Source organism: Odocoileus virginianus, chromosome 5 (assembly GCF_023699985.2).
Source record: "Odocoileus virginianus isolate 20LAN1187 ecotype Illinois chromosome 5, Ovbor_1.2, whole genome shotgun sequence".
Taxonomy (NCBI): Eukaryota; Metazoa; Chordata; class Mammalia; order Artiodactyla; family Cervidae; genus Odocoileus; species Odocoileus virginianus.
The window spans coordinates 17,589,389-17,733,567 of NC_069678.1; the positions used below are offsets into that span (position 1 = coordinate 17,589,389).

General features: G+C 39.7%; 3 protein-coding genes and 1 pseudogene across 24 annotated transcripts; 1 reads left to right on the top strand and 3 right to left on the bottom strand.

Annotated features, from left to right (window-relative positions):
- Positions 1-7,119: 7,119 nt before the first annotated feature.
- Positions 7,120-35,503, bottom strand: SLAMF6 (SLAM family member 6). 17 transcript variants are annotated; one of them, XM_070467623.1, is made up of 12 exons: positions 35,365-35,503; positions 24,018-24,341; positions 21,360-21,623; positions 20,768-20,887; positions 20,034-20,072; positions 18,855-18,934; positions 16,845-16,919; positions 16,349-16,392; positions 10,553-10,616; positions 9,984-10,054; positions 8,900-9,371; positions 7,120-7,551 (listed from the first exon to the last, which is right to left on the bottom strand). In XM_070467623.1, exons 1-9 carry the CDS (start codon positions 35,468-35,470, stop codon positions 10,610-10,612), a joined length of 1,059 nt encoding a protein of 352 aa, XP_070323724.1. In that variant the 5' UTR covers positions 35,471-35,503; the 3' UTR covers positions 7,120-7,551; positions 8,900-9,371; positions 9,984-10,054; positions 10,553-10,609. The 17 variants fall into 17 exon arrangements, with proteins under 17 accessions (XP_070323724.1, XP_070323714.1, XP_070323711.1 ...); XM_070467613.1 differs by lacking the exon at positions 9,984-10,054 and having other exon boundaries at positions 8,900-8,997; positions 9,306-9,371; positions 10,553-10,728; XM_070467610.1 differs by lacking the exon at positions 9,984-10,054 and having other exon boundaries at positions 8,900-8,999; positions 9,213-9,371; positions 10,553-10,728.
- A 14,401-nt stretch (positions 35,504-49,904) lies between these two features.
- CD84 (CD84 molecule) lies at positions 49,905-100,841 on the bottom strand. Of its 6 annotated transcripts, XM_070467627.1 has the most exons (8): positions 100,735-100,841; positions 84,969-85,310; positions 68,861-69,112; positions 68,344-68,463; positions 67,487-67,519; positions 65,521-65,618; positions 64,583-64,645; positions 49,905-62,953 (listed from the first exon to the last, which is right to left on the bottom strand). In XM_070467627.1, the coding sequence occupies exons 1-8, from the start codon at positions 100,814-100,816 to the stop codon at positions 62,888-62,890; spliced, it is 1,056 nt and encodes a 351-aa protein (XP_070323728.1). In that variant the 5' UTR covers positions 100,817-100,841; the 3' UTR covers positions 49,905-62,887. The 6 variants fall into 6 exon arrangements, 5 of the variants coding, with proteins under 5 accessions (XP_070323728.1, XP_070323730.1, XP_070323729.1 ...); XM_070467629.1 differs by lacking the exon at positions 65,521-65,618; XM_070467628.1 differs by lacking the exon at positions 64,583-64,645.
- LOC139035394 (U2 spliceosomal RNA) lies at positions 84,393-84,543 on the bottom strand (annotated as a pseudogene).
- A 22,404-nt stretch (positions 100,842-123,245) lies between the features above and the next one.
- On the top strand, positions 123,246-123,416 carry LOC139035035 (small ribosomal subunit protein uS14-like). Its single transcript, XM_070467149.1, has one exon. The coding sequence runs from the start codon at positions 123,246-123,248 to the stop codon at positions 123,414-123,416; it is 171 nt and encodes a 56-aa protein (XP_070323250.1).
- The last annotated feature ends 20,763 nt before the right edge of the window (positions 123,417-144,179 follow it).

The window sequence follows — 144,179 nt, forward strand, 5'->3', positions numbered from 1 at the left end:
GTAAAAACATGGCTGATTCACTTCAATGTATGACAAAACCCACTACAATATTGTAAAGTAATTAGCCTCTAACTAATAAAACAAAAACAAAAAGAAAGAGGCTGCTAATTAACTATTCTAGACAGATTTCCATAAATGTTTATAATACAAGAAAATTGCTTAAACAATTTTAAGCAATTGTTCCTGAACAAGTTGAGTTAATAAAAATCACATTGTTTCTTAAAGTGCATGCAGATTTATTATCTAACTTTCACATTTGAGTTTTTTTTTTTTTTTAGATTTATTATTTATTTATTTATTCTTTTGCCACACTGCCTGGCATGTGGGATCTTAGCTTCCCAACCAGGGGTCAAATCTGTGTCCTCTGCAGTGGAAGCAAGTCTTAAGCACTGGACTGCCAGAGAAGTCCCTCCGTTTGAGGGTTTTTTTTTTTTTTTTTTTAAAATTCTATAACCAGTTTCCTAATTTGTCAGAGTCATTTGTTTGAATATTAACAAGAAGTCTAAATTATGCCTCTGGCCACACTTTTCCATCTGATGTTCTGCTTTCAATCTCATTCTCAATTTATTTACAAGCAGACTCATAACTTTTCCTATGAAATAGTATAAAAAAAAAATTCCTCCTATCCCAGTTCATGGCACAGAGCTCTCAAAACCCTAGCAATTTCTTAATTCTTAAGGGCACTAGGAGTATCTTTTGTTCTAATATTTGGTTTTTGATTTCAGCTTCTGACACAGAGCAACTAAATATCTTGGAATTCAAGAAATTCACGTGGCAGAAATGTTTTTTTATTCTAATGACTCTTGGTGGGATCCTGGATAGTTCAGGTTGGGGACTGGTCACCAGAAAGACCAAAGTATGATTAGAAGTGTGGAACTTTCAGCTCTATCTCCCATCCTTCAGAAAGAAGAGAGGGCTGGAGACTGAATTAATGACCTATCATCTCTGTGTGATGACAACTCCATAAAAATCCCCCAAATATTGGAGTTTAGAGAGCTGGGTTGCTGAACACATGGAAGTACTGGAAAGAGAGCGTGCCTAGTGAGGCTGTGAACACTCTGAGCTCTTTGCCCCATTCTTCGCCTTACACAACTACTCCTTCTGGACATTCATCTGTATCCCTTAACATGTCCTTTTATAGGGAATGAATAAATATAAGTAAGTGTTTCCTGGGTTCTGTGAAACATTTTAGTAAGTTATGGGACCCAAGGAAGGAGTTGTGGGAACCTTGATTTACATCCAGTTTGGGCAGAAGTTCGGATAACAATTGAGGACTTGTGACTGGCATCTGAAATGAAAGCTGGGGTACAGTTTCATCCTAATGAGCCCTTAGCCTGTTGACTGTTGTTCAGTTGTGTCTGACTATTTGTGATCCCATGGACTGCAGGCCTTGCCAGGCTTCCTGTCCTTCACCATCTCCTGGAACTTGCTCAAACTCAAGTCCATTGAGTTGGTGATGCCATCCAACCATCTCATCCTCTGTTGTCCCATTCTCCTCCTGGCTTGAATCTTTCCCAGCATCAGGTCTTATCTAATGAGTTAGCTCTTCACATCAGGTGGCCAAAGTATTGGAACTTCAGCTTCAGCATCAGTCCTTCCAATGAGTATTCAGGACTGATTTCCTTTAGTATTGACTGGTTTGATCTCCTTGCAGTCCAAGGGACTCTCAAGAGACTTCTCCAACACCACAGTTCAAAAACATAAATTCTTCGCCACTCAGCTTTCTTTATAGTCCAACTCTCATATCCATACATGACTACTGGAAAAACCATAGCTTTGACTATATGGACCTTTGTTGACAAAGTAATGTCTCTGCTTTTTAATATGCTGTCTAGGTTCGTCATAGCTTTTCTTCCAAGGGTCAAGCATCCTTTAATTTCATGGCTACAGTCACCATCTGCAGTGATTTTGGAGACCAAGAAAATAAAGTCTGTCTTTGTTTCTATTACTTTCCCATCTATTTGCCATGAATTGATAGGACCTGTCAGATCTAACACTAGCTTAAGGTATTAATAGATAACATCAGAACTGAATTGAATTGTAAGACACCTAGCTGATAATGGAGAATTGCTTGCTGTGTAGAATACCACATATCTGATATCAAACACATTGTGAATAGGATGGTATACTTTCTGTGTCTATGATTTTGATGACTCTAGATACTTCTTGTAACTGGGGTCATGAAGTATTTGTTTTTTTGTGTCTGGCTTATTTCACTCAGCATGTCTGTAAAATGCATTCATGTTGAAGCATATAAGAGGGTTTCCTTCTTTTTTAAGCCTGAATATCTATTGAACTTTCAATTTTAGTGATTATATGCTTCATTTCTAGAAATTAATTTTATAAATCTTGCTTTTTGTTTTACTTTATGTCTTTAATAATTTTAAGCATTAATCATTAGTTCTTGTCAACCTACTATTTTATGTGCTTGAGGGCTCTAATTTTAATTTTCCTTTTTTTATGTGCAGACTTTAACTTATAATGAATTGTTTCCTTGTGTGCTTTACACGTTTTAATGGGTGCTCACAGATTTTTGTTAGATAACTAATTCAGGTACCACAAATGGTTTTCCTAAGTTTATTGTTTTATTAGGTTATGACCTTAAATCTATCACTAATAATCTTAACCTAGTATTTTAATCTTCTTGACTCAGATCTTTATTTTTATCGCCCTCTTCTATATCCACAAACTAGATCTTGCTAAATGCCATCTAGAACGGTTCTACCCGTCTGGAATATTAAACTTCTATATTCTACCTTTTGACAGCTTTTAATTTTGCTAGCTTTTGTGTCATTTCTCTGCACAAATTACAAGCCTCATCAGTATCTCTAGTTCAATGACCCACTCTTTTTTCCCTCAATTTATTTGTCTTCTCTCTATCCTCACTTTGATTTTCTGTACACTGAATACCCATATCTTTTGGAAACTCCTTTTCTTTCCTTCTACATGGTATTGATAGAGCTGCTGATCACATGTTTCATGTGCTCTAGCCATCAGGCTGTCTGGGCAATCCTCGTTAGGGATTGATATGTACACAATGAGAGCAACGATCAGGGTCAGCCTGTGAAGTCATGAGCTCTAAAGAATAAATAAAAGTTGAGCTTCTGGAGGTTGTCCTGCCATGCGTACTTGGAGAGATTTGGGAGAGAATGAAGTCAAACAGAAGCAAACAGAGCTGAGTGATGAGAACAAAATCCTTCCTTCTCATTACCAGCCTTCACTCCCATTTAACATCTAAATCTTCTCTTTCTCTACTGAACTAGCTTCTCAAAAATAGTGATTTCCAATTTCAGTCTCTACTTCCATATCTTCTAGCCATTTTCTCAATTCATTGTTTACCAGCTTCAACAAACCATGTCAGTGAGGCTGTCTTTGCTAAGGTTCCTTATAACTTCCTACTTATCAAACTCACATATTATGTAAGTTTATTGCAGAATTTACATACATCCTGTTTCTTAAAAGAATTCCCTTTCCTTGAATTTTTGCAACACTAGGTTTTTCTGGTTTTTCTAAACTCTCTTTTGATTCCTTTTTCTTCTTCAGGTGGGAGTCTCTTCATCAACCATATTACTTAGGGCTCTGTGTAGGTAATCATCTTTTTTTTCATGTCTTTCCTTTTCATACATATATGCACACTCCTTGGGTGACCTTACCAATATTATAAGTTCAGCTGTCCCCCAGATGCAAATTGTTCCTAAATCTATATCTCCAGCTTCAACCATTCTCTTTTGTTCAGACCAAAGAAAATGACAATTGAGCAAAGTCCGGAAGGAGATGAGGGAGTGAACCATGTAAATATCTGGAAGACTATCATTCCAGAGTGTGGAAATAGCAGGTATAAAGGCCTTGATGAGGTGGGAGTGTACTTGGCATGTTCAAAGAATGACTGAGAGTGAGGGGAAAATTAATAGAAAATGAGGTCAGAGAAGTAATGGGTGGGAGAAGGTCATGTCATATAAGGTCTTATTATAGATCATTTTAATGACCCAAACTTCTGCTCAGAGTGAGATGAAAAGTCGGTGGAGAGCTTGTAGCAGAGGAGTGACGTGTCCTGCCTGATGTTTTAAAAAGGATCATTCTGTGTTGAGAAGAGACTGAAAGAGCAAGATATGAAGCTGGGCCAACTGATAAGGAGGCTGCTGCAGTAACTTAGAAGACAGATGTTGGTGATCTGGACCAGGGCAGTAGCAGTGAAGGAGCTGTTTATGGGTCTGTTTTAAAGGGAGAACCAATAGCATATGATGACAGATTGGACGTGGAGTCTGAGATCAAAGGAGTATTCAGAGATTATTGTACCAAGTTACTGAGGTGGGGAACATCGTAGGAAAAGGAGGTTGTGGGAACCAATTATATATGAGATACCTATGAGACATTCAAGTGTAGAAGTCTTGAGGCATCTGGATACAGGATGGAGTTTAGTGCTTAAATGGATTAGAGATATTAATTTGGCAGTTATCTTCCATAAATAACATTTAAACTTATGACAGTAGATGAGGTCATCACTGGAATGAGAATAAATAGAAAAGGTAAATATTCTAAGAACTGCGCTTTGGAGTAATCTACTGTTAAAAGGCAAGGAAGGTAAGAAAACTAGCAAAAGAAACTAAGGAGTAGCCAGTATATGGGAGGAAAATCAAGAGAGTTTGATCTCCTGGAAGATGATTGAAGAAATGTTTCAAGAAGAAAGGAGGGACTGACCATCAAATGTGGCTAATAGGTCAATTAAATCAAGAACAGAGTATTTCAATGGGTTAATAAAAACAGAGATTTCATTGAAAAAAGAAGGAGTAGCTGGAGAGGGAAGTAGGATCAAGAGAGTTTTCTTTTGTTTATATTTGTAATCTGTTAGGGACGATCCGGTAGTAAGAGAATTTGTTAGAGCAGGAAGAGAAATGGGAGAATTTCTAGAGCAATGTCCTTGAGTAGGTGAGAGGAGATGGGTTCTGGTGCATAAGAAAAAGCACAGTCCTTTTCCTGACACCGTTTAATTTGTCTATAGTAACAGGAGAGGAGACAGAGCAGGGTACAGACATAGGTAAGTAGATAGTTACAGTGGTAGCAGATGGAAATACTCTTCTGCTTTCTACTTTTCTCAATAAGGGAAATGAGAGTGAGAGGATGAGTGAAGAAGAATTGAACAAGTGATGCCCTTTATTACTTCCCTGCCCTTATCTTCTAATTGTTTAGGAGAATGAGAGAATGCACTAGGGAAATAAAATACAATTGCCTGGCAGCATGGGCTTCCCTGGTAGCTCAGTTGGTAAAGAATCTGCTTGCAGTACAGGAAGCCCTGGTTCAGTTTCTGGGTCGGGAAGATCCCCTGGAGAAGGCATAGGCTACCCACTCTAGTATTCTTTGCCTGGAGAATCCCCAGGGACAGAGGAGCCTCGTGGGCTACATTCCATGGAGTCACAAAGAGTCAGACATGACTGAGTGACTTAACACACACGTTGAAGTCAGGGATCATAAATGTAAGGGAGACTAGTCATAGCATAGTTATATGCCTTTCTCCATCTACCTTTAGTTGTGCAAATACAAGCATGAAAGAGCCTTTGATTTTTTAATTTTTTTTGTTAGGCAAGTACAACCCCAAATGGAACAAGGTAGTTGAGGGTGTAAGGGAGGGAGTGGGGATGATAACCGAACATGGAATTTATACTGGGTAAGGGGAAAAGTGATAACACAAGGGACATGATGGATCATGAATAGTGGTTGGGTTAATGGACCATAGATCAGAGGATGGAGCTTAAAGGATGATTGGTATTGTGGAAAAATAGGGAGTGAGATGGAAAAAAGAAAGGTGGTGGTTAGAGGGAGTGGAGAGCTTGGAATTAAATTATAGAAGAACTGTAACTTTTGGTACTAGTGCATGGCTATAGGAGGTAACCAGTCAGTGAAATCTAGGGAGACAAGTCTATGATGGTACAAGAATCAGAAGAGAAATCAAGCCAAGGAATGGTAAGGAAGAGCTAGAAAGACAGAGGAATATACTAGGATGTTCAAGAGGAGAGGAGGTCAAGAATCTGAAAAACTAGGCGAATGCATGGATAGAATTATGACAGTAGTAGTGCTGAAGGATATGAGCTAGCTAGAAGCTAAACTTTTCAGGAAATGGGGGGCAGTGACCTGAGGCTAGCAGATGACTGTAACAAGGCAGTGGTACTATAGCCTTAAAACACAAGGTTAGAAGCTAAAATTGCTCATCTTGTGGTCATGCATGACATCGTACTTACAAAAAAATTTTGTCTTAAGTTTTCTGCAGAATTTGTCATACTTCCACTTTTCTTTAAACTTCTCTTTGAACTTCTCTTTTCTTTAAACCATATGACCTTGAGATCACTTGATTCTCCTCCCTCTCTGTCAGTTCTGTTTCTTGTCATCTCTTAGATTCTCCTTCTCAGTAGTAGTGTTCTCCCTGACTCCCTATATGTTCTTTTCTCATCTCACTATACGCACACTCCCTGAGTGATCTACCAATCTCATGGCTTTAGCTGTAACACAAATGCATGTGGCTCTTAAATCTGTAGCTCCAGCCACAACTATGCTCCCTTGCTCTAGACCTGTATTTCTGATTGCTCACTGAATAGCATTAGGATGGGTTTTCCAGGTGGTGCAGTGGTAAAGAATCTATCTGCTAATGCTGGAAACAAAGAGACACAAGTTTGATCGCTGGGTCAGGAAGATAACTTGGAGTAATAAATGGCAACCCATTCTAGTATTCTTGCCTGAAAAATTCCATGGACAGAAGAGCCTGATGGGATACAGTTCATGGGGTCACAAAGAACTGGACATGACTGAGAGATAGCATGCACATACATGCTTCAGACAGCTTAAATTCATTCAAGACTGAATTAATTATCTTCTTTAAACTTCTCTTCATCTTTGAATTTCAGTCACTAAGATGACTCATCATAATTCAATTCCTCTTTCTCACCTCCCAAATATAGTCAAGTTATGAATTTCTGTGAATTCCACTTCTCAGCTGAATTCTATTTCTGAATTGTCAACACTGATTATATCCAACTCTTTGACTTCTTCAAGCTCATATCTGTATAACAAAAATTTGGTGAAGAAAAACACAAAAGTCATTGCCCTAGTCTCATGGAAATATAGAAAATATAGTTTATCAAATGTTTTATTTTCTATAGCACAGGAAAGCACTTGGAAGGAAGATGGAAAGGATGTTGAACATCTACTGATTACCCTGACATATCAGTTATGGGCTATGGGGTTTCCCGAAGAGGAAGAGAATTTTTCTATTTTTTTTGTGTGTTTATATACATCAGATAAGAAGTTTTCATTGCATTTTGATACTTGTAAATTAAAAAACAAAAATGAAAAAGTCACTACTTCAGAGAAGCCTTGTTTGATCACCCTATATAGGTAGGCTTTTCCCTATTATTCTCTAACTGTTCCTTTATCAATTTATCAAATACATAAAGTACCTATTTTGCATCAGGTATTATTCAGTGGTAGGAATACAGTGAAGAAAAGGGACAATATCCATATCTTCATTGATCTTGAGACTGGTGGGGGAGTCAGACAAGAAACCTGTATGGAAAAGAAAAGTAAATCTGTATGGAAATACACAGTGTATTTTTGAATAGTGATTGTGCTATGAGAAAATAAAGGATAACAGAACAGAATAAATGGTGGGGAGGCTGGGAACAATTTTAAGTAGGAAAATCAAGGAAAGCCTGATCTTTGAGAAGATGAGGTTTTAGTGTAGATATGAATGAGAAGAAGGCAGCTAGACAAGGACCTTGGGAAAGAGATCTCCACAAAGAGAGAGCGGCGATTGTAAAGACCCTGAGTTGTATGAGGTTGGCATGTTCAAAGATGCTGTCAATATCTCTGAAGCCTTCCTTCAAATCACTTATCACAGGCTGTAATAACATGTTTATTTTTGTTTACCTATTTGGATCTATATATATCTATTATCTTTTATTTGTTTATTGTCTTTTATTCCCATGATTCCTGAGGACCAAGGCTATGCTTATCTTGTTGAAGATCCATACTTAGCACCTGGCACACAGTGAGTAGTTCAATGTTTATTGAATAAATAAATAAAAGCTATTTAGTAAAAAATTTTATTTGTAGTCATTGAAATGGTACTTTTTGTCTTCTAATTGTAGAATTATAATTTTTACTATGCTTTTTCAAACTATACATATCCTGTCCACTATAGTAAATAGGCTCTTTTCCTGTACTCTTCCTCCCTTGAAAATATCTATTCTAAGAAGTTTAATGTTAAAGTTTCTTTTCCCTTTGTCTTCAATTGTTGTGAATTCACCCTGTGATTTGGATTGTTATCAGACCCCCAAGAAGGGCTTTCATAGAGATGCTCTCCTTTTCTTGGGTCACTATAAGCATTAATTAAGGTTAGTCTATAGAAACAAATAAAGGGAGAAAGAAAAGTAGAATTTAAGGTGATTATGGGGCATTCAGGAGATCCAATCAACAGAGTCTAGGGAGACAAGTCTGTTTATGAAACAGGAATCATAAGAGAAGCCAAGTTAAGGAGAGGTAAGGAAGAGCCAGAAAGATGGAAAAGAAAACTAGGATGGTGCAACTGAAAGGGGGAAACTTAAGGGTGGGGAGGATTCTGTGAGGTCAAATGCTGCAGCGAGCACCAGGATACAGAGTAAAGACCTCTGTGTCTAGACATTGGCACTTATGATTGCAGCTTCAGGAGAGTGGTAAGGCTAGACGTGAGGAAGTGAAAGCTTTTACATTTGCCATTCATTCCGGAGCTCTGATAGTAAAAGGTCAGTGATTTTGCTCCTCTCCTTCTTTCACACAGGAATTATCTATAGCCCATCTCCAGGAAGAGGAAAGTCAGGGGTCATACTCGCTTCCTCCCTCGTTGACAAGTCACTTCTCAACCCATTGTCCTCACCTTGAAATTCAGGATGAAATGTCTGTCTAGCGACTCAGGAACAGGGTTCCCTTCTCTCTGTCCCACATCCATCTGCAGTAGTCTTCTCATACACTGGACCCTGCGGGAGAGGTTGGGTGGTTCTTTACTAAAAACTTCAGGTAAACATTCTAAAGCCACACAGGGTCCAAGCGTTGTTTTGAGGGTGAATTGGGGAGTGGGTAAGGAAAATCTTGGTTGTTATCTTGGGTCTGGCTAATTTACCCCTTTTACCAACATGATGTGGGGCAAAGCTTCATGGTTTAGTCCAGGAGTTGAAAACTTAAACATTTACCAGGCAGATATAATAAATGAAAGAAATAGGCAAGCCAGGCCAGGGATGAAGTGTAGAGTGCAAATCCCATTTAGAATAGGATTAATACTACTTCCCAATGACACTCAGCACCAGATAATTGTTTCCCTGTAGAAATGTGGTTCCACTGTGGTCAGATATCTGGAAAACATTAAAAAAAAAAAATTTCAGGATCTTTAAGTAAATTGTTCCAATTTCTCATGTTACTATTTTGCTTTTGCATTTCCTTATAAATTTTATTTTCATGTTGCTAATTTTTTAAAAAGCACTGTAGGGGCCAAACACCTGTAGAGAGAATACTGGTCTCCAGCTTCCAATTTGTGATTTTTTTTTTTTTTTTTATTTGTTGCTGCGCAGTTTGCAGAATCTTACCTCCCCAACCGGTGATTGAACCTGGGCCCTTGGCAATGATAGCAAAGAGTCCTAACCACTGAAGTGCCAGGGAATTCTTAGTTTGTGATTTCTGGTTTAGAACATAAGAAAGTATGCTAAGAAAATATTTCAGTCCTTCCTTAATTCATACTGGCCACTCCCCACCTCTACAATACTTCATGGTGTCCTGGGCCCCTTTTTCTAAAGCACTCACTGATTGATTCTGAGTTATTTTTCCTCCATCTTTATCTGTTGGCCCCAAGGGAAATAGAAGGACGGGCAATACCCAAAAGATAGGAATGAGGAAAAGACTGTGTAGCTTTTCCAACTCTTTTAGTTTCTCAAATTCACAAGAAGGCTATTGGTTTTCTCTTACAGTACCTGAGATACCATGTGAGGTTCTGGAGAATTTTCTATCTTCTTGAAATTTTAAGTCCAGTGGAGATGTATGTCTAGATATATGGACATATGAGTCATAAAATTACATAAAAGCTTATAAAATTATAAGCTTTATAAATAATTGGGGAAATACAGGAAGCTGTGAAATCATATAACAGACAGCTGACTTAACTGGGTATGAGGATGAATGTGTCAAAGAAGACTTCTCTGGAGAAATGATGTAGAAGCTAGGTCTGGAAGACTAAATAAGAATTAGCTAACCTGCTGTGTGTGATGTGTGTGTTTGTTTGTATGTGTGTAGAAGGTATTGCAGGAAGAACTCATTATGTTAAGCCACAGAAGCAAGAGAGTTTGGATAATTCTAGGAGCTGAATTAAGACCAGTGTGACCGGGATGCTGTGAAAGAAAGAGTGACAAGGTAGTAGGGGTCTTGGAGGCCATGACAAAGGCTTAGAACTGCCAGTTGGTGTGACTGGGGTCTGCTTAAAAGGGAAAAGGACTTTTCTTCCTTTTTATTACCTTTCCAGGACAGCCAATCACAATTTTCTTACCTCAATCAAAGCCGTTTAGTGGTGATGCGTTTTCCTCCATTTTATTAAAGAACAAGCTTATTTTCTGGACAAAGAAAAAAATCTTTGGTAGAAATTTTGTAGGCATTGCATGTTTTCTTCCCTGATTACAAAATTTATCTTTTGGGAAAGGAGCACGCAGGTCTTCATGGGTTTGCCTACAGAATAGTAGATTAGTTACAGTTGGTTAATTCCTTTTGTCTCCCGCAAGAAAGAAAAAGGTAATTAATTACATGGTGAGTGTTGGGTGGTCTTCAGGCCTAGAGAGAGCTCTGACTGAGAATGTCCCATAGCACTGGTGCCATTTACTCTTATGAGAAACAGTAGCAGAAGGGAAAGGCTTGGAGAGGGAAGTCCAGAGATTTTAAATCTAGAGATTTTTTTTACCCCTCCTTTTTGACATCTTAAATTTGATATGTGAATTAGGGGTGGAGTGGAGATTCCAAATAGACAGTCTGTGAGATAAGGCCAGAGGTTAGGGTTAAGATATAAAATTGGGAACCATTAGCTTATAAATTGTATTAAGGCAATGAGAATGACTGATGTGACTTAAGAAGAAAATGTAGGTAGAGAAGTAAAAGGGGCCCATGTCTGAGCCTTAGTTCCAGTCCTTACTGGTCCTGCATAGGTGAAGGGGGTTCAGAAGGAGACTGAGAAGCAGCTAATAAGGAAGGAGGAAAGCTAGGGGAATCTGGTGTCATAGATCCCAAAGGAAAAGAGTGTGTCATTGGTAATACATATGGAGGAAGTTTAAAAGTTTCAAGGAAATATAAGAATCAAGAAGTCTATCTTTTATTACCTGGTCTATACTGAAATGTAAGCTTAGTTTTTCTTATAAGCTCTTTTCTTATTTATCTCTTAGGTATTCACAGACACATTTCTAGTTCTTGTTTTAGTAGTGATTCCCTAGAGCTATCTAGACTTAAGGTGAATTCTGGTAGACTTCCTGCTCTTGATGATTTAGCAGTCCCTCCCATGTCATGATTTCTAATTGTTTTTGCTGGTTTTGGGCATCCTAGATGTTGAAAACATTTCTATACCTGCCCTGACTTCCACATTATTCTCATTTTTTCCCCTTTGAAAGACCTTGGAAATCTTATTTTTTTCTTGATCTCCTTGAGAAAAAGGCACTCTCTACCAAAAGAAAAATTTCCCCCAAAAGAATTCAACCCTGAGAAAAAGGAGGATTATTTCTCAGATGAGGTAAATGAATGGAATTAGAAAATTTGAGCAGAGACAGGATAGGACATAATGTGGAAGTGGTATACACAAACAGTGTATCATTTTTCCTTTCTTATTGTGCTGAAGGCCTGTAAGAAGATTATATTAGTTCAAGTGAGAAACCTGTATGCAGGACAGGAAGCAACAGTTAGAACTGGACATGTAACAATAGACTAGTTCCAAATAGGAAAAGAAGTACGTCAAGGCTGTAGATTGTCACCCTGCTTAGTTAACTTATATGCAGAGTACACCATGAGAAACGCTGGGCTGGATGAAGCACAAGCTGGAATCAAGATTGCTGGGAGAAATATCAATAACCTCAGATATGCAGATGACACCACCCTTATGGCAGAAAGTGAAGAAGAACTAAAGAGCCTCTTGATGAAAGTGAAAGAGGAGAGTGAAAAAGTTGGCTTAAAGCTCAACATTCAGAAAACTAAGATCATGGCATCCGGTCCCATCACTTCATGGCAAATAGATGGGGAAACAATGGAAACAGTGAGACTTTATTTTCTAGGGGCTCCAAAATCACTGCAGATGGTGACTGCAGCCATGAAATTAAAAGGCGCTTGCTCCTTGGAAGAAAAGTTATGACCAACCTAGACAGCATATTAAAAGCAGAGACATCACTTTGCCAAGAAAGGTCCATCTAGTCAAGGCTGTGGTTTTTTCAGTGGTCATGTATGGGTGTGAGCTGCTGCTGCTGCTGCTAAGACGCTTCAGTCGTGTCCGACTCTGTGCGACCCCATAGACGGCAGCCCACCAGGCTCCCCCATCCCTGGGATTCTCCAGGCAAGAACACTGGAGTGGGTTGCTATTTCCTTCTCCAAAGCATGCAAGTGAAAAGTGAAAGTGAAGTTGCTAAGTCTTGTGAGAATTGGACTATAAAGAAAGCTGAGCACTGAAAAATTGATGCTTTTGAACTGTGGTGTTGGAGAAGACTCTTGAGAGTCCCCTGGACTGCAAGGAGATCCAACCAGTCCATCCTAAAGGAGATCAGTCCTGGATGTTCATTGGAAGGGCTGATGTTGAAGCTGAAACTCCAATACTTTGACCACCTGATGTGGAGGGCTGACTCATTTGAAAAGACCCTGATGCTGGGAAAGATTGAGGGCAGGACGATAAGGGGACAACAGAAGATGAGATGGTTGGATGGCATCACCGACACAATGGACATGGGTTTGGGTAGACTCTGGGAGTTGGTGATGGACAGGGAGGCCTGGTGTTCTGCGGTTCATGGGGTTGCAAGGAGTCAGACACAACTGAGCAACTGAACTGAACTGACTGAATAATAACAGCAGTAAAAATACAACAATAATGATGACTGGCTCTCAATTGATTGAGCTCTTTTATTTGCTAACCATAATGCTAAGAGTTTCAGGTGAATTGTTTTACTTAATTCTCACAAAACTCCATTACTCCATAAACTCCATTTTATTTGTTTATTAAGAATATTTATCGAATGTTTGCTATGTGCTAGAGATATGGTGATAAACAAAATTGTCATGGTCCCTATTCTTCAAGAGCTTATGGTATAGTAGGAAAAACAGACATTAAATGAATGAAAATAAATATTTAATGACACATAATAAATGACATAGAAGGTGTGATAGAATAATAGGGGGATGTATTTCAGATAGAAGGGCCTGGGAAGGTCTCTCTTGGAATGTGACATAGGTAAACTGACACCTAAAAATAAGGAAGACCCCGGCACGCAGAAGAAGGGCCTTGAGGCAGAAGTAAATAGCTCTATCAACATAGATCATTCTTTCCTCTAATAAGGGAGCTAAAAGAAGATCTCAGGCTAAATAAAGATAGTGGAGGAAGAATGATGCTAGTTGAGGGTGGGATGGACCAGACTGTCTAAAGCCATGTATACTCAACTTTTATCCTGAGTGCATTAGGAAGTCTTGAAGGATTTTAAGCAGACAAGTGAAGGATCTGATTTATGTTAAAAACAATACTTGGGCTATGCCATGGAGAATGGATTGGAGGGAGCCAAGAGCAGATACTGGGGAGAATTGCTCTGAGTTTATTGCAGCATTCAGGTTGAGAGGGTGATGGTTGTACGTCGGATGGTGGTTGCAGATTTGGAGAAAAGTGGAGAGGTCCACTGGTTGGAGGTTGAGTCCAAAGGGCCTGGTTATAGAGAAGCTGAGTTCAGTTCAGTTCAGTCGCTCAGTCGTCTTCGACCCTTTGCGACCCTGTGGACTGAAGCCAGTGATAACTTAGGTCTTTCATTTGTATAACAGGCCTGATCCACAGCTAGCCTCCTTTTTCAGTGTAGGAGGCCAAAGCTGGAAGAGATTAGGTAACATGTTCCAGGAGGTACATCTAGTAAATGATGTATTATGATAAGAGCATGGGGTCAACTCCAGAGAAAATACACTTAACCAGCACACTGTATTCCTTCCCAGTGAGTCACAGTCCTGCTGCTTTCTAAAAGGAGAGAACTGGTTGTCTTCTGAATTATAATCTCTCTGCCAACCATGAGTCCATTTGCTTAGTTACCTAAGAGAAAGTCAATAACTAGACTCATTTTTTTTTTAACCCTTTCCCCCGGTAACCGTAATTCATTCTTTAAGTCTATGAATCTGTTTCTGCTTTGTAAATACGTTCAGTTGTATCAATTTTTAAAAAGATCTGCATATAACTTAGTATAATAATCCCCAGGTCCACCCATGTTGCTGCAAATGGCATTATTTAGTTCTTTTTGATGGCTGAGTAATATTCCATTGTATAAGTGTACCACACCTTCATTATCTATTCTTCTGTTGATGGACACTTAGGTTGTTTCCGTGTCTTGGTTCTTGTAAATTGTGCTGCAATGAATGTTGGAGTGCATATATTCTTTTGAACCATGTTTTTCTTCAGATATATGCCCAATAGTGGAATTGCTGAATCTCATGGTAGCTCTATTTTTAGTTTTTTAAAGGAAACTGCTTACTCCGTTGTGGCTGTATGAATTTATATTCCCACCAACAGTGTAGGAGGGTTCCCTTTTCTCCACATTCTCTCCAGTATTTATTGTTTGCAGATTTCTTTGGCTATTCAGGGTCTTTTGTGTCTTCATACAAATTTTAAGATTTTTTTTGTTCTAGTTCTGTGAAAAAATGACATTGGTAATTTGACAGAGATTTCATTGAATCTGTAGATTTCCCTGGGTAATATAGTCATTTTGACAATGTTGATTCATCCGATCCAAGAACACAGTATATGTTTCCATCTGCCTGTGTGGTCTTTGGTTTCTTTCATCAGTGTATTATAGTTTTTGAAGTACAGGTTTTTGTTTCTAGAAGTAGGTTTATTCCTAAGTATTTTATTGTTTTTGATGCTGTGGTAGATGGGATTATTTCTTGAATTTATTTTTCTGATCTTTTGTTGTTGATTTTGTTGATTTCTCTGCACTAATATTATATCTTGCAACTTTACCAAATTCATTGATGAGCTCTAGTAGTTTTCTGGTTGTATCTTTAGAATATTCTATGTGTAGTATCATGTCATCTGCAAACAGTGATAATTTTACTTTTCCAATTTGGATTCCTTTTCTTTTCTTTTCTTCTCTGATTGCCATGGCTAGTTCTTCCAAGACTATTTTTTTTTCCCATTGATTTTTATTAGTTGGAGGCTATTTTGAATAAAAGTGGCCAGAGTGGACATCCTTGTCTTATTCTTGATCTTAGAAGAAATGCTTTCAGCTTAACTGTTGAGTATGATGTTAGTTGCAGGTACGTCACATGGTAAGTCGCTTCAGTCATGTCCAACTCTGTGCGACCCCATGGACAGCAGTCCACTGGGCTCCTCTGTCCACAGGATTCTCTAGGCAAGAATACTGGAGTGGGTTGCCATTTCCTTCTCCAAGGCTTGTCATATATAGCCTTTATTATGTTAGGGTAGTTTCCCTCTGTGACCACTTTATGGAGAGTTTTTTTTTTCAGTTTTATTTATTTTTAAAAATTTATTTATTTTAATTGAGGCTAATTATGTTACAATATTGTAGTGGTTTTTGCCATACATTAACATGAATCAGCCATGGGTGTACATGTGTTCCCCATACTGAACCCCCCTCCCACCACCCTCCCCAAGAGTTTTTTTAAAAATCATAAAAGGTTATTGAATTTTGCCAAAAGCTTATTCTATATCTATTGAGATGATCATATAATTTTTATCCTTCAATTTGTTGATGTAGTGTATCACACTGACTGATGTACAGATATTGAAAATCCTTGCATTCCTGCGATAAATCCCACTTGCTCATGGTGTATGATCCTTTCAATGTATTGTTGAATTCAGATTGGTAGTATCTTGTTGAGAATTTTTGCAGGCGTATTATCTGATGTATATTTTGGCCTGGAGCCGATTAGAAAATGTTATTTGGGTCACATTCTGGAAATGACGAGATTCCTTAAGTGTTTGACCTGGGTAAGCAGATTCAAGTCTGATAATCCTAGATATTCAAATTATGTGGTCAGTCAGAAGCCAAGCTCTGTTCTTTCTCGTGGGATCAGGAGCAGATATGTAATTCCGAAATTCCTTTGAAGTCTTTCAGAAACTTACATGACGTTGTGATGGGCAGTTGTCCTGGAATAAATGGGCTTTCTCTAATAGGAAAAAGGGAAAAATAAAGAAGGTCAACAGAAACCAGAGTGTCAGGCCATTCCTCGTGGTTATAGAGGTGTCTGGAAATCACTATGGGCAGATAGGGATATTCATAGCCTAAGGTAAGATTAAATTAAAAGAAAAATAAGTAGCTTACATCACTTTGCTATACAGCAGATATTGGCATAACATTGCAAATCAACCATACTTCAAATAAAAATAAACAAACAGATGTATATTTTTAAAAAGTAGGTTAAAAACTCAGTTAAGTGTGGTAATCCTAATATTAATACCAGATAACTTCCTGGATGTGTTTTAGGTATGTCCTGAGACTTTCTGTATCCTGTATTTCTGGCATCTGTAAAATGGTCCCTTTACTATTACTATCTTTGCAAAATCTTAGGTGTGAGAAGAGAGGTAAAAATGTAAGAACAGCTGGAAATTATGGGCTTACCTCTTGGGGATGATGAACTTCAGAATAAATTGTGTTGGAGTCATTGTTTTTCACAGGTTTTGAGATTTCTGCTTCCTGTAGAACACAATTATATTGATTTGGCTTACATAAAGAGATATGTACTCATGTATACACATATTCACATAAAGAGATATAAACTCATGCAAAGAGATATATTCTTGGGAAAGGCAGTGTGACAAAAGAGGGATGATGTCAAAACTCTTCGGAGGAAGGCTATGGAGTGTTTAGCAAGAGGAACTGGAAACCAAGCACCACTAGCTCTCAGATTTGTGAAGGATTTCCTTCACCTTTCCTGAGCCCCATACTGAAACACAGCACGCCAGCAAACCAGTGGCTCATGAACCCGAGAAAGACAGAAGGGGGACCTTGTTGGCAGGTGGTGTGAAGGAAGGAAAGCATTCTTGTCCTGCATCCAACTCTACTCTCTTTCCTCCATTTTTAAGAACTAACCTACAGGGACTTCCCTTGTGACTCACCAGTTAAGAATCTGCCTGTCAAGGGACGTGAGTTTGATCTCTGGTTTAGGAGGATCCCACCTGCCATGGGGCAACTAAGCTCATGTGCCACAACTACTGAAGTCTGTGCACCCTAGAGCCCATCCTCTGTAAGAAGAGGATTCACTGCAAAATGAGAAGCCCACACACTGCAACTAGAGAGAGTAAACCCTGCTCACTGCAACTAGAGAAATACTGTGAGCAGCAACAAATACCCAGTGCAGTCAGAAAAAAAAGAACTAACCTACACTGCCACATGGTTATTGTAGTACATCTTCGGTCTCAGATCTTTACTACCTATAACTGGAGGTATTGCCTGCTTTATTTTGCCCCTGTGATTCTAATAGCCTGGCCATCACATCATTGGGGTCTCCTTGAACATGCAGAACTGTTAGAATAGGAATACCTTGTCTTAAGAATGACTCTGCTTGGAATAAAAAGCCTGATGATAACAGAAGTCCCCCGTGCTCATAGTTTTTGGCATTTTAAATGAATTAGGGTATATCTAGGGTGTTATTAAAACCTCTGAAACTCTCCAAAGTACCATGTTTTGCTAAAGAAAAAGTTAACAAATTTGCTGGAGATTAGATTCTTGGTTTGTTGCGAGTAATTCATCTTGTCATCAAGAGAAAATTGGAAAGGCAATTGAAATATCTGAGGTGAGAGCATCTCTTGTTTGCTATCTTTAAAGAGCCTACTTTGCAAACATCTGTAAAGGGCTTTGTGAGGGGAGATTGGCTGTGGAATCCGACATTTCTAGCTAGACTACTGCTTCCATCATTGAAGAACGCTGGCTCTCCTGGCTTATTTTTCATTAGATGTGGAAACTGGTCTCCCAGGATGTGTAGTGTTATTTAGAAATGTACCCTCTGCCGGTGCTTTATTTTGGGGCTGACGAAGAATTACTGATGCATGATGGGGAGTTCCTGGTGCCTGACCAAGGCCATCCTGTTATGTTGCTAGAGGGGAGGGGACGATTGAGGGCTGCTCATGCCTTTAGTGTCTTTCACAGTTGAGGGATTGCCAATTCTTGTCACTCTTTCTCTCTTAAGAGACTCTTCTGAGCCCTGCTATTTCCCCTACAAAAGGATGAAAAGCCCACTGATACAGAATTGTGTCCTTTGGGAACTCTCAAACTTAACAACTTTATCCATCCAGCAGATATTTACTGGGCTTCATGCTAAGACACAGGGGAAGAGAGAGGAAGACATAATTTTCACTTCCAGGCAGCCTGTAAGTAAGCTGAAGGGACATGACTTACAGATGCATTACATAGTTAGATTAAGCAATGTAAAGCAAGGTATGACTGACTAAACACTCCACTGGCATGAGAGCAAAAGGGTGTAGAAATGTCCCACACATAACTCTTGTTACTGCCTTCACTTCACCTCAGTGGTGTACATCATTTGGATTTAGTCAGATAATTGTGACAAGTTCATTAATAATGACTGTAAAAATAATGACTATGATGGAGTATAAACCTGAAAGTACTCACCCTGTTTGAATGGGTGACCCGAGCATACACAGTGTTCCCTGAAGAGAAGGAAGCGTACTCTAAGTTACTCACAGTTTCTGCTGTTAACACAGGAAGACACAGTCAGTGACTGGAGGACTCTGGTCTGCCCTCCCAGGACCTTATCAACCCCACATCACTCTCTGGCCCCAAAGAGGTAGTTGTCTGAAACATTGCCCTTCCTTAGGGTACATTCATTTCCCCAGTCTTGGGAGTTCAGGGTTGAACCAGAACCTTCTCAGCTATTCGATCTATTTCTGACCTCATCTGGGGGAACGTAGTCTTGAGCTACCCTAAAGCCTCAGAGTCTCTCTGGATTCACAGGAAGGGAAGCTTCTGGGACAAAACAGCACTGGCTCCACAGGAGCTAGAGAATCTCATTGGTGAGCATAATGGAGCCAGATTGTCTTGCATTTATAATACTATCCCACTTCTCAGAGCTCCTTAGAGTGGGTTTGATTATATTAGAGATGAGAAACTGGAGGCACAGAAAGTTTTACTCCCTTGGTGCAAATTTACACAGGAAATGATCAAATAAGAATTTGAATGCATGCCTTCTGATTCATAGCTCAGTTGGTAAAGAATCCACCTGCAATGCAGGAGACCTGGGTTCGATCCCTGGGTTGGGAAGATCCTTTGGAGAAGGGAATGGCTACCCCAGTCCAGTATTCTGGCCTGGAGAATTCCATGGACTGTACAGTCCATGGGGGTCACAAAGAGTCAGACATGACTGAGCGACTTTCACTTCAAACTCAATACCCAAACTCTGGCTGAACAGAGTGATGGGGTCAGGCAGTCATCTCTGGGCATTTGATGCTCTAGTCCTGTCTTTACACTGCGCCTGCTGTTGATAATCGACAGGCCTCAAGCCCTTTCACTGGCACTTGGTCTCTCCATTGATAGAATGGGGAATGGCCCTAATCCCATCCCAAGAAACTGCCTGAGTGACCAGTTTGCATTCTTGTAAGGGACCCTGTAGGTCCCACAGGGGACAGACTTGCACAATTCCAGGTCTTCTTCCCTTGCACCATCTGGTCCATCTGAATAATGACATTCTGACCTCCTCCTCTCTCGTTATCTAGCCCTCTGATCACCCCACTTCAATGTCCACTTGGCTCTTGCCATCTGTTTAGTGACTGGGAACTGAGTCTGGAAGCTCACCAGGACACTGGGTTTGCTGAGTAGAGAATTGAAAGAAACCTGAAAAATAAAATCAGGGAAATTGAAATCTGTGACTGTAGTGAGATAAGCCTCCCACCCTCTACCCCGTAGGTGTCTCTCTAGAGTAACAGTCCCCAACGCTTTTGGTGCCAGGGGCAGTTGGTGGAGGGGGTAGTTTCAGGATGGTTCTAACACATTATATTTTTTGTGCACTTTATTTCTATTTTGTGGCAATCTCAAGATATACTGCCTTGACTTCAGGTTAGATGTCTCATTCCTATGAGAATCTAATGCCACCCCTGATCTACAGGAGGTGGGGCTTAGGTGATGTGAGCGATGGGGAGGGGCTGGAAATACAGATGAAGCTTCATTTGCTTGCTCACTGCTCACCTCCTGCTATGTGAACTGGTTCCTAAGAGGCCACCAACTGGTACGAGCCGGGGCCTGGGTGTCAGGGACCCCTGCTCTAGAGGATGTGGTGGGAAAGGGGCCCAGAAGGGAGGGCAGGCAGGCCCCAAGGGTGGGTCCTGCATTTTCTAGTAGGACACTTTCCTTAAGAGATTAGCGCATGTGTATTCACAGCCCAAGTGTTGTCCCAGTGGACTGACTGAGCCAGGTTTGCATCCTCCCCGCCCCCCACCCCCTTTATCTGTCTTCTACAAGACAGAGTCTTGTCTGGGCAGACTCTAAGTCTCTGAAGCCTGGGAGAAGTAACAATAAGAAGAAAGGAAAACCTGCTACTTTTTTCCTCTGAACAAATATTAATATCAATGCAATGAAGAATATACATGTCAAAACAACCACAATGATAATCCATCTGATATCCAAGTATTCATTTTTCCCATTAATAACACCTGAAAAGAAAAAAAAAAAAGAAGTTGCATTTGAGACACATCAAGCGAGGCCCAGAGTGGTATTTTAGAGCCTCCAATGCATCTCTTCTAGACTGTCTTTGGGGGTTGGGTGGGTTCATCTATACCCAGAGGTTCTGGGGGCCTGGGCAGGATTTCTGCGAGTGGGAGCCTCATTTAGGCAGACAGGGCAGGGCGGAGCCTGGTAGAGACAGAGAGAAGAAGCAATCTTGCCCTCCTAAGGACTTTGCTCTTGGGCTCTGGGAGGCTTAGAGAAATGGTTGGTGGAGGGGGAGGGAAAAGGAGGGCGCTCTAGAGGAGGAAGAGACCCAGAGCTCCAGGGGGTGTCTGTCCTCTCACAGCATCACTCAGCCATCTCCCATGGGGCCACTGTTTTAGGAATCATAAGGGGCATGAGGGACACCCCACACCCCACAACACTCAAGGCCCTCAGAGAGACCTGAGACGGATTTACCTTTACAGACACTTTTGTCAGAGACAGAGGAGGATAAATTGCTGACAGGATTCTCAGCTATGCAAGTGTAGGTCTCTTCACTGAGGCTCTTGGGGTTCCAGGCTACAGAAAGATTTGCTTCACTATGAAATGTATTTCCTGCTACCTCCCACCTGAACGAGACATTATCATTTGGATTCTCCACAGAGCAGGTCAGCTGGATCTCACAGGTACTATTTTCAGACAGTTTGGTGTGATAGGCAACTTGTAAGTTGCTCAGTCGTCCTGTGTGCAGAGAAGAGGCCTGGATGAAGGACAAATGGCTTGGCTCAGCCCTCTGTGAAAAATCTCTATCACCCCCATATTTCCATGTATCCCACCTGACACTGCTGTGTATTCTGTAAATAACTCTGCGTGTGCTGCCTGACTGATGGGGTTGAGGCCTGTGGTGACCAAATGGTGAGGGACGTCAGCATGAGACAGAGTAGGTGGTGGAAGAAAAGGAAGGGGGAGACTGGAGTTTCTGCCAGCTAGGCAGGTGATTTTGAGCTGACCACTTTAATTTTTGGAGCTCCAGTTTATTCCTGGGGTCCTTCCTGCCCTTGTTCACTGCCCCTTGTGTAAAGATAATTTGGAGACTATGCAGCCCAGCCTTAGTTCAGAAACCAGAGGAGCAGGTGCATGAGCCCTGTTTCCTCCATTATCAGAATTTTCCTAGCTGGGATGGAAGATAAAAGCTTAACTTACTTGGAGAACCAAATTTCCCACAACTTTGTTGGGATATTGGTTCTCATTGGATCTGGTGCTGCCTCAAATGATAACAAAGAGATCTTGATGCAGAGTGTCAGCAGGTCAGAAAGGGGTGTGTTGAGAACTAAAGAATTAGGGAAGGAAGGAGTGCAGAAACAGAGAAAGCAAGCAGTTCATGGGAAGGAAGAAGTGCAATATAGTTGGGCGTTTGAGAATACACATGATGCAGATACTTCTGAGAGCGGAGACCAGAAAATATTACCTAAGATCGTGTCAGCAGCTGTGAATCAGTGTGAACATGGAGGCGGTACAGGAAAACCTTCTGACCTGGACTTGGCCCAAAGGTTGAAATAAAGATGACCCAGTAAAAATTGGAATGACTCCAACTATCTCATTAGAAGAGATTAGGCAAAGCATTAAGTTGAGCTAACTGAGTAGGGGTTGTGGAACATACCTTGTTCAAACAGAATTTTCATGTCATGGCAAGAGTGGATTTGGAGTTAGGAAGACCTAGGTTAGAATCACGGCTTTGTCATTTACTGGCTACATGACCATGGACAAATTTTAGTCTCTGCTTGCCCCAATTTCTTCATCTGTAAAACTGGGCAATAATACCTACTTCTTGGAATTATGAGAATTAAATGAGATAGCACATAGCACAGCAATGGCAAATGTTTGGCTTGAATATTTACCTCCTTCAACCAATGTCCATTGCTGACCTCAAAAACCTATATTGATATCTTACTCCACTTGATGAATATATAATTACCCACTTGACATTTCCACCTGAACATAATGTATATCCCCAGGTCAACATGTGCAAAAATATCCTCTAATTGTTCTCCACCCCCCAAGAGTAGAAGCCAAAGTCCTTGTGATGGCTCCCAGAGCCTTAGATGATGTGGCTCCCTATTTCCTTACTGACCTCATTTCCTGTTACTCTCTCTTACTCTGCTTCTTGATGTTTGAGCCTGCCAGACGCAGGAGGGGCCTGTGCTGGATAGCTCTTCCCTTAGATATCTGCGTGGCTCACTCTTTCATCTGCAGCTGGCCTTGGCTCTAATGTCATCTTCTCAATGAGGCCTATTATGACCCCTCCATTTAAAACAGACTGCTGCTTTCTGGCATTTCTGGTGGTCCTTATGCTGTTCTAATCTCTTTTTCCATGAGTTTCTCTCATGGCTTACTTACTGTGTTCTTTGTTCATATATTATGTGTATTTTTATTATTGCCCCCATATCCTCTACCCAGAATGTCAGCTCCATGAGGTCAAGGATCTTTGTTTTGCTCACTGATGTATCTCAAGGGCCTAAAACAGAGTCTCAAACATCATTCATGGCTAACAAATACTGTTGACTCACTGATAAACTTAACATGACTCATATTTTTCTTAACTCTGAATCTTACTCCCAATTAATTGGTATTGGCCCATAAGATCAAATCTTTGCTATTTCTAGCCTAGTACACATAGATTAATTGGTCAATGTTTTAAAAAGCTGATAATTTTTATCTTAAAATTCCTTGGCACAATTGTAAAACATATTGGTGTACCTTACGTTTGTTTTTGTGTATGTGCTTTTGAAGGAGAGGTACTCCAAAATGCCCTGGGAATGTATTGGCATTCAGTCTCAGGAGTGTGGTTGTTGCAGAAATTGTACTTGGTCTTCTAAATAGTCGCAGAAGACACTTGTCTCATCAAGTATAACGGAGCCTGGTACAGGGTCAATGAGTCATAAGATTTCGGTTCTAATCTCAGCTCTGTCACTAACTGCTGTGAAATGTCATTGAATTGTTTTGCTTCTGGACCTCAGTCTAGCTCCAAATGCCATACTTTTTACCACAAGTCTATAGTGTATGTTTGCAGTCACATAGAATTGAAATATGTACTATTTTTTAGTCCATACAAAATTAAGCCCGATTTTGACTCACTGAAGATCTGCAGGTTATAATCGGTGTACAGAAAGGAGGTTGATGTGGTTATCTGGGCACGGTAATGGCCCGCGTCTGCCATTGTCAGATTGTTGAGCTGCAAGGAGTAGGACTCGATGATATTCAGTCGATCTTTCCGTGTTGGATCAGTCACCTGTATTTTTGCTTCTTTTGGCCATATGAAGATGACAGAGTTTCCCTTGTGAAGCCAGGTGATGGACGAGATATTCTCTTTCACAGGAAAATTCGAGGGGAGAGTTACAGACTCCCGCAGGACCCCGTTCACCACCGGTGGGGTTGAGCTGGCTTCTGAAACTGAGTTCCCTGTGAACACAGAAAGCAAACTGTTGTAACTCTCCCTTCCCTCCCCCTACTTCCCACGCCCTTTCTCCTTGCTGCCAGTCTGTTAGAGCTCACTGATGCTGAAGTCCAAAGATAAGATGAAGAGGAAAAGAGCTGGGAGGAGTGCTGAAGTAGACAGTCACAGAGGCTCCACCAACAAAATGCCTGGCACCCTTGGTTGATGAGTAGTTGGTCCCAGCCAGTCTACCGTCCCACACTAGCTGGTCACACCTGGGCCAGAGCCATACTATCCGACCCCAGCCTCTGAGTTATCTGGGCATGAGATGGAGAGGGACAACTGCATCCAATCCCTGGCACAGATTTCAGAAACTGCAACTCTTTACTGATGAAATATAATTAAAGCTTTAGTAAATACCTGCTGTGTTCAACATAGTAGGCTTGTGAGATTTAAAGGACTAATAACAGGAATTTACAGCTCTTATACATTTTTTCCTCTGATGCTGACAACAATTCTGACAGGTAGGATGAATATTATCATATCCATTTACAGAAAAGGATCTGAGGCACAGAGTAGTTAGCTAATTTTCCTAAGGTTACCCAGCTAAAGAATAACAGAGTTGGGATTCAGATCCAACTCCTTTGACAATGTTTTGTGCTCCTTGCATGATACCAAAAGATATCTTTTCTGCTCCCAAAAGATAATTGTCTAGGAGTTGAGAAGATAAAAACTGGTAAGTATAAAATTAATACATATAACTTCAAAGTAACATGTAATGGCTATACTCTCATGAGCCGATCTCAGAGCCATTAATGTTTGAGCAAAAAAGGTGAAATGGTTACAATCATTTTTAAAGAAGATTCTTCCTTAACATCTTTTGCCAAATTCCTAGCATTTATCATACCATTTTGTAGCCCTCTGTTCTCTTGTTAACTTAATCATCTTATTTAATAGTTATCTTAATTATCTTTATATCTGAGCACAGAGCCTGATTCAAAGTAGGATCTGGAAATGTTTGAGTGAATCAATGAATAAGTAACCACTACCACTAGGATTCAGCAATATGTGAACTGAGAACTTCCAGGCGTTCAAGCTGGATTTAGAAAAGGTAGAAGAACCAGAGATCAAATTGCCAACATCTGCTGGATCACAGAGAAAGCAAGAGAACGCCAGAAAAACATCTACTTCTGCTTCATTGACTACGCTAAAGAATTTGGCTGTGTGGATCACAACAAACTGTGGAAAATTCTTAAAGAGATGGGAATATCAGAACACCTTATCTGTCTCCTGAGAAAGTTATATGCAAGACAAGATGCAACAGGTAAAACTGGACATAGAACAACAGACTGGACAAAATTGGGGAAGAAATATTTCAAGCCTGTATATTGTCACCCTGATTACTTAACTTATATGCAGACTACATCATGTGAAATGCCAGGGTGGAGGAATTACAACCTGGAATGAAGATTGCCCAGAAAAATATCAGCAACCTCAGATATGCAGATGATACCACCCTTATGGCAGAAAGTGAAGAGGAACTAAAGAGCCTCTTGATGAGAGTGAAAGAGGAGAGTGAAAAAGCTGGTTTGAAGCTCAACATTAAAAAAAAAAGAGCTAAGATCATGGCATCTGCTCCCATCACTTCATCAAATAGATGGGGAAAAAGTGGAAGCAGTGACAGATTTTATTTTCTTGGACTCCAAAATCACTGCACAGAGTGACTGCAGCCATGAAGTTAAAAGATGCTTGCTCCTTGGAAGAAAAGCTATGACAAACCTAGATAGCATATTAAAAAGCAGAAACATCACTTTGCCGACGAAGGTCCTTATAGTCAGAGCTATGGTTTTTCCAGTAGTCATGTACGGATGTGAGAATTGGACCATAAAGCAGGTTGAGTGCTGAAAAATCGATACTTTTGAATTATTGATACTTTTGAGAAGACTCCTGAGAGTCCCTTGGACAGGCAAGGAGATCAAACTAGTTCATCCTAAAGGGAGTCAACCCTGAATATTCATTGGAAGGACTGATGCTGAAGCTGAAGCTCCAATAGTTTGGCCACCTGATGCGAAGAGCCAACTCATTGGAAAAGTCCCTGATGCTGGAAAGATTGATAGCAGGAGGAGATGGGGGCAACAGAGGATGAGATGGTTGGATGGCATCATCAACACAATGAATATGAGTTTAAGAAAGCTCTGGGAGATAGTGAAGGATAGGGAAGCCTGGTGTGCTGCAGTCCATAAGGTCACAGAGTTGGATGTGATTTAGAGACTCAACAGTAACAACTGCTATTACAACCTCAAGTTTCTTAAGACCCCTTAGTTCTCAGGAGAGAATCTGAGTAGGGGAAGAAATGTCTCTTAGGAATTTTGTGCTCAACTTCTGGGTGAGCTCACACGTCCTCTCTCAAATTGTCATATGCATGCCTGTCACATAAACACTGCCATAAACTTCACCCCTTACTACGTTTTTCCATCAGCATTGTAACATGCTGTTGTTTGTCATTTGACCCTTCTTCCCTCTTGGAATCACATGCACGAATATCACAAGGAAAATCTTGAGTGAAAAAGGAAAATTCAGATACAAATAGAATAGAGTGACATGCTTCCATTTATTTAAATTTTAAAAACAAGCAAAATAAGTCTGTTCTTTTAAAAGTTGGGATAGGGTCACCTTTGAGGAGGAGGAGGGAGAGCAAGTGGGAGGGAGCATAGCGGGGGTTTTCTGGGCTGCTGGTTGTGTGCCATTTCTTAACCTATGTCTGGATACACAGATTTGTTTATTTTATGGCTATTCATTGAGCTGACACTTAGGATTTGCAGTTTCCTCTATTTCAGTAAAAGAGGTTAAACAACAAAAAACAAAACAAAATAATTGCAATGGCCTATGCGAGACAAGAGCTTCCTTGGTGGCTCAGATGGCAAAGAGTCTGCCTGCAGTGTGGGAGACCTGGGTTCGATCCCTGGGTCAGGACGATCCCCTTGAGAGGGAAATGACAACCCACTCCAGTACTCTTGCCTGGAAAATCCCATGGACCGAGGAGCCTGGCAGGCTACAGTCCATGGGGTCACAAAGAGTCGGACACGACTGAGCGACATCACTTTCTATGAGGGACAGAATGATCTGATTCTTTTTCTCTTTGGCATAATTTCCTGTAACTCTCCACCTTCTTCCCTTCCCAGCTCACATTATGCTGGCCTGGTTCTTCCTCGAAAGGCCAGGGTTGTACACTTGTAACTGCCTCTGTCTGGAATGCCCTTCCCCCAGGTGTCCACATGGCTCACTCTTTCATCTCTATAAGCGCTTTAACTCAGACTTGCCCTCTCAAGGAGGTCTTCTATGACCACACTTTTCACACCACCAGTCCTCACTGCTGTACACTCACTGCCTTTGAATTTGCTTTTCTCTGTATTATTGCCTACCACACTTTGTAATTCACATATTTATTTTACTGCTCTTTTCCCCTTCCACTAGAATATAAGCTCCATGAAAGCAAGGATTTTTATCTGGCTTGTTCACTGTGATGGACGCTCTTGAACAGTGCTTGGCACATAGTAGGCCCTGATGGTTCAGTGGAAAAGAATCTGCCTGCAATGCAAGGGACGTAGGAGATGTGGGTTCAGTCCCTGGGTTGGGAAGATTCCCTAGAGGAAGGCATGGCAATCCATTCCAGTTTTCTTGCCTGAAAAATCCCACAAACAGATGCACCTGGAAGTCTGCAGCTCATGAGGTTGCAGAGTCGGACATGACTGAGCACGAGCATGAATACTGTTAAGTGAATGAGCGCATCTCTACTCCTCATCTTGGAGTTTCTGTGCCAAGGATGTTTAGGTCCAGTTCCTCTTTGTAGAGAATCTTGGCATATCCTGTGGCCCCAGGAAGCATGAATACTGTTAAGTGAATGAGCGCATCTCTACTCCTCATCTTGGAGTTTCTGTGCCAAGGATGTTTAGGTCCAGTTCCTCTTTGTAGAGAATCTTGGCATATCCTGTGGCCCCAGGACTCTTTAGGAACTGTTCTTCCCTGTCTAGTACAGACTTTTAAGCTTCCTTTGCTTTTGCAGATTGAAATCCTTTGTTTATTTAGCAATCGTTTTACTATTTGCTCAGCTCTATGCCAATTCGAACTTCCCTTATGGCTTAGCTGGTAAAGAATCTGCCTGCAATGTGGGAGACCTGGGTTCCATCTTGGGATTGGGAAGATCCCCTGGAGAAGGGAAAGGCCACCCACTCCAGTATTCTGGCCTGGAGAATTCCATAGTCCTTGGGGTTGCAGAGAGTCGGACCCAACAGAGTGACTTTCACTTTCACTTGACTCCCCTGGTGGTCCAGTGCCTAAGACTGAGCTCTCAATGCTGGGGCCCTGGGTTTGATCCCTGGTTGGGGAACTAGATACAACATGTCACAACTAAGACCCTGCACAGCCAAATAAATAAATAAAAGTAAATATTCTGGAGAAGGAAATGGTAACCCACTCTAGTACTCTTGCCTGGAAAATCCCATGGACAGAGGAGCCTGGTAGGCTACAGTCCATGGGGTTGCAAAGAGTCGGACACAACTTCACTTTCACTTTCACTTCCATGCCAATTCAGTGAGTAAAAGTCTTAGAAATCATGGCATTCAGAGCATATTTATTAGATTCCTTTCATATACCAGTTTCTGGGCTGATGACTGTGAATACAGATATGAATAAGACCCTGTCTGTCCTCTGGGCTCACCTTGCGGTACAGAAGCCTGACCGGTAAATGTGCAGCTATGGTGTGGCGAGTTAGGCATTGACCTAGGTTAGAGTTTGCTTCCGTACTGCCCTCCCATCACTGATTTCACCCTGCACGCTCAGTATCAAGAGTTTCTTTCTCTTAGCCATAATTACAAGGTTGCTTTCTTCTATTTTCCATACTCTTGAGTGTAGGGATTATGCTTATTATCTCTGTAACCTTAGCTTTTAGCAGAATTTTGAGCCCAATAAATGTTGAGTTGATAAGAGGTATATGCTCTATGGGAGTGCAAATAGTGAAAATGATGGAGCAGGAAGGGTTGGAGGTTGTCAGGAAACACATCACAGAGAAGATACCATTGTAATATGGCTTTGAATAAAAACAAGAGGTCCTTCATTGCTTGATTATTTCAAGAATGCCCAGCTCTTTATTTGCTCTGTTGTTCCCTTTGACTGAAACACCTTGCCCACATTTTCCCCTCGGGTGAGCTGCTATTTATCCTTTAAGGATAAGTTCAAATTGCTTATATTTGTGGGGTTTTGCATCAGTCCAGGAGAGTAGAAAGGAGTTTGTAGTGGGAGAAGAGGAAAAGGTGTAGGAGGAGAAGGGGTTGGTAGGAGTAGTTCCCTGCAGGTCTAAGAATAAGATTTAAACCGCTGTGCTTAAGGAAGGTGAAGGTCAGAAACTGCTTTTGAAAAAGATCAAAATTAATTTTGAAAAAGTTCAAAAGCTCCTCTGAAAGACTTTGGACTGAAGGAGAACTGTTTTGGGGTCCAGATGATGCAGTATGGCCCAGAGAGCATAAGAAGGTATTTTTCTCTACTCTACCTGGAATCAGCACTGATGCTTTGGGAATGTCCTAGTTCTGTATCCTTGGCAGGAACATTGATGTTCTCTGCAGAACATTGAGGTCTCCCCTAAGTGGTTCAGCTGATAGCAGATTTAATTAGGACTAGAAACAGATGAGGCTAAGAATTGGGAAGATGCCTCATGACTGCAACAGAAGGCTGATTTGGGGATCCATGGGAAGTTGTCTTATTAGTCACTGGGGGTCACTTGGAGCATAGGATTGGTGCTGAGGTCTTTCTCATCCTCTGGTGTGGATGTTGAGTCAGCAGAAATTTGGGGTATGTTTGTTTACAAGTTTCACTCACTCTGGGAACATGAGTAGTGTCTTCGTCAGCTCATTATGCCATCAGAATCTGACCCAGGGAAACTGGAATACTGCATAGGTTGAGATTAGAATGTGAAGTGTCTTAAACGATTATCTGAATGATTTTTTTTTGAGTGTAGGAAGAAAAATGGAGTATTTATGAGAAATGAGAAGGAATAGAGAAAGCAGGTAAGGCTCAGCTGATTCTGAACAAATGTCAGAGAAACTTTGGGTTATCTAAGCTAGGGGACTGGCTCAGGCCTATCTAAAGGAAAGAGAGATATAGTGGGCTGTTTCAGCATGAAACACATTCAGAAGGAGGGTAAAAATATATGAATAGCCAATAAGCACACAAAAAGATGCTCAATATCATTAATTGTGAGGGAAATGCAAATCAAAATCTCTATGAAATGTCTTTACATCCACTAAGATGGTGACTAATAATAATAACAACAATGAAAATAATTGGAAAATAAGTGTTGATAAGGACGTGGAGAAATTAGAACACATTGCTGGTGGGAATGCAAACTGGTATAGCCACTGTGGAAAACTATTTAGTGATCCCTCAAAAAATTAAGTACAGCATTATCATATGATCCAGCAGTTTCATCACCAGAAGAACTGAAAACAAAAACTTGTACAAAAGTCTTCATAATAGCACTATTTGAAAAAGCCAAAAGCTGGAAACAGCACAGATGTCCATCAGTAGGTGTGTGGATAAATAAGTTACGGCACACACATACACTGGAATATCATTCATCAATAAAAAGGAATGAAGTATCGCTACATGATACAACAGGAATAAACCTTGAATACATTTTACCAAGAGAAAGAAGTTAGACATAAAAATTCACAGATTACATGATTTCATTTATATGAAAGATCCAGAATAGGTGGACTCATTGAGACAGAAAGCAGACAAGTGTTTGAAGGGGGATAGTTGGGGAGAGAAATGAGAAGGGATTGCCTAATGAGTACCAGGTTTTCTTTTGGGGTGATGAAGTGTCCTGGAACAATAGAAGTGGTAGTTGCCCAATGCTGTGAATTCACTAAATGTCACTGAATTTGTACACTTTAATATTATTATTTTATATTTTGTGAATTGCACCTTAATGAGAAAAAAAAAAGAAAAAGGGAGAAAGACAACAGTCTGTGCATGGAGACCCAGCTGAGGCTAGATCTGGAGTGAGGCTGGACACTGGGAGGCATGAAAGGCTGGCAGTCCAGTGGGCACTGGCTGCAGACCCTGAGAGGTGGAAAGACCCAGCTGTTCTTGATGATAATCACAAAATGTAAAACAACTCTCTGCCTGTTGTGAGCAACAATAAACACTGATAGGTGCGGATGGTTGGTAAGAAGTAGATAATGCTGCTCAGGGGAAGGGAAGTCATTGAATTATAGTCTCTGAGCAGAAAAACCTGCAAAGTTTTTGGCTCAAAACCTCAGAATCAATGGTTGGCCCATGTGTATTGGTTGTAGCATATATTTCCTACTACTGTTCTCTCTTGAACATTAGAATTCCTATATCTGCTTCTTGCAAACACACTCAAAGAACTAGTTCTTATTTCTCCATCCTTCCATCCTCATTGTGACTAAAGTCTCATGTGTGGTCCATGGAATAGCACTGGTGTTGCTTGGGAACTTGTCATAAATGCAGTGACTTAGTCTCCTTTCCAGAATCAGCATTATAATAAGATCCCCTAATACTTTGTATGCATATTAACATTTGATAAGTTCCCACCTAGAAATAATTAAATGTAGAAGCAAGTGAGATTCGTTTTCTCCAGGGCATGATGACATTTGATCTCAATTATATCTATTGGAATTATTTCTTAACACGGTTTATCTTTACAGCTAAATTTCCTAAAAGGAGCAAGTTATGGTGTCTGGCCCCTTGAAAGAATGTAGGCTAGCATGAGTCATCTTCCTTCATGCTTGCTTCAAGATTGATTTTATTTGCACCATACTCTTCTCACAGTGGTTTTCTTTCCCTTCCTTAATCATTCTAAACTCTTCCCTGCACCAGGGCCTTTGCACATGTAATGTCCACTGCTTTGAAAGCTTCTTCATTAGACTCCTCCCTTGTTTGATTTCTCTTCAGATATCGGTTGAGATGCTTTCCAGAAAATCCTTTCCACACCACCTCCATCTAAAGCAGGTCCTCTTGTTTTTCTATCCCATGGTCCTGAAAACAAGCAGGACCCTGTGGGGCTCATGGACACCGAAGCCTTTCTGTCCTGCATATCTTTTTTTTTTTTCATTTATTTTTATTAGTTGGAGGCTAATTACTTTACATCATTACAATAGTCTGTCCTGCATATCTTGCTTGTAGGGAATAGACTCCAGCATTCATGACCTTCGAATCTTCCCTGGTGGCTCAGAGGGTAAAGCGCCTGCCTACAATGCAGGAGACCTGGGTTAAATCCCTGGGTTGGGAAGATCTCCTGGAGAAGGAAATGACAACCCACTCCAGTATTCTTGCCTGGAAAATCCCATGGATGGAGGAACCTGGTTAGGTTACAGTCCATGGGGTCGCAAAGAGTCGGACAGACTGAGCAACTTCACTTTCACTTTAATGACCTTCCCTGAGTTCCTAAGGGCAGATTATAACAATTGCTAATCTGGAAAGGGAAGGGATGCAGACACAAGGGAGGAGCAGTAAAAACAATGGTGCAGCCTTGGGGAAGGGTCCTGGTTCTGCCTTAAGCATGCACAACAATATCTTTGAGCTCTTTATACTAATAGAACTAACACTCCCAACAAATGGAAGATGCCAGTACTCTTCATTCCAGATTAAAGGAACTAGAGAAGCTCTTCTAGAAGACCACCTCAGGCCAGATTAAAGGAACCACAGAAACTCATCAAATTATCTGAGATGAGATTAAAATAGTACAGGCCCTGCACACACCCTAATCTTATTAGCAACCCTGCCCTTGAATGGTTGCTATAAAACCCCTCGCCAAATCCTCCCGGGTTGGAACACATGGTTTTTGAGAGCAGAAGCCTGCTGTGTCTCCCTTTTCCTGGCAAACCAATAAAACTATTTTTTTCTACTTCACCCAAAACTCTGTCTCTGAGATTTGATTCGACACCAATGCACAGAGGCCGAGTTTTCAGCATCAGTACCCTGCTTATTATCTTCATAGTATCACAGTTTAAAATTACAAATACATTTATGTGAATATATAGCTGTTTGTAAACTATGCAGCATAGTAAAATGGTTATGAATAGACTCTGGAGCCAGTCTCCCTAAATTATAACCCCACAAATTACTGCTTTCTTCCTGGACCTCAGAACACCTGCAAACACATTCAAGTATATTTCATTTCCTATACATCACCCTCACTTCCCCCACAACAGTGTGACATTAAGCAAGTTACTCAAGTGTTGTATGCCTCATTCCTCTTCCTTCAAGTGGGGGATAGGAATAGTGTATATTTCACAGGGCCCTTATGAGAAATATTAATGGGAATGGGGAGAAAAATGGGAATTTTAACCTGAGGACATTCAGAATATTGAATTCTAGAGATGAGTTCAATTTTGCAAGGAGGCAAAGACAGGGATCTCTTGTCTTTGCTTCCATGGCTCCTGGGCCAGGGAGTAGCTCTTGAATGTATAATTTTTTTCTCTTTCTGCTCTTGTACATATTCCCCAAGTTTCTGTCCTCCTTACAATTTTCTCCTTAGCTTTATGATTTCTATGCTGTGAGTTTGAAGCCTCCAGCCTCAGCTTTACCTCTAGTCCTAAATTTCCAGCTACTTTCAGAAAATCTTCTCACGAATATCACACTAACATCTTAAAATTAGTAGGTCCAAAGTTGAAATCATCTCATCATGGCAGCTCTCTCCTCCCCACTCCCGACTTTGTAAACTTTTTGGCTGTTCTGTCTGAAATGTCACTGCTCCCAATATTTAATCTCTCCTTTCTCTGCTTGATTTATTTCCTCCTTGTCATTTATCACTACCCAATATACTTACTTATTTTGTTTCACCTATTTACTTTGTTTATAGCTTGTTTCCTCTGCTAAAATGTTAACTCTGTGAGGGCAGAAATGTTTTTCTGCTTCATTCATGGTGTGCACTCAGAACCTAGAACAGTGCCAGGCATCCAGTAGGTGCTCAATGATTGCTTATTGGATGACAATGAATTCCCTCCCCCCCCACTCCCATTGCCAGGTAATTAGCTAATTCTACATTCGTGGCAATTCTTGCTTCTGTCCTTTCTCTTGTGCTGCTGCCATTTTGATTAGCCATCACTGTTCCTCAAAACTGTCACAAGAGCTTGCCACCTACTGGCTATTGAAGTCTGTGCAAGTTATTTCAAACGGGGATAATAATAGCACAGGCTCCTAGAACTGTCAAAAACCTTACCTCTATGATGTAAGTATAGCATTTGACCCAGTGCCTGGAATAGTACGTGCCCACAGTGAATATTACTATTTTTACCTGCTACCCTGGGCTAGTTCTGGGATAGCTTTCTTGTCTTGTCTCCTGCTCCTTCCTGCACTTTGGCCCCAGCGGACCACTTGCGTTTTCCCAAAACCTGACATGAACCTTCAAGTTTTCCACATAATGGACAGCAGGGATGAGAGGCATGTAGGATCTGAGAATTCCTGTCTGGCAGATTAGGTATTGCTGGACTAGCTAGTCCCTGATTTGCATCAAAGGAAAAGAAAGCTGGAGAGTAGTTTTTTCAAAGTATGCAAAAACTGAGAACACTATTTCGAGTGTTTTAATTGGGTTCGGAAATTTCAGCTAAGCAGAACCATAGATTTTCAATATTTTCAATGAGGCTAAGAAGGAACATGTCGCCTACTTGTGATCACACAGTAAGATAGTAGCTACTCTGGTGAGAAGGCTTCTTTTCTTAACCTTAGCTCTCTTTACACCACAACATGCTGGTTATAAACCCCAGTCATGTCTTAGAAAAGTTCATTTCCCATACCCCAGCATATAATTCATTTAAATGCAGACACAGTTGAAGCTGTTAACTCTAAATGATCTCAGGCTGTAAGCTTTTAAGTTGAGAAGCAATGACAGTTTATCAGGCATCTCTGTGAGCCCCACCAGATCCCTTAGTAGAGATACAGACAGACACCTACATGTAGGTGATTTAGATCGAGCAAACTGCACAAAACCAGGAGTCAAACATGACTACATGGGTATACTCCAGCATTTACCTGGGCCAAGGAAGGAGACAAGCGTGAGAGACTGGATCAGCCGTATCATGCTCTTAGCAGTGGAGGATGGTGTTGGAGACTTCAAGACTGTCAGCGTTCTTGCCATTCTCTCATAAACTGAAAGTGCTTCTTATCGACACTGCCTGTTTCCTCTCAGAGGCGTGGCAAGACCTTCTTCCCCCACACTAAAAGTCTCAATGTTATTTTGTAAATTTGTTTACTTTTTTCTGAGCTAAGTGCAAAAACCATGTGTGATGTGAATTGGAATCTTCACTACTGTCAACTTAAAAAATAGTTACAACCTAGAAGTTGAGAGTTATGTTTTATTTGGCAGAAATTTTTAGGACTTCAGACCTGGGAGACAGCATGTCAAGTAACCCCGAGAGAGTTATTCTGAGGAGGTGTTGGGGAGGAATTAGGCTATACAGAAGTTTACATCAAGGGGCAGGTAGTTCGAACATCAAAAGATTACTGTTAATTAAAGAAATATCTTAAGTTAAAGAATTTAGCACTTTTCTATGTATGGAATATGCAAGAGTCTAGGCTTACAGAAATCATTCCATTCATATGCATCTCAGCTACCTGGGGCCAGCATCCTGCATTTTTTAATATCCTTGGTTCCTCGAAGTGAGTGGAGGCAGCATGATAGCTATTGGATCTCAGGTATTCTTCTCTTTCATGGTTGCCCTGGAGGACTGGAATCACTGATGACTGTGACATTCTTGTTTATTGGTATGGCAGGAAATAGTCCATTTCTTACTATCTATATCCTTTTTTCTTTTCTTTTGATTTTTCTTTTATCGTGGTAAAACAACTGTCAACTACAAATCAGCACGTGCCATGGGCACTTGCTGTCTTCCTTTACAATGGTTAAATCCTGTGTTGCTGCAGCTGCTGGTCCTCAACAGCTCCTGAAAGAAGTTCAGGGTGGAGAGCAAAAATGAGGCACTTCTGTGCTCTGGGAAAAGCTGGCAGGACAGGTCTTCAAATAGTTAGGTTGCAAGAAGGGGGAACCCTTCCAGGGCTTTAAAGTGGACTCTTGCCTAACACTCAGAAATGAATTGTCTGAGGAGACACATGTGCTGACAGAGGAGTCTTTATTGGGAAGGGGCACCCAGGCAGAGGGCAGGAGGGTAAGGGAACTCTGCCATGTGGCTTGCAGTCCTGGGTTTTATGGTGATGGGGTGAGTTTCTGCGTTGTTTCTAGCCAATCACTCTGATTCAGGGTCCATCCTGGTGGCACACACATTATGCGGCCAAGAAGGATGTCAGTGAGAAGGATTCTGGGAGGTGGTAGGACACATGGCATCTCCTTTTGACCTTTGCCAAACTCTTCTGGTTGGTGGTGGCTTACTAGTTCTGTATTCCTCGCCAAGACCTCCTGTTGTAAAATAACTCATGCAAATGGTTACTATGGTGCCTGGTCAGGGTGGGTGGTTTCAGTCAGTGTGTTTACTCTAACAGTTAGATATTTTCAGGAGTCAATTTTATAAGCCTGATTCTTGTATCTCCTTATGTCTAGAAAAACACTAAAATCCTTCCTGGCGACAACTGTTCCTTGATATCAATCCAGGATTTTGGACTGACTCATTGGATTGACAAATCCAATGAGCAGAAAGTTTCACCAGACTAGCAGAAACCTTCTGGGAAAATACGTGCTTGATTGCATGTATTTCTCCTTCACCAAAATCACATGCATACCTTCTCCCCCTGACTCTTTGGAACAGTTTCTCAGAGCTATCTGAGGTACTGTCTCCTGGGCTACAGTCCTCATTTTTGCACCAAATAAAACCTAACTTGCAACTCTCATGTTCTGCACTTTTTTTAAGTCGATTCAACCTAAATTGTATATTGTGGTTATGTAATCCAAAACTTACTGTTTTAACTGTCAGTTCAGTAACATTAAATAAAAACTGTGTTTTGCAACTGCCAACATTATACATTTCCAAAATATTTAATTGCCTTCAATATTGTGATTCAACTGTATCATTCAGATGACCAAATATATGTGAGATATATCTATTTCACATATATTTGGTCTTTGTCCACAATTCCTGGCTCACAGCTCTCAAAATCTTTGGAATTTCCTGAGCTATTAGAATAATGCAAACAACTTTTGCTATACTATTTGATCCCTTGTCTTCAATTTCTGAAATCACTTTTGTTGTTCAGTCATTAAGTCATATCCGAGCCTGTGTGACCCCATGGACTAGAGCACTCTAGGCTTCCCTGTCCTTCAGTATTTTCTGGAGTTTGCCCAAACTCATGTCCATTGAGTCAGTGACGCCATCTAACCATCTCATCCTCTGTCAACCCCTTTTCCTCCTGCCCTCAAGTTTTTCCAGCATCAAGGTCTTTCCTGATGAATTGACTCTTTGCATCAGGTGGCCAAAGCCTGAGGAAGTGTTCATTGGAACCTCTGATATGTAGCTGGTAGGTCAAAAGGCCAAGTGGCAGCCTGCACTTGTGACTGGCATCTGAGGTGGTGGTGTGGGGTGGGGGCAGTCTTGTGGGACTGAACCTGTAAACAAGCAGGACCCTATGGTGCCTTCCCCAGACTCAACCTCCCATCCCATGGTTTCTGCCTGCCTCTTTTTTTTTTTTTTGTAGAAAAGTTTAATTCTCCAAGGTCTCCCCTGAGTCACAAAAGATGAGCTCAAGAATTGATTGAATTGATGTGAACATGAAGTAACAAAAACCAAAAAGATTTGGGCCAGGAAAACTGGTAATGAATCAAACTGTGAATCATCCACAAAGCAGTCACAGAATGTTGAGCTGTTCCCTGAAGGACATAGATAGTGTCTGATGCACATTCCCCAGTTGTCTTACAGATACTAAAACCCTCACCAAACTGAAGAAGCTAACTAGATAATGACAATGAGCCCCCAGACTAGCTGGAGTCTGAGGACTTATGATGTTAACACCGGTGACACCACCCTATTATTCACCATTAACCAGTCAGAATTGTGCATGAGGTGATCAAACAACCTGTGATTCCCTTCCATCACTCTGCCCTTTAAAAAGGTTCCCTGAGAGCCATGAGGGACTTCAGGTTTTCTGAGCATCAGTTGTCTGCACTCCTTGTTTGGCAGCTACAAAAAATACTGTACTTTCTTTCAGCATAGCCCAGTATCAGTAGACTGGTTTACTTTGCACAGGTGAGTGGACTGAAGTTTGGTTCAGTAACAAACCCTTAACCTATGGAACCTGTTATTTCTAGGCAGAGAGTGTCCAAATTGGGTTGTATTATAGGCTACCACTAATGGAATTCTCCATTCAGTTCAGTTCAGTCGCTCAGTCGTGTCCGACTCTTTGAGACTTCATGGACTGCAGCAAGCCAGGCCTCACTGTTCATCACCAACTCCCGGAGTTTACTCAAACTCAACTCCACTGAGTTGGTGATGCCATCCAACCCTCTCATCGTCTATCATCCCCTTCTCCTCCACCTTCAATCTTTCCCAGCATCAGGGTCTTTTCCAGTGAGTCAGCTCTTCGAACCTGGTGGCCAAAGTATTGGAGTTTCAGCTTTAACATCAGTCCTTCCAATGAACACCCAGGAATGATCTCCTTTAGGATGAACTGGTTGGATCTCCTTGCAGTCCAGGGGACTCACAAAAGTTCTCTCCAACACCACACTTCAAAAGCATCAGTACCTCAGTGCTCAGCTTTCTTTATAGCCCAACTCTCACATCAATACATGACTGCTGGAAAAACCATAGCCTTGACTAGATGGATCTTTGTTGGCAAAGTAATGTCTCTGCTTTTTAATATGCTGTCTAAGTTGGTCATAACTTTTCTTCCAAGGAGTAAGCGTCTTTTAATTTCATGGCTGCAGTCACCATCTGCAGTGACTTTGGAGCTCCCCCAAATAGTCTGCCACTGTTTCCCCATCTATTTGCCAAGAAGTGATGGGACTGGATGCCATGATCTTAGTTTTATGAATGTTGAGCTTTAAGCCAACTTTTTCACTCTCCTCTTTCACTTTCATCAAGAGGCTCTTTAGTTCTTCTTCACTTTCTGCCATAAGGTGGTGTCATCTGCATATCTGGGGTTATTGATATTTCTCCTGGCAATTTTGATTCCAGCTTGTGCTTCATCCAGCCCACCATTTCTCATGGCGTACTCTGCATATAAGTTAAATAAGCACGGTAACAATATACAGCCTTGAAGTACTCCTTTTCCTATTTGGAACCAGTCTATTGTTCCATGTCCAGTTCTAACTATTGCTTCTTGATCTGCATACAGATTTCTCAGGAGGCAGGTCAGGTGGTCTGGTATTCCCATCTCTTAAAGAATTTTCCACAGTTTGTTGTGATCCACACAGTCAAAGGCTTTGGCATAGTCAGTAAAGCAGAAATAGATATTTTTCTGGAACACTTGCTTTTTTGATGATCCATCAGATATTGGCAATTTGATCTCTGGTTCCTCTCCCTTTTCTAAAACCAGCTTGAGCTTCTGGAATTTCATGGTTCACATATTGTTGAAGCCTGGCTTGGAGAATTTTGAGCATTACTTTACTAGTGTGTGAGATGAGTGCAATTGATAGTTTTAGCATTCTTTGGCATTGCCTTTCTTTGGGATTGGGATGAAATTGACCTTTTCCAGTCCTGTGGCCACTGCTGAGTTTTCCAAATTTGCTGACATATTGAGTGCAGCACTTTCACAGCATCATCTTTCAAGATGTGAAATAGCTCAACTGGAATTCCATCACTTCCACTAGCTTTGTTTGTAGTGATGCTTTCTAAGGCCCACTTGACTTCACATTCCAGGATGTCTGGCTCTAGGTGAGTGGGAGTGATCACACCATTGTGATTATCTGGGTCATGAAGATCTTTTTTGTACAGTTCTTCTGTGTATTCTTGCCCCCTCTTCTTAATATCTTCTGTTTCTGTTAGGTCCATACAATTTCTGTCCTTTATTGTGCCCATCTTTGCATGAAATGTTCCCTTGGTATCTCTAATTTTCTTGAAGAGATCTCTAGTCATTCCCATTCTATTGTTTTCCTCTATTTCTTTACACTGGTCACCGAGAAAGGCTTTCTTATCTCTCCTTGTTATTCTTTGGAACTCTGCATTCAAATGGGAATACCTTTCCTTTCTCTTTTGCTTTTTGTGTCTCTTCTTTTCACAGCTATTTGTAAGGCCTCCTCAGACAGCCATTTTGCTTTTTGCTTTTCTTCTTCTTGGGGATGGTCTTGATCCCTGTCACCTGTACAGTGTCATGAACCTCCGTCCATAGTTCATCAAGCACTCCGTCTATCAGATCTAGTTCCTTAAATCTATTTTTCACTTCCACTGTATGATTGTAAGGGATTTAATTTAGGTCACACCTGAATGGTCTAGTGGTTTTCCCACTTTCTTCCATTTAAGTCTGAATTTGGCAATAAGGAGTTCATGATCTGAGCCACAGTCAGTCCTGGTCTTATTTTTGCTGATTGTATAGAGTTTCTCCATCTTTGGCTGCAAAGAATATAATCAATCTGATTTTGGTGTTGACCATCTGGTGATGTCCACGTGTAGAGTCTTCTCTTGTGTTGTTGGAAGAGGGTGTTTGCTATGACCAGTGTGTTCTCCTGGCCTTTGCCCTGCTTCATTCTGTACTCCAAGGCCAAATTTGCCTGTTACTCCAGGTGTTTCTTGACTTCCTACTTTTGCACTCCAGTTCCCTATAATGAAAAGGACATCTTCGTTGTGTGTTAGTTCTAAAAGGCTTTGTAGGTCTTCTTAGAACTCTTCAGCTTCAGCTTATTCAGTATTGCTGGGCAGGTAATAGACTTGGATTCCCGTGATATTGAATGGTTTGCCTTGGAAACGAACAGAGATCATTCTGTCATTTCTGAGATTGCATCCAAGTACTGCATTTCAGACCCTTTTGTTGACTATGATGGCTACTCCATTTCTTCTAAGGGATTTTTGCCCACAGTAGTAGATGTAATGGTAATCTGAGTTAAATTCACTCATTCCAGTCCCTTTTAGTTCACTGATTCCTAAAATGTCAATTTCTTGCCATCTCCTGTTTGACCACTTCCAATTTGCCTTGATTCAAGGACCTAACATTCCAGGTTCCTATGCAATATTGCTCTTTACAGCATCGGACTTTGCTTCCATCTCTAGTTACACCCACAACTGAGTGTTGTTTTTGCTTTGGCTCTGTCTCCTCATTCTCTCTGGGGTTTTTCTCCACTGATCTCCAGTAGCATATTGGGCACCTACTGACCTGAGGAGTTCATCTTTCAGTGTCCTATCTTTTTGGGCACCTACTTACCTAGGGAGTTCATCTTTCAGTGTCCTATCTTTTTGCCTTTTCATACTGTTCATGGGGTTCTCAAGGCAAGAATACTGAAGTGGTTTGCCACTCCTTTCTCCAGTGGACCTCATTTTGTCAGAACTCTCCACCATGACCCTGTCTGTCTTGGGTGCCCTACACTGCATGGCTCATAGTTTCATTGAGTTAGACAAGGTTCTTGTCCATGCGTTTAGATTCGTTACTTTTCTGTGACTGTAGTTTCAGTCCGTCTGCCCTCGGATGCCCTCTCCCAGGGCCTACCATCTTACTGGGGTTTCTCTGACCTTGGACATGGGGTATCTCCTCTTTGCTGCTCACCACTCACCATTAGTATGGGAGAATTCCTTGTTGGTGTGAACCCTCCCCCCAACCCCTGCCCCATCAACACTGGAACTGGGTGCAGAATATTTTGTTACTCCAGACTGAATCTCTGGAACCATTAAGCAATGACTCCTTGCTTACCTTGTCCTTCAACCTCGACCAACCTCTAATCTACATTCCATTTATATGAATTTTCTTTCTTACATAGATTAAGATTTTAGGACTTTAAGATTCATCCATGTTGGAGCAGGTATCAGAATTTTTTTCTATTTTTTTATGGCTGAATAATATTCTATCACTCTACTTGTCAAACAACAGGTCAATTAATCAAGAGACAAGATGTTGAATCAAGGAATAGAACTTTATTTGGAAAGCCAGCTGAATGAGAGAGGGGCAGGCTAAAGTCTCAAAATAGCCATTTTATTGGGGTCTGGATGCCAGGCTTTTTTATAGATCAGAGAGTGGGAGGGGTGAGGAGATAAAATTAAAAGGGCCATTAATCTTACAGATATTTCCTTGAATGGCTAGCCTTGGGAGGAGGTGTGTTAATTTCTTCCTTCCTGTAGCCATCCACAGGTGGACAGGGTCCTGAACATAGATATTTTGGTTTGACATTCAAACAGAGGTGGCAGGGTTCTCTGAGACAGGTCATTCTGTATGGACAGTATCGTGTCAGTGAACAAAAGCAATGGGAAACAAAGCAAAGTAAAGAAAAAAACCAAACAGATCCAACATGGAGTCCTTTCTTCCCTGTAACATATATACTACATTTTTTCATTTATTCATCTGCTTATGGACATTTTTTCATATCCCCTGCTTTTGAAAGATCCACTTTGTTTCTATGAAAGACCTACATTAGTACCTGTTTTCGCTAACTGAAAGAAATTCAAAGATGATTTTTGCATTTGTGAATAAAGGCAAAAAGCAAAAATAGTATTGAACATTTGTTTTGCAAGAACTTTTACAGACACAATATACACCCTGTGCATTGAGAGTGACACCACCAAGCTTCTTCCCCTGGAACTACTTGGCATATCAACATCAAGCTGCTGTAACTTTGAACTGTGTCTGTGCGTTTCTGTGACTTATCTTGATTTATTTTGTTAATAAGATGTTTCCTAAAGCAACTGCTTCTTTGCTTTATGTTCTCTCTGCTTACAAAAGGTTTCATAGGGACACTCTAGTTTTGGATAGCCAGGGGAAATTTGTATTGTGAATAATGCTACAGTGAACATTGGAGCATAAGTGTCTGAGTGTTTCCTTTCATACAATAATTCTATGTTTAGCTTTTTTCCTAAACTGTTTCCCATGGTGTTTTATACACCATTCTACATTCACACCAGCAATATACAAGAGTTTCAATTTCTCCACATCCTTGCCGAAGTTTGTTCTTTCTTTTTTTTTGATAATAGCCATCCTAATGGATGTTAAGTAATATCCCATTGTCGTTTTGATTTGCATTTCTTTAATGATTAGTGATGTTGAACATCTTTCCATGTGCTTATTAGCCATTAGTAATTTTTCTTTGGAGAAATGTCTATTCAAGTATTTTGTCTATTCAAGCCTTAAATTTTTTGTTGTTATTGAGTTATAAGAGTTCTTTATGTATTTTATTTTTTTTAAAGAGCTCTTTATGTATTTTAGATCTTAATCACTTACCAGATATATAATCTGTAAATATTTTCTTCCATTTTGGAGTTGTGTTACCTAACAGTATCTTTATTTTACTAATTTATTTTTAATTGAAGGAAAATTGCTTCACAATACTGTGTTGGCCTTGGCCACACATCAACATGAGTCAGTCACAGGCATGCATGTGTCCTCTCTCTCTAACTTCCCTCCCACCTCCCGCCCCTTCCCACCCTCTAGGTTGTTACAGAGCCCTGGTTTTAGCTTCTTGAGTCAGATAGCAAATTCCCATCAGTTATGTATTTTACAAATAGTGTATATGCTTCCATGCTGTAGTATCATTTGATGTACGAAAGTTTTTAGTTCAAATTAAAATTGATATATCTATTTCTTTTCCTTTTGTTGCCTATGCTTTTGGTGTCATATTCAAGAAATCATTGCCAAATCCAACATTATGAAGGCTTTCCCCTCTGTTTTCTTCTAAGAGTTTTATATTCTTAGCTTTGATATTTATCTCTTTGATACATTTGAATTGACTATTGTATATTGTTTAAAGCAAGATTCACCTTCATTGCTTTGCATGTGGATATCTAGCTTTCCCAGCACCATTTGTTGAAAAGACTGTTCTTCCCCTATTGCATGTTCTTGGTAGCCTTGTTAAAAATCATTTGTCTATATATTTGAGGGTTTTATCTGGTCTATCTGTTTTATTCCACAGGTCTCTATGTCTATTGCATGCCCCTGCCACACTATTTTGATTATTGTAGCTTTGTAGTAAGTTTTGAAATCAGAAAGTGTGAGTCCTTCAGCTTTGTTCTTTTTCAAGATTGTTTGGTCATTCAGGATTAAATTTACTCAAATACATTTTTTTGAATCTATCAAGATGATTATTTCTTTTCTCCCCTTTAATATGTATTAACAAAACACTGCAATAAAATATTTCTCTAACAAAATACATTCAAAGTCTTGAAAGAGAGAAATCTGCAACCTAGAATACTCTACTTATAAGATTATCACTTAGAATAGGAGAAGAAATAAAGAGTTTCTAAGACAAACAAAAACTAAAACAATACTTCTAAGAGAAGTATTGAAAGGTCATCTCTGAATACAAAAGAATCAAGAAGGAATAGGAAGGAAGAAATTGAAAAGTAAATCACTTAAATTAACCAGTATACAGATCAAAAAAAGGAAAAACTATTTGTGAAAGCAATGATAAACACAAGGAATGGCAAAAGAATAAACTTGAAGATGTAAAAGAGAACATCAAAATTATAAAAGGTGGGGAAGAAAATTAACAAAACGCAGATTCTTTTTCTTTTTTTTAGAATGTGCTTGAGCCTATATGACTATTAGTCTAAAGCAAGCACATATAGGAAGGGGTTAACATATTTGAGAAACAGGGGAACCACAAATCAAAAATATACAATAAATTCACAAAAAACCGAAGAGAGCACAGCATAAAATTAAAGGAAGAATTTCAAGCCACAAAAAGAAAAGCAGAAAAAAAAAAAAAAAAAAAAAAGGAGCAAAGATGAAACAAAGAATCAACTGAGAAACAAGGTTTGAAATGACAATAAATATATATGTATCAGTGAAAGTGAAAGTGTTAGTCACTTAGTTGTGTCCAACTCTTGTGACAGTATGGACTATATAGTCCACCAGGTTCCTCTGTCGGTAGAATTCTCTAGGCAAGAATACTGGATTGGGTTGCTACCTTAAATGTCAATGGACTAAATGCTCCAATCAAAAGACATAGAGTGACAGATTGGGTAAAAAATAAGAGCCTATAAAGTCGTGCCTGCAACAGACCCACTTTAGGACAAGGGACATATATGGATTTCAAGTGAGGAGCTGGAAAAAGATATTTCATGAGAACAGAAATGACAAGAAAGGAGAAATTGCAATACTAACACTAGACAAAACAGATGTTAAAGAAAAAGCTATGAAGAAAAATAAAGAAGGATACTACATAATTATAAAATGATCAGTACAAAAAGAAGATTTTACATTCATCAATATATATGCATCTAATATAGAAGCGGGCTTCCCTCGTGGCTCAGCTGGTAAAGAATCTACCAGCAATGCAGGAGATGTATGTTCGATCCCTGGGTCAGGAAGATACCCTGAAGAAGGGAATGGCTACCCACTCCAATATTCTTGCCCAGAGAATCCCATGGACAGAGGAGCCTGGCAAGCTACAGTTCATAGGTTCACAAAGAGTTGGACATGACTTAGCAACTAAGCAAATACAAATGCTAACAACATAAAGGGAGAAACTGAAGGAATACAATAATAGTAGGAGACTTCAACACCCCACTCACATCAAAAGATAGATCTTTCAGACAAGAATCAATAAGGCAACAGAGGTCCTAAATGATACAACAGAACATTTAGACTTAATTGATATTTTCAGGACACTGCATCAAAAAAAAAGCCAGAATACACATTTTTTTCAAGTTGACCTGAAACATTCTCCAGGACTGACCTCATCTTAGAGCACAAAACTAACCTCAATCAAATTAAGAGTAGAGAAATTATTTTAAGCATCTCTGACCACAAAGGCATGAAACTAGAAATCAATCACAGGAAAAGAAATGAGAAAAAATGAATATATGAAGACTAAATAATATTTACTAAAAAAAGCAATGGGTTAATGAGGAATCCAAAAAGGTAATTAAAAATACTTTGAGACAAATGACATGAATGCACAACCTACAAAATTCTATGAGATGCAGCCAAAGAAATTCTTAGAGGGAAGTTCATAGTGATATGGGTTTTAATAAAACAAAAACAAACAAAAAACAAGAAAAATATCAAGTAAAAAACCTAACCTACTACCAAAAATAATTGGAAAAAAGAAGAACAAGCAAAACTTAAGCTTAGCAGAAGGAAGGAAATAATAAATATTGGGGGGGGGGAAATAAATATAATAGATGTTAAAAATGAGAGAAAAAAATCAACAAAACCAAGAACTGGTTCTTTGAAAGGGTAAAAAAAACTGACAACTTCCTGGCCAGGTTCACCAAGAAGAAAAGAGAAAGAACACAAATCTGACTGATAACCACAGAAATAAGAGATTACTATAAACAATTATATATAAAAATATTTGACAACCTAGAAGAAATGGACAACTTTCTAGAAACATCAGCTCAGTAGAGTCGCTCAGGCATGTCCCACTCTTTGCGACCACATGGACTGCAGCACACCAGGCCTCGATGTCCATCACCAACTCCCAGAGTTTACTCAAACTCATCTCCACTGAGTTGGTGATGCCATCCAACCATCTCATCCTCTGTTGTCCCCTTCTCCTCCTGCCTTCAATCTTTCCCAGCACCAGGGTCTTTTCCATTGAGTCAGGTCTTCACATCAGGTGGCCAAAATATTAGAGTTTCAGCTTCAGCATCAGTCCTTCCAATGAATATTCAGTACTGATTTCCTTTAGGATGCACTAGGTGGATCTCCTCACAGTACAGGGAACTTACAAGAGTCTTCTCCAACACCGCAGTTCAAAAGCATCCATTCTTCAGCACTCAGCTTTCTTTATGAGTCAACTCTCACATCCATACACGATTACTGGAAAAATCATACCCTTGACTATACAGAAATTTGTTGGCAAAATAATGCCTCTGCTTTTTAATATGCTGCCTAGGTTGGTAATAGCTTTTTTCCCAAGGAGCAAGCATGTTTTAATTTCATGGCTGCAGTCTCTATCTGAAATGATTTGGAACCCAAGAAAACAAAGTCTGTCACTGTTTCCATTGTTCCCCCATCTATTTGCCTTGAAGTGATGGGACCGGATGCCATGTTCTTAGTTCTTTGAATGTTGACTTTTAAGCCAGCTTTTTCACTCTCCTCTTTCACTTTCATCAAGAGGCTTTTTAGTTCTTCACTTTCTGCCATAAAGGTGGTGTCATCTGCATATCTGAGGTTATTTATATTTCTCCCGGAAATCTTGATTCAAGCTTGTGCTTCATCCAGCCCAGCATTTCATGTGGTGTACTCTGCATATAGGTTAAATAATCAGGGTGACAATATACAGCCTGGACCTACTTATTTCCTAATTTGGAACCAGTCTGTTGTTCCATGTCCGGTTCTAACTGTTGCTTCTTGACCTGCACACAGATTTCTCAGGTGGTCTGGTATTCACATCTCTTGAAGAATTTTCCAGTTTTTTGTGATCCACACAGTAAATGACTTTGGCATAGTCAATAAAGAAGAAGTAGATATTTTTCTGGAACTCTCTTGCTTTTTCTATGACCCAATGGATGTTGGCAATTTAATTTCTGGTTCCTGTCTTCTCTAAATTCCAGCTAGATCATCTGGAAGTTCTCAGTTCATGTACTGTTGAAGTCTACATTGGAGAATTTTGACCATCACTTTGCTAGCACGTGAGATGAGTGAGATTATGCAATAGTTTGAACATTCTTTGGCATTGCCTTTCTTTGGGATTGGAATGAAAATTGACCTTTTCCAGTTCAGTGGCCACTGCTGAGTTTTCCAAATTTGATGGCATACTGAGTGCAGCACTTTCACCGCATCATCTTTTAAGATTTGAAATAATTCAGCTGGAATTCCATTACCTCCACTAGCTTTGTTCATAGTGATGCTTCCTAAGGCTGACTTGACGTCATACTCCAGAATGTCTGGCTCTAGTTGAGTGATCATACTATCGTGGTTATCTGGGTCATTAAGATCTTTTTGTGTGTAGTTCTTCTGTGTATTCTTGACACCACTTCTTAATTTCTCCAGCTTCTGTTAGGTCCATATCATTTCTGTCCTTTATTGTGCCTATCTTTGCATGAGATGTTCCCTTGATATCTCTAATTTTCTTGAAGAGATGTCTGGTCTTTCCCATTCTATTGTTTTCCTCTATTTCTTTGCATTGATCACTTAGGAAGGCCTTCATAATCTCTCCTTGCGATTCTTTAGATCTCTGCATTCAAATGGGTATATCTTGTCTTTTCTCCTTTGCCTTTAGCTTCTCTTATTTACTCAGCTATTTGTAAGGCCTCCTCAGACAACCATTTTGCCTTTTTTGCATTTCTTTTTCTTGGGGATGGTCTTGATCACTGCTTTCTGTGCCATGTCACGAACCTCTGTCCATAGTTCTTCAGGCACTCTGTCTATCAGATCTAATCCCTTGAATCTATTTGTCACTTCCACTGTATAATCTATAAGGAATTTGATTTAGGTCATACCTGAGTGGTCTAGTGGTTTTCCCTACTTTCTTCAATTTAAGTCTGAATTTTGCAATAAGGAGTTCATGATTTGAGCCACAGTCAGCTCCCAGTATAGAAACATACACCTCTTCAAAATTGAATAAAATATATATAATTTGAACACACTGATCATTAGATGTGAAGCAGAATCTTTAATAAAAAAAAACTTTCTTTAAACAAAAGTTCAGGACCAGGGGTGCCTCAGAGTCAAATTCAATCTAACACACACAGAAGAACTTATATAGATTCTTCTCAATCTCTTCCAAAAAATGAAGAGAAGGGAACAGTTCCAAAAACATTCTATCAAGCCACCAGCATCCTGATACCAAAGCCAGACTTAATATTGAAATTAAGTCAAATAATCTTCAAAAAAATTGAAATTGTTTATTTGTGTGTAACAGGTGGTTTCTTTTGTTAATGAATTCTTCAAACTTAAAACAGAAGTAAAACTTTTGCAAAATAATGGGACCATAAAAAAAAAAAAATAAGTAGGAGACGTAACTGTCCCAGACTTCAGACAATACTACAAAGCTACAATAATCAAAACAGGTGGTACTGGTACAAAAACAGGCATACAGACCAATGGACCTGAATTGAAAGCCCAGAAATAAACCCACACAGTATGGTCAATTAATCTTAGACAAAGGAGGCAAGAATATAAGCTGGGAAAAGGCAGATTCTTCAGCAAGTGGTGCTGGAAAAGCTGGGTAGCCGCATGTAAGTCAGTGAAGTGAGAACACGCCTTCACCCCGTGCACAAAAACAAACTCAACATGGATTAAAGACCGAAACTTAGACAGGACACCATAACACTCCTAGATGGGAGCACAGACAAAACACCGCCTGACATGAATCACACCAATGTTTTCTTATGTCCGTCTCTCAAGGCAATAGAAACAAAAACAAAAATAAACAAGTAGGACCTAATCAAGCTTACAAGGTTTTGCACAGCAAACCACAAAAAATCAGAAAAGACAATCTATGGAATGGCAGAGAATATTTGCAAATGATGCCACAGACAAGGGCTTAATCTCTAAAATATACAAACAACTCATACAATTCAACAACAAAACCCCAAACAATCCAGTCAAAAAAGTGGGCAGAAGACTTTAATAGACATTTCTCCAAAGAAGACACAAAGGTGGCCAATAGGCACATGAAACTATACTTAACATTATTAATTATTAGAGAAATGCAATCAAAACTACAATAAGGTACCACCTCACACCAGTCAGAATGGCTATCATTAAAAGTCTACAAATAACAAATTCTGAAGAGAGTGTGGAGAAAAGGGAACCCTTCTACACTGTTGGGGGGAATGTAAGTTGGTACAGCCACTATGGAAAACAGTATGGAGGTTCCTCAGAAAGGTAAAAACAGAGTTGCCATATGATTCAGCATTCCCACTCCTGGAAATATACCAAGGCAAAACTATAATTCAAAGAGACACATGTGAATACAAGCACTATTCACAATAGCCAAAATGTGGAAATAACCTATATGTCCATTGACAGATGAATGGATAAAGACATGGTACATATATACAATGGAACCGTACTCAGCCATAAAAAGAATGAAATAATGCCATTTGCAGCAACATGGATGCAAGTAGAGATTATCATACTAAATAAGTCATAAAAAGAAAGATAAATACCATGTGGTATCACTTACATGAGGACTCTAAAATGTAGCACAAATGAACCCATCTACAAAAAAAGAAACAGACTCATAGACACAGAGAACAGACTCGTGGTTGCCAAGGGGAAGGTGGGGAGGGAGAGGGGTGGACTGGGAGTTTGGGGTTGATAGCTGCAAATTATTACATTTAGAATGGATGAACAACACAGTCCTAGAGTACAGCAAAGGAACTCTAATCACTATCCTGAGATAAGCCATGATGGGAAAGAATATAAAAAGACAATGTACATATGTGTATAACTGAATCACTGCCAATCACAGCCGAGATTGGCACAACATTGTAAATCAACTATATTTCAAAAAGATTCCTTAAAGATAAACCGTGTTTGCATTTTGCAGAGAACATCTACTTGATTGTACTTTTTCCCCTTTAATTCCTTGCTTGGTTCAATTTAATAAAATTTAAATTAAGATTTTTAATATTTATATTTGCAAGTAAGACTAATCTATATATCGAGTTAACAGATGACAGATTTTTTTTTCTGTAAAAGTCAAGATAGTGGGTATTTTAGACTTGGGGCTATTTGGTCTCTATTGCAACTACTCAACGTTGCTCTTGTAGCATGAAAGCAGTCACATTCAATTCATAAATGAATGAGTATTGGGAGTGTTCTAATAAAATTTTATTAACACTGAATTTTGAATTTCATATAGTTTTTGTATGTTACCAAATATTGTTATTCTTTTGAATTCTTCTAATTTCTAAAAGCTGTAAAAACTATTCTTAACCTGTAAGCTATATAAAAGTACTTAATAGGCTAGATTCGTCCATAGGTTTTCTGGTCCATATTTTTCTTTTCAGGGAATCATCCTGTTGTAGTTTGGAATCAAAGTTATTCTAACAGTGTTCAGTGAATTTTGAAGCTTTCCAGTATTTTCTTTGCTTTAAAACAGTTAAAATTACATAGAAATTATCCTTTCATTGATGGCGGTAGAACTGGTTCACAAGACCTTCTAGGCCCAGTGCCTTTTGGGGTGTTAGATGACAATATCTTTTCCATCTTTTTCTCTGATTAAAGAAGTTCTGGTTATAAACTTTGAGCTTATGAACTGCTGTGGATGGAAAGGTATATACCAGATTAAGTTATTGGTTCTGCCTGCCACCAGATGGCATTGTCCCATTTGTGTTTTGGAAAGATCACTCTGGCTCTGGTGTAGAGCAGTGGTGACCGTCCTTTTGACACCCAGGGTGGGTTTTGCGGAAGACAGCTTTTCCATAGACTGATAGGGTTGGCAGGAGCCGGGGTGAGGGTGGGATGGCTTCAGGAGAATTCAAGCTCATTACATTTATTGTGCACTTTGTTTCTGTTATTATTACATCATCTCCACCTCAAATCAGCAGGCATTAGGTCCTGGAGGTTGGGGACCTCTGGTGTAGAGAATGTGTTGGATCAAGGCAAGTGTGACTACAGGAGGTAAAGTGCTGTTGTCCAGGAAAGAGATGATAGTGGCTTGACTACTGTAGCTACTAGTGGATGAAAGAAGAAAAGTTGGATGGATTATAAAAACATTCAAGGAGGTAATTTAGGGATTTTCATGACCACTTTCACGTTCAACGGTTCACTATGAGGATGTGTAGGATTCAGCATATGGTTATACTCATGGCTATGAGAAATTACAGTGAATAGATACAAAGTAAAATCAGTGATGGTACAGAGAATGATATCCAGGAGAAATCAAAATACAAGCTTTCAGAAGTCTTCCCCCTAGTGGAGTCACATGGGATGTCCTTAATTCCTCAAGTGACATGAGATGACAGCACCTGTGTCATCACAATGTTTTCTGCTAGGGAAGTTTGCCTGAGCCTAGGATTCTAGGGTTTTTATCAGTAGTTACTGTCTTCCTAGCATGTACAAAATTTCAGAATGCAAAAAGGAAGGCAGATGTTCAGCACAAAGCAAATTGTTTGCATAAACAGTTTAAGTTCAGTGAATTGCTCTTAGGAAATTGTAGAATCTCCCTAAAACCAAGTTCCTAGATACTAGCTAAGAGTCAACCTTGTAAGTACACCTTTCAAAGGACAGTTGCCTTAAGTCTATATTGTTAAGGTTAACTCTTTTCTGTGTTTTCTAATCCTTAACCATGCCTTCTGCAGAGGAAGTAAAGTCAGTATTTTTCTACTGTGTATCCATCCAAAGGTTGGAAACTTATTACTGGAATACAACTTAGGAATAAATAGCTTTGTCACTGAGACATGTGCCAAAGGATTGTCACATTCCAGGTAAGGTAAGGCAGTTAAAGGCTGTAAAAACTGTTGCATCTTCACTAATTAATCAAGATATTATACATTGAGGACTTCCTCTGTACCTTGTGCAGGATCAGACATTGTGGATACAAATGATGAGCAAAATCAGACGTGATCTGCCTCCCGATGGAGCTCACAGTCCAGTGAGGAAAGAGAGAAACTAATCAAATAATCACAAGGAGAGACATTTAAAGACAAAATTTGAAAACTGCTGTTATAGAAAGAGATCTAGAACAATCAGTAAAAACAGGCATCAGACACGGTCTGAGGAGTAGGAAGAACTCCTCAAGGAAGGGACATTTGAGCTGAGCCCTGAGGAATGAGTGGGCATTAACAAAGTGAAGTTGTGTATTAGAAGCAGTGAGGGTAAGGAGTGGATGATAAAGCATTTCAGACAGAGGGAGAGGCTTAAGGCTAATGTTTAGATTAAATGAAATGAAATCTTCCATAACTTCAGAGGGTACTAGAAAAACACCATGAAAAAATTTAAAGTCTTCTCAAAATTATCTGTATCTGTTTACAGAGTTGCTACACAGGGACTCTGAAATTCTTCTGGGTAGTGGTTCAATTTCAGTCCAACAAAAAAAGGATAAAGAGATTTATCTGTGGGAGCCTAAGCATATTTGCAAAGAGTTGCTCAGAGCAGAGGATATGAAGCTTCTTTGATAAGTTAGACTAAAGGATGTGGTTTCATATCTAGAAGCTTCCATTTGCTATTTCACGTATCACCTTTTAGCAAGTCACTTCTCCCTCAAAATTTTACAAAACATCCTGAGGCCCTTCACCCATAGTTCTGAGGGAGCCACACCTAGTGACCTCATCAAAAAAGGTGGAACTGTGGGTGATCCAGACAATCCTACTCTCCAGTACCCTAGAAACAGACTCTAAAAGTGGTTTCCAGAACTTCTTTTCTACTCTTGATATATGGGTCCCAATATACAAATATTTATTAAGCTCTCCTGGGCAATGGCTTCTGTGATGAGTGCTGTTAGTGGAAAGATGAATAGGACATACTCTTGTCCTGGAGGGTGATGGGCCCAAAACATGACTAAGTGCCCAATTTCTCTGTTTCTAGGATGATCAAGGCAGAACTCCCTGCTCTATCTCTAACCATACGGCTCTGTTGCACTCCAGTTCCTTGTTTCTGGTACCCTGTCTCTAGATTTTGCATCCTGTCTCAGGATCCTGGCCATGTCTCTTACATCAGACTTCATTTTTGTCATTCTCTTTCTGAATTCACCTCAGCCTAAGGTGCCTTTATGTCTACTCAGGGTCTGAGTTCTCAGCTGCACAGAGCCTTTGTCATATTGTGAATAGAGAATCTGCTGCTTTAGCTACTTATCTCTTCTTTTCTTGTGGAAAACAAAGATAATGAAAGAATAGAAGCATCATCACATACTTTTTCTGTTTACTTGTTGAAATGAAGACTGTAATCTCATTTCTTAGGCACTCACAATGTGTAAATAATTTCATCAATAAACATTTACAAATGCAAGTAATAAAAGATGACATGGAGAAAAGATAAGATACCCAGTTACAATCATGGCATCTAGCTTCTGAAATAGGTTTAGGTAGAATTTACTGCTAGTGAGCACGTGTGCTGTGCTTAGTCGCTCAGTCGTGTCTGACTCTGCGACCCCATGGACTGTAGCCCACCAGGCTCCTCTGTCCATGGGATTCTCCAGGCAAGAATACTGGGGTGGGTTGCCATGCCCTCCTCTAGGTGATCTTCCCAACCCAGGGATCGAACCCAGGTCTCCCTCATTGAAGGTGGATTCTTCACCGTCTGAGCCACCGGGGAAGCCCCAAAGGGTGTGTTGCCTCCCCACCGGGGAATTGAACGCTGGTCTCCCGTATAACAAGTGGGGACACTCACCACTATACTAATGAGGACAGCACTAGTGAGCATAATCTTCACATTTGTATTAATTAGTTAACTAATATTTTTTTTTAAGGATCCAAGGTTAATTAGGTACTGCAGACACAAGGAAGAGAAGAAAGTCTTCTGAGTCAAAACAACTTCTTGGCCAGCGGGGGACATAGTTGAGAAAGTGCCACAGCTGTATAATTATCACAGAATATGATAAATGTTACCTTTATGCTCTTATGTACTAAATGTCATAGGACTGTAAACAGGAAGCTATATATTTAGCTTTGGGTGGGAGGTTTTAGTGGAGAAGGAAATGGCAACACTCCTATATTCTTGCCTGGAAAATCCCATGGACAGAGAAGCCTGGCAGGCTACAGTCCATGGGGTTGCGAAGAGTTGCACATGACTGATGCGACTTAGCATGCATGCATGGGAGGTTTTCGAAGGCTACACAAAGAGAGGATACTTGGTCTGATCCTTGAAATATGAAAGAGCCAGAGATGGAAGGGGGAAGAAAGACATTTCAGGTGGAGGACACAGCATGGGCAAAGGCATGGGGTGGGAAAGGATTTGGTATGTTCATGAATCCATGATATTTCTGTGTGGCTGGAGCTAGAGAAGAGGCAGGGGAAGGACCTGGAAACTCTCGATGGGTCAGATTGTTAAGGAGTGCGGTCCCACAGGAGAATGAACTGATAAGTTCCATGTTTTACAACAGAAAGACTGCTCTTTATGTGATAGCAGCCCAGGTAATGAATGTTAAAGGAATGAGCTGAGAGCCCGGGATGGAGAGACAGAGTGTGTTTGAGAATTAGATATATTGAGGGGACATGGTTGAGAGGAGCCGTAGAAAGGAGCTGGAACTGACAGAACCTAACAGCTGATTAGATACAGCAGGGAAGTTGAGGTGAAAGGAGGAAAGAAAGAAGACAAGCATAAAAAAGTTCTCTGCTTTTGGCAGCTGCTGATGGGTGGAGCAGTGAAGAACAGCAATTCAGGACACAACCCTTGGAGTTGGAAGGCTAGGAACTGATTTCTAAGTCTTAATATTTGCTTGTCTGAATTACTTAGCCTTTCTGTGACTCAGTTTCTTAATTTGCAAAAAGGATGATGACTAAATTTTCTTTGGGGTAGATATGTTTTAATATTTCGTATGGGCTTTAAATGAGTGAATATATATAAAGCATCAGGGTGGGAATAGCACATAGTAAGCACTCAATAATTGTCAGCAATTAGGTCATTAACTAGCACAGGGAAAACAGACTGAAAGCAAATTGGGGAGGCTGAGGAAAGATCCGTGAGTTCAATTTGGGGCACACTGAATTTAAGATGATTTCTGACATCCATGCAGAAATGATCCATAAATAGTTGGAAATATAGGTTACAAACTAATCATTGTGATTATGTGTATTTGAAAAAATTCCTTGACAGATAATTTATGCAATTATTTGTCGATAATGAGATCTCATAAGAAAAATTTCTCAGTTGCAAAGATATGACCATTTTCAGTTCCCAGAGTTGATTCATCCAAACCGAGAACCTTGTGCAAGGCTGTTCAAAACTGACTGGACAATCGGCCAGCAAGAGTGATGATAGTAATTATCATTCAAAGAGAGAGTGGTTCTGTTTATGCATTCTTCTAAATAAATTTCTCAAAGTCTACAAGTCTCTAGAGAATGTACTAGTCATTACTCTGCTTCCTCAAATCAGAACTTCAAGACTTTTACTAATGGTCTTTGTTAAAATGTATTTACGCTTTAACCTGATTTGAGCAACCATCGAGGGCTCCCCATACTTGGACAGCAGATCATTAAAATCTCAAGGTGTGTAGCTTGAGAAATAGTGTAATATTGAAATAGTGTAGCACAACTCCCTAATTCTGACCTCTTTTGTTTCTGTTTTTCTTGTGGCATAAGTTGTGCAAATTTACACTGTATCTCTTTCATTTTGCAACAACTCATCCGAAATGCTTAACATCTGAATTCCTTGTTTTCTAGGAAACCAGTTCTGCCCAAAATGCAGGCAGGGTTTTTATCCAAGTTTCTTTAGTGGGTGTTTCCCAAATGAAATTGAGTGGTTATCCAGAGAATAACAGAATTAATATGTGAACACATTTACCTGGAGCTGCAGTATTAGTATCTCTAAAATATCATTATATGTACATATTCATTCAACAAATATTTGTGGACCACCTATTATGTGTCAAAGGTGCCAGGTGTGGGCTACACCTGAGCCAAACTGTCAGGAGTTGGCAATCCAGACCAGGCAGCATGGTAGAGGCCAAGTATGGACTCTGCTCACTCTCATGGTAGAGTCCAGCAGGGCTCTTGGTGACAAGAAGTCCTAAGCTCAAATCCTTGCTAAGATTTTTATTCCCTTAGCTTTAATGTAAACTAGAAGAATTAATTTCCACTTTACAGCATCCAGTGTGGCAGCTGATATACAAAGTAAGCTATCAATTAAGTATTATAGGCTCCCTGCCCTCAAGTAGTTCTTTATTTCCTTCACTATTATTCAGACATAGCCCCTGTTCTCTCACTAGTTGAGGAGACAGGTATACTATCAGGTAATTAGGATGTAGTGTGGTAAATGAAATAACAGGAGCAGATCTTGATCTAGGAGGATTAAGAGTTAAAAGTTTGATATACAAAGTTAATTTAGCACAATATCAGATACATATTCATTGCATGGATCTTTATCTTTATAACTTTGGTTTTAGCATCTTATAATGGTTATAATGATCCAGGGCTTTACTGTGTGTGAGCATGGAATACTTCATTTAATCCTCACATCAATCCTACACAGTAAGAGCCAGTATCTTGAAGAAAATATAGTCCAGTCATTTCTGTTTTCCAGGAGGAACAAGAGAAGTGCTCTCAGTTGACATAGCCTGGACCAGCCGGGCTCCTTCCTATACCCACTTTCCAGAAGTGGCCCAGTAAAACTCTTCTCCTCTGGGCTGTGCAGTTAATAATATTCTATAGCTTTTAAGAAAATCTCATTTAAAATCAGCTTCGCTCTCTTTTTCTGAGAGGCATGCAGAAGAATCTGCCGCATTTTTCACTTTCTCTCCCGGGTAAAAAGCCCATGGTGACTTGAGAGGGAATGTCTTGTCTTACCACTGCTTTCCACTAGAGGCCTCTGCCCCTGAGATTTCCATTTTAGAGCACACTAAAATAAAACAAAACAAAACAAAACAAAAACGGGCACATCTTGGTCTGATACAAGTACCTGATACAAATACCTTATATTAACACATATATATGGAATCTAGAAAAGTGGTACTGATGAACCTAGCAGAGAACGGACTTGTGGGCATAGTGGGGGAAGGTGAGGGTGGGACGGATTGAGAAAGTAGCATTGACATATATACACTATCCTGTGTAAAAGAGATAATTAGTGGGAAGTAGCCGTATAACAGGAGAAGGCAATGGCACCCGACTCCAGTACTCTTGCCTGGATAATCCCATGGATGGAGGAGCCCGGTAGGCTGCGGTCCATGGGGTCGCAAAGAGTCGGACACGACTGAGCGACTTCACTTTCACTTTTCACTTTCATGCACTGGAGAAGGAAATGGCAACCCACTGCAGTGTTCTTGCCTGGAGAATCCCAGGGACGGGGGAACCTGGTGGGCTGCTGTTGGGGTCCTTTAATGGACCGGAACCTGGTGGTACGGAGTCGATGATAAGAAAGTAAAAGAGAGAAAGAGAGAGAGAGAGAGAGAAAAAAAAAGAGACACGGGGACCTAAGCTCTGATGGAGCAAAGGTGCTTTAATGATTTCTCTGTGAGTATATATAGGCTGTGGTACAAGAAACTTCTTTCCGGAATGATAGAGTTCAGCAAACCAAACATACTGCAACGGTTCCCAAGGGAACAAGGAGTAATGTTAGTCACAAGGTCAGGAGACAATCCATATCTCAAGAAAGGGGAAGGGGACTAAGCAGTTTTGTCTTAAAGAGAATGTTTACCAAAGGAGACCCAAGCTTGCCTCACACAATGACCTCAGTCCCTGGGAGCAGCGTGCTGTTCCGCTTGAAGAGGGACAGAGGACTCATGAGAGACAGCACGTAGGAATCCTCCCGTCAAACATTCCCCGACAGGCGGCCGTCTATGGGGTCGCGCAGAGTCGGACACGACTGAAGCAACGTAGCAGCAGCAGCAGTATGTACAGGGATCCCGGCTGGAGCTCTATGATGACCTGGAGGAGTGGGATGGGTAGAGGCGAGGGAGGCTTAACAGGGAAGGGGTATATGCAATTATGACTGATTCGTGTTGCTGCATGGCAGAAACCTAAACAACATTGTAAAGCAATTGCCTATCAATTAAAAAGTGAAGATTCTGTTCCACTGAAAGAATACTTTGATTTTATAGACCTGTTGGTCATAATATAGCTAAGGTGGAAAGATGTGAAGGGGAAAATAAGATCACATTCATATTTCAGAAGGATAATCAGAGAGCTGATTGGGAATGGGGTGAGTAGCTTATGCCTTCATAAATCAGAAGATTCATAGGAAAGAATCAAACACGGTGTTCCTGAGTCCCAAAAGTCACGTGAAGAATTTCTGTGCACTGGCTGCACCCCAGGTTAGTTCTCCTGGGAAGTCCTAAGGAGCTCTTACTTCTAGTTCCTTCTTCTTTCCTTTCTTCCTTCCTCCCTTCATCTTTCTTTCTTTCTTTCTTTCCCCTTCCTTCCTTCTTTCCTTTCTCCCCCAACCCCTACTTTCTGCTGGGGCACTAGAATAGTAAGAACATGACTGAGTAAGCACGCCAGGGAGAGGCAGGGGCAACAGTTACAGAATGAACATGTCCATGAGTGATCTCTCAACTCACATCAAGAAGTACATAAGTTTTAGGAAAAACCTCTTATTCAGCATGATTTGGAACTTCTCCATCCTTTAGGACTACGTCTCATTTCTTCTTCCATACCCTTCCCTAGGGTGACTGCCTTACACCTGGTTCATTGCTTTACTTGATGTCTTAGAAGATCTGTCTACCTCTGAAAATCTTTTCCCTCCAAATGCCCCTGTACTGGGAATAGCCTCTGATATTTTCATGCGGATATTTAGTGCTTGCTGTAATTTGATTCCACTATGCTTATTGGCTTCTATCCATCAGTACTTCCAATATATACCCTTTTTTCAAGCTAGTTGATCACTTTCAATTCTATTCAACAGCATTTATAGCTCAAAAAGCAAGGTACAAGGCACCATGTTGGCTGATGGTAGATGCAGAGATGAATGAAGCTAATACGTCTTGTGATCACCTCTTCATGATCATAAAGTCATGGGTCTTGCCTTTAAGTAATGAACAATACATAAGGAAACAAACAATTATCTATACAGTAAGGTAGAATGAAATGAGTTTTAGTGACAGAAAGACCATAGGGGTGGGGAAAGGAGTGCAAAGAGAACCGTAGTTAATTTGACCAGGGAAAGCATCATAGATAAGGTGATATTTGAGCTGGGTATTGAAGGATGTATAAATGAACAAGGGATGGGGCCATATATTCCAGCTGAGCACTATGCCACACAGAGGCAAGGGACTGTGATCATGCATGGTGTATCTGGGGAGGCACCCAAAACACATGACACAGATCCTGTTGTTTTCTTTCTCTATGCCTTCCTCACTTGGATGCCTTCTGTCTTCTTCATTCTCTGCCAAATCCCATCTACACCTTGAGGTCCAACTTCAGCTTCACTTCCTCTATGAGGTCTCTTCTGATGTGTTAGGTCATGCCACTCCCTGTAGCATGCAGTTCAAGATTTAACTGTAGTGTTTGTGCTGTAGTTAGACCAAGTCAGACATCTTGTTCATCTTATACATTGGAGATCTTGAAGCTCCTAACACAGTGATAATGATAGTCAGGGCTAGATGAGTCTATGGACCCATTAATTGGGGACTAACACCGTCATTCTGCCTAAAAGCAGCTCGTTTCTGCTATTGAGACTGGGATTATTCATGGTGGTTTAGGATTTAGCTGGTTATGCTTGTTAATACATGAGGGAAACAATTTTTCAAATGCTTACCTGAAAGTTCCACTTAGGGGAAGAGGGAGGGTCACTAACCATAGCTTGAACTCCACCACTCTCTGGGCTAACCTTAGTAACTTGGCTGGACACAGTTTCATGATGTGTATCATCATCTCCCAAGTTCCCTCTGGGGAATGACTGCTTCCTTCAATGTGTTTTGTTTTGATGTTTGGGTTTCCCTAAAATGCCAGAAGTATAGCTGAGTAGTTAGAAGGAGAACTAAAGAGCCTCTTGATGAAAGTGAAAGAGGGGAGTGAAAAAGTTGGTTTAAAGCTCAACATTCAGAAAACTAAGATCATGGCATCTGGTCCCATTACTTCATGGGAAATAGATGGGGAAACGGTGGCTGACTTTATTTCTTTGGGCTCCAAAATCACTGCAGATGGTGATTGCAGCCATGAAATTAAAAGACACTCCTTGGAAGGAAAGTTATGACCAACCTAGACAGCATATTAAAAAGCAGAGATATTACTTTGCCAACAAAGGTCCATCTAGTCAAGGCTATGGTATTTCCAGTAGTCATGTATGGATGTGAGAATTGGACTATAAAGAAAGCTGAGCGCTGAAGAATTGATGCTTTTGAACCATGGTGTTGGAGAAGACTGTTGAGAGTCCCTTGGACTGCAAGGAGATCCAACCAGTCCATCCTAAAGATCAGTCCTGAGTGTTCATTGGAAGGACTGATATTGAAGCTGAAATTCCAATACTTCAGCCACCTGATGTGAAGAGCTGACTCATTTGAAAAGACCCTGATGCTGGGAAAGATTGAAGGCAAGAGGAGAAGGGGATGACAGAAGATGAGATAGTTGGATGACATCACCAACTCAGTGGAGATGAGTTTGAGTAAACTCTGGAAGTTGGTGATGGACAGGGAGGCCTGGTGTGCTGTGGCCTATGGGGTCATGAAGAGTCAGACATGACTGAGTGACTGAACTGAACTGAGTTCCTTTTGGAGAATGGTTTTATTGGAGATGCCTTCTTTTTCATGATGAGGCAGTTTGGAGTGTATGGCGGTTGGTTTTGTAGAGAAACAGAACTATAGGAAATAGCTATAAAGGAATTGACTCATGTGATTACAGTGATTGAGAAATTCTGAGATTTGTAAGCAAGCTGAAGAGGTCTGAGTTGAAAGGCCTGAGAACCAGGAAAGCTGATGGTGGAAGTTCCAGTCCAAATGCAAGGCAGAAGACTAATGTCTCAACTCAAAGACAGTCAGGCAGTGAGAGAGAATAGATTCTCTCTTACTCTGCCTTTTTTTCTATTCAGATTTTCAATTGATTTGGTGATGCCCACCCACATGGAGGGGAGGATTAATCTGCTTTACAAGGTCTATCAGTTCAAATGCTTATCTGATCCTTCACACTCACACCCTGAATAATGTTTAATCAAGTTGACACACAAAATGAACCATTACACAGGGATACAGAAGAAAAACTTAGACAGAAAAAAATATGAGGTTTCTGAAGTGGAGTCAGAAGAAAAATGCCCCAGAAGACTAGTCCCTACAGAAAGAACGTGTTCCAACACTCCATTGGAAGAGTGTGTCTGCACAACTGAGACCCACATCTCTGACATCTTTCCATGCAACACAGTGATATAGGGTTGGGCTGGTCCAGCCAGGTACACCCTGGGCAAACGTTCCCAGGCAAAGGGACAGACAGCCTGAAATGCAGTCCACACTCTATACATCGAGCCATGCGCTTGAGTGAGAGGCTTACCTGCCCAAGGTGCAGGGGGACTGGGTGAGGCCATGCACCAGGGCTTCTCCCATACATTGAGTGTGAACAGAGGCTCTTAAGTGGTGTGTCATGGAAGGTTACAGGTGTGTAAATGTTGATCCTCCCCATATGGGGCTGCTGGGAAGAGTCATCCCCTCCAGTCACATACAGCCTCCAGCCATGAGCAATCCTGATTGCTTATTCCATTGTATCATAAAAATTATTTTCTCCATGTGCTGCGGTGTGAAGAAGGATGGGAAGCACTGTTCCAAGGGATCTGCCTTGTTATTTGTTAGGAAGTGAGCCGTCTTAGAAAGGGCATGATCCATTTGCCTATTTCAGTACAAGTTATGCCCAGCAACAGAGTGTCTCCTTCTTTGCTTACATGTTGGAATCTGGTGATCTGTAATATTTGGGTAAGATCTGGGCAGAGCAAGTCTAGGTCTGGGTCATCTGCCAGTACGTGTGGTTGCAGCTCAGTTTCCATGGGGAGAATTCCATCTGGGAGCCTAGATCACAATTTCATAGCTCGAAGTCCCAAGAGGTTTGCTGTCCTTACTGCTGGTTTTCTCCATCTGCACAAAAGGGAGAAGGGGGAAATGCTGACTTAAAGGCACTGTCTGGGAATTCCAGTCCCACAGAGAGCCTTTAGAGAGACACCTTCGATTTCCCTGGTTCTGGGGTAATCTGGGGTAGCAGGATCTTGCCCTTTGCTGAGTTCCTCACCTCTGTTCCAGTCACTCCATTTGGAAGCTCTCTTAACTTAGAAAAAACAGCAGATGGGAATGTGGGTATCTGCATTGATTTTGATTACAGGCTTGAAGCGACATTCAGGCTCATGTGATCTGCCTTCCTTGTTCCTAGTTAAGCCTTCATTTCTTCTTTACCCCATTAACTTCACCATGGTTTATATGTAGTGGTGAGTCGCTTTCACTGGTGTCATATGCTATAGTTACTTAGAATACTGCAGACAACTCTTACACTGGCTCATGGAGTCCTAGGTTTTAAATTACATTCTAACTAAACTAGTAATTGCCAACCAACCTGTCTAGAGAGTTTACTATGAGATGTCTCAATCCAGGAGTCCCTGATTAATCCCTCAAACCTACTGCGTCCCAGTGTATCTCCCACTCTCCTAATCCTGGTGTAGACATGCTGGAGCCCTGCTTCTCACTTGCTTCTCCTTCCCCTTTCTTCCTCCTCCTCTTTCCTCACTCATTTTCTTCCTTTTCTTCTCTCTCCTTCCAGCTTTGTTCCTTGAGGAAGTCAAAGTCCTCTGTCTTATTCTTCAGGGCACTTGGTTTATCTTGACATTCAAACTGACCTGTGCATTGAGTTCCCTTATGACCTTCTTACTTGTCCAGCTTACAGATGACTCATAGAACCAGCTTTTAATTCTTATTCATGAATTCATTTGCATTCCATTTTGACATCCCGATATTTCCTCCCACTCTTCACTTGTTATTATTATCATCCCTTTCCCCCCAGACAGCTGGGTTCAAATTTATCTTTCATGGTTAGCTTTCCTAGCTCAGCTATTAGATAGAAACACTTCCAAAATATTTGATTCACCCAGAGACCCCAAAGCTGTCCTGACTGTGGTGGAAACAGGGATTTTCAGATAGTAACAACACCAAACCAGGGTCCCCAAACTGGAAGTCCTGTCAAAGGTCAGGACTTACCTTCCCTCCTTGCATATTTGAAAGGAGGATGCTGGGGCACAAGGAACATGAGTGCCACTAGAGCACAACAAATGCTTGTACAGGTGCCACACTGTGAAGGTCTGCCGAGGGGACCAGTGGGAACTGGGATTCAACCTGTGTTCTACTTGCCTATCTGTGCATCTGGTGTCGCCCTGTGTCTGCCTGGGGCATGGCAGACCTGCTTTCCAGTTTATACACTATGAGCTAGCAATGGCCCTGGATGTTATTAGATACTGGAGTTTCCACACTGCAGTTCAGAGACCTAGGTGCTCCTTCATAGAAAGGCTGGAGAAAGCAATCAAGGAAGCCAGCTTGTAAATGGCCTTGGACCTGGGAAGCAGAGCTGTGTGCATGTGTGGAAGGAGACCAAGGCTCTCAGCAATTAATCCTGAGAAACACAGAGTCCCAAGGGAACCAGTTTACTCCTGTTTGGTTAGATAAGATGCCAAAGAAAAATTGGAACACACAGGACAACAGTGATAAAAATCAGAAAGACTTTACCTTATCAGAGTATTGCATTAGGGAGTAAATTGTGTTCACTGGCTCCTCCTTGGTGGGGAGCACCTGTAAAACACGCATCTTGCCCTGAGTGAGGGAGCCCAGGCAAATCTCTTGCTACTGTCTCTGCCCATCAGCCCTCCCTGGTCCCACTTTTGCTAAGTGGTCTCCTCTCCCAGCTTCACATTTGGTTCCATCCAGCTGTGGAGAGGATCAGGGTCAAGTTGGGGTGGGTATAGGTAGCAATTGGACAAGAACCTCAGAAGCCAAGAAGAACAGTCTGGTGGTTCAGACAGTCTTGCTTAGTCAGAATTTTAGCTTTCCATGGGCTCTACAAACCCAGCTGAACTCTTGGTCCAAGTGCAGGGCTGGATTGACCAGGCAGACCTCAATTTCCCTTTCTCTCCTTGGAGACTTCAGGAGAGCAGGCTGGTAGAAGCACAGAGGAAGGTGATACCATGAGGAAGCCTGGTTCCGCGTGGAGGTGAGGGATGGGCAGGCAGGTAAAAGGAAGGTGGGAGGGCAGGCTGTGGGACAGAATGAATCAGCCCATGGAGAATAAACTGCTGCTGCAGCCAGACCAAGAAGTCGAGTTCAAGTGGAGCTCTCTCAGTTTTGTGCCCTTGAAATCCCCTTAGCAACTTGTTTACCGGTCTCACCTCATGTCAGAGGCTCCCCTGGTATGAGTCCCCTAGAGAAAGTGATTTACTCTTAGTCCTGACATCTAACCTGAAGCCAGGCATGAGGTCTCAAGTCCGGGAGGCTGCCGGGGGGCGACACTCGGCCACTTTCTTGTCCCCATGGAAAGACTCAAAGGACCATTTCCCTGACATGGTATTTCTTGGTTGGATCCCACACCCGCAGCCTCTTGCTTGTGGCTGCTGCCCATGATTGCCTGTCCTGGGGGTGGTGGTAGAGACCTGTGAGTAGCACCACCTTACCTTGCGTGGGGGGATCTCATCATAGATCCTGGACTCTGCTGGCTGGGTGTTTCTTGAAACTGTGATGTATGTGTATATTGTTTTCTTTGAGGAAGCATCTGAGTCATAAACAAGCATAGAACCACAGTACATGAAAATGTGGATGAATTTTTCGAGATGATTTACTCTAATGTTCTCATTTTTCAAATGAAGAAATGAAACCCCAAGAGGTTAAATGACTCCTGTCCTCTTGAGATGGATGTTTGAATCCTTGCTTTCCTCTTTCTTAAGGATGCCATGTGGTACAGGAGACACTTGGCTCAGGTCTCACCCAGAGCTCAGTGGGAATTCTTTTCAGTCCACATTAAGATAAAGAGATTCTCCCTGATCTCTGTGTGGGCACTGAAGTTAGCTTTTCCACCCAGGGTCTTTCTTAGTGTCTCCAGCGTTTAGCATTGACTGCCTTATAGGGCTAAAATCTTTTCAAGTGAGGGTCTTAGTTTTTCAACTAGATCGATTCTCTCTAGTTACACACTATGTTGGTTTCTTCTGGTACATATCTTTCTTTTACCACCTCAATGTTAGACATGTAGGAGGTACTCCACACACATTTGTTACTTGACTGATTGATTCAGAGTCAAACATTTGTTAAACTCTCTACCTGCCAAGCTCTGTGTGAGGAATTTAAGAATTCAGGGTTCACCTAATGACTCAGATGATAAAGAATCTGCCCGCAATGTGGGAACTGTGCTGGGCTTAGTCATGTCTGACTCTTTGCGACCCCATGAACTGTAGCCTGCCAGGCTTCTGTGTCCTTGGAATTCTCCAGGCAAGAATACTGGAGTGGGTTGCCATGCCCTTGTCCGAGGGATCTTCCCAACCCAGGGATCGAACCCAAGTCTCCCACATTGCAAGCAGATTCTTTACCATCTGAGCCACCAGGGAAGTCCAAGAATACTGGAGTGGGTAGCTTATTCCCTTCTCCAGGGGATTTTCCCAACCCCGGAATACAACTGGAATCTCCTGTATTTCAGGTGGATTCTTTACTAGCTGAGCTACAAGGGGAGACCAGGGTTCAGTCTGTGGTTTGGGAAGATCCCCTGGAGAAGGGAATGGCTACCCACTATAGTATTCTAGCCTGAAGAATTCCATGGTCAGAAGAACCTGTTGGCTGCAGGCCACAGGATCGAAAAAAGTCGGACACAACTGAGCGACTAATGTTTTAAGAATTCATGGACAAATAGAGGCATTTCTCTCATTGTACTGCTTTTCTTTGCTCCTAATGCAGAACATTTGAGGGTCAAGTTGAAAACAGATAGCCAGAATTCAGGGCCTTCATATTGCAAAGCACCAACATATCTGCAGACAACAGGTCTGGGCTGAGTGCTATTATTACAGGGATCTAGTGTTTCAGAGTTTAGTTCTGTCCCAGTCCCTGCCTCAGACTTGGTGAGTGAACCAGATTCAGTGCTCTCTCTTATTTCATTTGCAGATGAAAAAATAGGCCTTATTCTCTGCAACAAGGCTGTGAGGGATTGAGGACAAATGCCTCTTTGAGGAGCCCTGAAGATCACCTATGGCCTGAGGAGGCTGTGTGACTTCTCCCCATCAAGAGACTACTTGAGTTTCAGTTCACATTACAAACTCTCTTCCCCCAGAATGCCTCCTTCTGTTCCAAGCCCAGGTGTATCAATTGAAAGGATAGTATCTAACACTGAGTACTCACAATGTACCAGGCACTGGGCCAAGTATTTTATGTGTAATTCATTAAATCTGTTTAGTAAGTATATGCTGCACATCCTGGTTTTATGTGTATTTTACAACTGGGAAAACCAAGACAGTGATAAAATAATTGGTAGCAGATAAATGGTCAAGCTGGGACCTTCACCCCAGACTGTCTGCAAAGTACAAGCTTAAGCTTCATCACTCTGCTGTGAACTCATCTCTTGCAATTGTCATCCAGGGAAACTAGTGGTTGAGAACTTACCAGGGTTCTTACTGAACTTCTTCAAGAAGGAACCTGAGGAATCAGACCAAAAGAGAGTCAGGAACATGGAATCAAAGGTAGAGCCTCTCTACACCCAGGGTTGCTATTACGATGGGTGGGAAAGGAAGATTTTGAGTGAACACAGAGGAAGAGGAGGGTGAACCCCCCTAGGGCCCAAGATCAGGTTTTCTGAGTTTAGAATGGTTACAATTACAGGATGATCCAGAGGCACCCAAAGGGATCTAGTGACAACTGGTACTTGTCCCTCAATGACATTTCAAAAGTCACAGTTTTGGTGGACTTGGAAGTTGGAGACTTAGTCCAAATCTTATTTCACGTGTGAGAACACTGAGTCAGGGAGGTAAATACATGTGCCCCATGGAGCACAGTCTGTTAATGGCAGTGCTAAACTTGAACCTGGGGCTCTTTTTGACTTGAGGTGTCCAATTCTAATTTCTCCTACAGGAGACCTGGAGAAGGAAATGGCAACCCACTCCAGTATTCTTGCCTGGAGAGTTTCATAGACAGAGGAGCCTGGCAGGCTACAGTCCATGGGATTGCAAAGAGTCAGACATGACTAAGCGATTAACAGTTACTTACTCACTTAAACTTGGACTCAAGTTCTGGACCCATGGCATCCTGCTGATCCCAGAAACATGTTTGGAAGACCATTCAGGGTAATGTAATACAGTAATCGGGGTCATCTTTCTAGGAGATGGTAAGATGGGTCACTGAGGATTCTAGAAAGACTAATTCCCTGGAACAAAGGACATTTCCACCCCACCTTGGATAACTGACTTCAGTCCCAGGAAAAACGAAGGTACATTTCTACATTTTACCTTGTGAGAAAATCCTACCTTCTCTTCTCTTGCACAAAAGGAACAAAACCACTGAGGGCAGAATGATTATAAGCAGAGAAAGCACAGCCAGCCCACTCATCAATCCAGTGCGGCGAGTATGGGGGCTCATTGTGATGTCTGAAAACAGAAGATGCAATGAGACTTAACTCTCAGGAGATGGGCTAGAGAGGTTAGGCAAGCTTGTCCACATTCAAGAGCACTATCCATACTAGGTGCCCTCCAGGGGGCTGCCAAATCTACAAGGAAAACTGTACTTCCCACTATTAAAGTTCAAGATCAGAAACTGAATCAGGCAGCTGAGTGGGAACTGCCTCAGAATACCCTGAAATGCCTGGCATCTCCCAAAAGGCTTTGGACTCTTTTCTGGGGCTTACTGGGAGGAGAAGCACCTTGGGTCCAGCCATGGCAGAACGAAGGCACCTTCTTCTGGAGAACTGGGGCCAGATTCAGACCTTGCAGCAGGTCAGAGTGAATTTTGAGACTCCAGGAGAGATGGACAGAGATGCTTGGTTACCTGCACAGAGCTGCTGGGCAGAGATGGAGTCAGAATTGTTGCTGACGGGATTCCATGCTGTGCATGTGTAAGTCTCCTCTTGGTTGTCAGGGGTCCGGAAGATTTGAAGGACATTGCCCTCTTCCCCTCGTGGACTCCAACTGTATGTCACATTCTTTTCTTCTTTATCCACAGAGCACGTCAGTGTGACATTACAGGTGCTGTTCACAGATGTCATGAAACTCTGCGTAATTTTTGGCTTCCCAAGACGACCTGTGAGGAGATAACACATGAGCCAGCGGTAAGCTGGAGATGACCTATATCAGCCTGAGGGAGTCAACTATTAAATTTTCAGACATTTTCATGAGGTTTGTTAAAAACTTACAGTGAAATACATTTTATTAATAACAAAGCTAATAAATCCTTGAAACTCATCACTTTCTAATTTTTTTGGACAATTTACTTTTTTATTTGTTTTTTTGGCAGTGACATAAGGGATCTTAGTTTCCCAGCCAGGGATCAAACCCATGTCCCCTGTGGTAAAAGTGTGGAATCTTAATCATTAGACCAATAGGGAAGTACTAATTTACTCTTATCTATGCTCTAGGAGTTATTTATATCTATCATATTTATCCCTTGTAATGATGTAAAAAGTCTTCCCAACTCTGCATGACTTAAAATCAGCCATAGTGGAAGTATTTACATCAAAGGAATTGGTAAATGCTACAAACTAGGGCTTGATTTATTGCTTTCCTGATTGTCACTCCAGACTTAAGAAAGCAATGGAGGAAAGGCTTCTAAAGCAGATTAAACAAACAAACAAACAAAACTGAAGACTTTACATTGTGAATAGCACACAAAAGGTCAGAAATATTCCTCCAGAATTTGAGAACCATTATCCAGTTCAGCAAAGAAGTTGCTCATATCATTGATGAACAAATGAAGTTCCAATACATGTGTCTTTGCTGAATCACCTTTTTCTTATTAGTAAACTTAAAATATCAACCAATATTTATGTTGATTGTGTTTATCCATTTTCACGTTGGTTCATTCATCAGTTGCAACCATATGTTGGCTAGGGATATAAATGCTCAGTGAAAACCAGTAAAAGCATTCTGTGAGAACAATTGGCTATATGGAATTTACAATAAAGACTATTGTACATTATCACTTGTACAATTGTGTGCCACATCTCCTTTATGTCAATACAGCTTACAGTGTGTGTATACAGACACACACATCATCAAGAACTAGTTGAAAATTTATCAGCACCCCACTGTATAAAACAATCTTTAAACATTTTTGTTCAGCTCTGTTTTCTGGTGAATATGTACTTTCTTTTTTCATTTATTTTGTTTTAAAGTGCCCATGATGAAAAGTTCAAACTTCTTTAAAAGTTAATTTCAAAAAATATTTTTACTAAAGCAATTAAAAGGTAAATGATAAAAGTTTTAGGTGTAAAGGATTAAAAAAAACCAATTATATATATAAGTTGATGCAATAACTAGATCTGGAACTGGAAGAAGTACAGGAAAGCTCCTTTGCCAGGAGATAAGAAAAGGACCATATTCAGAGTTTATAAGTTTAGTTCATTCTTGGCAAATCTGCTGTGATGAGGTTTGCCCCTCCACTATTGCCATGTGAGGGAGGGAATAGAGGAAGGAACTGGCACATAACTTTCTAATTAACGTGGAGTCTGTAAAAGCAATAAATTTGGCAGTGTAGAGATAGAAACCATTTGTTTGTACCTGTGAGGATTTACAAAATGGGAAGTAGGAGCTGTCAATGCTTTGATTCCAACCTAACCAAAAACTCTGGTTTTAAGTCTCTTGTGCACGCTTGCACTCTTTGTGACCCTGTGGACTGTAGCCCAGCAGGTTTCTCTGTCCATGGGACTCTCCAGGCAAGGATACTGGAGTGGGTTGCCATGCTCTCTTCCAGGAAGAGTCTCTTAGAGGGGAACATTCCAGCTCAGAATTCGAGATGACTTGGCAAAAAAGCTTCTAAATAAGCTTGGAGTAAAGACCTTGTTACTACCTTGTAACAGTGGTAGACACAGATATGCATAGTGAAAAAGGAACCAAATTGTGTGTTTCCTCAGAAACTTGATTAACAACAGTGTTTTAAGTCTCGGCTTGTTGTTCACTTGTTTTTAGAAAGAATTTTTTTTTTGTGTGTGTGTGTGAATGTTAAGGTGGTGGATAGTGGTGAAAGTAGGATTCCATCTCATTTTTCTCAACAGGCAAAGACATGTTACTGTTAGGTAGTTAGAATAGGAAAAATAAGTCCAAAATGGTGGTGGCTAAAAGACAAAGAAAGGAAAAAGCCCACAAAAATGGAAGAAAAGAAAATCTGAGGACCAGACTGAGAACCTCATGTGAAACAAACAGCCTTCTGGGCTAGCCCAATTTACATAGGGCAGGCTCAGGGGGAGGAGACAAAACATACAAAAAGAGGAGCCAAGATTGAGCCTCTCTCCTTTTGGGTCAGCCTGTCCTCACACCTCGAGGGTGCACTATCTTTTGTTTGCCAGATAAAACTGAGCCGTAACCGAGCTATAACACTTGTCCACCATTTCAAATCTTTGCTAGTGAGACAGAATCGAGGAAATTACACACTCCCCTGACAACATATCTGGTGCCATAACTTGGATGTAGCCTGGCTGAAACAACCTCAGCTCACCCCCAATGAGGCAGAGATCAAGCACAGCAGAAGCCCAGCTTGGCAAAAGCTCACGTGGTGGAAGCTGAATGCCAAGGAAACCCAGCCCAATGGAAGTAACAAGAAGCCTAGCATGCTGAAAACAGGGACAGCAAAAACAAACTCAGCAGAAAAGTTCACACGGCTCAGTCTCAGGTTCCAGAAGACCTCCAGTTAAGAGGTCCTCGCCCCAGTGGCTGGAAGGACATATGACTAACAAATCTTAATTCCTTTACAATATCTGATTCCTTGTTTCCTTGAACCCCCTGTGAACAGGTGAGCAGTAGTGGGTGCAGTTGAGGGACTCTGGCATGGGCTACTTCCCAGGGTGTCCTGAAGGCTCCACTATCTGCTATGCCTTAGTAGCTGTTGCCCAAATGGGTGAGGGTTATTCTGTCATTAATCTTCTCTGTGCCAAGGATCAGGCCAATGAAAACTATGGGTACAAGTCAGGCATTTAGCAGTTTTTCTGACAGGCAATGAAGGGGGTTCCTCGGCACACTTTTCCCACTGCTTTTTCTCCCATTCTTCAGCTTCTGTCTCCATCTGTGACACTGCTTACAAAATATTGGGCAGACCATCATCTTTCCATCTCAAAAAGTTGTTTGAAACTGTTTACCTAAGATTGGGACTCAAACCCACATGGCAGGACCTAATGAAGCTCAGGTTCCTGAAAAAAATCAGTGAGAGACACAGTGATAGGTAAGAGGTAGATTTGTTTGGATTCAGAGAGAAGCACAGGCCACAGAATGTGTGACATCACAGAGGGTAAATATGTCGGCCATGAAATGTGTGGTTAGTTTTTGTGAGCTGGGTGATGTCATATGCTAATGGGCGGGAGGATCATTCCAACAATTGGGGAATCACCCACTCCTTGGTCTTTTGATAGTGCCTTGGAACTGTCATGGCACCTCTGGGTGTGTCATTTAGCTTGCAGATTGAGGATCAAGGTCTAGTTGAATTTGATTTGTCTGCCATCTTGGACCCATTTGATGTTATGCCTATGCCCTTGGGCTATGTCATTTTTCAAAGTTGTGCCCTGGCCCCTTCCCTCCTGTTTCATACTCTTTTCTTGAGCCCCTTACAGGCCCACAATGTTGCCTCTACAATCTTCTGGAGGGACAACCAGAAAATAGCTGGCCCTTGGGAGGGAAGTACTATATAATATCTAATTCGTCTAGATATTCAGACCTTCATCTTCCATATTTCCTACAATGTGTGTATCAACAGTGCCTCTCAGTGAACCTGCTAGGGTGGATGACAGGTCCACAATGTCTGCTATGGCATCCCTTCAAGAGCAACTGGGCTTCCAGGGACAATGTTTGCCACTTTGGGAATGAACCCCGCAAGCCGTTTGGGCCCAAACCCTTACCACCCTTCTCCTAAAGTTACAAACATAACCCCGGATCAAACCTCCACTCCACTTTTGTGGTCTGTTGCCTCTTATCAATTTGTTCTTAAGTCACTTACTAACTCCTGCAACCAGGACCCTGCCCCCTGTAGGCAACATTTCTCCACCCAGCTTATTATTGAAATACTCTTAATGCCCCTAACAGGACCAGATAACCCTCTCCTTTGCCATTACTTCTGTTATTACCTAAAGTGGGCCTATGACAATGAAATGTTTACCATTGGAGACACCCTAAACTACTCTTATGGAAGACTAGGGGTAGAAATCAGTGACTTACATTCCCTTAGAGCAATGAGAGGATAAGGTTTAAGGCTGTTTCAACAGGTTCCCAGTCTCAGGGCACAGGCTTGGGATGCTTTACATCATGTTATCTATTCCCATCCATGGTGGAAAAAGCAGCAATGAGTTAACATTACAGCCCTTTAATCCTACCCAGCACTAGTCATGCTGGAGACCTTGAGGATGCCCAACTCCAACCTGGGGTCCCAGGAGGTTGACCTGCTTTGACCTGCCCAGGGATCTGGTCTTCGGGAGGTTGTCATGCCTCAACCTGCCTGGGGATTTGATCTCTAGGAGATTGTCAAGCCTCAAACTCCCTAGGGTTTGAGCCCCTTGACCCTTGGCTTTCAGATTGCAACAGTACTGGGTAGGCTAATCTTCAGAAAGACTCACCCCTAAGGAAGTCTACCCATAAAAATAGAAGAAGGTCTATTAGTTTCTTCTCCTTTTTTCTTTTCCTCCCTGTCATCATTGTCTTTCAGATAGGAAATGACCAATCAACTTCCTGACAGGTGCCCTTGAGATGCATCCTTGATAACTGAAAGTTGTTTGATTCTCTAAGAAAAAGTTGCTTAAAATTCATTTGCGCCACTGCGTGGCCACAGTATCCTCTGGGGAATAAGGAACACTGGCCTGAGGATGGGAGTTTTAACTACAATACCATCCTGCAGTTAGACTTAGTGTCTAACTTGTCTACAAAAGACAAGGGAAATAGACAGAGATCCCCTATGTCCAAATTTTCTTCCATCTAAGAGATATGAAGGAACTCTGTCTTAAGTATGAGATTGTTGTATGCCCTAAAACTGAGAGGCAAATGGTGTTAGGCATCAGACAACCAAGAGAAGGAAGCCTCCCATGAAGGCTCACCTCCCATGGCTCCCGAGTTGCCTGGTGCTCTTTCCTTGTATCCAAATGTGCCCCCATATCTGGGAGCACCGCCTCCACAAAAGCCAACTCAAGTATGTCCCTTAGTTGAAACTGGAGGAGAATTTGGACCAACCTGGGTCCATAAGTTCTTCTCCCACTTAGAACTAAGACAGATAAAACAAGACCTGGGAAGCTATCCAGATGGCCCAGGCAAATATACAGATACATTCCAACACATTACCTTGGCCTTTGACTTGACGTGAAAGGACATCATGGTCATATTGAGTCAAATTTTGTCTGACCCTGAGTATGCTAGGGTCATAAAGGAAGCCTGAGGGTATGCTGCAGGGCTGCAACAAGTCAAGCAATAAATAACCAGTTGGAGAAACTGCAGTCCCCTCCTCAGATCCTAACTGGAATTATAATGACCCTGAGCACATCTGGGCAAGGGATCATTTTCTGATCTGTGTAAAGGCAAGACTAAAAGCAGCCCAGCAAAAAGTAATCAACTATGTCTGGGTCTCAGCAATAACTCAGGAGTCCAATGAGAACCCCACTGCCTTTCTGGAAAGGCTAAAAGAGGCCCTCCAAAAGTTTACCAATCTGGACTTAGACTCTTACAAGAAACAGGTGATTTTAAAGGACAAATTCCTGTCCCAATGTGCATCAGATATTAGGATAAAGTTACAACTGCTACAGCAGTAGGACCCTTCTGCTTCTTTAGATGGGATGGTCCAGACAGCCACCAGTACCTTTTATAACAGAAAACATGAGAGAGATGCCAAGGCTGAGGAAAGGGAGAAAAGAAAAGAGACAAGGCATACCCGGATGCTGGCCATCCTCCATGGAAGCATTATGGCAAACCCTGAGTCCTTAAAGGACAAGGCACAAGGCAAAGGCCTAATCTGTAGACAGGTGGGACATTGAGCCAAAGAGTGTCCAAATCATGACAAGTCTCCTAAATGGCTTGCTACAAATGACATCTATTGGGACACTGAGTGGCACTCTGCCCTTGGGACCCAAGAGCCTCAAGGTCAAGTGCCAAGCCTTCCCTCCTGATGGTTCAATAGGACTGAAGTGGCCCACTCCAGCCAGCCCGCCTGTCACAGAAAATCATCACGGGGCTGGAGCCAAGGGTGCAACTGGATGTGGCAGGTAGGTCTGAGAATTTCTTGGTTGACACAGGGGCTACCTACTCTGTCCTGACCTCCTACTCCGGAGCCTTCTCCTCCCAAACCTGTACCATTTTGGGTGCTACAGGAAAAACAATTACAAAAAGATTCACCTGAGCACTTCTTTGTTGCTGGGATGGACAAATATTTTCCCACCAGTTTCTGGTGGTCCCTGAGTGTCCTACTCCCTTATTGGGAAGAGATAAACTCACTAAACAGGGCCATCCTTGTGAAGGGAAGCTTTTCTACAGCTTCTGGTTACTACTGAGGAACCCAATATACCCTCTCCAATAGGGAGGACAAAAAACTATGGGAGGACAAAATTAACCTCCAGGTTTGGGACAAGGGGACTCTTGTGCAAGCCCACCAAGCTGAACTGGTCCTCATTGTCCTCCAAGATCCCACTTGGCTTCCAAACCGGAAACAATACCCCCTCAGAAGAGAAGCTTGGGAAGGACTACAGTCTCTAATAAAATTCCTTGCCTGCGGGCCATTGGTCCTCACCAATTCACCATGTAACACCCCAATCCTCCCTGTAAAGAAAAAGGATGGGAACTGGTGAATGGTTCAAGATCTGTGGATCATAAATGAAGCTGTATTCCCCCTCCATCCCACAGTACCCAATCCCTATGTTATCTTGGGAGAAATCCCACCCATTGCCAAGTGGTTTACAGTCCTGGGTCTTAAGGATGCATTATTTTGCATACCACTGGTTAAAGAATCCCAATATCTTTTTGCCTTCTAGTGGGAGGCTCCAGGAGAAAAACACCAACAGATGACTTGGACAGTATTACCTCAGAGGTTCAGAGATAGCCCTCATTTGTTTGGGCAGGCTCTGAGCCAGAGACCTCCTAGATCTGATTCTGGGACCTTTGGGAAAATATTACAATATGTAGATGACCTACTATCTGCTCTCCAGATGAGAAAAATGCCCAACAACATGCAATTCAGATTCTAAGCTTTTGGCAGAGAGGGGATGTAAAGTCTCCCGTGCTAGGCACAGATGGTCAAGACAAAGGTCACCTACCTGAGAGTTCAGATTACACACGAGTCCAGGAGGCTGTCCTCTGATCGGGTACAAGGAATCCTCCAGTTGCCCGCCCCCACGACTCGAAAACAACTTGAGCTTTCCTGGGGCTAACCGGGTATTGTAGAATCTGGATACCTAATTATGGTCTAAGTGCCCAGTCCTTATATGAAAGCTTGAAGGGACAGGATGATTTAATTCCATTGATGTGGGGAAATCCTCAAAAGGAGGCAGAGGATACACTAAAACAAGCCTTAACTCAAGAACACCCTTGAGATTGCCAGACCCAGAAAAAGCATTCCACCTATATGCCCATGAAAACGAAGGACTAGCCTTGGGAGTGTTAACTCAAAGGTTGGGATCTGAGCCCCAGCTTGTAGCTTACTTATCCAAGAGGCTTCACCCAACTGCCCAAGGCTGGCCTCCCTGCCTTCGAAATCTTGCTGCTATTGCAGTCCTGATAGAAGATTTTTTAAAACTCTCTTTTGGGGGCAGACTAACTACTTTTACCAGCCACTTAGTGAAACAACCCCTGAATGGGAGAGGCCATTTATGGATGTCTGATCAAAGGATCCTCAGATATTAAGTAGTGCTGATGGAAAATCGAGGCCTGACTATATCCCCTTATGAGGTTCTAAATCAAGCTACCCTCCTGCCTACCCCCAAGGGCTCTCTCCCCTTTCACTCTTGTCTATAAACCTTGTCCAATGGTCACTGGACAAAACCCTGAGAGGGATTGTTGGAATAGCCTCTGACCAATCCTGAGGAAATCTGGTACACTGATGGAAGCAGCTTTGTCTTGGATGGAAAAGGAAGAGCCGGATATGCAGTAGTTTCCAATTTTGAGACCATAGAGGCTAAATATTTTCCAACAGGTACTTCAGCCCAATTGGCTGAGCCTATAGCCCTGGCTTGAGATTTAGACCTGGAAAAGGAAAAAGAGTAGCCATTTACACTGACTCCAAGTATGCCTTTCTGGTGCTACATGCGCGTGCTGCTATTTGGAAAGAAAGGGGCCACTTGACCACTTGAGGGTCCCCAATCAAATATGGTGACCAAATTCTTAGACTCTTGGAGGCAGTCCATCTGCTCACTGAGGTTTCAGTCTCCTGCTGTAAAGGACACCAGAAAGGGAGCACGGAAGTGGCACAAGGGAACCAAGCAGCTGATCAGGCAGCTAAGAGGGCAGTGTTGCAGAACCATGACCTAATAGGGGTTGCCACCTTAGTTCCACAGACTAATTTCTAGATTAGATTGCCAGAAACTCCTTCATATACTGAAGGTGAGACTCTTAAAGCTAAGAGCGAGGGCTTTCAAGAAGATCATATGGGGTGGTTCCAAAAGTAGAGACTCCTTTTTCTGCCTGGGAACCTCCAATGGAAGTTGGTTAACTCCTTACATGCCACCACTCATTTAGGGGAGCAGGCCCTCCAAAGATTACTAGAAAGGTCCTTCAGAGGAACAGGGCTCCAAACAACTGTAAGAAGAGTGGTCTCCTCTTGTCCCACTTGCCAATTAAACAACCCCCAGGAGCTCGAAGACTCCAGCTGGCCCAACCTGTCCAACAGTGTGGGACCTACCCAGGAGAGGACTGGCAGATGGACTTCACCCTACTAGCCATGATAGATACATTCGCAGGATAGATTGAAGGTTTTCCCACCCAGACTGAGAAGGCCAAGGAGATGGTTAAAAAACTGCTCCACGAAATTGTTCTGAGATTTGGCCTGCCCAAGCCATCACACAGTAACAATGGGACATCATTTACTTCTAAGGTCACCCAAGGGGTCTCTAAAGCATTGGGCATTACTTATTATCTCCATTGTGCCTGAAGGCCTCAGTCTTCAGGAAAAGTAGAAAGAGCCAACCAATTCTTAAAATCAGCGATAAAAAAGATAACAACCCAGGACACCTCCCTGGGATGGAAGGAGGCTTTACCAAGAGCTCTCCTCCGCACCTCTATTGCCCCTAAGGAACAGGTTGGTTTTAGTCCTTATGAGATGCTGCTATATGGGAGACCTTTTGTTTATGTCAATGACCTCTTCCTAGATCCAGAGGCTCAGACCCTCCATGGCCACTGGGCAGTTCCAACAAAATATGTGCTTGTGGGGTGTCAACCAGGACCCAAAAGATTCTAAAGAGCCACCACTATAAACTTCAGGGGACTCAAGTCCTAATTAAAGTCTGGAAAGATGGGTCCCCAAAGGCTCAACTCCAGCCCACATGGAAGGGCCCCTACCCTGTAATACTTTCTACCCTCACAGCAGTCAAGGTACCAGGACATGACTCCTGGATTCACTACTCATGAGTCAAGCCATGTGGAATAAAACAGAAGAGGACACTCAATACACCTGTGAGCCCCTGGGAGATCTCACATATCTATTCAGACTACAAATGAGTGCCATTCTAACGAACACCCCCAAAATTATGTTCTGAGGATAAGATTTCTCAGGACACCTCTTAAGAGCCAACACAGCTTGCTAGGGACTGTACTCCAAAACAGGCAGGAGATAGATCTCCTGATCCCTGAACAAGGAGGCACTTGAGCCATCTTGAATGAAATGTGTTGTTTCTGGGTAAATACCACCAGTCAAGTTAAAGAAAGTCTCACAGTGCTCAAGAAAAACATTCAGATCCTATGGGATCTCAAAGAACGAGCTGGAGAGTTCTCGGGGTGGCTACAATCTCTCCTTGGGGATCCTTCTCCTGGTGAGGGAGGATTTGGAATTGGCTAGTGCCCCTACTAATCCCTGTTATCACCATTTGATGCTGCTTATGATTGCTCCGTGTATTAATTGTCTAATCCATTTTATCTCTGCCCAGGTCAACAAGCTACAACATGCAGTGCCAGTTCAACAAGGATATATGAAACTACACCCGACCACGGGAAATATCACTCACCCTTAGATGGACACTGCTATAAGTACTCTGAGGATTGCGATAAGCAAGAGGGGGAGGCTCATTGCCCCTTGCTGTCCCAGCTCAGCAGGAAGTAGCCAGAGAGACCTCAACACCCCTATTCATGAAGAATTGGGCCTCCCACCTCTTGAGGGGGGAATGTTAGGTAGTTAGAATAGGGAAAAGGAGTCCAAAATGGTGGTGGCTAAAAGACAAAGAAATGGAAAAGCCCACAAAAATGGAACAAAAGAAAATCTGAGGACTGAAGTGAGAACCTCAGATGAAACAAACAGCATTCCTGTCTAGCCTACACAGAGCAGGCTCAGGGGGAGGAGACAAAACATTTAAAAAGAAGAGCCAAGATTGAGCCTCTCTCCTTTTGGGTTAGCCCACCTTTACACCTTGAGGGTGTACTATCCTTTGACTGCCAAATAAAACTGAGCTGTAACTGAGCTGTAACACGGGTCTGCCATTTCTTTTTTTTTTCATATAAAAATTATCAAATTTTATTTTGAAATCATTAAAAATTTACAGAAAAGTTGGAACTATATTTTTAAAAAAGTAAACCAAAACCTTTTCTCCCTGAATGATTTAATTTTAAGTTTTTGACCTAATGCCCCATTACACCTGAATACTCTAGAGTCTGTTCCCTACAAAGACATTCCATGTATAGCCACGATGTGATGATCAAAATCAGAAAATTAAATCAAATATATTACTTTTATCTAATCGTTTTATTATTTAAGTTTTGTCAATTGCCCCAATAATGGCTTTTATAGCAAAAGAATCCAGTTTAGAATCACAGGTTGCATTTAGTTCTCTGGTCTTTGTAGCCTTCTTCCATGTTGAACATGGTCTGCCATTTCAAATCTTTGCTGCAGTGAGACAGAACTGAGGAAATTACACACTCCCCCAACAGATCCTACACAAATCCGATGGGCAGTGAAGATCAGAGTTGTGGCTGACAGGCCTTCATCTTTCTAAGTCAAAGAGTGGGAAGGCCTTTGGAGACCAGCTTCAGAACTCAGGCTCCACTCTTCTCTAACTATGAAATTGTGGAGAAGGTATCCAGTGGTACTGAGCTTCAGCTCCCTCAATTATAACGTGGGGACAACAAATTTCTCTAGCTAGGGTGATTGAGAGGATTAAATGAGTTATTACGCAGATAGATCACTCTACTATCCATCAATTTGTCTATCTACCATTACTCTATTTATGCTTATATGTACTTTAATTTTCTATTAAAGAGGCAAAATAACCTGACAACAGTGGCTGCCCCTGAGAAGGGAGAGTTGTATTTCACTGTATTTTCTTTTGTGCATATGTTGCCTAAATATGTATAATCTTTATGTATTTTAAAAATTAGTAGAATGTCAGACAAGTAGTGTCCAGGAAATGTCAGTTTTTCTCTCTTTGTCTTCTAAACTTACTACTCCAAAAGCACAGATTTTTTGTATGGGAATTCTCTAAGATTTTACAGCAGTCTGCCTTAACTACAGTTTGTAAAACATCTAGACTGAGTGGGTAAAACTAAACATATAAAGGGATGAAAACAAATATCATAAAATTGAATGCCCTCTTTATTTTCACAAGCAAAGGTCTTGAATGAGTCAGATATTTTCTGAAGTGTCCAACTTGGGTATGGTTCTTTCAATTATGCTATATTAATTGGGCAGTTACAATCGCCAGACATTGTATTAGGACCGAGAACTACTATGCTTAACTCATTCTTTCATTCAACAGGTACTTCTACAGCACCTACTGTATGCCCAGCAAGATGGGAGCTGGGGATATAGTGATACACATCATATACAAGTCTCTGCCTTTATGGAGCTTGAATTTTAGTGGACTAACTATATACCTGAATTGTATTAGCCATATTTCTGTGTTTTTCTACTGTGGGGCAGATGAGATGGTAAAATCCTTGAGACATGGTTCAAATATTCTCTATGCTAGAAATTAGTGCTGAAAAAATATTACTCACTTATGTCATTTAAGGTTTTCTAATGATGAAAATAAACAGGTGATGTAATAATATATTTTATTTAACTCAATATATCCAACATGGAACCAATATAGAAATAATTAATGAGATATTTTATGGGTTTCTTTTTTGATGATAAGACTTCGAAATTGAGAGGGTAACAGGCAGGAAGGTTAGGGGTCCCCAAGCGGAGGAAATAGACTGCAAGTGTCAGACGCTTTTTTTTTTCACTCTTTTCAGCGGCAGGAAGAAACAAATTGTAAGTGTCAAATTTTCTTTCCTTCTCTGTACAAAATTAAAAGGAGGTTTCTTTTAAAATTCTGTGTTGCCATGACGACACCTGGTTCGCTTGAACTTTTCTCAAACCTTGAGCTAGTCAATGCATTTTTCTTATGGAGATGTTCTCTTAAGCTATGTTAATGAAACTATGTATTTGCTTGGAAATCTGCCTTTCCTTAAGATTCATGTCAATTGTTTTATTATGGCCCAGGATAACCCACCTTGTGCCAATGCTATCTTAAAATGCATGTTGTGGGTGAAGTGCCTGGTGCAACTTTCTCAGTTTTGAGGCATTTCCTTTCTCTAATTAGCAGCTTGCTAATAGCAACTTCATTTTCACATTTCACTTTCACGCATTGGAGAAGGAAATGGCAACCCACTCCAGTTTCTTGCCTGGAGAATCCCAGGGACGGGGCAGCCTGGTGGGCTGCCGTCTATGGGGTTGCACAGAGTTGGACATAGCTGAAGCAACTTAGCAGCAGCAGCAATAGGTATAAAACTCCTTGCTAAAATCCAGCAAGGGGGCACTCTTTCTGTCCCCTTCTGATATCTATGTCAGAAGCTTTCTCTGTATCTTTTATACTTTAATAAAACTGTATTACACAAAAAGCTCTGAGCGATCAAGCCTTGTCACTGGCCCTGAATCAAATTTTTCTCCTTCAGAGGCTAAGACTCCCAGTGTCGTTCACAGCTTATAGCAGCAACCTTTCAAAATCTAGTGTGTATTTTTACATTTACAGCACATCTCGATTTGTAGTCATCATGTTTCAAATACTTAAGAGCTACATGTAGCTACTGACTGCCATGCGGGACAGGGCAGTTCTAGATGAACACTTCTAACTGTAGCACACATAGGAATAATCCAGAGAGAATAGTAAAATGCAGATTCCTGGGCTTCACCACCAAAGGTAAGGATTGGGGCCTGAGAGTTTGCATTTCCAATAAGATGCTGCCACATACAGACCATATCTTGAATAGTACTGCATAACACATCACACACCTGCCAGTGACTTCAATTTTAGTGATAATAACCGTACTAATATTTTACCTCTTAAAAGCATTTTGCATTAGCTACTGGTGAAATTAAGATTAAAAACCAAAATGAAATATTACTACACACTTATCAGAATGGCCAAAATAAAATATACTGACAACATTAAATGCTAGAGACACCAAATCATTCATAGATTTTTGATGGGAATACAAAATGATTTGGCAATACTTTTAACACTAAAAATGGCTCAAAAGTTTTGGAGAGCATTATCAAGCCATGAAAAGGTATGAAGAGAACTTAAATGTATTTTATAATGTGGAAGAACCCAACCTGAAAGGGTTACATACTATGTGATTCCAACTAGATATTCTGAAAAAGGCAAAACCATGGAGACAGTATCCTCTTTGAAAAAACCCTGATGCAGGGAAAGATTGAAGCAAAAGGGGAAGAGGGTGGCAGAGGATGAGCGGGTTAGATAGCATCACCAACTCAATAGACATGAATCTGAGCAAACTCTGGGAGACAGTGAAGGACAGAGGAGCCTGGCATGCTGCAGTCCATGGCGGTCACAAAAAGTCAGATATGACTTAGTGACTAAACAACAATGGAAACAGTAAAAAGATCAGTGGTTGCCAGGGGTGGTGTGGAGGTGTGAATAAACAGAACATGGAGGGTTTTCAAGGCAGTGAAACTATTCTGAATGATACTATAACAGTGGATAAATATCATTATACTTATACCATTACCCATAGAATGTACAACAGTAAGAGCAAACCCTAATGTAAACTATGAACTTTGGTTGATAATGATGTATCAACATACATTATTAATTGTAATGAATGTATCACTCTGGTGGGAGATATAGATAATGTAGGAGTCTAGGTCTGTTGTTGGCGGCAGGATGCATAAGGGAACTCCTGCACTTATTTTTCATGAACCTTGAACTGCTCTAAAAAATAGAATCTACTTAAAAGGGGAAAACAAAGTTCTGAAGAGTGTTGATGATTGCACAACAGTGTGAGCCTATTTAATGCCACTGAGTGTTACACTTAAAAATAATTAACATGTTAAATGTTATGTATATTTAATCACCATAAAAAAGTAAAAAAAGAAAAATGGATTTACCATATGATTTAATTCTTGGGCATTTATCTTAAAGAAACAGAAAGTCATTTAATGTAGAAACGTGTACACAAATATTCATAGCAACTTATTTAAAATTGCCCCCAAACTAGAATAGCTTCTCAGGTGGTGCCAATGCAGGAGACATAAGAGATGCAGATTTGATCCCTGGGTTGGGAAGCTTTCTGGAGAAGAAAATAGCAACCCATTCCTATATTCTTGCCTGGAGAATCCCACAGACAGAGAAGTCTGGCGGGCTACAGTCCATGGGGTTGCAAACAGTTGCACATGACTGAAGTGATTTAGCACCAAGCTAGAAACAACTAAAATATCCCTCAGTAGGTGAATGGTTAAACAAAGTAGCACATCTGTACCATGAAATACTATCCAGCAATAAATATATAACCTATTGATAGTTGCAATAATTAGGATGACTCAAAGAAATTATGGTGAATGACAAAAGCCAATCTCAAAAGCATGCATGCTGCATGATTCTATCCATGTAACATTTGTGAAGTAGCATAATCCTAGATATGAAGAATGGATTAATGTCTTCCAGGAGTTTGGGAGGAGAAAGAGGGTGGGTAATGAGTGACTGTAAAAGATGAAGGAATCTTGTGACATAGGTTCACTTGTTTGTTGATTATGGTAGTGGTTACATGAAGCTATTAATGCAAATAAGTTGTACAGAACTTCACACATACACATAAATGTGTGCCTATATAATTGCTGAAATCTAAATAAGCTGTATAGGTTGAACCAATGCCAATTTCCTGGCTTTGACATTGTACTCTAGTTATGTAAGCTGTTACCATTGGGAAAAGATGGGTGAAATGTACACAGACGCTACCTATACATTTCTTTACACCTTTCTATGCCTCTATAATTCTTTCAAAATAAAAAGGGTTTTTTAAACTGATAAGAACAGATACTACACTTGATCTTAGCCAAAAGGCCATCGGGTGGAGAGGGAGGTGGGAGGGGGGACCGGGATGGGGAATGCATGTAAATCCATGGCTAATTCATTTCAATGTATGACAAAAACCACTGTAATGATGTAAAGTAATTAGCCTCCAACTAATAAAAATAAATGGAAAAAAAAAAGGTTTTTTAAAAGCACTTTGCATACTCTATCTTACTTGAGCCTCACAATAACTATGGGCAGTAAATAGTATGATTATTTGCATTTTATAGAAAAGATAAACAAGGTACACAGGAAGAGTACATTGCTAAATGCGAGCAAAGCCATACCCTCTCCATAAGCATCAATATATTTATGTAATTACTTATAAGTATGAAAAGATTTAGGGAACCCTACTGTCAGAAATAAAGGTGTTTTTACATAGCAAATTGCAAAGTAAAAATAAAAAAACAAGCCTTCTCTCTTTCCACAACTTACGATAGACTTGAAGGTTGTAGGACCTGGTGGTGGTCGTTTTAGAGGTCTCTACATTTATGTCAGCATTGTAGATCCCTGAGTCTTCAATCCTCAGATTTCTGAGCTCCAGGTTATAGTTCTGACCCGAGACACTTATTCGCTCATGGTAATTTTGGTGGGTTATGGTAACTGTGGGTTCTGCTCCTAAGTTTCCTGGAATTACGAAAGCAACAGATGTTTTGGAATGCCAAGAAATGCTGGTAACTTTCTGTGATGGTTGGATATTTAAGGGAAAAGTAGCTGACTCCCCCAGAATCCCATTCACTGTGAAGATGTCTGTGTTGCTTCCAGATGCTTCCAGACCTGAGAACATAAATAGAAAACCATAAACGTTTGAAAAAACCATAACTATTTGACTGTTGCTCCTTTTAGAATTCTCTATTCTCTCCAGGCTTGAATCTCCCTGAGGAGCAGCTGATCCAGGTTCTTGATGACATCTTTTCCCTTCTTTTTTTGGACTTTACTTTAAATATATTTAACATGCTATGATGGCTAAATTTTCTAAAAGATTCTCATTCAAAACATAATTTTCCCAGTGAATTTTTAAGCAATCCATTTCATTAAAACATATTTATCTAGACACCTAGATTCTAAGATTTAGATGGAATTTGAGAGATTAAGGCCATAAATATCCATATTTAAACCTCTGAAGTCTAAGATATTAAATCTCTTCTTTCCCAAGGTCATATTGCCAAGTGGTAAAAGAACTGGGGATGAGAGCTTGTGATGGCTGCCACGGTCTTTGCAAAAAAAAGAGTTACATTTATGCCTCTATTCCTAGGGGATATAGGCAGAGAGTGCTTTAGAGGTTCTGGAGTAAATATTCCCCAAGTTAGTGATTTTGAGGGCTCTTTTTGCTCACTGTTATAACCCCAGTCTGTAGATGAGTACCTGAGACATAGAAAGTGCTTAGCAAATATTTGTGGGATAATTAATAAATTAAATTCAGCTATGTGTTGCCTAGGCTCTTTTGGAGCAACTTCTGAAGTAAGTAAAGTCCGTTTATTCATTCATTCTTTTGCGAATGAATGGACATATTTATTCAAGGACATCTTTGTTCTAGATCTCATAGTGAGTATTTATTAATTTGAAAATAATACAAATACTTGTTGAGCCTCTACTCTTTAAAGCATGATATGAGGAGACTGGGGTACAATGGTGAGTGAAAACAGACATAATTCCTGTTCCCTGGAACTTAAATGAAGAGAATAAGTTTGATAAGGTAACTACAAATAGGATAAGTGTTATGGCACTTTGAGAGAGAATAGGAAAGGGACTTGATTCATTCTAGGAATCCAGGAATAATTTTGGGATTGTAGTATTCACTATAAACCTGAAGGATGAAAATCTAATGTAGAAAAAAGCCAAAAAGTTTATTTTGTTCTCTTCTCCTCCATTACCTTATGAAGATAAACTGATTTAATACATAGCTTGTAAAATGAATGGCAATATAATTATAAGGTGTTATTTTCTCCCTTTTCTTCTATTCTTTCATTACTCTGTTATTTTCACTGAGCCATATGGTATGAGAGGGTGTTTTGAGCCAGCATGTATGATATTCAAAACATTTAATAACCAATAGGCAGAAGCAATGATCAGTCAAGAAGAGCTTCAGTCATAAACACTAACAGGGCCATTCTGATGAGATGAGTACTGACTACATATAAGCCCCAAAGGGCAGAACAAAACTTTTCACATAAGTGGGGTCAGCATGACTCTAAAAGTTTATTCAGGGCTTGGCATAAAGAGGATAAGAATAAAGGTCACTGAGAATACAAGTCATTGTGATGTGTCAGAAAAGCAAAGCGATTTCTTAAACTGATGGTGCTGTCTCACTATAACCACCCTTGCACTCTAGCCCAAGTACTTTCTGGACAATCCAGGGACTGCTTACTTTCAGGGACTTCTTTCCTTTCAGAACATCCAAGATATTCCCTCAGAAGGAATATCCCAGGCAAGGACTGGTGACTTAGTTGGGGTGGGCTAAGTACAGATGGAAATGTAACAAGGTCCTGGGGGGAAGAAGGAGACTAAGGACCCTTATCTACAAACATTTATTAGGTGCTAGGGCTTCCTAGGTGGCTCAGTGGTAAAGAATCTGCCTGGATAGGGCAGATGCCCTGGAGAAAGAAATGGCAAGCCACCCCAGTATTCTTGCCTGGGAAATCTCATGGACAGAGGAGCCTGGTGGGCTACAGTCCACCAGATCACAAAAGAATGGGGCATGACTAAACAGGTGCCACTCAGGGATGAATAGGACATGGTGGCAGCTCTGAGTAACTCAGAGCCCAGAGAATAAGATGCATGTGCATGCGTGTGAACAGTAATACAATATGATGAGTACTAAACAGTAAAAGCAATAGGAACCCAACTACTGGGGGAACAGAAAGAGAGACAGCTTGTCATTGGTAGCAAGAGTCAGAGTTTATCAAAATCCATTCCTTGAAGATTAATTCTCCCCAGATAACCTCTGCCACTGTGTTGATGAGATCTGGTAGTGTCCCAGCCTGAATCCTTGAATGTCCCCGACTGGACATGTGACCTGGGCAGGGTACAGAGACTTGAGCTCAGAAGGACCTGAACTTGATTTAAGGCTGTTGTGTTGTCATGAACTTCTTAATATTACTTGTAAAAGGACCCTATATTTTCATATTCTACTGGGTTCTGCAAAGTGTACAGCTGGCCCTGGTGCCAGATCTCACAAGTATTTTTTCTTTTTTTTTAATATCAAGTCCTTGTGCCTAATTTCCATTTCACTCTTTAGATTCAGGTTCAGTGTGAGAAGATGGAAAAGGTGGGGGTTCCATAGACTCATAATTCTGGTGGGTTTTCTCATCAAACCCCAGGAAATGGTGGGCAGTTTGCTAAGGCTGAGATCTTAGTAGGAGGGCAGATGTGGAGTCACAGGATGGTTGGCGGGTGGTGTTGCCTTTTGAAGTGTATCTTGTCTCCTCTCACGAGTCACTCAGGAAGTGGTGCTGGGGGAGCAAAGGGTAAGGCAGTGAGGGTGGCAGATAGCTAAGCTAGAGGAAGTCCTTTTACTATTTTGTTCTGTGGTGCTGTTGGTGAGACTCCTGGGCTTTCTGAGAAGAAGTGTAGGGCTTGCACAAGCGTAATATGACCATGAACACCCAACGGAGGTCTGAGGCAGCCACAAAACGGCAGCACGTGAAGGAAAGCAGGGAGGATGAAGTCACAGGTGCTATGAGTAGCCATAGCTGCTATTTCTACATGTGAGCTGGTCAACCTTAATAAAGTCACAAGGCTTTTCTCAGTCTCAGTTTCTTCATCTACAGGATGGAAATAGTAACTGTAAAATTTTCCTACCTAATCAGTGATCAGAAAAATCACATGTGAGTGGAAATTCTTTGTTGACCATCAAGGCAAAACAAATGCTAGTTATTTCTGATTCTCATCCTCATCCTCATCTTAACAATGAGGATATGCCCTTTAGGACTTCCCTAGTCCATCTCTATGATGACCTTGGTAACACCAAGACCATACTGAAGAGTGTATGAAGAACCATTATTAAGGGCTAACTCAGGTAAAGCATGGAAGGACAGTTTTCAGTACCACTGCACTCGGTGGCCTTTATTCTTCTCTTAAAGACTTTGGTGTTTTAAGAATCTCCATATCAATCAATGCTAATATTTATTTTTCCAGGTGCTGAGGGGACTCAAACACTATATTAATGTTGGAGGCAACCTTAAGAAAACCCAATTTCAGAGAGAATTTGTGGCACAAAAATGTCTTAAGGACTTACTACGAAAAGCCCTATGCAAGTTTATGACCAAGACAAGTTCTCTGTCTTTTTAAAAATTTCACATATGGTTCGGGAAATAAGATACACACACACACACACACACACACACACACACACACACACTCATAACTCACCTTTGCAATATGAACTGGTAAATGATAAATTCAAATGAATGATAGAGACAGTAATTACAATGGGAATTTGAAGAAGGATAGATCACTTTGATCTGCAGTGGTTAGAGAAAACTTCTTGGAGGAAATAGAATTTAAAGAGGACCTTGAAGAGTGAAGAATGTTACTGAATAGAAAGGGGAAGAATTTGTCTCAGGTCTTCACGTTCTGAATAAAGGTTTAGAAAGAGAACAATGTGTGATGTAGGTTGAATAAGTATGGATTTGCTTAACAAAGTAGACAGCAATCAGGCTAGAAATATAAATGAGGTTTAGATTTAGGACAGATCTCAGTTTGAAGTCTACACCACAGGCAGGGGAAGCTATTAAAGTTTTTGAGAACAAAGACTAATAATGCTTTAGGGTTAGAGTCACATGGTAATAATGTGTAGGAGGAATAAGAGGAAAGAATGGCTGGGCTTGAAAGGCCATTTCAGAGGCTACTGTAACCATCTGGGCATGAATTGAGGAGAGATAATGGGAATGGAAAGGAAGGGATGAATTTGAGAGATAGCACTAAGAAAGGCAAGGAATGAAGAGGCACGTCATAAAATTCAACAGTATATTGGGTGTCTACTTCATGAGAGTGGAAAACTAATAGCTACTGGAATTTGATTAAGTTCATGCTTGAAAGAAGTCAAAAGGAGAAGACAAGTTTAGAGTCAGAAACATGGAATGTGAGATGATGGTGCACCACTAAACAAGAAATTAGAAGAATGGAAGATAAGAAAAGTTCATGTATTCAAAGCATTGTTTGGGGGCTGTGGCAGAATCTGCTGGCTGTTTTCTGCTTCATTCTTAGTAACAGGATCTCTAATTTTTAGCAAGGTGTATGGTCACCCAGAATAAAGACTACATCGCTCAGCCTTCTGCAATCTCAGTTTGGTCATGTGATGAAGTTCAGGTCCATGGGACGAAAGTGCAAGTATTGTATTGACTTTTATGTCGTTAAGAAGAGGGCACTCGGGGGTTCAGGATAGGGAACACATGTACACCCATGGTGGATTCATGTCAATGTATGGCAAAACCAATACAATATTGTAAAGTAATTAGCCTCCAATTAAAATAAGTTAAAAAAGAAAAGAAAAGAAAAGAAAAGAAGAGGGTGCTTGCTTTCTTCATCTCTTCCTTGCTCCTTATAGGCTGGAATGCCATGACAGTGGATCTTGGACATTTTGGATCAAGAAGAGGAAGCCAAGTACTGAGAGTCATGAGCAGGAAGACTCAAAAAGTGTGGATCCCTGGTGACCTTGTGACCTATTCTACCAACTGAACTGCCAACTCCAGCCATTTTACACTAACAAGAAAGACATTTCTTTCTTCTTTAAGGAATTCTTATTTTTGAGTCTCTGTCACTTGCCATCAAACTGAAATCCAAGTGGTTTAGGGATCATCTATGGAGAGGAAGTGCTTGAAGGAAAGGCTCACTCAGGAAGAGTAGGCTGAAGTCCAAGGCTGAACCTTGTGATAAGTGCTTACAGTTATAGAAGAGGCACTATCAAAAGAAACTGAATAGATTAAGTGATACAGTGACAAGAGAGGCACCAATAGCAGACAGAATCATGAAGCCCAGGAGGAGAAAGAATCTCAAGAAGGTAACTGTCACTGATGTCTAGTGATCCAGAGTCTTCAAGTGAGTTAAAGACCGAACATGACCCCAAGATTTGTCCATTAGGAGGTTATTTATGGCCTTTGAGAATGTAGCTCAAGTTAGGATAATTCAAATGGAAGCCAGAATGTAGAGGATTGAGGATAGAAAAAGTGGTAAAGAAGTGGAGAAGCTTCATAGTGAAAGAAAGGTTATAAAATAGAACAAATAGCTAGCTAGAGGGCCAAACAAAACTAATTTATTTGATTTTGTTTTAAAATAGAAGGTATTGATGGGGGAAGTGTGGTAAGGAGAAAAAGAAGATAGAGACTTCCCTGATCATGCCTACTCTAGAGTAGATGTCCCTACGCATGGAGTTCTTTGTTTCTGTCTCATAATACTTGCCACACTGGGTGGTAGTCATGAACCCACCTGTCTGTTTCTGGACACTGAGTCACTTGAATTCAGGAATCTTGTCTTAAAATCCCAAGCACCAAGCACAGTGAAGTATACACAGGCCATTAAGGCTTGTGTGGAACTAAAAATGGAAGGGAAATGGTATGCAGAGAAAGATATATGTTTTCAGTCAGAGGAGGGTCATGCCTTCATCTGAAGTGGAAGGAAAAAAGGAAAGGATGAGTGAAAGGACAGTGATATTTTGAGGTCTTGTTGGGAGTAAGGATAGAAGAAAATTTGCTTGGCAAGATGGAAGAAGCACATGGTTTGAGTCAGATGGGCCTGTGTTCAATTCCTGAGAGTTACGGAGACCCTTATCTTAGTTAGCTGCTGCTGCTGCTACTAAGTCGCTTCAGTCGTGTCCGACTCTGTGTGACCCCATAGATGGCAGCCCACCAGGCTCCGCCATCCCTGGGATTCTCCAGGCAAGAACACTGGAGTGGGTTGCCATTAAGTTGTACCTCATGAAATTGTTGGGAGGACACATAGATGTTGCTTAATATGTAGTGGACATTTTGGAGTAGAGAAGATAAAATGGTAGCTAGTCATGCTTCATGACCTTCATATCTTCAGTAATGTAGGAAGCAAGAGGAGGCAGGAGTGGGACTACTTAAGAAGTATAAAGTTAGGGGCACAGGTCTTGAATCTAGGTATATTTGAACCTAGATATGTTATTTGGGGAAAACAATTGAAATTCTCTGATCCTTAGGTTCCTTACCTTTAAAATATAGGTAATTATTAAATGCAATTATGAAGAAAGAATACAGCACAAATTCCTGGCACATAAAAATGGTAGTTGCTATTATCATTTTGATGAATGTAAAATTTTTGAGGACATGCTACTCTAGGGAACACCCCCAGGGAGTTAACAGGTTGACTGAGGGGATGAAGGGACTGGTGAGCAGGCTTGGGGCCCAATGAAAAAGATGACCCACATTTATAATATCTCCTAATGAGTGTGAAGAAACCAAAGAACTAAAGAGCTTTTTGATGAAAGTGAAAGAGGAGAGTGAAAAATTTGGCTTAAAACTCAACATTCAAAAAACTAAGATCATTGCCTCTTGTCCCATCACTTCATGGCAAAAGATGGGGAAACAATGGAAACAGTGAGATACTATATTTTCTTGGGCTCCCAAATCACTGCAGATGGTGACTGCAGCCATAAAATTAAAACATGCTTGCTCCTTGGGAGAAAAGCTATGACCAACCTAGACAGCATATTAAAAAACAGAGACATTACTTTGCCAACTAAGGTTCGATATAAGTCAAAACTATGTATGTGATGTGAGAGCTGGACTATAAAGAAAGCTGAGCACCAAAGAATTGATGCTTTTGAACTGTGGTGTTGGAGAAGACTCTTGAGAGTCCCTTGGACTGCAAGGGAATCCAACCAGTCAGTCCTAAAGGAAATCAATCCTGAATATTCATTGGAAGGACTGATGCTGAAGCTGAAACTCCAATACTTTGGCCACCTGGTGCAAACTGACTCATTGGATAAGACCTGATGCTGGGAAAGATTGAAGGCAGGAGGAGAAGGGGATGACAGAAGATAAGATGGTTGGATGGCATCACTGACTCGATGGACATGAGTCTGAACAAGCTCCAGGAGTTGGTGATGGATAGGGAAGCCTGGTGTGCTGCAGTCCATGGGGTTGCAAAGAGTCAGACACGACTGAATGACTAAACTGAACGAGTGTGATTTCCTGATTCCCATAGCCAGACCACAGCAGGATAGGGTGGGAGAAAGGCAATACTTCTAGAAGAGAAGCAAAGGCAAGAAAAGGCTTGAACTCTGTGATGTGGGCTTGGGTGGAAAAATAGGTTCCCCAAGATCTCTAGGTAACTATGGTGAAGAGGTAGCCAGAGGGTCAGGATGACACCAGCTTGAACAGAACACCATGGACAGGCTATTCAGTGGAGCTGGATTTCCCCTCCTGGAAGGGAAGCTGAACATCTTTCTCAGCCTTATATATCTTTTGTGTTTTAGATAACTCCTGTGTCCCTGGATGAACCCATGTGAATGGGTGAACTTTACAAACATACATTTCATGATAAAGTAGCTGCCCAAAATCACTGATTGAAAGAAGGAAATAGAGAATATGAGAATAAGAAATGTGTTTGGAAATAATAAAGAATCGGAAACTTCATCTGGGTTAGAAATATTGATGGGATAGGAGGAGGTTAACTGGCTAGAAGGAAATTCTTCAGACCTGAGTAAGGGAAACTTACTGAGAAATAAATTTACTGAGAAGTTGGGCGAAACCCAAAGAGATTACAAAATAAGTATTGATGGCAACAGAGAGGGCATTTAGACCTAAACTTCATAGTTCTCCTTAGAGTCTATTGAAAACAAAGACAGTGTACATTTGGGGTTTCAAGGGACTCCCTAGTCTCCTAGATCCTATCTGTTCTGACCCCTCTCCTCCCAACTGATCTCATATCCTTCTCTCCCCTGCCCACTCCAACCACACTGACTTTCTCATTCTTCAAATTGGGTAAGAACACCTTAGAACCTTTTTTTAAAAAAAATTAAATATTTGCTGTTCTCCTTTTTTACAACACCCTTTCCTGCACTCCTTCACTGTGAAACTCTGTTCCAGTGTCATATCTTCAGAGAGAGCTTCACCATGTTTAAGTAGCTGTCTCTTTCCCATCATTCCCTGTTGCCTTATTTATTTTTCTTCACAGCAGTTATGACTACTAAAGCATTGCATGTGCATATTTACTTACTGTCTTCCCCACCTTGAACCCCCATGAGAATATAATTGCCATGTAGTCTTTTTCTGTTTTGGTCACTAGTATTTCCCTTACAATTCAGTTCAGTTCAGTTCAGTCACTCAGTCGTGTCCAACTCTTTGCGACCCCATGAATCGCAGCACGCCAGGCCTCCCTGTCCATCACCAACTCCCGGAGTTTACTCAAACTCATGCCCATCGAGTTGGTGATGCCATCCAGCCATCTCATCCTCTGTCATCCCCTTCTCCTCATGACCCCAATCCCTCCCAGCATCAGGGTCTTTTCCAGTGAGTCAACTATTCGCATGAGGTGGCCAAAGTATTGGAGTTTCAGCTTCAGCATCAGTTCTTCCAAAGAACACCCAGGACTGATCTCCTTCAGGATGGACTAGTTGGATCTCGTTGCAGTCCAAGGGACTCTCAAGAGTCTTCTCCAGCACCACAGTTCAAAAGCATCAATTTTTCGGTGCTCAGCTTTCTTCACAGTCCAACTCTCACATCCATACATGACCACTGGAGAAACTATAGTCTTGACCAGAAGGACCTTTGTTGGCAAAGTAATGTCTCTGCTTTTTAATATGCTATCTAGGTTGGTCATACGTTTCCTTTCAAAGAGTAAGTGTCTTTTAATGTCATGGCTCTAGTCACCATCTGCAGTGATTTTGGAGCCCCCAAAAATAAAGTCTGACACTGTTTCCACTGTCTCCCCATCTATTTCCCATGAGGTGATGGGACCAGATGTCATGATCTTAGTTTTCTGAATGTTAAGCTTTAAGCCAACTTTTTCACTCTCCTCTTCCACTTTCATCAAGAGGCTTTTTAGTTCCTCTTCAATTTCTGCCATAAGGGTGGTGTCATAAACCAGCATTTCTTGATATTTCTTCAGCCATAGCTAACTTTCCCCTTGTCTCCTCCCATCCACTGCTTCCCTGAGTACTGCAGGTCTGGCAGAGTTACCAGAGGTAGCAGCACCCAGAAGAGAGATGGTTGTAACTGGTTACTCTGAGTGAAGGGAAACAAGGACAAGGAGGAAGCAAAGGGTTAGCAGCCAGAAGTTTTGTGTCATTCTCCATGAGAATGGAAACTCCTTGGTTATGAGGGTTTTAAAACAAGGAACCTACCACCCCCATACAATAGCATACTATTTTCTGCTGGATTTTTTCCCCTTTACTTTATATAATCTTTATCAAGATTTGGGTTGACATGAATCCTCTTCTGCAAAAGAAACACACACACATACACACACACACATAGATTCTCAAAGATGAGATCCTTTCACTCATTATTTTATCATTACTCAACACTTTATGGACATGAATCTGAGCAAATTCTGGGAGACAGTGAAGGACAGGAAGCCTGGTGAGTGGCAGTCCATGGGATTGCAGAGTCAGATACAACTCAGTGACTGAACAATAACAAGAGTACTCTAAGCTTATAATAAAAAATTGAGTATAATGAAGGAAACGTGTAGTGGGCATGTACATCCACTAGCATCAGTCACCCAATTGTCTGCTCAGAACTCTTTCTTTTCTGGCTTCCACATAGTTGAATCTAGTTACCCCCAAACCTACAGATTCATCCTTCTCTTAAGTTAAAGAGAACAACAGTCTGATTTGGGAATTACTCGAGTAGCCCAAGTGACCTAGCATTGACATTTGGTCTCCTGTTGTGGAAGCACTCTGGCTGCTCTGGGGTCACACTGATCTCCAGGCCTTCTCTGCCATATTGGATTGATGAGGGGGGGTCACTATCCCCTCTACTGGAGTTTCATGCTGTTACAAGGATGCAGCCTCAAGTTTCTCTTGGAGACTGGATTTTAAAGCTAATGTCCTGATACCTAGTTTTCCCCAGATATAATATATTCTTCCATTTCTGTAACTGGACTTTTGTTTTTAAGCTCTTCTGGAAGGTCTATGGCAGTAGTCTGCTCAAATCTCTTTCTAGAACAGAGGCTCTGTCTCTTTCTTGAAAGTGAAAGTCGCTCAGTGTGTCCAACTCTTCGCAACTCCATGGACTATATACTCCATGGAATTTTCCAGGCCAGAATACTGGAGTGGGTAGCCTTTCCCTTCTCCAGGGGATCTTCTCAACCCAGGGATCAAACCCAGGTCTCCTGCATTGCAGATGGATTCTTTACAAGCTGAGCCACAAGGGAAGCCCAAGAATACTGGAGTGGGTAGCCTATCCCTTCTCCAGCGGATCTTCCTGACCCAGGAATCGAGCTGAGGTCTCCTGCATTGCAGGTGGATTCTTTACCAACTGAGCTATGAGGGAAGTGAAGGCCCCTCTCTGTCAGCTGCTGGAATGCCTCATGACTGTGCTCTACATTCAGCAGAACACTGAGATCTTGTTGATACTGGATCTTTATTTGTTTTGAAAAAGCAAATTCCAATCATTCTATAACCATGCTCATGTGAATGGTACTTGAACCATGTCTCGATATGGTCATTTCTTTGGATATTCTATCTTGCTGGCCCACCTAGACTTCTATTATTGGCAAAGGCCTGCCCACCAGCCTCCATCCTCCTCTGTAGGTGGGTACAGAGATAGGTGAATAATCACCACTCATGATAAATCCCAAAGTGTGATAACCATCAGTCTCAGGGATACTATACTATTCTATTTCAGCATCAAAGTGGTGAAGGCAGCACTGACTCAGTGGTTAAGTCTATAGACAGGAATTCAAATCCTACTTCCTCCACTTTTTGGCTAAATGATCTCTATTTTCTTCTGTAATATTAATATACCCATGTCAAAGGGTGTTGAGGATTAGACAAAATAACATAGGCAGACTACTTAGAGTAATGACAGATATGTAGTGACTGCTCCATAAGTGGTTAATTATTACTATCTTTGATGAGAGAGGAGAAGGCAGCAAGGGGAGGGGTTGAAGAAAGAGAAGCAAGAAATGTATGGAGTAAATGAAGAATTAAAGGAGTATGAGAGAGAATACATAGAAGAAAGTGAGTATGGAGCAAAAGCAGTGGGCTCTTGTTTTTTCCCCCAAACGGCTGGCAGCTAGTAGAATACTTGGAAGGACAGTTGGAGTAACAGCATTCACAGGTCACGATGAGGAAGCTGAGATCACAAACATAAGACTGTGAGTCTTGGCTCTTCAAGAAAATTTTTCCAACATGGAATGGTCATGAGCTTGCACACTCAGACTCCTCTTATTTCAGTGCTTTCCAGGGAAGAACGGGATTTCTAATTCCCTTTTCCCATTGCATCTCAGCTGCTTAAATTGCTCAGAATTCATTTTAGGGAAGTAAGTACAGTCAGAGTTGCCATCTAAGCTCAGTGCTAAATATCAGGGACCATCTTTGTCAGGAATAGCAGGAGAGGGATTTGGGGTACATTTTTGCACTCAGGAAATTTTGGTAGAGTAATCTTTAAGAGGCAAAATTATCCATTCAACAAAGCCAAATGGTACATGAAAGTACTTCTGGTTTTACTGCTATAAAAACAAACTCCCACCTCTCATTAATGGGCCATTGACAAAGGGAATATTTCATCCCTGGTTTTCTCTTCAGGAACTTCAAAAGCTCACACTTAAGTTCAAATTCCTACGATCTTTTCACCTGCTCATGTTCCTTGGATCACCTAAACAGAGGCATCTTGGCCAGGATCTCTGTGCAAGAATGCCCTGGCCCTTTCCTAATACCATATGAAAAGCAGGTGTGAGAAATGACAGCGTTAGCTAGTAATTGGTAAGCACTTACTATATTCAGATACTGTGCCAACTGTTGTACATGGGTTATCATTTTGATTCTCAAAACAATTCTTATTGTACTAACAGTTCTCCCATTTTGAAGTCTAAATAACAGTGTTGGGTTGGCTGAACCCAACCCAGCCCAGGATGGATTGCCCCCAAATATGTCACAATGACATATGATTTTTTCTTTTTTTTTTTTGGCTGCACCATTTGTGGGAATCTCAGTTCTCAGACCAGGGATTGAACCCAGGCCACGGCAGTGAAAGCCCAGAATCATAACTATTTGGTCACCAGGAGACTCTCCATATTGATTATTTTGAATAGAAATTGATTGAGAAGAAGTCAGTGAAAGAGGAAAACTCTGATTCTTCTCTGTCCTCCTGAAAGCAGAAAATAAACTTCACAGCATCTGGAGGTATAAGGACATCCTTATCAACAAAGACAGGGAATTTGGGGGCAAGAAGCTTATACAAACAAACCTTGTTATTTTAATCTACCACTTCAAGCCCAAGTCTGTTTACATTCTTCACTAACTGAGCACCAAAAGCCTGAATTTCTTTGTCCTGTTGATTCTTCACAAATTTATTGTTTCTTTGTCTAAAAAGTAAAAGCTGTTTGTTTTGGCCACTTCTTAGTTTCCATTTCTATGAGACCTCTGTGTGCACAAATTAAAATGTGTTTCTCAGTTTCACAAACTTAGAGAATGAACTTATGGTTGCCAGGAGGGAAGGATGGGGGGACAGGATAGTTAGGGAGTTTGGGATGGACATGTACACACTGCTGTATTTAAAATGGATAATCAGCAAAGACCTACTGTATAGGACAGGGATGTTATGTGACAGCCTGGATGGGAAGGGAGTTTGGGGGAGAATGGACACATGTATACATATGGCTGGGTCCACTTATGCCATTTACCTGAAACTATCACAGCATTGTTAATTGTCTGTGTGTGTGGGGGGGTGTGGGGTGGGGTGGGGTGTGTGTGTGCATATGCACGCATTCTCAGTCATGTCTGACTCTTAGAGACCCCATGGACTGCAGCCTGCCAGGCTCCTCTGTCCACAGAATTTTCCAGGCAAGAAAGGGTTGTCATTTCCTACTCCAGGGGATCTTCCCATTCAGGGATCGAAACAGTGTCTCTGGTGATGCCTGCATTGTCAGGCCGATTCCTTTACCCCTGAGCCTCCAGGGAAGTCCCTAATCAGCTATACTCCAATATAAAATAAAAAGTTGAAAAAATTAAAAAAAAATTATTTCTTTTCTCTTGCAATCTATTCCGTGTCAGTTTTTTAAAATTTATTTATTTTTTAATTGAAGGATAATTGCTTTACAGAACTTGGTTGTTATGTCAGTTTTATTATTAGTCCAGCCACAGAACTCAAGAGGAGGAAGAGGGAAATATTCCCCTTTCTGACAACAGGTGGATTTTATATAACTTTCCCAAAGTTCTAAAGTTGATGTTTGAATGATTCATTGCTAGCTGGTTCAATAACTTTGATTTCCGTTTCAGTAGATGAGGCCAGAGAAGGCAATGGCACCCCACTCCAGTACTCTTGCCTGGAGAATCCCAGGGACGGGGGAGTCTGGTGGGCTGCCGTCTATGGGGTCGCACAGAGTCGGACACGACTGAAGGGACTCAGCGGCAGCAGCAGATGAGGCCAGTGTATCTTAGAGCTGCCGTTCACGTAGTGTACAGGAGCCCTTTGAAGAGCACCAGGGACTTGAAAACTGGATGAGTTGAAAGGTCAAAAAAGTGTGGAAGACCCAGAGGGATCGGGTGGAGAGGGAGGTGGGAGGGGGGACTGGGATGGGGAATACATGTAAATCAATGGCTAATTCATATCAATGTATAACAAAAACTACTGTAATGATGTAAAGTAATTAGCCTCCAACTAATAAAAATTAAAAAAAAAAATAAAATAAAATAAAAATGAAAAAAAAAAAAAAAGTGTGGAGCAGAAAGAACTGTAGTCCTGGGATTAACAGAACAAATGTCCATTTTCAGCTCTACCAATTTCAGGCTGTGAAATTTTAGGTGAACTGTTTAACTCAAGTCTTAGATTCTACTTTTTTTTTTGCATAATGAAATTAAGAACATGTATCTTGCTTATTTCAATGATCTTAGTATGTATCACATAAGAGTGTGTACATAAAAATTGTGAATGCTTTGCTAGTTAAGTTGTATCAAATGCCTCCCTGGTCAGCCCTTCGTTGAAAGACTGGGGACATCCCTAGATTTCCACTTAGGTTCTATCCAATATTTTCCCCCATCTACTTGCATTTTCTACTTGTCTGTCAGGGTGACTAGGACAGGCTCTAAAAACTTGACCTGCCCAGTGGATACAATCTCAAGGAAGCTCACATTGAAGGAGTCATAGCCTTAAGTGGTCAAGGGAATCAGAGATACCAAAGTGCACCAATTCTACCTTTTCCAGAAATCCTAACCCACTAGATTCTCTGTGTTCTAACTCACGCCAGGAATTTGCTAGTGCATTTCCAAAACTGATAAGAGACACTATAATTATTTTAGAAATGACAGTTTTTATATAAACAAGGCAATTGTTCGGATTCAGTGAGATAATATATGCAATGACAAAACACTCCCAAAGCTATGTTAATGTTACATAGTTTCCTTTGTACTAACAACAAGCAATATTCATTTGACCATTATACTTTACTGTTAAGCCTTAAGTAACAAAAACAGGATTTTTAGTTTAACTTCTCCATTTCATTTTTTGAGAACTAATTTATTTATAAAACAGGGATAATACTCTCTTCTCCATTAATTTTAGAGTTTTTGGAGGACAGAAGCAGAGTAATAGCTTTGAATGTGATTTGAAAATAAAGGGAACTTAAAGAGATGAAGTTTTTACAATGATAATTATAGTCATGCATCACTTTAATCTGCTGGAACAATGAAATAATTAAGTCATATCTTTGTTAAAGTTTATATAACACATTCTAAATGCCCCCAAAAATTGCTTCTAAGTTTTTCAAAGTTTTGGACTATCTATTCCTTTGTTGGTTTTCTGGGCAGATCTACCATGAGCTGATGTTTCTGAGCAGAAGAGTTTTTCTCAGATGTTTACAGGCTGAGTACAGATAAAATTCAGATATGGAAACTCTAAAGTTGAAAAATACTTAGGTTTGGATTCTAAGTCTCTTCCCAGTCAGGAGGATCCCTTTTGAGACCCAGGGTGTTTCTATTAGAGCAGGCCAAAAGGACATTTCAATAGCCTCCTTAAGGGCAATTTCCAAAATTTAATAGAAAATTAGGGGGGTATCAGCAATGGTCAGAACTCACAGGTTTGTAGGCAAAAGAGCAAGATCCATAGGTGGTGATGAGCCATCTTTTTCACTGTAAACTTCTGCACACAGCATAGCATTCTTTCAGTGGAGAATCAGTTTCACTTCAGTTTGCCTTTTTATAGCCACATTGAAGAAAAGGAAGTTGAGTAACTGACAAAGGGCATACTAGTTTTTTTCCTGTTGTATAGAGTGCCTAGCAACAAATATTTATTGAATGCCTGCTATGTGCCAGACACTATACTGCACAGGCAGTATAAAGAGCAACAAAGCAATTTGATTTCTCTCCTTTTATTCTTGTTATTGAGATCAATATCAACAGGCAGTGTAGTGTGATATGTATCTCAAAAGAGAAAATAAAGGGAACTAGAAGGGTAGTGGGAACATCTAACCCAGGCTAGGACAGTGTCAGGGAGGCTTCCTGAAGGAACTGATGACCAAGCTGAGCCAAATCTGAAGAGTAAGTTAGCATTATTAGGAGAAAGGTGATAGGGATCAGGCAATGGGAAGAATGTGCTAACTCTGTAAGAGTTTAATAAGTGATAGCAACTAATATTGCATGATTATTAATATTAGCATATGCAATGAGAATCATGTATAATTCTATTATACAAGTGTACATAACTGTATAATTATTTGTATTATATGATAATTATAATCATATATGCAATAATAATATAATGTATATTATCAGATATGGAGGTATTATCTGATAATATATAGTTATATATATGTAAGTTTAATATATAAGTTTAATTATATATACAACTATATATAATATATAGATATTATCAGATATCATATTATCTGATAATGTATATTATCTAATATGGTTATATGTAATTATAAAACTTATAAATTATAGAGTATTGTATTACTATGTATGCATATACATATACATAGTGTATATAATATATAATATAATTTGTATAATTATGATTGAACTAGACATGACTCAGGACCGTTCTCTTATAGAAGCCTCCCCAGTCTCTGTTAGAAGTATAACAAGGGCCTTGTCTGGGTGATGGAGAGTGGTAATGGGAGTAAAATTTAGGACCAGATACCAAGCAGTTTGAACTTGGACCCACCTATTTTGGGGAGCACTGGGTGGTGGTGCTGGTCTAGTTGCTCACTTGTGTCCAACACTTTGCGCCCCATGAACTGAGCCCGTCAGGCTCCTCTGCCCAGGGCATTTTCCAGGCAAGAATATTGGAGTGGGTTGTCATTTCCTACTCCACGGAATCTTTCTGACTCAGAAATTGAACCCAAGTCTCTTTTGTGTCTCCTGCATTGGCAGACAGATTCTTTACCATTAGCACCACCTGGGAAGCCCAGTGGAGTGCTGGGAAAACTGAGAAAATAGGCCCTGAGACCTGGAGAAGTAAGACTGTATGTAGCCTTTCTCACTAAAAGGACTCCTCAACCAGTTAGCTCATTTCCAGGGATTCTGAGCATTTGGAGTCATTCTCTGAGCAATCCTTCTCATCATTTCCCATATATACTTATTCAGTGTTGAACAGTTGAGTGTCTTTTTGAGATATAGTGAACTGGGAAGCTGGGACCAAAGAATGATTAAAATAAAATTTTCCAAATTATATCCTTTCATAAAATTAAACCGTATTACTTTCACAGTTTCAACAAACATATCTCCCTGAAATATGTAATTAGTACATTTGCACAGCCACACATCTATCTTGTGTTAGTTGTACAGAGAAGGGAGAAAGACTATGAAGTTGCCAAGAGCTGCTGTAAACCTAATTTTGTATCCTCTGTATTCCTTCTTTATTCCCTGAAGGAATGTTCCTTCTTCTCTTGCATTTAAAACTCTTGCTTGGTCTCATGTGTATGTCTTTAGAACGTTTGTACTGGTATCTTGCACGTGCGTGCTAAGAAGCTTCAGTCACGTTTGACTCTTTGTGACCCTATGGACTGTAGCCTGACAGGCACCTTTGTCCATGGGATTCTCCAGGCAAGAATACTGGAATGGGTTGTCATGCCCTTCTCCAAGGGATCTTCCCGACCCAGGGATCCAACTCGTGTCTCCTGCAGCTCCTGCATTGCAGGCAGATTCTTTACTTCCACCAGGGAAGCCCGTGTTGGTGTTTTATTCAAGGACTTATCTGCTCTTATGCTTGGACCAGTGTCTTTTCTCTGTAATTCAGCCTTAAGCTGTCAAACAAGCAATGTATTTTTTTTTTTTTTATTAAGAAGGTACTAGCTTTTGTTTAGGATCTTTTCATGTGTTTGTTAGCTATCTGTATGTCTTTGCAGAAAAGTCTGTTTAGGCCTTTTCCCCACTTTTGATTAGGTTGTTTGTTTTTCTGGTATTGATTTGTATGAACTGGTGCTTTTATATTTTGAAAATTAACCCTTTGTCAGCTGTTTCATTTGCCATTATTTTCGCCCATTCTGAGGGTTGTCTCTTCACATTGTTTATAGTTTCCTTTGCTGTGCAAAAGCTTTTAAGTTTAATTAGGTCCCACTTGTTCTTGTTTTTACTTCCATTACTCTAGGAGGTCGGTCATAGAGGAACTTGCTGTGATTAATGTCATCGAGTGTTCTCCCTATGGTTTCCTCTAAGAGTTTCATAGTTTCTGGCCTTACATTTAGATATATATATATAATCCATTTTGAGTTTATATTTGTATGTGGCATTAGGAAATGTTCTAATTTCCCTCTTTTACATGAAACTGTCCAGTTTTTCCAGCACCACTTATTGAAGTGACTGTCTTTGTCCTATTGTATATTCTTGGTCCCTTTGTCAAAAATAAGGTACCCAGATGCTGGGAGCCAGCACTCGAGATCCTACCCATGACAAGGTCATGAGGGAGAAAACCTGACGGGCAAGGCGGATCAGGTTTTCAAGGATTCCGAAAAGGCTAGCTCACAAGATCCTACCCATGACAAGTTCATGGGGAGAAAGCCTGACGGGCAAGGAGGATCAGGTTTTCAGGGATTCCAAAAAGCTGCCCCAAAGCTGCCCCCGGTGCTCACTTTAAAGATGTTATCTGTTCTTCTGATGCTTGCTTTAATAAACTACTTTCTAATTTCCATAACATAGGCAGAAGACCTTCCCAGATTTCTTTCCAAATAAGAATTAATTTAGAACTTTAATCTATAAGTTTTTTGGGTGGTGGTATTTTATGAGATTATTTAGGGTGAAAGGAGTGTTTTAATTTAAACTCCTTTGCTGGTAGTTTGTTAGCCAAGGGCATTTATGCCCTTGGTACTAATATGCATGATTGCTTATAATATTTTGATCATAAAATAGCATAAAGAACCTGATTATATAAAAGCCTTAATAGATATAGATATAGAGCATTTTTGAGGAATGAAGGAGTTTTATTAGAAAATATAAGAAAAAATTATTATAAAATGGTTATTGGGTTAATGTTTGCTTGCTGTGTTTTTGCTTTTAGTGTGCTAAGGCTGTGCTATGGAAACCATTGTTAATATAGTTATAGATCTAGAAAAATAAGAGCTTAGCCCTAGTGTTGTAACAATGAAATAGTTGTTAATTATTAGCCAGGAGTGCTAGGCAGAGGCTGCCTTATTAGAGCCACAGAGTCTGTATGGGGTAAAACTTTTAGATAAATTTAACTGACAACTTTTGCAGAATAATTGATGTTGGTATTAACAGGGTCATATTTTTATTATGTGGTGACATGCTGTCCTGTTGCCCTATGAGACTGTAACTCTTCTGTTAAGGTCACCATAGAAACAGAAAATAGGTTTACATTCACCTGACTTGCATAAAATGTTAATAGGCCTCCAGGCCAGAAGATAGTGTACAAGACCCTCATAAACAAAGAAGTATGCAGAAAACACCCTGGTTTCATGAAGGACAAGCTGATGTAATGTTAAACTATCTTCCCCTTAGAAATGTACTAACTTAGGGTATAAAAGACATGGTAAAAAATAAAGCATTGTCAGACTCTGCCAGACCCTGCAAACACCTCTGTCTGGTCATTCTCTCTCTCTCTCTTCTCTCTCCCTCGCAGACTTGGCCCTATCAAGGCTGGTCTCACGTGTCTTCTCTCTCTCTCTCGCTGATGCCGTTCATCCTGAGGGTACCCCCTGGATCCTGCCGAGGCTGGACCCTGGCACCCATAGGTGTATGGGTTTACTTCTGGACTATCTATCTTGTTTCATTGGTCTATATTTCTGTTTTTGTGCCAGTACCATACTGTCTTGATGACTGTAGCTTTGTAATATAGTCTGAAGTCAGGAAGGTTGATTCCTCCAACTCCATTCTTCTTTCTCAAGACTGCTTTGGATGTTCGGGGTCTTTTGTGTTTCCATATGAATTGTGAAATTTTTTATTCTAGTTCTGTGGAAAATGTCATTAGTAATTTGTTAGGGATTGCATTGAAAATGTAGGTTGCATTTGATTGTATAGTCATTTTCACAATATTGTGTCTTCCAACCAAGGAATATGGACTGTCTCTCCATCTGTTTATGTTGTCTTCAATTTCTTTCATTGATGCCTTAATTAGAGAAATGCAAATCACAACTATAATGAGATACCACCTCACACCAATCAGAATGGCCATCATCAAAAAAAATCTACAAACAATAAAAGCTGGAGAGCGTGTGTAGAAAAGGAAACCTTCTTGCACTGTTGGTAGGAATGTAAATTGATATGGCCACTATGGAAGATAGTATGGAGATTCTTTTAAAACCTAGAAACAAACCACCATATGACCCAACAATCTCACTACTAGGCATAAACCCTGAGGAAACAAAAACTGAAAAAGACACATGTAAACCAGTGTTCATTGCAGCACCATTGACAAGAGTTAGGACATGGAGGCACCTAGATGTCCATCAACAGATGAATGGATAAAGAAGCTGTGGTACATATATACAATGGAATACTACTCAGCCATAAAAAAGAAACAGTTCAGTCAGTTCTAATGAGGTGGGTGAACCTAAAGCCTATATACAGAGTGAAGTAAGTCAGAAAGAGAAAAACAAATATTGTATACTAATGTATGTATGTATATATATATATATATATATATATATATATATATATATATATACACATTGTAGTGATAGTCACTCAGTCATGTCCAACTCTTTGTGACTCCATGGACTATATAGCCTGCCAGACTCCTCGGTCCATGGAATTCTCCAGGCAAGAATACTGGAGTGGGTTGCCATTTCTTTCATATATATATATACATATATATATAATCTAGAAAGATGATACTGATGAAATTATTTGCAGGACAGCAATGGATGCACAGACATAGAGAACAGACTTATGGACATGGAGGTGGTGGTGAGGAGGAAGGAGAGGATGGGAGATATGGCAAGAATAACATGGAAACATACATTACCATATATAAAATAGATAGCTAATGGGAAATTTACTACATGACTCAGGGAACTCAAACCAGGGCTCTGTAACAACTTAGAGGGGTGGGACGGGAGGGAGGTGGGTGGGAATTTCAAGAAGGAAGGGACATATTATACTTATGGCTGATTCATACTGATGTTTGGCAGAAAACAACACAGTAATGTAGAGCAATTATCCTTCAATTAAAAATAAATAAATTGAAAAAAGAAGATACTAGCTTTTGTTGATTTTTAAAACACCTCCAGCAGGAACAATAAGTACATTTCAGACTAATCTGTATGTGGTGGTTTTGGGCAATTAAACAGCCTAGAGTGGGGAAAATGTTGAATGGCTGGCAGTCATCAAGTTTCATCTGATAGTTAGTGAGATTCCAAGAGTGAAGAATCAGTAAGAGACCTGCCTTTTCTGATTTCAGTTCACAGTGCACTTTTTCTTCTTTCACGCTTCTTAAATTCTATAACAAATATTCATCTTAAGAGCATATTTTTATCTTCTTGTTAAAATACAGACAAAGAATTTTAGAAATGGTATTTATTAGTCACTACACTATATGGCAACTCAACTATCAACCCCATTTTTTGTTTTGTTTTGTTTTTTGCTTTTTCTTCAAAAGGCACAGACTTATTTATTGCTTTTCTTCTGGTACCTCCTCTTGATTACCTGGAACAAAGAAAAGGGAAGGATAATTCACTAGATAATGGAACAGTGACAATTATTTGATTACTCTTTCTGCCATGTGACAATTTCTACTGCCTTGAAACTAATTTCAACATGCTTAAACTTTACTTTTTATTATGCCCTAAAACACTGAAGTAAAATAAAAAAAGACTGATTCTTTCGGGAAAGAAAAGATTCTAGCTTTTGAGACTTCCCTTGATGTGCCCTTTGTAGTTGAGCAGAGTGCCAAATGACTTGAGATCTGGGACAGGAATCTGGTCTGGGGTATAGACCACTAGAAGAGAGAGACTGCTATAGAAAGAAGCTTTGAGAAGAAGGACAAATTAGATAAAATTAGGTGACACTGTGGGTTGGCAGGATAGGCTGGAATCTGGAAAAGCCTTCAATGCTAAAACTTTTTTTTTTTTAGTCCAACAATTCCCATGCCCTCCAGAATTTTTCTGGGAAAGTGACATTGACAAGGATCTGGAAAATAAAGGCAGATTGTATGACATATATAGTTGGAATTTTAATATAAAAGTGAACCAAAAATAATGAAACTATAGCCCAACACTTTTCCACTTCAAATATTGATACAATCTAAGAGGCAGGGATGGGGAAGGATGTTGGGGATTAGGCTGATTGTAAGCAAACTCAATCTAACTAAAGCTATGACACAATCCCAGATCAATTTAATTCTAAGGAAAATATTAATAATCAAATTCTCACTCAAAATGCCAGGCAGAGGAAGGGATTGCATTTCCATGAAAACAAAGTAAAACAAAACAAAAAGTATTATACTTAAAAATGTGCTATTTTTTATACAACTATTAGAATACAATCAAAATTATGAGAATTGTTAAGAAACAAGGAAACATGATACATAATCAAGAGAAAGCTCAGTTAACAGAAACAAACTACAGATGAGCAGCTTTTGGAAATAGATAAAGACTAAACAACAATTGTAAATATTTTTAAGAATTTATAGGAAAAGTTGTTGAAAATTTAAAAAGATAGGTTGGTTCTAGAGAGAAATGAAAACTCAAATGAGGAACCAACTGGAAATTCTAAAATGTAAAAATATAATACGTGAAACAAAAGTTAATTTGATGGACAATAAATATCAGAATAGACACTGTTGAAGAAAGGGTCAGTGAATGTCTAAATAATAAAAACTCTTCAAACTGAAGTAAAGAGGGGATCAAAAGCATGAAATATTTATAGAGAAATCTAATGAAAGTGTGAAGATAAATCTGACAAAGGCACTGGAGACTAGAAATAAATGGGAAGGAATGCCTATTGATGTGTTGGAATATTCAACATGGTTAAGATGTTAGTTCTCCAGATGGCAGAGGAGTAGGTGGATGTGGAGCACATCTCTCTCCATGGATACCTCAGGAATTCACCTTCAGACACAGAAGATCTTGCAGAACACAACTGAGAGCAGGCAGGAGTACCTGACCACTGGAAAAGAATACATAGAACCATGCAAAATTCAGTAGGATGAAGGAAGTAGGGGGAAAAAGAGGAGAGTAAGCGGGATTGGACCTTGCCTTAGTGGGTGGGGGAACTGAAGCAGGGGTCTAAAAGGCAATTGTTTGGGACAGAGGAGAAACATTTGAGGCTGAGAGTGAAGCAGCTGATCCGTGACAGTCTAAATGGAATGAAAATCACACAGACAATCCTTACTGCAGACATACGTACCCCAGACAGTGATGCGAGTCCCCTAGAAAGCACAACAGCTGGGAGCTGAAGCATAGGGACTGGAGTGCAGTCCCACGCTTTCGAAGGCAGGGATACAGCCCAGGGGGACGTGAGGGAGGGGATCACCATGGGAAATGCCTGTGGATGAAAATCAGGCAACCTGGAGGCAAGGTGATACTGCTGAGTCACACGTAGGGTGTGCAGCCATCACCATTGCTCTCTCTCTCCCCACACACCAGCAATGACAGCTGAACAACAGAGAAAGAACAACAATAGAGAAAAACCCCAGAGAGTCTGGCCTTTTAAGCTCCTGACGTGCCAAGCAACAGAGAAGGACCAGCCAAAGAGGCTTGCTGATCACCAGTTTCCAGAGGCTAGAAAGACTCTGATGGGGCCATATCTCTTGTGACTGAGGCAGTTGGTGTCCCAGCACACTTGGGTCCCCATGATCCAAACAGCTGTGCCACATTCACACTCAATTTTCACTGGGGCAGAGTTGCCAGAGGCTAGAACACCCCTAAGAGTGCCATATCTTCTGTGACAATAGCTGCAAGCACCCTTGTGTAGCTGACATTGTCAGGGTCCCTGTGATCCAAGCAACTGTACCACCTCCATGCTCAAACCCCACTGGGACAGAGTTGTCAGAGGCTAGAAAAAACCCTAAGAACACCATATTTGCTGCTGCCCTAGCTGCCAGCTCCCCTGAGAACCTGATGCCGCCAGGTTCCCTGCAATCCAAACAGCTGTGCCATCTCCACACTTGTCCCTCACTGGGGCAGACCCACGTCTTTCAGAGCAGCCTCAGCAGCAAGCCTCTGTGGATCTCCTATATGGAGAGGTGGAGATAAAACCACAGTTGAAACCCAGGGGCTGTGCGGCTAAGGAAGAGGACCTAAAACCTTCCCAGCAGCTGTACAAGCTTCAGATTAAATCCACACGATCAACTAAGCAGACTCTCTGTCTGCCTAGAGTATATAAAAGGACAGTGCGAGTCCCCACAAAAGAAAAGGCACTAGTTCTGACAACTGTGGACATTGGAGGCAAGAGCACACAGGAGGAGGACCAGACTAGAGTCTACAGAGACCAACCCAGTATTGGAGGGTACCCTAGGCAGGTAAAGTGGACTGTGACTCACAGCAAGGGAAAGGATGCTGACAGCAGAAATTCAAGAAAAACATTTATTATTCTTATATTTTGACTTGTTCTGTAGTTGCTTCTGTATTTTTTTCTTTTCCTTTTTTCCTTTCTTTTTTTTTTTTTAAAGTTTTTCCCCCTCTGTTGCCTTAGTTCTTGATTTAACTAGTACTATTAAAACTATTTAAAATTTTAATAATTAAAATTTTTTTAAAATTTATTTAATTTTTTTTTTTTTTTACTTTACAATATTGTATTGGTTTTGCCATACATTGACATGAATCCACCATGGGTGTACATGTCTTCCTCATCCTGAACACCTCTCCCACCTCCCCCCCATCCCATCCCTCTGGGTCATCCCAGTGCACCAGCCCCGATCATGTAAATTATCATATTTGAAACGAATCCCCAGTCCAGTTTCGATGTATGATACAGGGTGCTCGGGGCTGCTGATAATTTTTTTAAAATCACAATTTTAATTTCTTTTATATTCTTCTGTCTCTACATTGGTCTTTTGTGGTTCTGTGGGGCTTTCCTTATTTTAATTTTTAAAATTTATTATTTTTTTCAACATTTATTCTTTTGTTTGCTTTTCCTATTGTTCTTTTCCCATCGGAGTTATTCTTTTTAATATATATAAATCTTCTTTATCTACCTTTATTTAACTTTGCATTTCTATTCTTTCTTTTATTTCTTTTTCTCACCATGCTTGTTTTGTTTTCATTGCTTTATTCCACAATTGGCACCTTGCTTTGGTTTTGTTTCCCAGTTTGTGCTTTAGTTAGTTTTGTTTTTAACTGGTTGATTTTTTTTTTGTTTTGTTTTCTTTGCTCACTGGGAAATCTACTGTACTCTTTTTATGGACTGTTTTGGTTTTGTTTATAGGTGTGTGTGTGTGTGTGTGTGTGTGTGTATTCCATTATTTTTGTTATTGTTTGCCTGATTTTGTATTTGCTATTTGTATGAGGTGCATCTTTTGTTGTTTTTGTGTTTGTTTTAATCCTATTAAGGCCATAACAAATTACCTGTGCAAGCTCCATTCCCCAGCTAGAGATCGGGCTGTGAGCCTTTGGAATGGGAGTATTGACACCAAGACCCTAGACTGCCAGCAAACTCCTAACCCCAGGGAGTATTGATTAGCGAGAATTCCCACAAAGTCATCCACTTGTACACAAGACCCTGCATCACGCAACTGCCGGCAGCACCCTGTGCAGAACACCTCATCCAAACAACAAACAAGAGAAAGCAAACCCAATCATTAGCAGACAGGATTACCACCCTACAGAGCCCTGCCCATCAGAGGGGGGAAAAGCTCACCTCCTTCCACCATATGCAAGTCACACCCTACACGAAGCCCACACAAACTACTGGACAAACCTTACCATGAGGGCAGAAACCAAAAGGAAGAAGGAATTTGACCTTGAAGCTTGGAAAAAGAAGACCTCAAACACAATAAGTTTAAAAAGTTGAAAGAACAGAGAAATATTGTGCACACGAAGGAACAACCTAGAAATACATGCTGCTGCTGCTAAGTCACTTCAGTAGTGTCCGACTCTGTGCCACCCCATAGACGGCAGCCCACCAGGTTCTGCCGTCCCTGGGATTCTCCAGGCAGAAGACTGGAGTGGGTTGCCAGTTCCTTCTCCAATACATGAAAGTGGAAAGTGAAAGTGAAGCCGCTCAGTTGTGTCCAACTCTTCAAGACCCCATGGACTGCAGCCTACCAGGCTCTTATGCCCATGGGACTCTCCAGGCGAGAGTACTGGAGTGGGTTGCCATTGCTTTCTTCACATACATAAGTCTAAATAAACAAAGAAGAAATAGACAACATACCAGAAAAATAATTCAGAGTAATGATAGTAAAAATGATCCAAAACCTTGAAAATAGAATGGAGAAAATGCAAGAATCAATTAACACATTTAACAAAGACTTAGAAGAAATAAAGAATAAACAAATGGTGAAAAATAGCACAATTACTGAAATTAAAAATACTTGAGAAAAAATCAATAGCAAAATATCTGAGACAGAAGAATGGATAAGTGAGCTGGAAAACAGAATAATGGAAATAACTGCTGAAGAGCAATATAAAAGAAAAGGAATGAAAAGAGCTAAGGATAGTCTCAGAGACCTCTTGAACAATTTAAGTGCACCAACATCCTAATTATAGGGGTCCCAGAAGAAGAAGAGAAAAACAAAGGGTCTGAGAAAATGTTTGAAGAGGTTATAGTGGAAAATTTCCCCAACACAGGAAAGGAAATAGCCAATCAAGTCCAAAAAGTTCAGAGAGCTTCATACAAGATAGAATCAAGGAGAAACATGCCAAGACACATACTAATCAAACTAACAAGGATTAAACACAAAGAAAGAATATTAAAAGCAGCAAGGAAAAAGCAACAAGTAATATATGAGGGAAACCATATGATTAATGGCTGATCTTTCAGCAGAAACTCTGCAGGCCAGAAGGAAATGGCAGGATATATTTAAAGCACTAAAAGGGAAAAACCTACATCCAAGATTACATTACCTGGCAAAGATCTCATTCAAAATTGATGGAGAAATCAGAAGCTTTACAACAAGCAAAAGTTAAGAGAATTTAGTACCATAAAACCAGGTTTGCAACAAATGTTAATGGGACTTACATAGACAGGAAACACAAGAGAAGAAAAAGACCTACAAAAACAAATCCCAAACAATTAAGAAAATGGCAATAGGAACGACAGTAACACAATAATAGTAGGGGACTTTAACACCCCACTTACACCAATGGCCAGATCATTAAAGCAGCAAATTAATAAGGAAACACAAGACATAAATGACATATTAGGCCAGATAAATCTCATTTATATCATCAGGACATTGCATCCAAATGCAGAAGAATACAGTTTTTCTCAAGTGCACATGAACATTCTCCAAGATAGACCACATCTTGGATCACACATCAAATCTCACTAAATCTAGGAAAATTGAAATCATATCAATCATCTTTTCTGACCACAACACTATGAGACTAGATATCAGTTACAGGGAAAACAACTGTAAAAAAACCCACAAACACATGGAGATTAAATAATACATTTCTAAATAATGAACAGGTTACTGAAAAATCAAAAGGGAAATCAAAGAATTCCTAGAAACAAATGACAATTAAAACATGACAATTGAGAAAATAATAGCAAATGAAGCAACAGACAAAGGATTAATCTCAAAAATATACAAGCAACTCCTCCAGCTCAATTCCAGAAAAATAAATTACCCAATCAAAAAATGGGCCAAAGAACTCAACAAACATTTCTCCAAAGACGACATACAGATGACTAACAAACACATGAAAAGATGCTCAACATCACTCATCATCAGAGAAATGCAAATCAAAACCACAATGAGGTACCATTACACGTCAGTCAGGATGGCTGCTATCCAAAAGTCTACAAGCAATAAATGCTGGAGAGGGTGTGGAGAAAAGGGAACCCTCTTACACTGTTGTGGGAATGCAAACTAGTACAGTTGCTATGGAGAACAGTGTGGAGATTTCTTAAAAACTGGAAATAGAACTGCCATATGACCCAGCAATCCCACTTCTGGGCATACACACCAAGGAAACCAGATCTGAAAGAGACACGTGCACCCCAATGTTCATCGCAGCACTGTTTATAATAGCCAGGACATGGGAGCAACCTAGATGCCCATCAGCAGACGAATGGATGAGGAAGCTGTGGTACATATACACCATGGAATATTACTCAGCCATCAAAAAGAATTCATTTGAATCAGTTTTAATGAGATGGATGAAACTGGAGCCCATTATACAGAGTAAAGTAAGCCAGAAAGATAAAGACCAATACAGCATACTAATGCATATATATGGAATTTAGAAAGATGGTAATGATAACTCTATATGCAAAACAGAAAAAGAGACACAGATGTACAGAACAGACTTTTGGACTCTGTGGGAGAAGGCGAGGGTGGGATGTTTCGAGAGAACAGCACCGAAACACTTATGTTATCTAGGGTGAAACAGATCACCAGCCCAGGCTGGATGCATGAGACAAGTGCTCAGGCCTGGTGCACTGGGAAGACCCAGAGGAATCAGGTGGAGAGGGAGGTCGGAGGGGTGATCAGGATGGGGAATACATGTAAGTCCATGGCTGATTCATGTCAATGTATGACAAAACCCACTACAATATTGTAAAGTAATTATCCTCCAACTAATAAAAATAAGTGAAAAAAAAAACCAACAAAAAAAATGACAATTCAATACCTAAGTGATACAGCAAAAGCAGTTCTATGAGGGAAGTTTATAGCAATACAATACTACCTCAAGAAATAAGAAAAACATGGAATAGACAGGGTAACTTTATACCTAAAACATCTGGTAAAGAAGAAGAAGAAAACCTGAATGTTAGCAGAAGGAAAGGAATAATTAAGATCAGAGCAGAAATAAATGAAAATAAATGAAAGAAATAATCAGTTCAGTTCAATTGCACAGTCATGTCTGACTCTTTGCGACCCCATGAACTGCAACACGCCAGGCCTCCCTGTCCATCACCAACTCCCAAATCTTGCTGAAGCTCATGTGTATTGAGTTATGTGATGCCATCCAACCATCTCATCCTCTGTCATCACCTTCTCCTCCCACCTTCAATCTTTCCCAACATCAGGGTCTTTTCCAATGAGTCAGCTCTTTGTATCAGGTGGCCAACGTATTGGAGTTTCAGCTTCAGCATCAGTTCTTCCAATGAATATTCAGGACTGATTTTCTTTAGGAAATCCTTGCTGTCCAAGGGACTCTCAAGAGTCTTCTCCAGCACCAAAGTTCAAAAGCATAAATTCTTTGGCGCTCAGCTTTCTTTATAGCCCAACTCTTACATTCATATATGACTACTGGGAAAACCATAGCTTTGACTAGATGGACCTTTGTTGGCAAAGTAATGTCTCTGCTTTTTAATACGCTATCTAGGTTGGTCAAAGCTTTTCTTCCAAGGAGCAAGGGTCTTTTAATTTCAAGGCTGCAGTCACTATCTGCAGTAATTTTGGAGCCAAAAAAAAAAAAAAAATAGTCTGTCACTGTTGCCATTGTTTCCCCATCTATTTGCCATGAAGTGATGGGACAGGATGCCATGATCTTAGTTTTCTGAATGTTGAGTTTTAACCCAACTTTCTCACTCTCCTCTTTCACTTTCATCAAGGGGTTCTTTAGTTCCTCCTCTGTTTCTTCCATAAGGGTGGTGTCATTTGCATACCTGAAGTTATTGATATTTCTCCCAGCAATCTTGACTGCAGCTTGTGCCTCATTCATTCCAGCATTTCGCATGATGTACTCTGCATATAAGTTAAATAAGCAGGGTGACAATATAAAGCCTCGATGTACTCCTTTCCCAATTTGGAACCAGTCTGTTGTTCCATGTCCAGTTCTAACTGTTGCTTCCTGACCTGCATACAGGTTTCTCAGAAGGCAGGTCAGGTGGTCTGGTATTCCCATCTCTTGAAGGATTTTCCAGTTTGTGATCCACACAGTCAAAGGCTTTGGCATAGTCAATAAAGAAGAAGTATATGTTTTTCTGGAACTCTCTTGCTTTTTCTATGATCCAACGGATATTGGCAATTTGATCTCTGGTTCCTTTGCCTTTTCTAAATCCAGTTTGAACATCTGGAAGCTCATGGTTCACAGACTGTTGAAACCTGGCTTGGAGACTTTTGAGCATTGCTTTGCTCATGTGTGAGATGAGTGTAATTTTGTGGTAGTCTTTGGCATTGCCTTTCTTTGGGATTGATAGAAATAATAGTACAAACTAATAAAACTAAAAACTGGTTCTTTGAGAAGATAAAATTGACAAACATTTAGCCAGACTCATCAAGAAAAAAGAGAGAAGAATAAAATCAACAAAGTTAGGAATGAAAGAGGAGAGGTTACAACAGGCAATGCAGAAATACAAAGGATCATAAGAAACTATTATCAGCAACTATATGCTAATAAAATGGACAACCTGGAAGAAATGGACAGAGTCTTAGAAAAGTTCAATTTTCTAAGACTGAACCAAGAAGATAGAAACTATAAACAAGCCAATTACAAGCACTGAAATGGAAATTTTGATTAAAAATGTCTCCAAAAACAAAACCCAGAGCCAGCTGGCTTCACAGGTGAATTCTCTCAAACATTTAAAGAAGAGATAATGCCTATCCTTTTAAAGTTCTTTCCAAAAATTGCAGAGGAAGGAACACTTCCAAACTCTTTTTATGAGGCCACCATCACCCTGATACCAAAACCAGGCAAAGGCAACACGAAAAAGGAAAATTACAGGCCAATACCACTGATGAAAATAGATGCAAAAATCCTCAGCAAAATTCTAGCAAACAGAATTCAACAACATATTAAAAAGATCATACACCATGACCAACCCAGGATTATCCCAGGGATGGAAGGAGTTTTCAATAAATGCAAATCATCAATGTGACACAGTATATTAACAAATTGAAAGATAAAAACATATGGTAATCTCCATAGATGCAGAAAAAACTTTTGACAAAATTCAGCAACCATTTATGATAAAAACTCTTTAAAAATATGCATAGAAGGGACCTATCTCAACATAGTAAAGGCTATATATGATAAACCCACAGCAAACATTATTCTCAGTGTTGAAAAATTGGAAGCATTCCCTCTAAAAACAGGAACAAGACAAGGATGTCCACTCGCACCACTGTAATTCAACATACTTTTTGAAGGCCTAGCTATGGCAATCAAAAAAGAAAAAGAAATAAAAAAATCCAGGCTGGAAAAGAAGAAGCAAAACACTCACTGTTTGCAGCTGACATGATACTATACATAGAAGACCCTAAAGATACTAGTAGAAAATTACTAGAGGTACTCAGTTAATTTAGTAAAGTCATGGGATACAAAATCAGTACACAGAAATCACTTGCATTCCTATATACTAACAATTAAAAATCAGAAAGAGAAACTAAGGAGTCAATCTCATTTACCATGGCAGCAAAAAGAATAAAATATTGAGGAATAAATCTACCTAAGGAGACAAAAGAGCTGTATACCAAAAACTCTAAGACCCCAATGAAAGGAATTGAAGACAACACAAACAGATGGAGAGACATTCCATGTTCCTGAGTTGAAAGAATCATATTGTGAAAATGACTATACCATCAAATGCAATCTACAGATTCAATAAAATCCCTATCAAATTACCAATGACATTTTTCACAGAACTAGAACAATAAACTGCACAATTCATATGGAAATACAAAAGACCCCAAAGAGCCAAACAATCTTGAGAAAGAAGAATGGAATTGGAGAAATCAATCTTCCTGACTTCAGACTATACTACAGAGTAACAGTCATCAAGACAGTATGATACTGGCACAAAAACAGAAATATAGACCAATGAAACAAGATAGAAATTCAAGAGATAAACCCACACACCTCTGGGTGCCTTATTTTTGACAAAGGAGGGAGGAATACATGATGGGGCAAAGATAGCCTCTTCAATAAGTGGTACTGGGAAAACTGGAAAGTTACATGTAAAAGAATGAAACTAGAACACTTCCTAACAGCACACAAAGATAAACTCCAAATGGATTAAAGACCTAAATGTAAGGTCAGAATCTATAAAACTCTTAGAGGAAAACCTAGAGAGAACACTCTATGACATAAATCACAGCAAGATCCTCTGTGATCCACCTTCTAGAGTAATGGAAATAAAAACAAAAATAAACAGGTGGAACCTAATAAAACTTAAAAACTTTTGCACAGCAAAGGAAACTATAAACAAGGTGAAAAGATAACCCTCAAAATGGGAGAAAATAATAACAAATGAAACAACTGATAAAGGATTGATTTCCAAAATATACAAGCAGCTCATGTAACTCAAACACCAGAAAAACAAATAACCCAATCAAAAACTGGGAAAAAGACCTAAACAGATATTTCTCCAAAGAAGACATACAGATAACTAATAAACACAAGAAAAGATGCTTGACATCACTCATTATTAGGGAAATGAAAATCAAAACTACAATGAGGGGGAAACAAGATGGCAGAGGAGTAGGTGGATGTGGAGTACATCTCTCTCCACAAATCCATCAGGAATACACCTTCAGACACAGAAGTGCATGCAGAACAGCAGCTGAGAGCAGATAGGAGAACCTGACCAGTGGAAAGAATATATAGACCCACGCAAAACTCGGTAGGAGGAAGGAACTAGGGGGGAAAATGGGAGTGTTAGTAGGACTGGACCTGTTAGTAGGACATAACAATTGTAAATATCTATGCACCCAACATAGGGGCACCTCAATACATAAGACAAACACTAACAGACATAAAAGAAGAAATTGATAGTTACACAATAACAGCAGGAGGCTTTATTTATTTATTTTTTCATTTATTTTTATTAGTTGGAGGCTAATTACTTTACAATATTATAGTGGGTTTTGTCATACATTGACATGAATTAGCCATGGATTTACATGTATTCCCCATCCCGATCCCCCCTTCCACCTCCCTCTCCACCCGATCCCTCTGGGTCTTCCCAGTGCACCAGGTCCAAGCACTTGTCTCATGCATCCAACCTGGGCTGGTGATCTGTTTCACCCTAGATAATATACATGTTTCAATGCTATTCTCTTGAAACATCCCACCCTCACCTTTCCCACAGAGTCCAAAAGTCTGTTCTATACATCTGTGTCTCTTTTTCTGTTTTGCATATAGGGTTATCATTACCATCTTTCTAAATTCCATATATATGTGTTAGTATACTGTAATGGTCTTTATCTTTCTGGCTTACTTCACTCTGTATAATGGGCTCCAGCTTCATCCATCTCATTAGAACTGATTCAAATGAATTCTTTTTAATGGCTGAGTAATATTCCATGGTGTATATGTACCACAGCTTCCTTATCCATTCATCTGCTGATGGGCATCTAGGTTGCTCCCATGTCCTGGCTATTATAAACAGTGCTGTGATGAACATTGGGGTGCAAAGACAACCTCTTTAACAAGTGGTGCTGGGAAAACCGGTCAACCACCTGTAAAAGAATGAAACTAGAACACTTTCTAACACCATACACAAAAATAAACTCAAAATGGATTAAAGATCTAAACATAAGACCAGAAACTATAAAACTCCTAGAGGAGAACATGGGCAAAACACTCTCCGACATAAATCACAGCAGGATCCTCTATGATCCACATCCCAGAATATTAGAAACAAAAGCAAAAATAAACTAATGGGACCTAATGAAACTTAAAAGCTTTTGCACAACAAAGGAAACTATAAGCAAGGTGAAAAGACAGCCCTCAGATTGGGAGAAAATAATAGTAGGAGGCTTTAATACTCCACTCACACCAATGGATAGATCATAAAGACAGAAAATTAATAAGGAAACACAAATTTTAAATGATACATTAGATGAGATGGATCTCATTGATATCTTCAGGACATTCCATCCAAATGAAGAAGAATACACCTTCTTCTCAAGTGCACATGGAACATTCTTCAAGATAGACCACATCTTGGGTCACAAATCAAACCTCAGTAAATGTAAGAAAACTAAAATCATATCAAGCATCTTCTCCAACAACAATGCTAGGAGAATAGATATTAATTACAAGAAAAAAAAAACTACAAGAAACACAAACACCGGAGATTAAACAATATGTTTCTAAATAACCAACAGGTTACTTAAGAAATCAAAGGGGAAATCAAAAAATTTCTAGAAACAAATGACAATGAAAACTCAAAACCTATGGGATGCAGCAAAAGCAATTCTAAGAGGGAAGTTTATAGCAATACAATCCTACCTCAAGAAACAAGAAAAACATGGAATAGACAGCCTGACTTTACACCTAAAACAACTGGAAAAAGAACAAAAAATTAGGAGAAGGAAAGAAATCATAAAGATTAGAGCAAAAATAAATGAAAAAGAAATGACACAATAGTAAAGCTTAACAAAACTAAAAGCTGCTTCAAAGATATTGTATGGGAAATTTAAAGAATAAAATGTATTGCATGTTTAAAAAAAAAACAAAACTAAAAGCTGGTTCTTTGAGAAGATAAACAAAATTGACAAACCTTTAGCCAGACTCATTAAGAAAAAAAGAGAAGAAACAAATCAACAACATTAGAAATGAAAAAGGAGAGGTTACAACAGACAAAGCAGAAATACAAATGATTATAAGAGACTATTATGAACAACTATGGCAATAAAATGGATAACCTAGAAGCATTGGACAGATTCTTAGAAAACCTCAATCTTCTAAGACTGAGGCAGGAAGAAATAGAAATTGTGAACAACCCAATTAGAAGCACTGAAATAGAAGTTGTGATCAAAAATCTCCCCTCCAAAAAAAAAAAAAAAGCCCAGGACCAGACGGCTTCACAGGATAATTCTATCAAACATTTAGAGAAGAGCTAAGGCCTATCCTTCTAAATATCTTTAAAAAAATTGCAGAGGAAGGAACACTTCCAAACTCATTCTATGAGGCCACCATCACCCTGATACCAAAATGAGACAAAGACAACACACAAAAAAGAAAACCACAGGCTAATATTACTGATGAACATAGATGCAAAAACCCTCAACAACATTTTAGCAAACAGAATTCAGCAACACATCAAAAAGCTCATACACCATGATTAAGTTGGGTTCATTCCAGGAATGCAAGGATTCTTCAATATATATGAATCAATCAATGTGACACACCATATTAACAAATTGAAAGATAAAAACCATATGATCATTTCAATAGATGCAGAAAAAGCCTTTGACAAAATTCAGCACCCATTTATGATTAAAACTCTTCACAAAATGGGCATAGAAGGAACCTACCCAACATAAGTAAGTAAAGTCTCTCACTCGTGTCCGACTCTTTGCAACCCCATGAACTGTAGCCTACCAGACTCCTCTGTCTATGTGATTTTCCAGGCAAGATGTACTGGAGTGGGTGGCCATTTCCTTCTCCAGGAGATCTTCCTGACCCAGGGATCTAACCTGGGTCTCCAGCATTGCAGACAGATGCTTTGCCATCTGAGCCTCCAGTAAAGGCCATATATGATAAGCCTGCAAAAAACATTATTCTCAACGGTGAGGAACTGAAAGCATTCCCCCTAAGATCAGCAACAAGACAAGGGTGTCCACTTTCACTGCTATTATTCAACATAGCTCTGGAAGTCCTAGCGACAGCAATCAGAGAAGAAAAAGAAATAAAAGGAATCAGGATCGGAAAAGAAGTAAAGCTCTCACTGTTTGCAGATGACATGATACTGTACATAAAAACCCTAAAGATAGTATCAGAAAATTACTAAAGCTAATCAGTGAATTTAGCAAAGTTTCAGGATACAAAATCAATACACAGAAATCACTTCCTTTTCTATATAATAACAATGAAAAATCAGAAAGAGAAATTAAGGAATCAATCCCATTCACCATTGCAACAAAAAAAAAATTAAATATCTAGGAATAAACTTACCTAAGGAGACAAAAGAACTGTACACAGAAAATTATAAGACACTGATGAAAGAAACTAAAGATGACATAAACAGATGGAGAGGTATTCCATGTTCCTGGGTAGGAAGAATCAATATTGTGAAAATGCCTTTGAACTGTGGTGTTGGAGAAGACTCCTGAGAGTCCCTTGGACAGCAAGCAGATCCAACTAGTCCATCCTAAAGGAAATGAGTCCTGAATATTCATTGGAAGGACTGATGTTGAAGCCGAAACTCCAATACTTTGGCCACCTGATGTGAAGAGCTGACTCATTTGAAAAGATGCTGATTCTGGGAAAGATGGAAGGCAGCAGGAGAAGGGAATGACAGAGGGTGAGATGGCTGGACAGCATCACCAACTCAATGGGCATGAGTTTGAGTAAACTCTGGGAGTTGGTGAAGGACAGGGAGGCCTGGCGTGCTGCAGTTCATAGGGTCGCAAAGAGTCGGACACGACTGAGGGACTGAACTGAACTGAACTGATGGCTGATTCACGTTGAGGTTTGACAGAAAACAATGAAGTTCTGTAAAGCAATTATCCTTCAATTAAAAAAAAAAACTACAATGAGATATCACTTCATACCAGTCAGAATGACCATCATCAAAAAAATCTACAAACAATTAATTTTAGAGAAAGTGTGGAGAAAAGGAAACCATCTTTCACTGTTGGTGGGAATGCAGATTGATACAGCCACTATGGAAGACAGTATGGAGAAAATTCCTTAAAAAACTAGGAATAAAACCACCATATGACCCAGCAATCTCACTATTAGGCATATACTCTTAGGAAACCAAAATTGAAAAAGACACATGTACCCCAATATTCATTGTAGCACTTTATAATAGTTAGAGTATGGAAGCAATCTAGATGTCCATGGACAGATGAACAGATCAAGAAGCTGTGTTACATATATACAATAGAATAATACTCAGCCATAAAAAGGAACATATTTCAGTTAGTTCTAATGAGGTGGATGAACCTTGAGCCTATTTTACAGAGTGAAGTAAGTCAGAAAGAGAAAAACAAATACTGTATACTAACACATATATATGGAATCTAGAAAGATAGTACTGAGGAAATTATTTTCACAGCAGCAATGGACACACAGATATAGAGGACAGACTTGTGGACACAGTGATGGGTGGAGGAGGGATGTATGAAAGAGTAACATGGAAACTGCATCACCACATGTAAAATAGATAGCTAATGGAAATCTGCTCTACGACTCAGGGAACTCAAACCTGAGCTCTGTACCAACCTAGAGGAGTGGGATGAGGAGGGAGGTGGGATGTAGGTTCAAGAGGGAGGGGACATATGTATACCTATGGCTGATTCATGATGATGTTTGGCAGAAACCAATACAATACTGTAAAGCAATTTGCTTTAATTAAAAATAAGTACATTTTAAAAAGTGCTACTTCTCCCCAGATTGATCTATAGATTCAACATAATCCCACGCAAAAGCCCAGCAGGGTGTTTTTTTTTTTCTTTTTGAACATTGTATCACATTTTAAAATTTAATATATGTTTCTCTGAATACATATGATAAAATACTCTGATTATATCAAACAAGTAAAAATTGCAAACACTTAGATCCTACCATAGTCTAGTTCTTCATAATCAATGTGATGGTTACTCTACAGTCCTGAGAAAAGCTGTGTCAAAAACTAAAACTGAAAAATCCTTCCAGGAGCTCAGTCATCCCCAACCCCCCTTAAAATTAAAAGTTTCCCAAATTATAGCAAATATAAAAGAGGTATTTAGTAATTTATAGCACTCTTTGAGAGAGTTATTTCTCAATTCTTTAGCTAATTTAGGTACAACTGCTTGTTCTCTAATGCCATCTTTATCAACTGTATCATGCAATATTAGAAGTTGGAGACAAAAATCAAGCTTTCCTTAGCTCTGCCAAATCACGATTCCTGATGAGTGTGTTCTTGAAAATGGTGGAAAGTTTTTCTATTTGATAGTGGAGAACATGATGTAGAATATTGGTATCTGGCACAGAATCTGGCTTGGAGGATTTGGTTAAATATGAGTACCGGACGTGTGAAGGAATATTTAAATTTAGTTCAGATGTGTTCCACCAGTTGTATAGGTTATATGCATTGATAAGAAATAACACCTTTTCCCTCGTTGCAGCCAAGAAAGCAACATGGGTCACCAACAGCTATACTGGAGCCATCTGAGAAAATTCGGCCAGGGTCCTCACTCTTGCTGGGTCTGCTCAAACCAGCAAGGTCTGATCCGGAAGTACGGCCTCAGTATGTGCCGCCAGTGTTTCCAGCTGTATGTGAAGGACATCTGCTTCACTGAGTTGGACTAACCGAGCTTCCTTAAGTGGAAGGAACACATCAACATTATGCAGCACATCAGCGTTATGCAGAAAGAGTACTAGCTCTTTGTATATAAAAGAAAAGCTTTAAAAACTTCAAAAAAAAAAAAAAAAGAAAGAAAAAGAGAAATAGCAGCATTCCTCATCTGTTTGTTTTACTTTCAGGAAATTTGAAGACATTTACAGCATACTTTTTGATGTTAAACAGAACTTAAACATTCAACATTAGTTCCTGAATCCTTAATAACTGACCTCAAGAAAGAAGATACCACTGCTTTCTCTAAAATATATATGAATGTAGTTATTTCATCAATGTATTACGGTTTTTGTGTACAGAGCTTTCACCTCCTTTATTAAATTTATCCCTAGATATTAATATTTTATTCTTTTTGATTCAATTGTAAATAAGATTATTTTCTTAATTTCTTATGGCTCATTATTAATGTATATAAAAACAAGTGATTTTTGTATTGGTTTTATACCTTGCATTTTTACTGAATTTATTATTTCTAGCAGGTTTTTTTTTTTTTTTTGGTGAAGGGTTTGTGGTTTTCTATATGTAATATTATATCATCTGCAGAGAGAATTTTACTTCTTCCTTTTCAATTGGAATGCATTTTAGTTCTTTTTCTTGTCTAATTACTCTGGCTACTCTTCCCACTACTATGCTGAATACGAGTGGTGGCAGTGGCTTTTTCCTGATTTTAGAGGAACTCATGTTTTCACTGTTGAGTGTGACACTAGTTGTGGGCTTGTCATATATGGTCTACGTAATGTTAAGGTAATTTCCTTTATACCCATTTTTAGAGGATTTTTATGATTAATTAATGACAATTTTTTTCAAAAATTTTTGCATCTACTGAAACAATCATATTATTTTTACTCTATTAATGTGATGCATCACACTGATTGATTTGCAGAGGTTAAGTTGTCCTTGCATTGCAGAGGTAAATCCTACCTGGTCATGGCATATGATCTTTTTAATGTATTGTTCAATTGGTTTGCTAATATTTTGTTGAGTAATTTTGCATCTGTGTTCATCAGAAATGTGTGTGTGTGTGTGTGTGTGTGCTAAGTCACTTCAGTTGTGTCCAACTTTGTGACACTATGGACTGTAGCCCACCAGGCTTCTCTGTCCATGGGATTTCCCAGGTAAGGATGCTGGAATGGATTTCCATTTCCTTCTCCAGGGGATCTTTCCAACTCAGGGATCAAATCTACATCTTCTGCATTACAGGCAGATTCTTTACCACCGAGCCACCTGGGACACCCCTTTGCTGTGTATACATATGTGAAAATTTGTTTCCACACATTTAAGCAAAGAACTTTTGGAGTCTCCAACATCTATCTCCTTGAATAGAAAGCAACTATGGTGCCTGAAACTCAATGTACAGTTTTCAATATGCAGTTTTTAAATATGCAGATTTGACTGAATATCCTCACCTGTCATACTCTCAATATTACTAGTAGACATTTTAAAGTAATTGATTTCACCTCTCCTTGGAAAATGGTACATCATTTAGTTCTAAGTCCTCAAATTTACATTATATTGTCAAGACACTGGGTGTCACCAAGCCTCCAACATAATTTCTAAATTTCTTTTTTAATGTGAGCTTTGTGCAGTAAGCACATGGTAGTGTGTGGTTTGAACCAGAAATGATGAGAAAAATATATGCAATCTACTTAAAAGATATAGTTATCATAAAATTATAATCACCTAATGACATAGCACTTACATTCTTAAATCAAACATTGCTTGAAATACAAGTGGAAATTGCCAGAAAGATGGTTATATTTCTTTTCATTCCAGTTAACTTGGCCAGTTAAACAATCTCTTGATGGTGTCTCTCATCCTGCTCACTACAGTGGTTTCTTCTAATTTCTATCTGGTTGAGCTATCTAGCCTTATATTCACAAACTGGCTACCTAGAAGTCAGTTTTCTTATTTTAAGTTCTTTCTTTCATCAGTATATTATAATACCTTAACAGACTGAGCTAAATCTCAAAAATAATCTATTCTATTAATGGTTTCACAAAAACATTTAATAAATATAAAATCTATATTTTTCTATCAGTTATTATTTCTATCAGTTATAAAATCTCCATTTTTCTATTAATTAGTGTTGATATTCTAACTCTGAGCAAGATGAAATATTAGCATTTATTTCTCTCATCTCTTCATTTTGTTGAAATAAGCTAGAGTTTTGTTTTTTTATTAGTTTTTAAAATCATTTCCTGCTTTATTAATTATCTCCTGGTAATACTTATGTTAAAATTTTTATTCTCAACAGTTTGGGAATTTATTCCTATTGTTTTCTTTGGTCAGTAGTATATCTTGAGTTCCATATCTTTCCTCTCTTTTTGGAAATATTTATTTTGCACTATTTTAAAAATTGAAGTGTAGTTAATTTACAACATCATACTAGTTTCAGGTGTAGATCATAGTAACTCAATACTTTTATAGATTATATTCCATTGAGAGTCACCAAAAAATAATGATTATATTTCCCTGTGCTGTACAATACATCCCCGTCGCCTGTTTTTATACATTTGTACTTCTCAATCCATGCTCCATCCTATTTCTCCCCACTTCTCTCTCCCCTCTGGTAACCACCAGTCTGTTCTCTATGCCTGCGGATCTGTTTTGTTATATTCATTTGTTTTATTTTTAGATTCCACAAATACTTAACCTCCAGTTTTTACCTTTCTCTGTCTTATTTTACTTAGTATAATATCTTCCAAGTCCATCCACATTGTTGTAAATAGCAAAACTTTATACTTTTTTATGTCTGAGTAGTACTTCATTACACACACATGCACACACACATATATATATGTGTGTGTGTGTGTGTATATATATATATATATATATAAAACGTCTTTAAAAAATTAATTTATTAATTTTATTTGGAGGCTAATTACTATACAATATTGTAGTGGTTTTTGCCATACATTCACATGAATCAGCCATGGGTGTACATGTGTTTCCCATCCTGAACTCCCCTCCCACCTCTCTCCCTACCCCATCCCTCGGGGTCATCCCAGTGCACCAGCCCTGAGAACCCTGTCTCAGGCATCAAACCTGGACTGGCGATCTATCTCACATATTGTTAATATACATTTTTCAATGCTATTGTCTCAAATCATCCCACTCTCACCTTCTCCCACAGAGTCCAAAATCTGTTCTTTACATCTGTGTCTCTTTTGTTGTCTCACATATAGGGTCATCATTACCATCTTTCTAAATTCCAAATATATGGAATTTATAAATTCTGTGCATATAATATGCATTAATATACTGTATTGGTGTTTTTCTTTCTGACTTACTTCACTCTGTATAATAGGCTCCACTTTCATCCACCTCCTTAGAACTGATTCGAATGCATTCTTTTTAATGGCTGAGTAATATTCCATTGTGTATATGTACCACACCTTTCTTATCCATTCGCCTGCTGATGGACATCTAGGTTGCTTCCATGTCCTAGCTATTGTGAGCAGTGCTGCAATGAACATTGAGAGTACATGTGTCTCTTTCAATTCTGGTTTCCTCTGTTAGACTACATCTTCTTAAATCCATTTATTTGTTGATGAACACTTAGTTTGCTTCCATATCTTAGCTATTATAGATAATGCTGTTAAGAACATTGAGTTGCAGACATCTTTTCAAACTAGGATTTTTTTTTTTTTTTTCAGATATATACCCAGGAGTGGAATTGTGGGATCATATGTTGGCTGTTGTTTTGGTTTTTGAGGAAAATCCATACTGTTTTCCACAGTGACTGTATTAATTTACATTCCCATCAAAAGCATACCAGGGTCCCCTTTTCTCCACATCCTCACTAATATTTGTCATTTGTAGACTTTTTGAAAATAGCAGTTCTGACAGGTGTCAGATGATATCTCATTGTGGTCTTGATTTGAATTTCTTTGATGATTAGTGAATTAATCATCTTTTAATGTGTTGGTTGACCATCTGCATATCTTTGGGAAAATGTCTATTTATGACTTCTGCCCACTTTTAAATCAGGTCACTTGTTGGGTTTTTTTTTTTTTTCCCACTTGTTATTTTAATCTATTTTAAATTTTGTTAAGAGTATGCCATTGAGTAAATTAAGTGTACTCAGGAAGTGTATAGTCTGAGTTCATAAATATTTGCAAATGTCTTTACTTACTCTCTTATGTGAATAACTTAGCTGGCCATAGACTCCATTATTATTTTAGTTTATTTTTTTAGGATTCAGGCTTGCATATAAAAAAGTACATGATTTTTAATTTTGTTCTTTAATTTCTCTGTCTGGAAACATTTAGGATTTTCTCTTTATCCTACATTACTGAACCAAACTGTTTTTCTTTATTTCTTCCTTTTCTCACTTATCTTATTAAATTTACTCTTTCACTAAAGTTTTTCTACAGACGAAAGGCAGGCAAAGAATATGGGAGTGGTCTATTCTGGGAAGGCCCCACAGGGTCTTGCGCAGTTACAATTCCCCCCTTTTCTTTAACACCCTTCAGTCTTGAGGGTGAACATGTGTAGAACAAGAGAGGGAATACAGTTTTGGATTGAGAGGTTAATCATCAAGTCAACCGTGAACAAATAATTTCACAATTTATACGGAAATACGAAAGACCTCGAATAGCCAAAGCAATCTTGAGAAAGAAGAATGGAACTGGAGGAATCAACCTGCCTGACTTCAGGCTCTACTACAAAGCCACAGTCATCAAGACAGTATGGTACTAGCACAAAGACAGAAATATAGATCAATGGAACAAAATAGAAAGCCCAGAGATAAATCCATGAACCTATGGACACCTTATCTTCAACAAAGGAGGCAAGAATATACAATTGAAAAAAGACAACCTCTTTAACAAGTGGTGTTGGGAAAACTGGTCAACCACTTGTAAAAGAATGAAACTAGAACACTTTCTAACACCATGCACAAAAATAAACTCAAAGTGGATTAAGGATCTAAATGTAAGGCCAGAAACTATAAAACTCCTAGAGGAGAACATAGGCAAAACACTCTCCAACATGAGATCATTTGCCACTACTGTTTCTAGTGTATTAGTCACTCAGTCATGTCTGACTCTTTGCAACCCCATGGACTGTAGCCTGCCAGGCTCCTCTGTCCATGAGATTCTCCAGGCAAGAAGACTGGAGTGGGTAGCTATTCTCTTCTCCAGACGATCCTCTTGATCCAGAGATCAAACCCGGGTCTTCTGCATTGCAGACAGATTCGTCTGATTCATCAGGGAAACCATTTGCCACTACCATTTCTAAAGTGGGAAAAGGTTTTATAGTTATAAGGAGACCTATAAGGTTGCAGTTGGCCGTTGTTAGCAGACATTGTTTTGAGAAGAGCTGGTGATATCCTTAAGTCTAATACAGTTTAGAAAACTCAAGTTCTTGGTAATGTAGGAATGTGTCTGAACTCATATCCACAATGGATACCGAGCTCTATTTTGGATGTTTGAACCATAGTTATTCTATTCTGATTTTTTAAATGCATTTTTTTCTTAATGGTTAATGCAGATGTACAATGCATATTTAACAGGTTACAAACAGGCTATTTTGGTTAGCCTAAAGCCAGAATGACCCTACATGCCTCAATATGTAAAAATTTCTTTCGTCATTTTACCCTCTTGATTCTGAATCTTTCAGTAGAAAGCACTGATGATCAGAACATCTGTCCCTTGATGTTGGGGTAGTTCAGCTGCCTGCCACAGAGTTAGATCATGTCCCTCTATTTTAGACCTCCTTTCTATTTGTCTAGTTATCCAGGTTGGGGGAAAACTAATCAGATATTGCAAACAGGCTCAGTTCAGTTCAGTTCAGTTCAGTCGCTCAGTCATGTTCGACTCCTTGCGACCCCATGAATTGCAGCACGCCAGGCCTCCCTGTCCATCACCAACTCCCCGAGTTTACTCAAACTCATGCAAACAGGCTCAGAGGTATGTTAATGGGGAAACATTTTATAGGCTATACATTTTATCAATCATACTCAATTGTCAAATGAGCATGTACTTGTGCTTTCAGCAATAAATTTTAGCCAGCAGTATTGCACATCATGAGTGGTAATACTCTGCAAAACCTCATTAGAGAATTTTATTCCTATCGTTAACTACTGAGGGCAATAGTGTGGTTTAAAAGTAAAACAATAACTTTCTTTTCTTTTTTTAACATATTGATTCTATATATACAAAGTTCTAGAAAACATACATTAATCTCTAGTAATTACAAAGATCAGTCGTTGGCTGAGAGTAGGGATTTGGTCTAGGGGAAGCTCAGGATTACACAGGGAATATATTGGAGATGATAAATATTACTTTTACTGTAATGATGATGTGATAAATATGTGTAATATTTATGTTCATTGTGTGTAATAAATGTTCATTGTTTTTGTTGTGATGATGATGTCACAATTGTATGCATATGCCAAAAGTAAAATCTATTATATAGTTTTAATATGTGAAATTTATTGTATGTCATTTGAAAGTGTTTTTAAATGTTTAAAATTGTCATAAAATATGTATAACATTAATTTAAAAAAATAAAGTCAGATGAGGAACAATCTTAATTCCATCTGTGATCTTAATTTCCCTTAACCATGTAACCTAACACATTCACAAATTCTGGAATTAGAATATAATTATCTTTGGAGGGTCATTACTCTATGTACAACTCAGTAAATGGTAGATATTAATTAGTTCTTGGAATTTTTTCTAGACTTTCATTATAGGACAACATATAGTTGTTGTTACTGAAATGACTGAAACAGTAACTTTCAGTGTAGATAGGGAGAAAAACATTTGGTAAACAATTCCCTTAGATTTGTATGTCAGATCTTAAGGCCCGGTCTGGTTCAGTTGTGTATCACTGCTGTTGTATTCTCATACTGGTATTAATATTGTTTGGGGACACCAGTCCTTTCTACAGACCGGCCCAATGTAGTGGCCTTTCTTAAGTAGGAAATATAAATTTAAGAGTTAATTTCCTTCGGTTTCTTGGTGCATGAGGTACCTAAGGATATCTGATGTCTTCTTTCATCTAGGTTGAAGACAATCCTTTAAATTATGCTTCTTCCAGTACGCATAATCCCCTGATTATAGATCAGGGGGCATCTGATCTTCACCCCAAAATAGATTACAGTGATCAGTTTCAGAAACAAGTTTAGAATATCTTTTTAATAATTCAATTAATTTAGCTTTACAATAATGTAACAGTAAAAGTAGCTACTTGGGAAACAAGGTTTCGACAGTAAATACTGACCTCAATTAGCAAAACTAGGATTTAACATGGGCTTCCCATCTGGCTCAGTGGTAAAGAACCCCCTGCCAAGCAGGAGACATGGATTCAGTCCCTGGGTCAGGAAGATCCTTTGGAGAAGGAAATGGCATCCCACTCCAGTATTCCTTCTTGGAAATTCCCATGTACAGAGGAGCCTGGTGGGCTGCAGTCCATGGGGTCACAAAGAGTTGGTAATGACTCAGTGATTAAACACCACCAGTAGCAGCAGCAGAATTTTATATTGAAGCACAATCTTTTTTTTTTTCTCTAAAATTACCCTAATTTTTACCAAACATAGCCAAGTTAATATTAGTTTGTTTGCAAAATAAATTTGGTTAACTGATCACATAGACTTGGAAAAAATTGGCTACGCTGAAACTCATAAGGAATCTCACACTGAGCTTTTAAAAGCCTCTCAGACTGAACTTTTAAAAGGAGTATCAAGGTCAGTCAAGCCACACCAATGGCTTATAACAGATTTTGCCTACAGTGTCTATAGATTTGGGTGAATTCTTCTTTTCTCAAAGTCCTCAAACTATCTTGAGATACACACACACACACACACACACACACACACACACACACACAATTGTATTATGTATAATCCCAGTTTGCAGGATCTCAGTTCCCAACCAAGGATCAAAGCTGGGCCAGAACAGTGATGGCACTGAATTCTAACCACTAGGCCACCAGGGAACTCCTTTGAGATTCTTGAGCTTGTTAAGAGGTGAACTTCCTTACTCACCTGATAAGGTTTCTGGCACCTGAGAGTTTCTAATTTCTGGAAGGATCAGAAAGAGAAATCTTTCAATTCTGTTTACAAGATATAATTTACCAAGTTGCTATAAATCATAATCAGCTTAAGGGCAAATGTTCCTTTAAGTCTGAAAAACAAAGATTAAGCCAGTAATATGTCAAAGTGTCATAAAAGTTATAATTAATTTTTTAGTTCATTCAGTCCTGTGTAATTAATTTTTGTTCTGCTCAAGTCTGTTTCTTTCAATTAGTTTTGTTGAACTTGCCTCATGACTGAGGATGATAATGACAGATAATTTCAATAAGTTTGTGAGGTTTTTGTTAAGGCTTGTGTAATTTGTCCAGTGAAGTGAGTGCCTGGGTCACTGGAGATAGTAGAAAGTATATCCTAAGTAGAAAATACATTTTTAGTCATTTTCTTTTTCACTGTGAGAGCATTGGCTTTGCATCACGGGAAAGATTTAATCCATCAGATAGAAAACCGGAGTTGTTCAGGGAGCTGGAAAGAGTCAACTGACCGTCTTGGGTGCCCCATAGCCCTGACTGTTTAATTCACAGCTATTGTTTACCCATCCTAATTCCTCTGATTGAGGAGAAACTGTTGCTATGATTCAAGGATATCAGGATGGCAAAAGTCTGACATGAGGGGTTAATTTTTTGTATAAGTATAATGGACTTTGTCTACCTGTGCCACAATCTTAACAGATTCTGTTGTTGCCTCTGCATGAAAGCCAATTAGGGCATTTTCTTAAGACTTGTGTTCAGTCCACTTAGTGTGGGCTTCAATTTTGATGACAGATAACATTTATGTCAGGACACAAATGATCTCCAGGAATTTCATATAATTTCTGGAACACCTATAAAATACATTTTTTTAGACATAAGATAAAGAAGGCTTAATATTACCTTTTATTTGATGATGTTTCCCCTGTTATTTAACCTACCAAGTAATCCCAGTTAGTTTAATACTTTTCTGAGTTGCCTGAAGCATCTTAAAGTTAGCTAGAGAAAGAAATTCAGTCTGTTATCAAAAGTAGCATTCTAACAGAACTTTGTTTTTATAATAGACAGAACCAAATTCCTACCTGTATTAGCTTACTGTAAATACCAATATTCATTGAACTAACTAAATTCGGTCTAATCTTCAAAAATTCTGGCCATGTACAAAACTCCTTTTTCAAGATTCTTTTTCTACAAAATTTTCATAGCTTTCTAAATCTATTTTAATTGCTCCCATTTTTTCCCACTCAGTCTCCAACAAATATATTTCCAGTCTTCATATCTTCCATCTTTGACAACACATATACTGATTTCTTTAGACACCAAAATACTTTTTTTTTTATCATTTTAGTAGTTTTAATTACATATGTTATCATTGTAGCCTGTAAAAGCCTTAATATCAATTTAAAATCAAGAAACAAGTAATTGTGAACTGTGTGTCATACCAGTATTTTGGGATTAACAAATAAACATGTATCATTAACTCTAAAAACATACATTTTTATAGAATAATTTTTAATGTGGTACAAGACATGTGTCTGATAAATCCAGATATCTTAAATTTTTTCTCTTAATCAAAGAAAAAGTAGATAAACTTAGTTCAGAGATCTATTTAAGGCCAGTTTCCCCCATGAATCCTGGGAGTATTATGGCAGGATATATTACAAAGGAAAATCATCTTTTCATATTTCATTGGCTTACAGCTGAAATTCTCCATTTCTGGAAAATGTACCTCAAGGCTTTGCATTGGGAAACAAATTTGAGTTTCCCATGGCTGGCACACTTACACATAGACAAATGCAGGCATACACACAAAGACCAAAATCTAATTCCTGCAGGACGAAAACGAAAGAGTGAAGTCCAACAATTTTCTCAAGTTTTTCAAGCAAGAATCCCTCTTTTAAAGAACAAACAAAATGTAAATAGAAAAATAGGGGAAACTTGACCATGGATATCATGGCAATTTAACTGGCAAATGCAAAATAAAAAAATAACATTCAGAACAAGTTAAATTTACTTACTTGAGCTTAAAAAGTCTCTTTACACATTTTTCCTTTGATTTGTAGTTCTGAGGCCAAAGTTCTCAGGAAAAGTGGGCTGTGTTTGCATTTCAAAGGCATGGTTAGAGTTAAAACTTCAAGCTTTTTCCTAGGAATGTTTTTGTTGTCTCAGGGTCAGAATTCTGATTTTATCAAACTAGCTTTTTCTAACTATGTATGCAAAAAGAACCAGTTTTGGAATTTCAAGAGTTTCATCTTAACCATTTTTTTCCAGAGTCTAAACAATATTGTGACCACACAGTTTTAAATAATATTTTTTTTAGTCATAGGTTCGTAGCTATAATAAGATTATTTTTCCAAAATGTGACCCAGAGGGCATGCTCCCCAGAAGTGAAAAACAAAGCATAAATGGTGGCCCCAAAGCCAGACATTAGCATCTAAATAAGCAAAGAATCATTTCACAAATAGGATAGAAGTCCAATAGCTATTCTTCTTGCCAACAGGGTACCCCACATCAATACAAAACAAACAGGTTTCTTTGAGGAGGAAAGCCCAGGGTAGAGAGGAAGGAAGGTTTTGGTTGTACACACAAAAGCGACTTACCCTCCTGCATTGACTCTGTCAACTCCCAAATGTCTACTAATGTTCATTTGTAGAGACAAATCAAAACCAGAGCCTTGTTTGCTTCATCTCAGAACTGAAAGCACAGTGAGCCAGTAAAGCCTGGTCAATGGCAGGCACTCGGGGCTGTCCCCAAGACAAAGGTGCTCAGGCAGCTTCTGGGCAGTACGCAAGAGCTGCCATCATCCAGGAATTAATGTGTCATGGACAAGATGCCCACTTGGGACTTCTGCCCCATCTGGGTTGCCAACGTTGTTACCAAACCAAACTTGGGTCCACTTGCCTGTGTGTAGTAAAGCCAGTTTACTGACTCCAGGTTGTGGTGAAGGGAAGTGCAACATTTATTGCAGGATACCAAACAAGGAGTTTAGGTAGCTCGTGCTTGAAAGGCCTAAACTCCCAGAAGGCTTTCAGGGAAAGGTTTTTTAAGACTGGGTGAGGCAAAGGATTGTAGGGTATGTCATCAGCTCATGGATATTCTTTAGATTGGTTGGTGGTGAGGTAATTGGGAGTCAATATCATCAACCTTCTGGTTCCAAATTGTCTGAGGTCTACATGCTTGTGGGCAGCATACGGTTAACTTCTTCCACCTAGTGGGGATTTCAGCATCTGCAAAACAACTCAAAGGACATGGCTCAAAATATTACCTGTAGGGCTTGGGGAAGAACTAAAGGTTCTTGACTTTTTGGAACTAAATGGCTAAAGTATTATTATTTTGCCTTTCTTGACTATTTTCCTTTTTTTTTTTCTTCTATGTTTTATTAATTCTTTGATTAAATTTGGTCTTTGATTAAAGTTTTTCTACAGACAAAAGGCAGGAGGAGGATGTGGAGATGGGGACTGTTCTGAGAAGGCCCCATACAGTCCTACTTGGTTACACTTGAAGGTAACCAAGATTGCACCAGGATGTGTTCAAGTGTGTTACATATTCTTGTATGGCACTGATTGCATTTTTTTCAATAAAGAGAAACTCTCTTCTATTTCCTTGATTATTACTTCTTTTCTGGCCTCTCTAATTTTTCTTCCTGAAATTCCTATTAAAATATCTGAAGGTATCTTCCATATGAATTAATTACTATACCCCGGTTTTCTCTTTTTGTCTATTTTACATTCCAACATGATTCTTTTTAAGATTCATTTATTTTTAATTGAAGGATAATTGCTTTACAATATTGTGTTGGTTTCTGCCATACATCAACATGCATCAGCCTCTTTCTGATATATTTACTTGTAGATATCTTATGGGACATCTTCCAAACATGGGTTTCAACCATTTTCATACTGATCTTCAGCTTTTTGCTTGAGTTTGAAATTTTGGTAATATACATTGATTTCCAAGAGTCTTTTCTTAGCCTCCAGCCACACTTAATTCTTGATTTATGATTATCTTTAATTACATATTTGGAAATTCTCTATGCTAGTGAAAGTGTAGACTAAAAAATAAAACATAGTGACAAAATCCTGAGGGAAACAACTATGATTGGAAGAGAAAGAAACTGAGAAAAAGTTGTTAATCAGAGGAAAACAGGACAGGAAATGTCATTAAATTCAAACAAAGAAGGATTTACATAAGAAAGGAATATTGAAACATTTTTAATTCTGCAGATAATTAAAAGAGAAACGAAAGAGTATATGCAGTGTTTAAACTAATGTAAGCTTCCCAGGTAGTGTTGGTGGTAAAGAACCAGCCTGCCAATGCAAGATACATGAGATCTGGGTTCAATTCCTGGATTAGGAAGATCACCTGGAGAAGGAAATGGCAGCCCACTCCAGTATTCTTGCTTGGAAAATTTCATGGACAGAGGAGGCTGGTGGGCCACAGTCCATGGGGTCACAAATAGTCAGACATGATTGAGCATGTATGTACCACAAGCAAAAGTTAGATTCTGAGAAAGAAATAAGCCAAATAACCAAGAAGCATAAAAAGGTTCCAAATCCATCTACCTGTATGGCCATAGTTTTGACCTTAGCAGAAACACTGTTAAGTGGAAAGAGAATGGAGGCTACCACAGTTTAAGTGAGAAACAAGGGGAAAGTTATAAGATGACAATGCTGTACAAATAGCTGAAAGCATGGGAGAGGATGCAGAAGACGACAGTTGCAACCCCTTGGCTATGTTACCTCAACAGCCTTTTTTAAAAAAACTATTCCAGGCCTTGGTTTCCTGATTTGTAAAATGAGGACAAACCGTAATAGTACCCCATGTGTTCTCTGTACATTCAATTAGAATGTTTGTAAACACATTGTTTTTATGATTTGTCTGTAAACAAATTGTTTACAAGCAAAGTGCTTGATACACTGTCAGCTTTCCATAAATGTTAGTTCTTAATATTATCATTATTAAGAAATGAATAATAACTAGCATTTGAACAACATTGATGATGAGGAAACTGTCCACCAGAGGGCAACTGATGGTGAAATATCAGGCACTGGTAACATTAAGAAAGCTATAATTATCGTTTATTGATTGTAGAATTTGTTTCTAAGACTATGCTAAATACTTCCTAATGAATAACAGTTGAAGCAGTTGGGGGTGATTAGCTTGGAAAAGAGGAAATCTGGTGAGGAGGGCTGGGATTAAGGCAGCAAGTGGAACAGTGTAATAACTATGGTCAGATATTTGAAACACTGCTGTTTGGATGATGGCATCAAGGTGTGTCTACAAGGCCACACTAGTCACCACGGATCTTGTTCCAGGAAACTGACTTCAGTTCAACACTCAGATTGCCTCTGCTCCCCCCACTTCTACTTACCAGTGTTTCATTCCACAAGGACTTCACCTAGACCTCTGGAAAGCAGATGTAGTTGTGGAAATGTCTCATTTTGTAGTTGAATCTTGAATGTACCCAAAGTTTTTAAATTCTATGTTTCATTGTTACGAGGTTCTCCCAGCTACCTAGTGTGTGGTGCCATGAACTTAGAGGTTGTTTATCTAATAGATTTTGTTTTTCAAGTTGGCTTTAAAAACCATTAGCAGCCTGTGGGTAACCTAAAATGATAAATATCAGTGGAAGAGGGGATAAATTCTGCAACAATTTTGATTTTCTCAGCTTTCAGGCTGAGATGAAAAGAATCAATAACTTTTTATATCAACGTATGGAAATCTATTTTGGGGTCATAAAAAACAAAGATGCTTATGTTTAACTGTTAATCAGAGAGAGAGTGTGTGTGAAACGCCTAAAGCTCACAAGTGCTTTCTCTAATTGTTTGGGAAAAAATCATGTGAAAAACAGCAAGCCTCCTGCACAAACACATACACACACTTGTGCACACATCCTCCTTAAGGTATTTGCTCAGAGTCCATTATTAGCATCTAATCCATACTTTCAGTACATAGGGACAGATTCAATTTTTAAATAAAACTCTTTTTTTCTTCTTCTCTCCTCATCTCTCTTATTCTTTTTCTCTTCTATTTTTTTCAAAAAATATTTGAAAATAAGATAACTAATTTAAAACCATAAGATCAATGTTAGTTTAGAAAGTATATTCTTCTAAAAAATTCCAGCAACCTAGAATTAGAAACATACAAATGAAAAACTGATGAAATTCTGTGACTATGTACCAGGAATAATTATTCTATATGTTAGTATAGTATGTGACTTACAAAAGAGACATAATCATGGAAATTAAGTGGAATAGTTTCATAGCTCAATATGTTTTGTTTTTAATAGGAGGAAAGAAAATGAGATGGTATATGGTAGAGGATGTGAGGTCAGGATATGATACTGTGGGGATTTTTTTATAAAGCATATTTGTGTGTCTACATTACCTCAGTGATGAGATAGAAATTGATGAGGCAAGATGGAGATGGGGGAAAAGGGTAGAGTCCAGAGAACAAGGATGAAGACTGACTTTTCCCTCACAGCTACTGTATTGTCCCTTCTGAAAGACCTATTTATTTTCCAAGTCTATGCCCTGACCAGTAATGCTGAAGAAGCTGAAGTTGAATGGTTCTATGAAGACCTACAAGACCTTCTAGAACTAAAAACCCCAAAAGATGTCTTTTCATTATAGGGGACTGGAATGCAAAAGTAGGAAGTCAAGAAACACCTGGAGTAACAGGCAAATTTGGCCTGGGAGTACAGAATGATACATGATACACTGTATCTGGTTATAATTCTTTGGTTATTTTGCAAAAGTTAAATGCTACAAAATTATAGGCCTTATTAATTACATTCAAGTCTGGTATAGAGTAAAAATATATCCAATTGAAAATAAGAATTTGACTCAGAAATTCTTTGCAGAAGTGAAGACGTTACAAAACCTATCTTCCACTGCCAAGTGGGAGGTAGCAGTTTGCACCAGGTCAATGCTGCAAAAATTTAAAACAAATTTTAAAAGGCCAGATGAATTACAAAAATTTTATTCTTAGAGGTATCAAAGAACTGTGAAAACAATGGGACCCCATGACATAAAATTCCAGAGAGGTAGAACTTTTCTGAGGTAAGCTGATCATCACCAGCCATTTTTATACCTGGAGGTAGGGGAGATTGACCTACTCCATTCACAAGCTAAATATTGAATTTGGTCCAAGTTGAGCAAGCTAGGGACAGAAAGTTTTTTGTTTTTTTTTTTTTTTTTTTACTGTACAAATCTAGAGGGAAAATTGGAAAACTGAGGCAGTCTCTAATACACGGCTGATTTTCTCAACAGACATTTGCTTGTTTCTAGGAGTGCCTTGGATGATGATGAGTTTCGACTGACATCTTCTTAAGGAAGAGTGAACTCTTTTAGTCCTGCAGTCCTATGAAAGAGACCTACTATGATGGTCTTTCCCTAATTCAATTTCTAGATTTTGAAACTGTGTGGGATGGAGGCTGAAAACTAGATCTTCTGATTGTCTTCCAGATCTGAGGAGATCGAGGCCTGTTGTTCAGTTGCTCAATCGCCTCTGACTCTTTGTGACTCCTGTCCTTTCTGGTATGTTGCAGTCCATGGGGTGCAGAGAGATGCCTGACAGTCTCTCGATCAGAGACCTGTAGGAGCCACACCCAAGAATAGGTAAAGCAGAGATAAATTGTCTTGTTTAAATTGAAATCCAGCTCAAACAAACTAACTCCCTGATTGCACTAAGGTGATCAGACTTTTACTCTACCTGGCTAACAGAAAGTAAAGGGAACCCTTTCTGCTGAAAGATAACATAATCTGAAGCCTCTTTGGTTCTTTTACACAAACTGGTGGCTCAGCCTGCCAATGCAGTAGATGTATGTTTCATCCCTGGGTCAGGAAGTTCACCTGGAGAAGGAAATGGCAACCCAGCCGAGTATTCTTGCCTAGGAAATTTCATGGACAGAAGAGCCCAGTGTGCTACAAAGAGTCAGACACCATTTAGCGACTAAACAACAATAATACAATATTACATTGAAACAATTCTAGGCAGACAAAGCTATAATTGATAATAAAGAGAGAAAGTAGGGTTTGTCATATATAGCTTTTATTATGTTGAGGTATGTTCCTTCTATTCCTGCTTTCTGGAGAGTTTTAATCATAAATGGATGTTGAATTTTGTCAAAGGCTTTTTCTGCATCTATTGAGATAATCATATGGTTTTTATCTTTCAATTTGTTAATGTGGTGTATTACATTGATTGACTTGCGGATATTAAAGAATCCTTGCATTCCTGGGATAAAGCCCACTTGGTCATGATGAATGATTTTTTTAATATGTTGTTGGATTCTGTTTGCTAGAATTTTGTTAAGGATTTTTGCATCTATGTTCATCAGTGATATTGGCCTGTAGTTTTCTTTTTTTGTGGCATCTTTGTCTGGTTTTGGAATTAGGGTGATGGTGGCCTCATAGAATGAGTTTGGAAGTTTCCCTTCTTCTGCAATTTTCTGGAAGAGTTTGAGTAAGATAGGTGTTAGCTCTTCTCTAAATTTTTGGTAGAATTCAGCTGTGAAGCCATCTGGTCCTGGGCTTTTGTTTGCTGGAAGATTTCTGATTACAGTTTCGATTTCCTTGCTTGTGATTGTTTTGTTAAGATCTTCTATTTCTTCCTGGTTCAGTTTTGGAAAGTTATACTTCTCTAAGAACTTGTCCATTTCTTCCAAGTTGTCCATTTTATTGGCATAGAGCTGCTGGTAGTAGTCTCTTATGATCCTTTGTATTTCAGTGTTGTCTGTTGTGATCTCTCCATTTTCATTTCTAATTTTGTTAGTTTGGTTCTTCTCCCTTTGTTTCTTAATGAGTCTTGCTAATGGTTTGTCAATTTTGTTTATTTTTTCAAAAAACCAGCTTTTAGCTTTGTTAATTTTTGCTATGATCTCTTTAGTTTCTTTTGCATTTATTTCTGCCCTAATTTTTAAGATTTCTTTCCTTCTACTAACCCTGGGGTTCTTCATTTCTTCTTCCTCTAGTTGCTTTAGGTGTAGAGTTAGGTTATTTATCTGGCTTTTTTCTTGTTTCTTGAGGTAGGCCTGTAATGCTATGAATCTTCCCCTTAGCACTGCTTTTACAGTGTCCCATAGGTTTTGGGTTGTTGTGTTTTCATTTTCATTCATTTCTATGCATATTTTGCTTTCTTTTTTGATTTCTTCTATGATTTGTTGGTTATTCAGAAGCGTGTTGTTTAGCCTTCATATGTTTGAATTTTTAATAATTCTTTTCCTGTAATTGAGATCTAATCTTCCTGCACTGTGGTCAGAAAAGATGACTGGAATGAGTTCAATCTTTTTGAATTTACCAAGACTAGATTTATGGCCCAGGATGTGATCTATTCTGGAGAAGGTTCTGTGTGCACTTGATAAAAAGGTGAAATCACCCTCAATGGTGAAAAATTGAAAGCATTTCCCCTGAAATCAGGAGCAAGACAAGGGTGCCCACTCTCACCACTACTATTCAACATAGTTTTGGAAGTTTTGGCCACAGCATTCAGGGCAGAAAAAGAAGTAAAAGGAATCCAGATAGGAAAAGAAGAAGTGAAGCTCTCTCTGTTTGCAGATGACATGATCCTCTACATAGAAAACCCTAAAGACTCTACCAGAAAATTACTAGAGCTAATCAATGAATACAGTCAAGTTGCAGGATATAAAATTAACACACAGAAATCTCTTGCATTCCTATACACTAACAATGAGAAAACAGAAAGAGAAATTAAGGAAACAATACCATTCACCATTGCAACAAAAAGAATAAAATACTTAGGAGTATATCTACCTAAAGAAACAAAAGACCTATACATAGAAAACTATAAAATACCGATGAAAGAAATCAAAGAGGACACAAACAGATGGAGAAATATACCGTGTTCATGGATTGGAAGAATCAATATTGTCAAAATGGCTATACTACCCAAAGTAATCTATAGATTCAATGCAATCCCTATCAAAATACCAACAGTATTTTTCACAGAACTAGAACAAATAATTTCATAATTTGTATGGAAATACAAAAAACCTCGAATAGCCAAAGTAATCCTGAGAAAGAAGAATGGAACTGGAGGAATCAATCTGCCTGACTTCAGGCTCTACTACAAAGCCACAGTCATCAAGACAGTATGGTACTGGCACAAAGACAGAAATATAGATCAATGGAACAGAATAGAAAGCCCAGAGATAAATCCACGAACCTATGGTCACCTTATCTTCGACAAAGGAGGCAAGGATATACAATGGAAAAAAGATAACCTCTTTAACAAGTGGTGCTGGGAAAACTGGTCAACCACCTGTAAAAGAATGAAACTAGAACACTTTCTTACACCATACACAAAAATAAACTCAAAATGGATTAAAGATCTAAATGTAAGACCAGAAACTATCAAACTCCTAGAGGAGAATATAGGCAAAACACTCTCCGACATAAATCACAGCAGGATCCTCTATGACCCACATCCCAGAATTTCAGAAATAAAAGCAAAAATAAACAAATGGGACTTAATGAAACTTAAAAGCTTTTGCACAACAAAGGAAACTATAAGCAAGGTGAAAAGACAGCCCTCAGATTGGGAGAAAATAATAGCAAACGAAGCAACAGACAAAGGATTAATCTCAAAAATATACAAGCAACTCTTCCAGCTAAACTCCAGAAAAATAAATGACCCAATCAAAAAATGGGCCAAAGAACTCAACAAACATTTCTCTAAGGAAGACATACAGATGGCTAACAAACACATGAAAAGATGCTCAACATCACTCATTATCAGAGAAATGCAAATCAAAACCACAATGAGGTACCATTATATGCCAGTCAGGATGGCTGCTATCCAAAAGTCTACAAGCAATAAATGCTGGAGAGGGTGTGGAGAAAAGGGAACCCTCTTACACTGTTGGTGGGAATGCAAATTAGTACAGCCACTATGGAAAACAGTGTGGAGATTTCTTTAAAAGCTGGAAATAGAACTGCCATATGACCCAGCAATCCCACTTCTGGGCATACACACCAAGGAAACCAGATCTGAAAGAGACACGTGCACCCCAATGTTCATCACAGCACTGTTTATAATAGCCAGGACATGGAAGCAACCCAGATGCCCATCAGCAGACGAATGGATGAGGAAGCTGTGGTACATATACACCATGGAATATTACTCAGCCATTAAAAAGAATTCATTTGAATCAGTTCTAATGAGATGGATGAAACTGGAGCCCATTATACAGAGCGAAGTAAGCCAGAAAGATAAAGACCATTACAGTATACTAACACATATATATGGACTTTAGAAAGATGGTAACGATAACCCTATATGCAAAACAGAAAAAGAGACTCAGATGTATAGAACAGACTTGTGGACTCTGGGAGAAGGCGAGGGTGGGATGTTTCAAGAGAACAGCATTGAAACATGTATATTATCTAGGGTGAAACAGATCACCAGCCCAGTTTGGGTGCATGAGACAAGTGCTCGGGCCTGGTGCACTGGGAAGACCCAGAGGGATCGGGTGGAGAGGGAAGTGGGAGGGGGGACTGGGATGGGGAATACATGTAAATCCATGGCTAATTAATTTCAATGTATGACAAAAACTACTGTAATGATAAAGTAATTAGTCTCCAACTAATAAAAATAAATGGAAAAAAGAAAAAAAAAGAGAGAAAGTAGACATTAGAAATAGATCTACATATATAGGTTAAAGACTTAAAATTAACTATGCTTAATATTTTGAAGAAAATAGAGGAAAAAATGTACATAATAGATGAAAAGATGAAGAATTCAATAGAGAATTTGAATCTTTTAAAAAGTGAATTTGATGTACTAAACCTATTATATGATGAAATAGAAGAATATCTTTATAGCTCTGAGAGTAAGGAAATTTTTTAATCAAAATATAAAAAAAATAATAAAGTGAAGACTTTGTTTTTTTTTATGGCTGAGTAATATTCCAGCTAATATTTTTTTGCACCTTCCTAATCCATTCTTCTGTTGATGGACATTGAGGTTCCTTCCAAGTTCTGACTATTGTAGACAGTGCTGCAGTGAACACTGGGGTGCATCAATCTTTTTGAATTATGGTTTTCTCTGGATATATGTTGTAGGTTCATATGGCAGCTCTGTTTTTAGCTTTTTAACAGCATACTGTTCTCCACAGTGACTGCACAAATTACATTTCCACCAACAGTGTAGGAGGGTCCCCCTTTTCCACACCCTCTCCAGTATTTATTGTTTGTAGATTTTTTGGTGATGGCCATTCTGACTTTCTGACTGGTGTGAGGTGATACTTCATTGTAGCTTTGGAATTTTAATTTCTTTAGTAATTAATGATGTTAAGCATCTTTTCATGTGCTATTTGGCCATTTGCATGTCTTCTCTGGAGAAATGTCTCTTTAGGTCTTTCAACTCTTTTTTGATCAGGTTGTTTGTTTTTTAGATATTGAGCGGCATGAGCTATTTGTGTATTTTGGATATTGATCCCTTGTCAATGACTTCTTTTGCAAATATTTTCTCCCATTCTGAGGGTTGACTTTCCATATTGTCTGTGGTTCCTTTTGCTGTACAAAAGCTTTTCAGTTTGTGTCCCATTTGTTTATTTACTTTTTATTACTATAGGAGGTGGGTCAAAAAAGGTCTTCCTGTGATTTATGTCAGAGAGTGTTCTGCCAGGGCTTCTCTGGTGGCTCAGTGGTAAGAATCCACCTGCCAGGTCAGGAGACATGGGTTCGTTC

What these genes read in the sequence shown, in the direction of transcription:
- SLAMF6 (XM_070467613.1), bottom strand. Translation starts at nt 35,470, where the DNA reads ATGGCAAGAACGCTGACAGTCTTGAAGTCTCCAACACCATCCTCCACT. An exon ending in GGGTCACCCATTCAAACAGG is followed by an intron (nt 16,920 to 18,854) that starts GTGAGTACTTTC and finishes TGTGTTCTACAG; the next exon opens with GAAGCAGAAATCTCAAAACC. An exon ending in ACTGCCCATCACAACGTCAT is followed by an intron (nt 10,729 to 16,348) that starts GTAAGTTTCTGA and finishes ACTATTCTGTAG; the next exon opens with GCAAACCCATGAAGACCTGC.
- CD84 (XM_070467627.1), bottom strand. Translation starts at nt 100,816, where the DNA reads ATGCTATGCTGTGTGCAGAAGTTTACAGTGAAAAAGATGGCTCATCAC. An exon ending in TTTGTGCAAGAGAAGAGAAG is followed by an intron (nt 67,520 to 68,343) that starts GTAGGATTTTCT and finishes CTGATTCCTCAG; the next exon opens with GTTCCTTCTTGAAGAAGTTC. An exon ending in TAATGCAATACTCTGATAAG is followed by an intron (nt 62,954 to 64,582) that starts GTAAAGTCTTTC and finishes CCTTTTGTGCAG; the next exon opens with ATGGAGAAAACCAGCAGTAA.
- LOC139035035 (XM_070467149.1), top strand. Translation starts at nt 123,246, where the DNA reads ATGGGTCACCAACAGCTATACTGGAGCCATCTGAGAAAATTCGGCCAG.